This window comes from Cryptomeria japonica, chromosome 7 (assembly GCF_030272615.1).
Source record: "Cryptomeria japonica chromosome 7, Sugi_1.0, whole genome shotgun sequence".
NCBI classification, from domain to species: domain Eukaryota; kingdom Viridiplantae; phylum Streptophyta; class Pinopsida; order Cupressales; family Cupressaceae; genus Cryptomeria; species Cryptomeria japonica.
The window spans coordinates 861,438,117-861,582,295 of record NC_081411.1 but is presented as its reverse complement, the minus strand read 5'-3'; the positions used below and the strand labels follow the sequence as shown (position 1 = coordinate 861,582,295).

Sequence of the window (144,179 nt, the reverse complement as noted above, 5' to 3'; positions counted from 1 at the left end):
GGTTATCATTATCAGTTAATGAAGGCGGTATGTCTACCAAGTGAAGTTTAGTATTTACCGAGTTGCAACCGAGTAATAACAAAATGCATTGAATGAATAAAAGCATTATTTAATGAAGGAAGTTGATGAGCTGGCTATGATTAAATGATTGGTATGTCGTGAATGAAGTTTGTTAAAGAATCTATGGCAAAGGAAAATCAGCAGGAAGATCTACAGCTCGATTGAACCGCAATACCCTAGCACAAGTTCCAAGAAATGTATGCAAGTTCCAAGGCGGGGTAAAACATTTTTCAGATCGAAGAATACATTGAACATGGACAAAGTTTGAAGATCTGATGGCTATGATTGATCATGGGAAATGTGATCAAGGAGATTAAGCAGTTAGCTATTGTTTATAAATAAGGAACTATTGATAAACAATGTATGCAAGCAAGTGTATGTACAGGGATGCTACATAGTGATTACCGAGCACAGAAGCTTGACAACCTGTTTGAATAACAAAGTATAGAGCCTAGTAGATGGACAAGATTAGTCCTATTGTATTGAGCAAATAAGAATCTACTTTAGCATTTTAGATGTGAAGTTGCAGATAGATTTTATTACTGTTATTTTGTAAAGTGACAGAAAATCTCTTAACCGAGTGGACTTAACAGTCTTATTTGTAAAACCCTCTAGCAAGGTGACATTCTGATTGAGTGTTTGAAATCCTTTAACAAGGTCACTCCTAACAAGGTGAAGATCCTAACAGATCTGAGGGAAATCCCTTAACCGGGTCACATCTAGCAATGTGTTTGTAATCTTTAACAGGATTTTCTTTTAACCGAGCATACTCTAGAAGAGTATATTTCTTAGTGGGTCCGAAATCCCACAGTGGTTTTTCCCTATTTGGGTTTCCACGTTAAATCTAGTGTTATGAGTGTTATGATGTTCATATGCTTTTGAGTTTGCATGTTTAATAGTTTTGGTTATATTACTGAAGTATATGTTACCGAGGTTGAATCTGTTGTTTTTATGGAAGATTAAGTTTGTATGATTCACCCCCCCCCCCTCCTCTCATCTTATTAGCTTGGCATCTATACTTACATTAAGTATCAAAACTATCACTTTACAGAGTTATAAAACATATCTCAAAATGGTTCTATGGTGTTTTGGAGCGTATTCATCAAAATTTGACTCCCATTGTTGCACTAGAGCTCCCAATTAGCCCTATTTTCCAAAGAAAGTACAATATTCTTGTGCTCCATCACTCAACCAATGGCATGGATAGATGTAACTCATCTCCAAACTAGCTAATACATAGGTTTGGATTCCCAACTTTCATACAATTTCAACAGTTTGCAATTTTGACACCAGAACCATACACATTTAGGCCTGCCATATAGGGATGTCAAACCCATTGCTCCATTTTCTTCTCTCTAACCTTGATACCATGCACTAAAACCAATAGTAACATTGAAACAACAAGAAAAACTACCATTCCACTGATTTCTAGCACTTTCTCTTCCTGGAATGGAGTTTTATTATCATTTTGGTGTTAAAACCCTAGTTTAGGAGGGTTTCAGATCCATTTCCAAAAAAACACTTATATATCCCTCAATACTTAATGGATTTGCACCAAATCAATGCCAAACTGAAGGTAAGTTACCCCTCTATCAAAATCAATAGGAAATAATGTATTTCCAAGCCATACAGAGAAGTACAAATTGCTACAACGTGAGAAAAATAGCCAAATTGTAGAGAATCAATAGTAATCTTCTATTCACTTCCAAAACTGTTCAACAAACCTTGCCTCGACCTTAAGGAGGCATATTTAACATTTTTTTCACCATCACAATGATTATAATAGAAATTTGGAGTTATGTCCATTGGAACCAAAAATATACAAAAATTATCAAGTTGCTAATGCAACTTTTGACAACATAACAACTTTGACTCCACCAACCCTATATCACATTAAAACATGAAAATTTGTCCACAAGGACCTTATTTTAACATAAATATCTTGTTTGTGACAATATGAGGCCTTAACTCCACATTTTCACCACCATGACAACATTTTGCTTATGTTGACAATATTACACTTATGATGACAGTTTTGGATTGACTGACTACATGACAACTTCGAAACATCACAAAATGGTCCGTAGGACCTTATTACAACTTTGAAAATACATGAAAAAGGGACAAAACACAAATTGGACCACCACGAGTGTGCCCCTACACCACATATCTATAGGGTGAAAGATATCCTGAGAGTTGGCTCCTTCCTTTTTATGTATAAGGGATAGGAATGTAGCATACATAGCCCTTAAATTCTGCTTGTTTATACGAGACTCATGCACTACCTCCAAGAGGTTGAACTTAATAATCTCTCAAATTTCTTGATAAAATTCTATGGGAAAGCCATCTGGTCCAGGAGCTTTACCCTTCTTCATTTCAAACACAATTTTGTCAATTTTAGACAAAGCAGTGGGTCTTATAAGGTCCTCATTTATCTCAATGGACACAATAGAGAGAATACAATCAACACCAAATCTTTTTCCACACTAGTAGGGGGAGAGTCCTCAACAAACAAAGCTATGAAGAACCTATTAGTCTTTTAAGAAAACTCCCATGAAGAAGAAAGGTGAACGTTGTTTAAGGATATGAGAGAAGTAATATCATTCCTATATCTCTTGTCCTTCACTGAGTTGTGGAAAAAAATTATTTTCCTATCACCCTCTTGGAGCTAATCAACTCATGACTTCTACTTCCAATAAATCTCCTCCCATAGCTCCCATTCATTTAACTCCTTTACCACAAAAGACTCCTCCCAATATATTTTTTTGATAAGGCGATCTCTAATTTGATGTTTAATAACATTCACTCAAGATTGGTTATTCACCTTCTTAAATAAGATATGTAACACCCTACCAAGGAACCCTAGAGGATAGAAGCTAAATACACATAAAATGCATGGAAATATAACAATTAATTAAGTGTCATCATGCAAAACATCAATGCTCAACTCAACAAAAGGTCAACATATTGTTAACCAACTATGTACATGTGAAAGACTAAACTCTCGAAACTCCAATTGAGATAAGTCAAGTCACATCTAAAGGTTCCTTGACATTACTACCTTGTTAACATATCAAAAGTAGCCAAAAACCTGAGACCAAACTATGAGATGACTAAATCAACCTTTGACACTATATGAGAGAAATCTATATTATTTTTAAAGCACCAATGGAAATGTTCCTATGATGACCACATCTTACAACATAAAAGAGAAACATACAAGATCATGCTTGTGCTTGATTCCAACGCCAATCCACATAATATACTACAATAATTATAAGAAGATGTAAATTACATTCAACTCCTCTTGGAGTGCCATAATACATAATTCATCAATAAATACAATGCTTATATCAAATTACATGAATTACAACCTTGAAAGAAATGAAAGAAGAAGAATAAAAGTGTTGAGGAAGGACGAATAACTCTTTAAGCCACTCACAATCCAAGTCCTCCAATCACCAATGTTGGTTGGCAATGCCACCCTATTATGTGTAACCCGTAGGTGCACCACACCATGCTCATGGAGATAGTCACACAACCCAAACACTCATACACACATGTAAGGGGAGTAATAGGCTCACATAAGCAAACATACAATAATACTCAACATGAAGCATATCGACAATATAAGGATCATAATGCCACGATAAGATTGAAACATCAACAATGCATCACTTGCAACATAGAGAAATAGTCAAGTATGAATAGGTGTCTGAGCAACAATAAGCAACATCAAAGGAGAGGAAGCATCCTTGATCTACAATAATGAAGTCAGGAAGGCATCGTTAAGAGCAACATAAAAGTTGTCATCCAATATATAACAACGAGATAATTGATTGCTCAACAATAATAATTCCATAAGACACTACTCATATCTATAGGGCTAGGTACATAGATAACAAGAGCATGGAGTGTCATCATGTAGCTCAAAGGGATGGATCATGCAAAACCAAGCATTTTCTCATATGGACATAATGATGATCATGCAATTCCAATGACTACACGTGCAAGCATGCCTCTCTAGATAAGTCCCAATCACTCCATGTGCAAGCATGCCTTCTCAAAACACCCTTGGCCTTGAGTTAGCATTCAAGACATGCTTGGGGCATCTATTATCTTATTTGCATTCAATTCCTAACCCAAATTTTTAATTAATGTTTCCACTTGATTACATAAATGCACAATGAGTTACCCTAGCAACCCCTTTGTGCCCTGACCCCCATGGGACACCACCCCCATCATTGACCCTATTACCTACCTTAGGCTCAAACAAATCCAAAACATAAAACCAAATAATAGAATATTGATTTACAAAGATAATTACTATCATTAATTGAGCCCCAAAATCTTGAATATACATTAAATACTCATATTGGCATTGCCATTTTCACATACAACAATAATATACTCAATTTGCAATAATTCTAAGAAAATGGATCCAAATTGATCCAATAATAAAATTTACTTATTGTTGGTTAACAGATTTGCCTTTCCTTTAATATTTATATATTTTAAGATGATGACTCATGTATACCCTTCATGAAAAAGTAAATGAACCAACAGTTGGGTGAACCAAGTTTTGATTTACCCTCTACATAAGAGTGCAACTCCTCGTAAGATATTCAATGAATTTTTATGCAAATAACTCAGAAATAAACACACTTTTCACCAGAAAGCAAGAAAGGATTTCACATTCATTTTGTCAACACAAAAGAACGCTACAAGATGATTATTAATAAATGTAAAGCTCACAGACTTTACTCCTGCACAAATCCATTCAATATAAAAACTTGTTCCACCAAGAATACTCAATGTAGCATAAATGCTAATCGATACTCGCTCATGCCTCATAGGACAATGGGGGATCAAAATCATTTAAACAACAATGTAACACCTTTTTTTTTAAAGATCAGTGAATTCACAGACTTATAAAGAACTGGTAATGAAATAAAATATTCTACACATAAGCATACATCCCAACAGAGGTTGCTCTATCATTTAAACACATAGATTTGAAGATCGTATCAAAATATCATTCCATTCATGTACCTAAAATGTCTACACTGAAATTAAAAAAAATTAAGTCTGTTTCCCCAAATCAAAGGTTTTCAGACCTTTAAAAAGACTTCCAAAACTATATAAATAGCCACCAGGCTATGATAGTCTCTTACTAATAAACTAGAGTCAAACGATTAACTCCACATGAGAGTTAAAGAAGTTTATTTTTTAAAACTGAAAAACAATAAATAAACTGGAAAAGAGGCATAAGCCGCGAGCAACAGAGACATGATCAAACTCATGCAAATGATGTGGCTTCAACCTGTTTGTCTTGCGATGTAGGGGTGCTTTGAATATTTTACCATTCCAGGTGGGCTGAGGAGAAGTTCAGAATGAGCCGGTAATGTGGGAGGCCAATATGTAGGATTCGTTGCTTCCATACTTCTTTCTTTTTGCTTACCTGTATGACCTTACCCTTATGTGTTTCAAGATGATCAAAGCAGACAACCAACATAGATTCAATTCTTGCAATCTTTGAGAAATCTTCAATTGTCAAGGACTTTGCTTCTTGAATTTGTTGTACTCGATCTTTAAAAACTTGGATCATATCTAATGAGTCCTCAAGCGTCTACTTATCCTCTTTTAGAAGCTAAAGATCTATGTATTTCATGTCTTTCTATGTAGTATTAGTCAATTCTTTTAATTCTTCTAGAAGCTTGATGGATTCATCATGTCCTTGCTCAATAATTGAGTTTCTCCACTCAATATTTTCTTTGCAGATGAAGAGTACATTATCATCAAGGCCGTGCACTGGTTTTTTAGCTAGGAAGTTCATCACTCCATATTTCTGAGTATCTCTCATCTGCTTCAATACAACCATCCATTTACTCTTTTCTTTTTCCCAAGCAACTATTTATGTTTCCAACTCTTTACCCACAGACTCTGCATTTTCGAACACCTTGACCAGATCAGAAATATATCTAGTTCCCTGTTGGGCAATTGATTCAAGCCATTCACTGAAGACATCTATAATCATTCGACTTCTTTGAACTTGTTCAAGTAACCTCTGGTTCATGGGCGATTTTGGATCAAACAACAAAGAAACTTGGGAAAGCGGTTGAGGATTTGGATCTTGTATAGCATTAATATATTGAGCCATTTGCATTATGATTTGCTTCATCTCATTTTTGTCTTTTTCATCTTTCCAAGTCCTAGTGAGGATCCTTTTAGTTGAAGTCTCCAAATGTTTAGCATCGGCAGCTCGGGAAGGTACCCCTAGATCAATCTTTTCAATGATGAAATCTTTCTCAGTGATATTCTCAACCTCCTTATCTACTGGTGGTCTAGCTACTTCTGCAATCCAATGTCCTATTTGCTCATCCACATCAATCATTGTTTTTGTTTTAAGTCTCTTGGAATTTGATGTTCTTCCCAGACATTTGCTAACCATATCCTCCATTGGGATTGAAATAGTAATTGCATTCCTCTTCTTAGTAAGCTATGCACTCAGCCACTTAGGAGCAGTAGTTGTTTCCCTTCATGATAGTGATTCCTGGTTAATGGTGACAATGACCATGGTGTTCCCAGAATCCTCAGGTTGCTGGATTTCCTTTCCTTTATCTACAACATCTGTGATGGGCTAATCCTGCATCTGAGTATCCATTGCTCCTTGAGTTTCTCCCTTAGAATCCAAGTCTACTACAAGTGAACTTGCAAGGTTTTTCTAACTGCTCCTCCTACTACGTGATCTGGTAACACGGGTAGAGGCAGAGCTTAAAGAAGACTCTCCTAAATTTGCAATTTTGGTTTTATCCGTCCTTTATTTCTCATCACCCACAATATCAATAACAATATCAGAAGAAGAAAGAGATGTTTGAGAAGTTACATGAGTTCATCCAACTCTTTTATCTTTAGGTGCAGATATAGGCCTTTATCTAAAATGACGATCTTTCAACCATCTTTTTGTTCGTCTGATCATATTGAAGGTTCTGGCCAGAATGTTATCATCCCCTTTCCTATCCCAATCAATTTCTGGGATAGGGTGCCCATGTATCCTTCCGTTGAACTCGGGATCAACAACTTCTTCACCTTTGTCTTCTTGCACATCAGAAACATTCATGGATAAACCCATTGTTACAATTTGTTGAACCGTGAATCTCGACCACAACCTTCTTCTAACTTAAAATTCATCACCATAGTTCTCCCAATAATCCTCTATCTGAGGTTCATGCCGAAAACCATTATCAACATTTAAATTATTTGTAGCGAACCCTTGACTGTCAAATTTATATCTTGCAACATACAACTGCAGATTGAACTTTTTGAGTTCAAGTTCAAGGTTCAAGGCATCTGAAATTGATGCACAACTATAGTGTCCAAGCTCTACTAGAAAGACCACCCCAAACTTCCCTCAACTTTTCTTATCAATATAAGCTAGCTGTCGACTGACTTTGATTATAATACAGCTATCCAAAACATACCTGGGTAACCTGAAAGGTTCAACCTAAAAGCCGCCAACTCTAATATATGTGAACTGAGAAAATTGGACAAAGAAGCTACCATAAATACCAATAAAATCCATTGCTTCCGTTGAAAACCTCCTATTTGTGTTTTCCTGCAATTCATAAACCAATCTTCCTGCAAAAATGTCATTCCATCTCATGAAATTTTCTGTATATCTTTGTTCCTGCAGGTGAGGGTGATATTCATACACCCTTATTCCATCAATCTAGGGTTCATGATGCAAGCCATTCCAATCCTGGGTATAAGCAAGCATATAAAATAAATATGAAGACATATAGAAACCACTCATTCCCGCAAACTTGTTTAGACTCTCATGCAACCTCTCTGCAACAACTTGCCCCCAATCCAGATAGGCACTTCCGTTCAGCATGACTTGGATGTAGAAATACATCCAATCTTCCCAGTAAAAGGCATGGGCATTTCCTTTCAACCTATTCAACAGGACAAAAATACCCCATACCTCTGTTATGAAGTGTTCTCTGGTAAGTGGCCTTGGTAATCTGAAACCTCCCTTTTGAATTTTCAATAACCAATTTTGGGCAATCACGCTTTTATAAGTGCCCTTTTTCTCAGAAAAGAAGGAATATGAAGTGCCAATTGTCCAGTCTTCATATGGCTCCTTATGAGGAATACCCATAGCTGCCATTATGGTCTCCCTGTCTATTTTTAATAGCTTTTCACCATTAATGTTCCTGATACACCTATGCTCCACATCATATCGATTCATATATTCTAATACTAACTCTAGGCATGGTGCAGTGATGGGAAATGCAACAGCCTCAACCAAACCGCTCTTCACAATTTTCTCCATCATAGAATTTTGAGCTGGGTTTTTAGCTCTCTCAAGAAAATCAAAGAGGTCCGCCTATGCTAATGAAGTATCCCCCATCTTTGGAAGCAAGCTAACTAAACAAGAGGCGCACCCTAATTTCAACAGAGTTGGCCTCATGATGGCCCCTCTCATATTTATCAGACAATTTCAGGAATGAAATGAACTCTTCTACACAGCAAAGGGAACAAACAACATCTAGCTTCTAGAACAAGTAAATACAACAGAAGAGAGAACAATTGAAACTAACCTGGTCTCGATAACAAATTCTCAAAAATCTTCTTGAATGCAGATACAATACCTCCAACTTTCCTCACTTTCACAGCTACTGAGAAGATTCTAGAAACAATTGCTAGCTTTTACAACAAAAATGAACAAAATCACAATCAAATCTTATCTAGTTGTACTAATTAAGTAAGCTCGTGTGAGCTGACTCCTGATTTGATGTATAATTGACATGCATTTAATTTCAGGACATTCCATCACACAACTTACGAATTATCATGATTGCTTGCCATAATTTAGAAACTAACATTTTGAAATCCCCAAAATATTCTCTTTTCCCACTGCCACATTCACTTCATGATGCATGTGTCAATTCTACATGGAACTTCAGACTTTAAGAATTTGAACTTTGAACCAAGAACCAAGAACCAAAAGGTTCAAAGGTTCAAGTTCAATGTTGAGAAATAACACAGAGCAACACATAACACAAAACAATGAACGAGAAAAGACATAACTAACGCATGATCGACTTTGAACCTTGAACCTTGAACCAAAAAGGTTCAAGTTCAATACAAATTGCAACAAAGCGCTTGCTTTTACCATAAAACAAAGCTGCGAAGAAAATTCATTAAAGCGCTCTTTGAAAATTGAACTTTGAACTTAGAAAAGGTTCAATCACTCGGGTTCAAAGAGAAGAAATACATGACCGAAAGGAAAGTAAACATTTAAAAGGTGACCTTCGAATTTGAAATTTCTTAATGAAAGTAGGGAGGACCAACACTTATATAATGACATGATTCCACAAAATGAAACCATATTTAAAACATCAAATTCTCATTTTTTTATTTAATATCCAATTTGGCTAAAAACCAGTCATGGATGCCATCCACCATTATAGGACCTCTAAATAGCTTAAAATTTAAAACCTCATGATTTAAAAATTTGAGAAAACTCGTTGTTCCCCTACTACACAACAACACAAAAATAAAATAAAATTGTCATTTCATCCATCCAATAAAATTTGGGTAGAGTTTCCCCCATGCAAACCCATCTTTTCAAATTTGAAAGCAAACAAATTCAAAAATCAAATAATACAATCCAATAACTTATTTAAGGATCAAATTAAAACAATGGAAATGTTCTAAATCATCCCAAGAATAATTCCAAACAAGATTTAAACATTTAAATTAAGAAACAAGGGTGAAATTCAAGATTCATTCCAAATATTCAAAATTAAAGTGAAGGTCAAATATATTGAAAGAAGCCACGAAAGACGAATAGCTTGTAGAGCTCAACCACACGAATCTTTTGAGCCTCTACCCACAAAATTCCATCAAGAAATTCTCCCTCAACCATCAATTCAAAATCTTAAGTGTAGGATTTTTTTTTTGTTGGAGTTAAAATGAGAAAAAAATAACTAAGTGTCAAAAATAAGCACTTTATCATATAAAATCCAATTGCCTTTATGAAATTAAAATGATAAAATAGATAAATAATTAAATAAAACTTTAATTTCCACATCCATAAACTCACCCGAATAAATTTTTGTTGGAGTTAAAATGAGAAAAAAATAACGAAGTGTCAAAAATAAGCACTTTACTATATAAAATCCAATTGCCTTTATGATTTAAAATGATAAAATAGATAAATAATTAAATAAAACTTTAATTTCCACATCCATAAACTTGCCCGAATAAATTGCATAATAAAATGAGCATAAATAAGCCCCATAAAAATATTCCAAAAATATCAAATAACCATTGAACAATTAAAAGTCATATTAACATAAAATAAATTAAAAATTAAATTTTAATTCTTCAGAAGTCCAAATTTAATCCCAAAAGTCATCCATACACCCAATTGGGTAAATGCTAATTAAAACAAATACTCGTAAGGCACATTTCACAAATAAATATTAAATCAACATAGTAATATTAAAACACCATTAATACATGCACATTAAATGAGGACAATTCACATATGACTGAAAATGCACAAACAAACTTTAATGGTCATTCACAAATATGCATTGGGGTAACCAAACATTACCAAAATGGTAACCAGAGGTATAATCACATAAATTATAGAAAATCGTACAAATTAGGAATGATAGCTATGGTTGGGCAACGTTAATGGGCAATGTGCTATCTCTTATAACCACAGTTGGGGATATTGGCATGCTCAAACTTGTGGAGTTGGGTGGAGTCGATTCCTTGTACCTATAGTCGCTAAAACATTCACATGCCAAATGTACCTACTCATACATACATACATGCATACATAATGATCAAAATAACTAAAAATTATCGAAAGGGGATTTTAGCACCATATGCATTCTCATATGTTCGAATAATGCGATATCATCCCTTTCACATCTAATCATCAATTAAAGAACAATAACAATATTATCATCTAATTAATTGCATTAATTACCAACATAAATATTATTTTATTGTAACAATAAACATATAATTATTCCTTGAATGGTCAACACCATAACATCATCTTCATCATAACCATCCATTGAGTCTAACATCAATATCATCAATTGCATCAATACACATTTACTATTTTAAAGAAATAAAATAACATAAACATAATTTATTACTTTTAATTCAACTAATCAAGCTAACATCACTTGATACATTCCAGTCAGTAATAAAATCAACATCTCACTCATGACAATTTCGAATCACTACATCAATCCATCACAATCATAAAAGGCTCAATAAATCATCATGCATCTTAATACAATTGCATAATCACAAACCACCATAAGACAATCCAACACATCAAAGGGTTAGAACAATCATGCGACAAATATCAAATAGAGCATAAGATATGCACTCAAGGTCATACACTACAATACATGAAGCATCCAAAATAAGATCAAAGCACCACAAAATGACTTACATTTAAAATGCAAATAGCACAACCAAAGGCACACTCAAGAAGCAATAATGTAGATGAACAAATTGGAGGGGCATTGCATTTCCCCCTCCCTAGGACTAGGCTTACTCTCGAAAGCCTACAATCAAGAGAAAGGAACTTTTAGTGTCCAATCTAGCAATCACAATGAGCATACACAAATGACAATTCAATTCACTCACAAGTGCAGGTCACGTCACACAACTCTCTCACCATCACCAAAGGGATCAAGAATTGGACCTACCATTTGGCCTATAAAAGCATTAACAACTCACTAACCTTAAAAATGAGCCACAACACGCTGCTAGGAACTCCATCCAACCACCTACTCTATCAAAAACAACACAAATTTAAACAACTTTACCTTGGCCTGAGGATACCAAGTATGAAATTGTGTCCTGGATGATCTCTCCTTAGACCAAGGCACAAAATTATAAGCTCTAAAACCCAAACTAGGAAAAATGACCATTCCACAAAATTGAAAACCATCATCGTGCTCATCCAAAGATCACTTAAATCCATTGTATGTCTCACTTAATCCACCATGATCCCACAAAAGCGAGGATTTTTTACAACATCTGCTTCTCATTTGAAAACTAAGACTAGCACAAGGGTACTCAGAGGCATGGACATGAATAAATTTACCTCTCACAACTAGGAGCACCCTTGACTCAACAACCCCCAAATATTCACAAAAAATGGCCATAAAGATGCCAACTAACAGCATGACATAGGAGCAAGGCAAGGTTCCTCTACTGCCAAATGTTCAACTATATCTAAACGATGGTTACTCAAACCAATCTTGATCATGATTTCACAATCAATGAGGTGACACTGGTCCTCTCACTAGGGTCATTGACCTATGCTTGCAACTCCAACCAAGCTCAAGATAGCCATTTCCACTCAGCAAAACCACATCCTCTTCTAGCCTTAGGCTAGGAACAATACAAATCACTAAGGATAACTCCTCCAACTCACACCAACATCCAACATGGAGTTTAGTAAAAACATACATATAAACATAGTAGATATTCATATAATCATTAGATTCCAAAGCACTAACCAAGGGTACCTCCAGTCCCTACACTATGTCAATCACACACGTAGTTAGGGAGTTCACATCTAAAATGACATGTTGAGTACCTATAATCAGCAAAATAAAAAGACCAATTGTACATCTAAACAATCACATTAAGAGCATCAAGTATAGGGAAAAGCACAACCTCAAGACCACACAAGCTTATATAAAGATGCAATGAGCATAATGAACAGTCACCATGAGATTTGAAAAGAGAAACCCAAGTGGGGAATAATAAAATTCAACATTAAGTTCTAGAAATGCCTGCAATTTCAACAATAAATAAAGTATCACAAAATAGATAAGTAGGAGATTTTGGTGACTAATTCTAGGCATAAGAAAGTCAAAAAATTCAATGCTAGCCCGCACAAAACATAAACAATTCACCAATAACCAAAATAATGATCAATCACATAACATGTCCACTGAACAGAGTGACTGGTATCAACCAACTTAAAGGGAGTAACCGTTGCACCACACCCAAGGATACAATATCCCATATGTGTTAAAAAATGTACACCAAATACAATAGAGAATTGAGTCATCTACATTTCATTACTTAGTAACTTATATGCAACAATATCTATGCAATTATGATTCTTGTTTACATGCAATTGTTTTCTATTTAAATGCAATGCAATTCCTTTCTTAGGCAAGGAGGCTTATGCAAGAGAACATATGCAAGGAAGATTAATACCACATCCACATGAGACACATTAAATGCACTGCCCAAGTTCACTTACAATGGCACATTCACGAGGTAATTATGATTACAAGGGATTGATACCCAAGATCCACCTTACTCATGTATTCACAACATAATGCCACTCCAAGGTACATTGTGAGATCCACCTTACGTATTCACGACACAAGGCTGCTCCAAGGTATATTGTGATTTCAACACAAGGGTTATTTACTCATTTACATATATGATGATGACTAACAATTGTTCACACAAGGATTTCCCTCGTCAAGGTATGAATAGACTCACATCACAACACTGTCACAACAAAGATATATTAAGATTCACATACTCGCAAGCGCCACTTCAACAAGAGTATCTTGCCATAATATAACTAAGGTATTACAATACAAAATTTATGTTATAATACAAACTTCTCACTAAAAAATAAGGTCCACTCAAGGATAGGGTCAATAATGTCAATTTCCCTTTTAGAATACCTTATGGTGCACACATACATAATGGTAATGGTGCAATTCCATGGTCACCATACAAGATGTACATGCTGCAAAATAATTTCAATGATCTTCGTGATGCAAGAAGGCAATAAAACCACATCGATACTAATACAAATGCATTAGACAATATAAATTGGAGACATGGGTCCTTAACCCAATTGATCTACCATAAAAATTTACACATTTCTCACTTATGATCATTTATTTTAATTATGCATATACTACACTATGTGCTTCAATGCAGCCAAACAATATCAACACATCACTCTTATGAATCATTTCAGTTCCTTTCACATGTACAATAGTGCATTCTTATGAACATGAAGGACAATATATGCAATGCAAATATAATAATTGCTAACATATTTTGAGCATGAATTAATTCCACTTCAAACACATCTAAATGCAGTATTTACACGATGGGGGACACATTGCTCAATCAAGAGTCAATCATAATCATCTAGTCAAACAAGAAAATAATCATGCCTTCCCACTAGGATTAAAGAAGTAACTAGGCGACTCAAGAGCCTCTACACGTCCATGAAAGTAAGAATCAATAACTGAGGAGACTTCACACAAGAGGGAACTCTTCAGTACATAAGAAGGTCAAATTGACCCTAAACAACAAACACTCATCAAATATCATGCTAGGTCAAACGAGGCAACACTGTTGGAGTAATTTTAGGATAATTATCTAATTATTTATTAATTAGGTTCTTTAATTGCTTTTCACTGAGGCTAAACTTAGGTAGTTTATTTTATCTAGGTGTTATGCTTTTTTAGTTGAGTTCACTTAGAGGCACTTCTAGTTAGTTTTTTTACCTTGTAGTTGAGCTTAATTTAGCTCTTACTTTGCATTGCTTTAGTTCATCTAATTTTAAGGTTGAGGGCATCTCTTGCTTTCTATAAAGTAAGTCTTTCATTCACTATAACTACACCTCCACTATTGTTTTGTGCAATAATACAAAATTCTTTGGTTGTTATAGAGCATACAATCTTTGCTTTATCTCCTTTGTGTGATAGGTGTTTTTCTTGTAGATGATTCTTGGCTCCTATGGTTGATCATCAACTTCTACAAACACTAACATTGTCACCAAAATCACCCACACACAAAGACGTCATGAAGGCCAAACAAAGTTCACACACACACAACAACACACTAAAAAACACATCCTTATCCCACTCAAGGGGCTCTTGCACTATCTATCCATCCTTGATAGGTGTAGGCAATCTCAGAGGTACTCTTCCTCCACCATACACCACTTGGGTCCATTCATCATGAACTCTCGAAACTATCACCCAAGGCTCCCAAACAATAATATAACAACCAACTCTCAATGCCAACATTCGTGCAACTATGCACTAACAACATCAACTTCATGGGAATAATGTAACCAAAGATCCTAATGATGCAACATGGGCTTTGATACCAGATGTAACACCTCACCAAGGAACCCTAGAAGAAGAGCTAAATACACATGAAATGCATTTTTTTTTGAAGTAGTAAGTAATTAAGTGTCATCATGCATAATATGTGTAAGTTCAATTCTCAAACTCAAGATAAGGTCAATAGATTGTTAACCAACTATGCACATGCAAAAGACTAAACTCTTGAAACTCCAAACGAAATAACTCAAGTCACCTCTAAAGGTTCCCTAGCATCGTTACCTTAGCAATGCATCAAAACTAGCCAAAAACATGAGACCAAACTAGGAGATGACTAAATCAACCTTTGACACTATAAGATACACATATATATTCATTTTAAAGAACCAATGGAAATATTCCTATGATGAACACATCTTAGAACATAAATGAGAAACATACAAGATCATGCTTGTGGTTGATTCCATCACTGGTCCACAAAGATACTGCAATCATTACAATAAGATGCAAATTACAATCAACTCCCCTTGAAGTGCTCATAATACATAATTCATCAATATATTCAATGCTTATATAAAATTACACATATTACAACCTTGCCAGAAATGAAGAAAGAAGAAGACAAGTGTTGAGGAAGGAGAAATAACTCTTCAAGCCACACATGATCCAAGTTCTCCAATCTCCAATGGTGGTTGGCCATGCCACCCAACCATGTGGAACCCATAGGTCCACCCCACTATGCTCATGGAGATAACACGACCCAAATAGTCATACACACACGAAAGGGGAATAATAGGCTCACACAAGAGCAAACATAGAGCAACACTCAACATGAATCACGTCAATAATGTAAGGATCACAATGCCATCAACAATGCATCACTTGCAACATAGCGCAACAATCAAATATGAATAGGTGTCTGGGCAACATTAAACAACATAAAAGGAGAGGAAACATCCTCGATTGACAACAATAAATTAAAGAAGGCACCATCAATAGAAAAATTAAACTTTAAATTTGGTATATAACACAACAAGATAACCAATTGATCAACAACAATAATTCCATAAGGCACTACTAATATCTACATGGCTAGGTACATAGAGAACAAGAGCAGGGAGTGTCATCACATAGCTCAAAGGGATGACTCACACAAGACCGACCATTCTCTCGTATAGACAAGAATTATGATAATGCAAGTCCAATTGCTACATGTGCAGGCATGCCTCATCGAACAAGTCCCAATTGCTCCATGTGTGAGCATGTTTTCCCAAAACACCCTTGGCCTCGTGGTAGCACTTGAGAGGTTCTTGAGGCATCCATTATCTTATTAATATTTTATTCCCAACCCAAAGTTTTAATTAATGTTTCCACTTGATTACATAAATGCCCAATGAGTTACCCTAGCAACCCCTTTGTGCCTCGACCCCCATTGGACACCACTCCCATCATTGACCCTATTACCTACCCTATGTAAGGAAACTTGCAGCCAACTTTATAACAATTTCCACATAACCCAATTGATACTTCAATAAAATATTCACATAGAATCCACATGCAAAGAACATACAACATACCCATCAAAGATGACACAAGATAAACCCAGGGAAAACCCTCATGAGGGAAAAACCCAGCCTCCAAAAGCATCCATCACCATGTATTATTCAACAATGCAACCATTACATATACAACTATGAAATATTCTAAAATCCAACCATCAACAAGTATTCCATGTGAACAAGCATGTAACCACATATCCCATACCATGCTTCCAACCTCCACAAATGCTAGACTTGGCTAGTTGGCTCTCTGGCTTACCCAAACAAATAGCCTTGTGGTTGCTTTTGTAAACACAAGCTCCCACAAAACCACCAAGTGGTATTACATCAAAACCATGGCTACCTACTCTGTGACCTCACATCTAATATTGGGTACTTTATCAAATTAATGTCCCAAATATTAAATAAATATATATAATATCCCAAAGTTACAATACAACTCATCAAGTGGTTCCAAGAATATTCCCAAGGAATCTCTATAAAAAAAATATTACATTACATGTCCATGTGAAAACTCACATTATAAATAAATATTACAATTAGAAACATTATTATGCAAGGTGTACAACACCTATTTTTCCAACACCCTAGACTCGAAGAAGTACAAAACATAAAACCAAATAACAAAAAACCAATTTACAAAGCTAATTACTATCATCAATATGCATTAATCACTCATATTTACATTGTCATTTTCACATACAAAAATAGCATACAATTGGTCATAATGCCAAGTAAACGGATCCAAATTGATCTAATAATAAAATTTACTTATATAAAAAAAGCGAAAATGTGAATAGCAGATGTGTATGCGATAAGCAGATTCATTTCTGCAAAACCATCGAAACATCCTCGAAAGCATGGGAGGAATAATGGGGAATGGCAGAGTGGAATTAATTTACAGAAGGTCCATACAAATGTTGTGGGTACCTCAAACAGATTTGCAGCTCTGAACGCCTCTCAATCATGCGCCACAGGAGCAAATTTGATTAATTTACAACTTAATGATATATGCAAAAGGGTTGCCAGGGTTGCAAGGGGTCCCCCATTCAGCCAGAGAAACACATGCGATTCTCCCTCAAATATATTAGCGAAGCCGGTTTGGAGTAGGACACAACGGAACCCTAGGGCACCATTAAAAAAATAGGAAAACCTCACCATCTCGAAGGCTTCTCAGGATAATTGTTACCCTAACAATGGTAGTGTTTCGTATTTACCACACATCCAGACGGAGAGATTCTCTCAAGCCCAAAACGATGTTGCTTCAGGGGCTAACAAAATAAAATTAGGGTTAAGAATACCCACCACGACAAGCTCAAAGTCAATAGTCCAAACCCAGTGCAAGGAAGGATATAACCCCAAACAAAGCTCAAACACACTTAGAAGCTGTTGTGTAATAGCATGGATAACATAGTGATAATAAGCAACGAACACACAGATGAATTGTGGGATCGTTACAATGAACTCGGGCTCTTTGGCAAATGGTTTGGATTTGGAGCGTCGACCTTTGATGTCTTCCATTGGTTGAAGTCCGACACAAAAAACCAGTTAAGTATTACTTGTTTGGAAGATGATTTTCTGTTTATTAAATGCAATTCATGTGAACTTAAAAATCATTTACTTAGGAATAATCACAGATTCTTTAAAGGTTATTGTTTCAAAATTTTTAATTGGAAACCTAATTTCTCACCCAAAGATTTTGAAAAGCTTAGGGTGCCTAAATGGATTCAGCTCCCTAAAATACCAGTAGAATTGATCCACAGTCATACCCTAAAAAAAACTGGGGGAATATTTAGGAGGATTTGAGGGTATGGAGGAAAATTACATGGTTTCCTCTGACATAAAAATATTAGCCATCGTTGAGATAGACAAATAGAAATTAGAATTCATCAAAATCATTACAAACCACTCGATATACTAGATTCAACCCGAGATCTTTATGGGTGATATCACAGCCAAGGAAGTTATCTTCCCTATTCAAAATATCGAGAGAAAAATTATTAAGACAAAAAAAGATCCTGGAGCTAATAAGGGTATAAACATAAAATTCAACCCAAAAGGAGGATTTGTGTTCCGTAAACAAAACCCTAGGGCTAAGGAACTAGTAGACAATCAAAAAATGGTAGAATATGTAAAAGATAAAACAGAGATAGAAAACAACAATAACATCCCTAAAGAACCAGTGATTGAACAAAGAGGGAAAGATACAGAGAACAAAGAAAGCTCTAAGCAAGAAGCAATTCCATTAGTAAACAATTATTCAAAGGAACAGAGCAAAGATAATGGAAAAGAATACAACTCCCTGATGAATGGAGTAAATATTGATAACTAGGAGGAAACAATAGGATATATCGAGAATAAGGAGGATAACAATGAGGAATCAGAAAACCATCCCACACCACACACAATAAAGAAGGCAAGATGCTCTAAAAAAAAGAAAAAGAATAAGAACAAAAAAGGGAAAAAAAATAAAAAAGGAAAAAGTAAAAAGAAAAAGAACTCCAATAATAACAACAATGACAAGGATATAGAAAGGGAAGAAAGGATGGAAAGAGAAAACAAATGTATCCTTGAGTATGTTGGCAATGAAGTTACAAATGACCTCATTGAGCTATTCATAAATGAAATAGCGGATGAGGAAGAACTGGCATTACAAAAAGTATTGTTAGCAAGAAAATTATTCAAACTTAATGCAACCAAGGAAGAATTACAAGACCATAAATATGATGTAGCAATGGATAAGATGGACAACTTGGGGATAGCTAAAACCATAGAAACTTACTCACCCCCAGATTATGCTAATGAACTAAAAAAGAGAGGAAGAAAATCAATTGCGGAATTATTAATCAAAGCAGGATGCGTTGCTAGCTAGATTAAAATCACTAACCTTTTTGAGGTAGGGAAGGGGAAGGACCTTCCCATGGAGTTATGAAACTCTTTACTTGGAATGTTAGGGGCTTGAATGCCCCTAACAAGCAACATATCTTTAAACGTTGCATAGCTAAATTCAATCCAGAAATATTCCTAATACAGGAAACTAAATTAAATAACAATGAGATGACAAACTTCAACAAAAAATTAGGTATCAGAGAAATAGAAGGACAAACTGCTTGTGGAGCCTCAGGAGGATTGGCCATCATATGGGATCCTAGGCTAATATCTTTTAAGCTAATTAGAAAAAGCCCAAACTGGATGTGTGGCTGGGCTATGAGCATCAAAAGCAACTTAAAATTTATTATAATTAATGTCTATGGACTTATTCAAACACAAGAAAAAAGGCAAGTGTGGAATGAAATTGAGGAATTCCTTTCAAGTGACATGGATCAAACATAAATAATAGGTGGGGATTTCAATGCCATCTTAGATCCTAAGGAAAAATGGGGGGGTAATAAAAAAATTTCCCAAACAAGTCAAGACTTTAAAGAATGGACACATAAGTGTAACTTGATGGAATTCAAGACAAAAAATGAAGCCTTTACTTGGAATAATAGAAGACAAGGTTTCTGCAACATTGCAGAAAAACTAGACAGATTCTTCCTATGTGGGAATCTCACATAGTCTTATGAGTCCTCAGTTCTCCCGTTCTCAGGATCGGACCATTTCCCGGTCCAATTGACCATATCAGAGGAACTAAAGCCAACCAAAACCCTCTTTCGCTTTGAAATAATGTGGCTAAGGGATGAAAATATAATACAACTAATAGAAAAATGGTGGAATGAAACAGAAGTTATAGGCTCCAAAACTTTCAAAGTAGTTACCAAATTAAAAAGATAAAGCAACAATTAACAATATGGAACAAAATGCACTTTGGAAACATCTTCACACAAAAAAAGGAAATTGAGATAGAAATGGAAAGAACTCATGAAGAGGTTGATGCTCTGCAAAATGGACAAGGTTAGCAAATGACAAACAACACAAGACACAAGAAATCGTTAGTGTTAGTTAACCAAAAGCTAATCTAAACAGGCATATCAAAAGAGATACTAAGAACATGAAAGAATATTTAACTAAAGAAGCAAATATGACGAGGCATCTCCAAATACCTCCTAACATGCTCTTGGCTCCTTCTCCTTTGTTTCTCTCCTCTCCAAGTTCCAAAATAGTGTAGCTCTCGGCAGCTTTTTGCACTATGGATGCTTATGGAAGATTGAGATTTGAGTTTATTGCTCCAAATGTAAAATGAAAAGCTAAAATACTAGATGCTATTAAAAATGATTGATTTTAACCAAAATAACAAGATATTAGATTGCTATGCTAAATGCTCTCTAAAATGCCTTTAGGTTAAATGCATACAAGTTTTCAGGATCTGGATTATGAAGAAATGGGCTCTATTTATAGGAAAAATGGAGCAATGGATGGTTGAGATTGAGCAATCTTAACAAGGGTCAGGATTGAATGATTTCAAATCCATGTGAGGGCTTTCAACCCAATCCCAAGATGACATGTGTCAATGTGAGATAGGTTAAGAGGAGAGGGAATAAGCATTAAATGTTTGACATGACCTTGGGAGTTAAGGTCAAGGTTAGTTGAATGAATAAACTCTTTATTCAAAGAATAAAGCTTTTATCCAATGGATAAACTCTTGTGCAAAGGCAAAAGGGATAAACATGGTCAAAGCAATAAATGCTTGGGGAGACAAGTTGAAATAACCATAAACGGTTATGTAAGAGTCATTAATGGTCATGTAAAAGCCATTAGTGGTTTTGGAAGACTTTGGAGGTTAAATTATTTAACACACAAAGCATTAAATGCTTTTCAAAGACTTTGAAGTCTTTGAGAAGTAACTCCATGTTGCTTAGGAATGTGACAATAATTAGGGGATGGATTAGGCTAATTAGGAAGGGGTTAGAAGAATCTAGAAGGAGATTAGATTTATTTGGTGGGTGAGGGAAAATATGATTTTATTAAAATAAAAATTCATTTATTTCAATAAATATGTGCAAGTTGCATTTTTAGGAGAATGCAAGTGGGGGGGGATAATGATTTAAATAAATGTTTAATATAATTTATTTAAAAGAGGAATAGAGGGATTTAATTAAATAAATAGATTTTATTTATTTAATTGATTTGTGAACTTGGTTTAATGAATTAATTAAAATAAATTGAATAATTTTTTTAATTAATAGGAGAATATTTGAAGATGAATTAATTAAATATTAATTAATTAACTCATGGCTAATGGATATTTAATCAAATAAATAGCAAATATTTATTTAATTAAGCTAGACAAATTTGTGTGACTACATTTGCCCCTCTTTGAGACAGTGCGGTTTATCACGTCGTTTCAAAGAAAGAAAAATGGGTGTGAAGAAATATGCCCCATAAAATGTTCATTTCATGGGTGGTATGCCCCCTCGAGAGATGGGCCGAAATTTTTTTTTGAAAAATCGGGCGATCTCTCGAAAAAGAATGAAAATTGGCAGTGTTAGAAGAGAAGAAGTTAGCAATGCGGGTGAAAAATAGAAGAAATCAGGGGGAAAATGGAGAAATGGGGGGCGTGGGAAGTGCACGGGGACCACGACAATGAGTGAGGGGAAAATTATGGTGATTGCGAAGGGTTTAAATGGGGAGAAAGGGGTGAAAACAGGATCATTTGTGACCGCAACCAGTGTGAAACTATAGCTCTGATAGTGACTTTTGAGAGGAGCGATTAGCAATCAGGATGTCGGTACTAGTAGCAGAGCACCGTCTCAAGCGAGTTCGTCGATTCCAGTGGCCAGACAACTACAGACCAGCGGTACACAAATTTGAAATTTTAATTTTTATGCATTTTTGATACGCTTTTTGCTGAGTCCAAGTTGAGTCGAAACAATAACATTGAAATGCATTTTTGATACGCTTTTTGCTGAGTCCAAGTTGAGTCGAAACAATAGCGCTGAAACTATGTTTTAGCGCTATTGTCCAATTAACTAGCGCTACTATGCCGCAATGGCGCTATTGAGGTGTTGTTTGAGCGCTTTTGAAAATTTTAGCGCTATTGTAGGCTAGTTTAGGCGTTTTTGATAGATGAGCGCTATTGAGTGCCTAATTGAGCGCTATTGTTATGAATCAGCACTATTGTGTTGTTGTTCTAGCGCTTTTGCAATTTGAGTGCTTTGGGATAGCTGATTGAGCACTTTTGTTAGGAGTTTAGTGCTATTGTAGGTAAGTAGCACTTTTGTGGAGCAAAATAACACTTTTGTGTTAGGATAAAATAGATGCCCCAGTTGGCGTGAATAAAATCTCCTAATGCCAATGATGGATGGATGGCGATGTGAAGTGGGAGTTGTTTTGAACCATAGCAGCCTGATGAGACTTAGGTCATTTTTAGGATGAATGCCTGTTGAAGTCTAGGTTGCCATGATTACTTACCTGTTGAGACCCGAAGATACTTGATCAAAGTATCTGTTGATAGTCTAGGTTTAAACTTAAGAAAATTTGAAACAAAACAACTAATGATGATTGATGGATACCCATGTGCAGGAGGATCTAGGCGTATTGTAGTTACGCGAGAGGAATTCGGCGACACAGGGGTTGCGGGATCAGTTGACAGAGGCAGAGATCGATTGTATTACCGCGACTAGATTATATGATGTGATGCACATGCTTGTGATTCGAATGAATCACAGATTGTTGATGACATTAGCAGAGTGGTGGTACAATGAGACGTGTACCTTTCATCTGGCACAGGGGGAGATGACAGTGACCCTGAAGGATGTGTGGCACATCCTGCGTATTCCGATTCGGGGGGAGTTGGTCACATATGACAGATCATGGGGGACTCTAGCGGTTCAGAGGTTCTTCGATGAGGATGTGTTCATTGATGATGGCTCCATTGTGTGGGAGGAGATAGCTGCATTACCGAGGGGACCCGATTTGCTTGGGGATAGTGCGTGTTGCCACGCCTTTATCAGGAGCTTCATGAGGTGGTTTAGTGGGAGGAGTTCCTTAGCAGTGGGAGTGACACTACTTCATATTTGGGCATGGGAGCACCTACCAGTGACTCAACCAGTGAGTCTTAGGTTCCACGCAGTGGATCAGTCGTATATGTTTATGTATAGCGGTATGATGAGTCAGCCCCACCTGAGGAAGTTAGAGTGGTGGCGACGGGCATTAGATGATCTGGATGCAGTGATATGGAGACCATACCTGGAGTGCGCGCCCTGGGATGATGATGTAGAGGCACTGCCCTATGTGTTCATGACTCGATTCCTCATTGGGAGGACCTCGTACCATGTAGAGAGACAAGTGTCGAGGAGAGTGATGAGGCAGTTTGGACAACAGTAGGGATTGCCTAGTGGATCAAGGGAGTATGCTTGGGTGATACAAGAGAGATATGCATGGGGGCCAATGTTTCCGTATGACTAGGCACTTGCGGAGTTTCGGACGCTGCATACGAGACCTTGGGACATACGACCGAGGGTTGTGGATGCAGGGGTATCAGATGAGTACACGCAGTATTGGGCAGCGCATCCGATTCTACGGATATCCGATCCAGTAGAGTCGGTGCCCGATTTTGAGGATGAGAGGGGACGGAGACGGAGGAGGGAAGGAGGTCGAGGATCGAGGGCAGGTGGAGGAGGGAGAGGAGATGGTGGAGACAGAGGAGGAGGTGGTGGAGGAGGAGGTGGGTTGGGGATTCGGATTTAGCGGAGAGGGAGAGGTGGACTGCCACTACAGATATCACAGGGACTGCTGATGCAAGGAGGAGTTAGATTGGGTGGTAGAGCTATGGAGAGGGAGATCCCAATGGACAGAGGGGAGAGAGCTACTGGAGAGGGTGGTACAGGTGAGGCTGCTATGGATACCAGGGAGGGAGCCACTGAAGATCTTAGGAATCATATGATAGCACATTTGCAGACCCATGTGGAAGATTTGGAGGCGGAGGTGGCAGCTAGGGATGTGCAACTATTTGCACGGGAGTCAAAGCTGGCTATAGTGCTGCAGGAGAGGGATAGTGCAGTGGAGAGATTAACAAAGCTGTAGGAGAGAGTCCAGGTTGGAGTAGGAGCCAGGGGCCTACAGGGGAGGTGATGAGGGAGATCCGGCGAGCACAGGCTGAGATAGACTACTGGCGGGGGTTATATGAGCAGGTGGTGCCAACTAGTCAGTGAGCACTTAGCTATTCACAGATGTGACAGGCTAGATCAGAGCGATCACAGAGGGTGCAGAGCAGTGGGGGTGTGATGGGTCCTCTACAGAGGGAGAGATCAGGGGATGCAGGAGTGAGTGGGGGTTTGATGGGGCCTCCATGGAGAGATAGATCGGATGGTGTGGGGACTAGTGGGGGAGCAGGTGGCGATGGTGGTACAACCTTTGGCCAGAGTGGTATCTGAGAGAGCATTTTTGCATATATGTATTGTATCTTTTTTTTTTTTGGACTGTATCTTGGATGGCTCTTGGTAGCCGATTTTGTAGACTTCATTGTACTCTGATATATGAGATGATATATATGAGGAGATCCCATATTTTGATGATATGCATTTGATATGTATGGATGTTTATGTAGGATGATGAGTTTATTGCTTAGATGGATATGTATGTATTGATGAGATAATTTTTATATGCATGTTTTTATGATGATTTATGATGTTGGATACTGACATATGAATGCAGCTTTATATATGTATGATTTGTTTGATGTATTGTAATGCTTTATGTTTGTAATGCCATGATGATGATGTATGCTTATGATGATTTATGAACAGGATTTTGGTGTTTCCTATTTTGATAAAATGATGAGATAATTTATGCAATGATGTTAATGCAATGTTTTGAATAAATGGTGTTATGTATGGTTATGCATCTAGATGTTTTTAGATGAATGTAATATGGATAAACAAAATGTAAAGTACAAATGTTTATATGATAATGTCTAAATGAATGCATATGTATAATGGATATATAAAATGATATGAACCAATGTTTGGAAACAAATGGTTTTATGATTCTAAATGCCTTAATATGATTAAGTAAAAATGATAATGTGATGATACTACAACTTATGGTTTAATAACTGCACCTTAATGCAATTAAAAAAAGGATAATGAATGCAATGTAACTGAATCCTAACATGAGCATAATAAGATACTTAATAATGGATGAATGAATGCACCTTTTAACTAATGAATAGATAAATGAATGTATGCAATGATAAAGGATGATAAAATGATAATGGATAACTTGATACTAAATGAATGTATAGTAAATGGCTTAATATAATCAAGGACAATTTGATCTCATGAATGAATCTAATTATTTATGATTATGCAATGATGCAAATGATTAATGAAGACTAATGTCAAAATGAACTATATGTAATGTTAATTTAAAAATGACATGAATGTACTTAATGCAAAATGCAACTAAATGTAATGATGATATGACCATGAGGAATGCAAGGTTTTTGAGACTTTGCATGATGCATTGATGATGTATCAGAATACTCGGTCGTGATTGTATCCAAGACCAGCTTAATGGTCACATTTGCATATAAATCCTACATATAAATGAGTGAATGGATGGGTGATATGCAATGGAATGCAATATATAAACAGATGAGATGAAATGACGATCCATAGTGCTCTATTTTCATCATTGAGCTTTAAAATGTTGGAAGAAAATACAAGCATCTTGACATAATGATTCAAGATGACCTGAGTATTTCTTACATGGATTTTATATAGCAAGTTAATATAAATGACTGGATATAAGGGTCAAGTCGACCAGAGTATTGCTTGCGGAACAGACAAGGATCATCTCCGTTCATGCATGACTTGGATCGTCCTCCTTGATCTTGAATTGATCATATCCTGAGACAAGTGCATACCGTAATAAGAGATAAAACCTTTATCCAAATTGGATGAGGAGGAACCAAAGAAGGAGTATATACATAAAGAATAAAGAATATGGATCCTTGGTAATGGCTCATGCTCATATGGTCGAGGTATACGCTGTAGTCAGCAAGCCGTAGTGATCTATGACTGGGGTTTTGCCTATGATCCGGTAGCTTAGTGAACTTCCCACGTAGACACCATTAGTACATGCCCTAGTACTTCATCGGAAATATTGCGCAGACGATACACAAATAATGCTGAAAGATCCTGATACATATAAACGAATGAATTACTCACAAATCAACCAAGTATTTGATAGCTTAACATAATTTTCTTGTCAAAGAAAACGTCATTTTTGTCTTTGTTTTGGTAAGGAAGGGTGCATCCTTTTTTAAGACAATTTGATTGTTGATGTTGATTGTTTTGGTCAATTTTGATAACTGATCATTGGTGCGAGTATTTTGTTCAATGTTTGCTTGGTATCTGCGTGGATGAGTATGTACAAGGTGTTGCCATGTTTTTGTGTGATTTTCGATGTTTTCCGTTGTTTTTGGATTTTGTGATTTTTGAATGTTTTTTGGATTTTGTGAGACATTTTTGAATGTTTTTGGATTTTGTGAGACATTTTTTAATGTTTTTGGATTTTGTGAGACATTTTTTAATGTTTTTGGATGTTGTGAGACAGTTTTGAATGTTTTTGGATTTTGTGAGACATTTTTGAATGTTTTTGGATGTTGTGAGACATTTTTGAATGTTTCTGGATGTTGTGAGACAGTTTTGAATGTTTTTGGATTTTGTGAGACATTTTTGAATGTTTTTGGATGTTGTGAGACAGTTTTGAATGTTTTTATCCAATGAATCACAAGTAATGTAGAATCCACTTCCATCAACTAGATTAAGGGCATTGCCCCCAAGTTAGACATGACTATGAAAAAGCGGGAGCAAGACGCATGAAGTACTTTCTTTGATTACAGATCAAATAACAAGCCATGGTTTGGATGGATGGATGTGTGTATGTATGAATGTGATCGCAACGAGCCTGAAAGATAATGGAGCCATAGTCTTTACGAGTGGTGCTTGTTTGCCAGGTTTTCACCATCGCGCTTACCCAAGGTGCCACCAGAGTGTTTGTTCACCGTTTGGATGCATGATTTTTCTTTATTCTTTTGACATTTTTGTATTTTCTTCAAGACATTTATCTGAATGTTTTTGGATTGTTTTTCTGGTATGCAGGGGAGCCTGATGCTCTGTATAGCTTAGGTATAAAATCGTTTGAGGTGCATGTTGTTGATTGGATCTGCTAGTGGTTCTCCTTCTGAAGTAGCCAACTGATATGCCTCAAACCCAGATACAGTAGTGATAACATATGGACCCAGCCAGTTTGATTCAAAATTTCTCTGATGTTCTCTGTTTGGTTGGTTGTGAGGATTCTCTTGGAGAACAAGATCACCTACTTCAAATGTACGAGGTCTAACTCGATGATTGTAGCTTTTGCTCATGCGCTGCTGATAGGCTTTGAGATGGTTGTATGCAGCTTGTTGCTTCTCATCAAGTAACTCTAAGTCCTGAAGACGGGATACTCTATAGGCTTTGTCATCAATGAGATTGTGCAAGGAAACCCGTAGTGATGGTATTTCGACCTCAATAGGTAAGATAGCTTTCGCACCATAGACCAGTGAGTAAGGAGTTGCGCCTGTAGGGGTTCGAATGCTAGTTCGATATGCCCATAGTGCTGGATTCAATTGAACGTGCCAATCACAACTGGCATCATTAACTGTCTTCTTGAGGATTCTTAGTATGTTCTTATTTGATGCTTCGGCCTGGCCATTGCCTTGTGGGTAGTAAGGAGTGGAAAAGCGATGTTGGATGTGAAATTTCTCACAAAGTTCACAGACATCCTGATTTTTGAAAGGAAGACCATTATCTGTGATGATGGACATGGGTACACCATACCAGCAAATGATGTAATTGAGGATGAATGAGGCGATCTGCTTGCCGGTGACTTGGGTAAGTGGAACAGCTTCGATCCACTTTGTGAAATATTCGGTGGCGGTAATAATGAATTTGTGGTCGTTGGATGAAAATGGATGAATTTTGCCCACAAGGTCAAGACCCCATTGACAAAAAGGCCATGGTGTTGTGATGGGTTTCAATTCTTGTGCCGGTGCATGTATTAGGTCTCCATGAACTTGACATTTCTTGCATTTTCTGACAAAGTAGTAGGAGTCTTTTTCCATAGATGGCCAATAGTATCCATTGCGTAGGAGTTTCTTGGCTAGTGACGAACCACTTGAGTGAGTCCCACAAATTCCTTCATGTACCTCTTCCAAGGCCTTTGTTATCTCATCTTGTTCCAGATATCGAAGGAGAGTACCATCAAGACTGCGTCGGTATAGGGTTTCAACAATAATGGTATATCGAGCAGTTTGGTGAACGAAGGTTTTATGTTGGTTATTCGATTGGTTGGGAGGAAGGGTGTGATCACGGAGATAAGTGTAGAATTCACCGTACCATGGGGATTCAGAACCGACAAGGCGACATATCATTTTGGATTCGAGGATATCATAAGCGAGGATCCAAAGCTGTTCTACCAAAAACTCGTAGCGTGTTGAATTCTATGGAAGATCTAGGAGAGATGCGATGGTAGCCATGGCGTCAGCAGCTTGATTCTGATCTCTTAGTATCTGCTCAAAGGTAATTGTAGTAAATTACGCCTTTAGATTGTCCACCATTTGCTTATATGGCATGAGTTTATCATCCTTGGTCTGATATTCATCTGTTGCTTGTCGAATGACTAGTTGGGAGTCACCATATACTTGTAGTTCTTGTAATTTCCATTGTATGGCTAACCTGAGTCCTATGATCAAGGCCTCATACTCTGCTATGTTGTCGGTGCATGGAAATGTGAGCCTGTAAGACTTCGAGATGTTGTCACCTTGAGGTGTGATAAACAGAATGCCTGCCCTTGAGCCATGCCTAGCCTAGTATACGAACCATCAAAGTATAGTTTTCATGGTTGTGCTGTTGTGATCATGAATATCTCTTTATCTGGAAAATTGGAAATGAAAGGATGATCGCCTATGAGTGGTGCATCGGCCAACTGATCTGCAATGACTTGTCCTTTGATAGCTTTATGATGCGGACACAAGGTGAACCTCACTCAAACAAAATAGGAAATACTCCTATAACCCTTCAATGGGATCAACTCTAAGACCCAACACCCACACTCAAGACCTCTCAATGGTCAAAACACATCAGTTGTCCACCAAACTCCACATGCTTGCCAATATTAAAATAGACATATGCTAAAACATGGTGTCTTTGATCCTAAAGCACTTGGAAATCTACAAATTAAAAACTAAGGACTCCTAAGGCCCTCTTTCAACCTTCAAGGCTCTGCTCATGTTACATCCTATCCATTTAACCCAACAAATACAACTCTTTGATTAAATAAAACCAAAACTACCTTCTTACTGCCCTCTTTGACAGACCCGTACTCAAAGTTCCATAACTTTTTACATGGATATAAACTCCTCAATATCTTTGGTGAGATTATTAAAAACTTGATCCTTTACAACATATCAAAAATTAAGGATGATCCAACGGTTGAGTACGGAGATATGGCCCCCGTATCAGACTACTTTTTTTTTGGGACTGTCTTTTCCAATCAAACCACCAACTTGCCTAGCTTCAACTTAAATGCACTTTCTCCTTGCAAACCTGGCCAAGAAATGAAATATATACACTAAAAAAATTAATTTTCACTTGACCTAAACCATCCATGGGATCCCAATCTTGGTTTAGTCAAGTGGATACATTTTCAAGCCACAAACCCTTGACAGGGCAGCGAACTGGCAAAAACTAAAAGATTTTATTTGATAAACCAAAACTCAATAAAAATCCTCACACAAAGAATGAAAAACCTTCATACAACCATTACACAAACTCCCATGAAAAAACAGTACGGAAATAGTTCTCTGTACGGACTGTTACAACAAATTTAGCTTAAAAAAACATGAAAAATAGTCATATTTCATTAACTCCCTCTTGCTAATACAAAGCCAACCTCTTCAAATGGTTCAATTTCATCTATTTATAACCCTCAAGGCCTTCTAGGTTGAAATCCAACCTAAAACCAACTTATAACTAACTTATGACAATTTTTTTGCATTCTTGACAACTTTTGACAACAAAAAGTTGCTTCAAAGTTGTCAAGTTTGACAAATATGTATGTCAACTTGCCAAACCTATATCTAAACCTTCTAAAACATTAAAATAGTCATTATATGACCTTATAAACCTATTTTATCCACCTAAACACACTTCTACCCCAAAAACCCAATTTTAGCCTTTTCTAGGCCTAATTGCTCAAAATGGCAATTTTGCACTTTTTGACCATTACATTGCATTTCACTACATTTTATGGCTCACATGGCCATGTTACATCATTTAAAGACCTTAAAGGTCTTGTTTGTCTTCATTTTTCATCAAATCCTCCATAGGGCCTATCAATGACACTGCTCCACCTTGTCTTCTTGGGTGCTCCTGCACCACTTTACGATCTACATACTCAATGTCAAATTCACTTAGAATCATCACCCATTTGGCCAAGCGGCCTGTCAATACTGCTTTGTTGAGTAAATACTTGAGTGGATCAATCTTTGCAATGAGTTATACCTTGTGTGTTAACAGATAGTGCCTTAATTTAGTGGCTGCTAAGATTACTACTAGGCAAGCTCGCTCAATAGGTGTGTAATTGAGTTCATAACCAACCAGTGTTTGAGAAATGTAGTACACAGCACACTCTTTCCCTTCTGCATTATGTTGTGCTAGTAGTACACCCAATGTTGTACTTGTTGCTGAGATATAGAGTAATAACGGTCTACTTGGATCTGGTGGGATCAACAATGGTGTATTCATGAGATAGTCTTTAAGCATCTGGAATGCTTGCTGGCATCTGGCATCCCATTGAAACTGAATGTTCTTGTGTAGCAGGTGTGTGAATGGGTGACACTTATCAGCCAATTGTGCAATGAATCTTCAGATGGATTGAAGCCACCCTTGTAATGTCCTTAGCTGACTGATATTCTTTGGTGGTGGCATGTCCATGATTGCTTTGACCTTTGTTGGATCGACCTCAATACCTTTGCTTGAGACAATGTATCCTAGAAGCTTCCTGGAGGTTACTCCAAAGACACATTTCTTTGGGTTGAGTCGAACATGGTATTGTTCCAGTCTGTCAAAGATTTTATCTAATATGTTGAGATGTCCTTCTCTGGTGAGTGATTTTGCTAGTAAGTCATCAACATAATCTTCCATCATAGTATGCATCATGTCATGGAATATGGTGGTCATTTCTCATTGATAGGTCACTCCTGCATTCTTGAGACCAAAAGGCATTACATTCCAGCAATATGTGCCCCATGGACATGTGAAGGCTGTTTTATGTTGATCTTTTGGTGCGATCTTTATCTGGTTATATCCTAAAAAGCCATCCATGAGTGAAAGCATGGCATGTCCCGCTGTCAGATCCACTATGATGTCGATATTTGGTAAGGGGAAGTCATCCTTAGGACAGGCCTTATTCAGATCTCTGAAGTCAGTACAAATGCGGATGCCCCCTTTTGGTTTGCCGACAGGCACAATGTTGGAGATCCATTCTACATAATCAATTAGTCTAATGAAACCAACATCTAGGAGTTTCTTGAGTTCTGTTTTGACTGCAATTTGAGGATGCATCTTACGAAGCTTCTGCTTGACAAGTTTGGCTCCTTCTGATACGGTGAGGTGATGCATGACTAAATCAGGATCAAGACCAGGCATGTCTGCATATGACCATGCAAAGTTGATTTGACACTGTTGAAAGAACTCTATAAATTTAGGTTGTTCTTCTGGAGTGAGAAGAGATGCTAGATGTATGAGATGAGGATTTTCAGGAGTCCCCACATTGTATTCTTTGGTTTCCTCGATGAGAATCATTGATCGATCCTGTTGTGTACTAGCAGGGAGAATGTCAAACCCTTCATCCTCAGGCGCCTCAGAGAGGTTTTCACTATTGGATACGCTCTTTCTTTTTACTTTTGTTGGATCAAATAGTGCCACGGTGTGGTTTTCACTGGAAGATCCATGTTTTATCGTTACATTTTTGCAGCTGAAAGGTTTGGCATCTGCCCTGAAGTATTCTGCGCTATTTAGTTCTATGGTGAATCCAGCTTTGTGATCCCCGCTTGGTAGGTTATCCCTTAATTCCAAAAAGTCAATGATGGCCTCATCGTTTTGGAAGAAGTCAAGACATGGGGGGTTTGGTTGGTTCCATTCGATGAGTTTAGGGTGAATAATGGGCATTACTTCATCGATTAGGTTAAGTGTGTTAGATGTATCGGAGAGGGTTAAGACGTTGTGGTGAAGGTCATTGATGGTACTCTCCCTGTTAGAATTAGGCATAGGATGAGAGGTAGGGTCTGTGGAAGGTGTTTCCAATTCAGGAACCCAAGTGGTCTTTATCTGTGCTTCTCCGTAAACAGGGATGTCTTTGCGTGGTGGAGGTAGTGATGTGTCTTCTTCATCTAAAGTATTAAGCTAGACAGAATCAAATTCCCACTCATGTGAGTCAGTCTCTGAGTCACTTTCCAGCATCCGATTACTATACCATACTGGGATGTCCTTTGAGTTAAATACTGCAGGTGTGATTGGTTGATGTACCTTTGTAGTGATCGGTGTTGCAGGAAGGTCGATAGGGATTAAGGAATCCAATACGGGGAGTATCGGGAGTGTTGACTCAGTTGCTTCTGCTGGTACTGTTGGTGCCATAGATGTTGTTGCGGGTTCTGATACAGTTGCTGCTGCGAATGGTGCTATTGATGTTATTGTTGCTGTGAATGGGATTACTGATTCGCTTGGTGGGATGATTGGCATTGTAGATGGTTGTATTGGGATTCTGAGCCTCAGTGGGGTAGTTGTGATGGTGTTTGATGTTGCTTTGATAATGAAAGGTGTCTTTTTTGCAATAGGCTGACATAATGGTTTGCTGGGTTTTCCTTTGAATTTGAGTTTAGGAAAGATCTCTTTTTCAAAGCCTAGGCCTATATTACCTTTGGGCTTTAATTCCGGTAGTAGAGGTTCATGTCATCCTTGTTTGCAATATCCCAAAGCACTCTGACCATCATACCCCATTCTTTGCATAATGAGGAGACCTTTGCCATACTGATCCGTAGGAAGCTTAATTTGCGGTATATCAGTGGTGATGGGATCTTTATAGATCCATTTCGCTAAGTCCTCATCTTGAGTTTCTTCTTCTTGACTCTTTCCAAGGATGAAACGCGTCAAAGCACATGCTGGCGTGATTAGTGGTTGTTGGAGTAACTACTGTGGTTTACCATGTGTTCTAGGAGAAGTGGGCATTTGTCCCACACAAAAGAGTTGACTCAAGTTGTATTCCCCAGGACCTTCCTCTACTATTTTCATCTTAAGCTTTTCTTGCTTTGGTATAGTGGTGTTCAAACTGGCAAGAGAGGTGGGACTTATATATGATGTGGAGGAAATGGCTTCTCTATTATTAGGAATGGTAATCTCTGGTTGATGGCTGATATTATGGCAATATGCAAAGGGATTTGCATCACCCATGATTATGATCTCTACACCGTTATGTGGGAACTTGATATATTGATGGTAGGTAGATGGAACGGCTTGCATGGCATGTATACAAGGTCTTCCTAACAATAGATTGTATGGCAGAGGAAGGTCTAGAACCTGACAGATGATGTGTTTTACCACAGGGCCCACTCAGATTGGTAGTACCACTGCTCCTTTGGATGAACACTCTGCATCGTCATAGGCTTTGATTGTGATCTTCTTGCGAGGATCCACTGATTCTATGGCATATCCTAATGCTGTGACCAACTATAGGGTACAAATATTCAGGCCTGCTCCATTATCGATCAAGACTCGCTTGATCCTATGCTGGTTGATAAAGCCTTCAATGTGTAGTGAAGCATTATGAGGTTGCTGGAAGGAAGAGTTGTCACTTTCGGAAAAAGTGAGACAAGGTGGTGACTTTAGACTTCCAACCATGGCTTGAAATTGGTCTGTATTCAGGTTTGCAGGGATTGACGCCTCTTGGAGTGCTTGATCCAAGATTGTTTTATGAGATGGCGATAGGCGTAATATCTCTAAAATGGATATAAGCACAGGTGTTTTGTCTAATTGTTCCATAAGATTGTACTGCTTTGGTATGAAGGTGGTGCCTTGTGGAGCTGCCTTTATGGTAACCTTGCCGCGACGTGTAACAACATTGCAATTGGAGTTGGGATTTTTGATGGTTATAGTTGCAACTTGTTCACTGGCATCATACAAGTGATTTATAGTGTAATTATATGTAGCCTGCATATAATCTGTGGTATCAGTGCCTCGCCTGGAAGTGGAAGGACCCCTTTGATCTTGTGATGGAAGTGGATTTTTGAACATCAGATGTTCATTGTTTGTTGTTTTTGGGTCATGTCCTTCGACTTCAATTTCACCTCGGTCAATAAGATCCTGAATAAGATCTTTCAATCGGTGACAATTACTTGTCTTGTGTCCTCTCCCTTGGTGGAAATCACAGTGTTCAGTATCTCGCCACCATGCGGGTTTGACCTAAGGCTCATAGTTTGATGTTTTTAGGTAGAGTGACCAATTTTGAGAAATGAGTTGTCGCAATACTGTTTCAATGGGTTCCCCTAAGGGAGTGTATGTTTGTTTTTGTTTTTGCTGACGAGGTCTAGGTTCATCGTGAGATGTGATGCAACCTTGATTGGAAGGAACATTTGTGTTATTCTGAGGTGGAGGATTCTGTCCTGCAAACCGAACCATAGGTTGTGCACTTTTTATAGTCCGGACATCCACAACCCCATCATTGACGATATTCTTGTTTTTGTTCCAAAAGCTTGGTTTATCACTATTGAAGCGTGGGTGAGGACTATCCTTTGGTTCATTATAGATTTTGATAAGTCCTTTCTTGATGAGGGCCCGTTCACATTTCAAACCCTTGGTGATCATATCATTAAAAGAGTCTGTGTCTTTGACATCCAGGTAAAATTCCATTTCTTCGTTTAAGTTGGAAATGAATATTTCCACTAGTTCTCATTTAGGTAACTAAAGAGAACATCTGCTAGACATTTGATGCCATCATTGCAAGAATACTGAGAATAGTTCACCTGGTTTTTGTTTAGTGTTGCACACATCAGCCATGGTGATGTTGCGTTCAATGTTATGAGAGTAATGAGCTAGGAACTTCAGGATGAGTTCCTCAAATGTTCTAATGCCACCTGATAGTCGGGAAAACCATGATGTGGTTGTTTCGCCCAAGCTTTAGGGAAAAAGGTGCATTAGGTATGTGTCTTCATATGCCACTTCGAGGCAAGCGGAATGAAATTCTCTGACATGATCACGAGGATCTCCCTTTCCTCTATATTTTTCGAATTTGGGTGTTTCCAATCCTCGTGGAAAGGGTGGCATGTAAAGATTCCTATCAAAAGGATAGGGACAGATGTCATTGAGTGAGAATTGGTTAGTTTTGACACCACTATGAAGTTGTTGGGCGAGATTCTCGACTTATTGCCGCAACATCTCCATTTCATTTGGAGGAGGAGGTGGTGGGTTACCTCGAGGAATGTTATATCTGATGGGATCTCTACCTCTTTCCTCTTCATGGCGACTTTGTCATTCTGATGCTTGTCTTAATTGGGCAAGATCAAAGTCAGAGGGGAGTTTTTCTCCTTCTTGAGCGAGCTTTAAAAAGTGAGCATCCGCATTGCTCCTGAGTATTTCGTCAAAAAGTCTGTTAAAGAGAGGGTTATGCTGGGCCCTTTCTATTGTTGCAGGAGTGGGAGTACTTGGGTTTTTGTAATTTGCATTTCTTCCAAGTGCTTCTTGAAATTCATTGAGATTTTCCTCTTCTTCTTCTTCCATTTCTATTTCTCGTTGCCTTGACTGTGATCGGGTTTGGGCCATTTTGTTTTCAAGCTTTTGTTGAAGTTGAGCGAAAATGATGATGAGTTTTTGATGAAATGAGAGATTGATGGTTGGTGAATAGTGTTGCATGTGGATCTCTAGCACTTTTAAGGTAGATGTAATCGAAATTCCTTTTTTTGAATTGCTTGTTTGTTTTTTATAAGGTTGGATGTGATAAGGTGTAGAGAAATCTAAGATGTGTTACAGATTTAACTACCTAGTCATGAGAGGATTCACTCATGAACTAGTTTTAACCTATGTAGATGTGTCTCTTAGGATGAGCTTATCCTAGATGTAGAAACAATCTAAAAAGTGATGTGATGCATTTGATTCAAGCAATGTCTAAAAAGAGAACTTGGGACAAGAACCTCTTAATGTTTCGAGAGTTGGAACAGATTGATGATGAAGCGATGATGTATGAGTGAGATAATGGATGAAAATGTTTTTAACTTCAATAAAAGCTTTGTGTCACAAATGGGACAAACTCTACCTCTTCCCTTTCGGGTGTTGGTGGTATTTCTCGAGCTACGTTGTATGTGATACAGACGTTTGGGAAAAAGTTGGGATTAATCTTACCTCCTTGGTTTTTGTGATAACTCAAAGCTCTATATTGCATAAAAGCTCTGTGGTTTAATGACTTTGAATCAAATTCGTTTGTTTTGCCTTGAAGGTAGATACACATGTGACGCAGAAAAACTCTATGGGAGACAAAGATTTGTCTATTTAGATAGAAGAATTTCCTCCTTTTGATCAAAGCCTTTGAGCTCAATGGTCTTCTTTTCAAGTTGATATTCCGATGACGTTTCTTCTTTTGCAAGATGTGAAGAATGGTCATAAAGTTTGATTCTTTGTTGTTTGCACTTTTGTTTTTGATATTTTTGATTGCTTTGAAAGATGTTTGGTTGGATGAATACTTTATTTTTTTGGAATTGATTTTTCTTTTGATGTTTCCTTGACAAGAAAACAAAGCAAGCACACAAACACGAGAATGTTGCCTCAAAGGCACAAATGAGTATGGGTCTAGATCAACCCAATCCTTGGACTTTTATATGACCCTTCCTTTAGATGTATTTTTAAGGTGTATTTCCAAAGCTTGAAGTCGGCTCAATTTTCACTTGGTCTTGACTAAAACGAAAACACTTCAAACACTTTTTATCCCTAAGGTCAAATGGCCAGTTGTGATAAATTTAGCCCACATCTTGATATTTCTTTGACTTTGGTACTACATACCTTATGAATCCCGTCGTGGCAGGTAAGGATGTGATATACTAAGTCTTGCACGAGCATAAAAAATAGATGATCCCTATGATGGGGGAGTCACCACTTTTATTAAGCCACAAGTGACTTTTCAAAAAGCTATGTTTCTACTCAAGGAAATATGTATGGTGAGTATCTTGGGAGCAAAACCATCTATGCTCTTGCACTAAATTATATCGCAAATATCTTCAATCAATAGAACAAGTGGGCTACTACTTATAGGTGTTTTAGTCATGTTCGATGTTTTTGGACATAAGTTCATTCTGCAGTGACTCACTTAAGAGCCTTGTAACCAGTGGTGGGGCCCATTTGTCCTTTCGGCCAGTTACACTGTAGGAACAACTATACCCAAGGCTACAGCTTTCACTCTCACCTGATTTCTATAGCAGCTCGAAGGATTTACTGCGCGAGGTCGTTCCCAAGAGTGATGTGTCTCTTGGCAGACCTCTCTTAAAAAGATAAAAATTTTGAGTGTTACTAACACTTTTCTCTTGCACCTAGGACCACGAAAGCCAAGGGAGAGGATAGTGTGTGTTAGAAGTAGGACCACTCGACCAACTTTTTGCACAAGTGTGCCAAGCATGAAAACACTTGTTCTTTTTAACTTGCCATTGCAATGTGATCTAACTATTTGGAGATGTTGCTCCAACATTCATGGTGTACTTTTTAACTTCAAATGCAAAAGGTTTGAGTAAACTAGAATTTTGAAAATCCAAGTCAACTGAAATTGAAGCACGTATGCATGAAGGAAAATCATTTTGCAAAAGTTTTAAACAAGTTGATTGTGTATTTTATGTGCACCAAAAAATGAAGTGTGGATTTGTAAATTCTTTAGTTTGATGCAATAAAATTGAAGTGTTGATTTTAAGCACCAAATAAAGTGTGTTTCCTAACTTGCAAGAAAACAAATTTTGTTTTGTTCAGTTTTAATGCACCAAAAACAAGTGATCCTAACTGGAAAGCAAGGGAAAGTTTGTTTGTTCAATTCTTAAAACACCAAAATAAAGTTTTTGATTTTAAAGAGGTGAGTTTTTAAACCTGCACAAACAATAACCAGTTAGTAAAATCCATATCTAAGGGGGGCTTCCACAAGCCTAGAAATTTTCACTTTTTCGGTTACAAGGTCTTTTTTACAACGTTTTGTTACAATAGCGCTAGTCTGTGATTGAATAGACGCACTAAAAAAAAAAGATAGAGAAGGCAAAAGCGCTCAAACAATGTCAATAGCGCTAAACTTGATACAATAACGCTATTGTAAGAACAATAGCGCTAGAACAAAAAGTTTCAATAGCGCTATAATGTGATCAATAGCGCTAAAGCGCAACCTGTGTGACGATTTCAACATTCAAATATGTTATTGGTCAAAAATAAATGATTTTTTGGGTGTTTGGATTCACGTCGGGTTCACCAAATGATGCTCTGCAAAATGGACAAGGTTAGCAAATGACAAACAACACAAGACACAAGAAATCGTTAGTGTTAGTTAACCAAAAGCTAATCTAAATAGGCATATCAAAAGAGATACTAAGAACATGAAAGAATATTTAACTAAAGAAGCAAATATGACGAGGCATCTCCAAATACCTCCTAACATGCTCTTGGCTCCTTCTCTTTTGTTCCTCTCCTCTCCAAGTTCCAAAATAGTGTATCTCTCAGCAACTTTTTGCACTATGGATGCTTATGGAAGATTGAGATTTGAGTTTATTGTGCCAAATGTAAAATGAAAAGCTAAAATACTAGATGCTATTAAAAATGATTGATTTTAACCAAAATAACAAGATATTAGATTGCTATGCTAAATGCTCTCTAAAATGCCTATAGGTTAAATGCATACAAGTTTTCAGGATCTGGATTATGAAAAAATGGGCTCTATTTATAGAAAAAATGGAGCAATGGATGGTTGAGATTGAACAATCTCAACAAGGGTCAAGATTGAATGAGTTCAAATCCATGTGAGGGATTTCAACCCAATCCCAGGATGACATGTGTCAATGTGAGATAGGTTGAGAGGAGAGGGAATAAGCATTAAATGCTTGACATGACCTTGGGAGTTAAGGTCAAGGTTAGTTGAATGAATAAACTCTTTATTCAAAGAATAAAGCGTTTATCCAATGGATAAACTCTTGTGCAAAGACAAAAGGGATAAACATGGTCAAAGCAATAAATGCTTGGGGAGACAAGTTGAAATAACCATAAATGGTTATGTAAGAGTCATTAATGGTCATGTAAGAGCCATTAGTGGTTTTGGAAGACTTTGGAGGTTAAATTGTTGAACACACAAAGCATTAAGTATTTTTCAAAGACTTTGAAGTCTTTGAGAAGTGACTCCATGTTGCTTGGGAATGTGACAATAATTAGGGGATGGATTAGGCTAATTAGGAAGGGGTTAGAAGAATCTAGAAGGAGATTAGATTTGCAAGTGGATTTGGTGGGTGAGGGAAAATAAGATTTTATTAAAATAAAAATTCATTTATTTCAATAAATGTGTGCAAGTTGCATTTTTAGGAGAATGCAAGTTGGGGGGGATAATGATTTAAATAAATGTTTAATTTAATTTATTTAAAAGAGGAATAGGGGGATTTAATTAAATAAATAGATTTTATTTATTTAATTGATTTGTGAACTTGGTTTAATGAATGAATTAAAATAAATTGAATAATTTATTTAATTAATAGGAGAATGTATGAAGATGAATTAATTAAATATTAATTAATTAACTCATGGCTAGTGGATTTTTAATCAAATATTTATTTAATTAAGCTAGACAGATTTGTGTGACTACAGAGGTAATTAAGCATGGGATGGATAACAGGCTTTATCAAAAGGAAAAAACCAATTTGGCCCAATATGAGGAAATCCTTGCAAGAGAAGAAATATATTGGAAATAGAAATCTAGGGAACATTGGTTGGAAGCTGGGGATAGAAATACAAGCTTCTTCCACAACAATACAAAGCAACGGAGAGCTATAAATAAAATCAATAGAATAAAATTAAATTCAGGAGACTTCAGTGAGGACCCTGATAATATAGCAAGGGAAGCAGTAGGGTATTTTGAAAATATCCTTAATAATAAAGAGGATTATAGGTGGACAAAAGAGAGTGAATTCTTAAAATACATTCCCAAATTAATCTCTAAGGAACACAACCTGATGCTTAATAAAAAACTATCTATGGAAGAAGTAGAAATAACTTTATTCCAAATGGGACCGGATAAGGCTCCTGGCCCTGATAGTTTCCCAGCACACTTTTTTCAAAAATGTTGGAACTTCATGGGGAAAGAAATTACAAAAGAACTAGAGGGGATGAGAAATTTAGGAAAGATTCTAAGAGAACTAAATAACACATTCATAGCTCTGATTCAAAAAAAGGAAATAGTGGACTGTTTTGAGGATTTTCGACCAATAGCATTATGCAATACCCTTTATAAATTACTCACAAAAACAATTGCAAATAGACTTCACAAACTCCTCCCCATAATCATTAGTGAGGAACAGACTGGTTTTGTGCCAGGCAAATCTATTTATGATGGCATAATCATTGCTCAAGAAGCAATCCATTCAATACAAAATAATAAGGAGCCGAGCATGATGATAAAATTAGATATTAAAAAGGCATATGATAAAGTAGACTGACACTTTCTATGCAAATGGCTTGAATCATTCGGGTTTACTAAGCAATGGATCAATCTGGTATATGAATGCATAGCAACACCTAGAGTATCAATCTTAGTCAATGGGGCCTCAGAAGGTTTTTTTGAAATCTCAAGAGGTCTCAGACAGAGGGATCCCCTTTCCCCCTTTCTTTTTATCATCATGACAGAATCATTGGGAAGGATGATCAATATGGAAAGAGAAACACAATAGTTGAAGGTATTAAAATTACATCAGACATGAAACTAATTACCCATCAACAATTTGTTGACGACACCATGTTGTTTGGACAGAGCAATACAATAGAAGCAAAAACACTTAAAAAATCTTAGACAACTATACTATGATTTCTGGATAGGAAATCAACACTTTGAAATCCAACATTATCTTTTTCAACACAAATAAAGAACTCCAAAGGAAAATCATAAACATTCTTAAATACAATATAGGGGAATTACCATGTAAATACCTAGGACTTCCCTTAGACAAAGGGATTAGATCATCCAAATTATGGGATCAGGTGGTCTCCAAAATTACTGCGAGACATGGACCAGCTCTGATACCATGTGAGATTTTGCCAAGATCAAGAGGCAATGGAAAGCACAAATAAGAGAGACAAAATATATGATAGAAATAAACTATATTCTATCAAGATGAAAATATTGATCAACTGGATCATTGATCGATACATACAATGAATATGAGCCTGCTTATATAGGCAAGGCTATATGGATATGTGAGCACACAAACATGACATGTGGCTCAATAAGAAATAAGGGTAGGTAGGAAATAGGTGTGGGTAGGTAGGAGAAACAATATAATATTCCACATGAGGTGGATCACCCACTGAATGTGGAGTGTAACAACAAGATCACACCATAAAAGGTGGAAATTCTCCTACACACACTATGCCAATGTGGCACAAACACCCAAGTGTCTCATACCCAAACTACTATGAAATGTATTTCCTAAGTAAACTTAAGTAAGGTGTAATAATATCCATGATGAATAATTATTTACACCAACACCCCCCCTTAAGTGCAACTTAGGGGAATGCACTAAAGTTTGCAATGCAACTAAGAAACACAAGATGGGTCCCGACTACGAGGCCATGTTAGGTACCCATGTACAAATGCAAATACATGAAAACCAATGCAAGGAAATCTATCACAAAGCGGGGAAAGAGAGAAAAACCCAATGCGAAAAAACCCTCCCCCAAAAAAGAGATGAAAACTAGATACAAAGAACTCTCATAGAAGTATGTGAAGGACAAAACTCCATGTGAGGAAAAAATCCCCCCTATATGAGGGAAGAAGAAGAGAGACTAGGAAGCCCCCCCTCAATCTGGAATCTGCACCAATGATAGAAGCTCAAAGATGAATGAAGAAACTGCTCCATGAACGTCGAACAACATTCCTCCCCTTAGGAAGAAACAAAACCAAAGGTGGATCCAAAAATTCTCCCCAATCATGAAGGGAAGATGTATGAAAAAAACTCATGATGAAAGGAATCTCTGAAAACTGCTCAAGTGTCCCCATGTTGATGCTAAAAGGTACCCCCTCCAAAGGTGGTAAATCGTGCCACACTGTTGAAAAAGGCACTCCAAGATCTAATGGAGATGAATGTAGAACAATGTCCAAAGACTCATATGTCTCCTCAAAAGATAAAGAGACCTCCTCCAAGTGTTGTACAAAAGTATCCACAATCATGTAAACCTCTAAAGATTGATCATGTAGAGAATGCACAAGAGGGTCAGAGTGATCCCTCACAACAATCAAAGAAGGATCATCTTCATCAAAGAGAAGATGAATGTCATGAATGGTGTCTCCCAAATCTGCAATGTAGGAGTCCACAAACAAACCTGCAATGTTTGTCAAGTAGGCATCCCAATCAATTGAAGCTGGAAGACATGAAATATCCTGCTGTACTGAATCATAAGAAGGCAAAACTATCACACTAGCTACATCATTAGGTGCAATAGGTGGTGTGATATCAATAGAAGGAGATGAAATGCAAGGCTCAAGAACGGGGTCACATGTGAGAATCCCCAAGTTCAAATGCCCAAAGTTCTCCTCAAAATCTGAATTATCAATATAGGAAGAATCAACCTCATCAATAGGACCAAAATCTGAAAAAGAGTACAACCGAGATGCATGATCAACCACCCCAGTCGCAATGATAGCTCCACTCTCCAAGTCTCTAATGATAACTGAATAAGGTGTGAACTCTACAGTTTTCCTAGTTGCCCCATGTGTGATTTGATAGATGGAAAGAAGATTATTTGTCAAGTGGGGTACACACAACACATCATTGAAGGAGTTATCCCCAATGACAATAGATCCTTTCCCAATCACATCTATGTATGTATGATTGCCCATCAAAATCTGCGGCATGTGGCAAGGCTCAAATGTAGAAAACATAGACTGCGGAGATGCCATATGATGAGAAGCCCCTGAATCTAGAAGCCATCTCCCTGAATCATGACTTGTAGTATCACAAAGAGCTTGTCCCTTTCCTTTATCTGTCCCAAAAAAGTGATCCTTTCCTTTATCCTTGGAAGAAGAAGCCGATGTAGACATTCTAGAAGGTAGGTTCATTCTATTCTTCTCAAGAAGATTCTTCAACTCATCAATATCCTTCTTATAACAATGATGTTCATCATGTCCCGACTTCTTGCAATATCCACAAAAAAGATTGTCCTTATATGATTTCCTCTTAGGTGAGAATGGTGAATCACCTTGTTGTGGAGAGGAAGATTATACTCCATCTTGTTATGGTTTAGACTTAGGTTGCTTTTGGTTCTTGTCTTTTCCTTGATTACTTTGATTCCCTTTGTTAGCCACCAAAGCTTGTGACTTTGAAGATTTGAGAATCCCCATCATGGTCAACTTAGATTTCTTAAGTATCAACATCTCCGTGAATGAATCAAATGAGGGAGAAGTGTATGAGGAACCTTGAGCTAACCTATGGGTGTGAAAGCTAGATACAAAGGTTGCATACTCTAAAGGAAGCTTGTCCAACAAGTTATAAACCAATTGAGCAACCTTTTTGTCAATTCCACAATCCTTTAGCTTTGCTCTTAATTCGGTTGCTTTTGTGACATAATTTTGGATTGTATCAAAATCCTTGGAATCCAAAGTTGCGAGTTCACTATCAAGCTTGTAGCCCTTAATCTCATCAATTTGACCATACAATTTCTTAAAAATATCCCAAGCCTGTTTAAATGTTGTACACTTATCATTGTGAAAAATGAGGTCATCTGATACATACTTTCTAAGAGTTCCAAGTGCCATAGCATTCTTAGTAAGCCATTCAATTTGAGCATTAGGATCAACCTTAGGATTAGGTGGTGCTGTAATAGTTTTATTTACGTAATGAATGAGTCATTTTTCCATTAGTTTACTCCATGCCTTAATTTTCCATGATGCATAATTATGAAGAGTTAAAAGTGGAAATTTAGGTGAACCCATAGCACCAAAATGAAAAAAATATAAGATAGAGAGAAGCACAATCACACAAGACACCCCCCCAAAATACTCAATCAAGAAATCCCCCCAAAATGGTGATTTTGGCACTTTATACTTAGTGCATATACAATGGGCCACTTGCGAAACAAGGCAAAGTGGACTTCTGATTTCAATTTACAACTTCTCAAAACAAGATCTAAGAGACTTCAACAAATACTGCTAGTGATCTAAACTGAGATCCAAGCAAAATGCAAGTACCAAATATGCCAAAAATGGCTAAATACTGAAAGTACGATTTTTACTTAAAATCACTGCAAACAGATGGCAGATTATGAAAGTAGATGAAAAAATATGCACTTTCAAAAAAACCGGCACCTGAAAAGGAGTCCATATGAGCCCAAATGAAGCCTCCAAAGTAGTAAAAATTGAGATTTTACGATTTTCAAAAAACCTGTATCCAACACTTAGAAAAATCTTGTACTATTGTACAGATCACGAAATTCTACCCCAAAACAAAAAAAAATTGCTCGAAAAAATGAGTCCGGATGAGTGAGATATTGCTATTTGAAAATTGCTTGCAAAATTATAATTTCTGGAAAATTTTCGCCACAGTGTCAAACTTCAAATGACTCTAGATTTGGCCTCCGAATTATGATTTGGATGAAACAAAAAGCAAAACTAACTTTCTTGGACCTCCTCAATCCAATGGTAATATATGATAGAAATAAATTGTATTATATCAAGATGAAAATACTGATCAACTGGATCATCAATCGATACATACAATGAATATGAGCCTGCTTATATAGGCAAGACTATATGGATATGTGAGCACACAAACATGACATGTGGCTCAATAAGAAACAAGGGTAGGTAGGAAATAGGTGTGGGTAGGTAGGAGAAACAATATAATATTTCACATGAGGTGGATCACCCACTGAATGTGGAGGGTAACAACAAGATCACACCATAAAAGGTGGAAATTCTCCTACACACACTATCCCAATGTGGCACAAACACCCAAGTGTCTCATACCCAAACTACTATGAAATGCATTTCCTAAGTAAACTTAAGTAAGGTGTAATAATATCCATGATGAATAATTATTTACACCAACAATTACAAACATGATCTCCTCTTGGAAAGGGAAATGGTTATCCTCTGTTGGAAAGGCCACCATGATTAAGTCGGTTCTCTGAGCGATGCCAATATACCAACTCTCATGCATGGATCTACCCTCAACCAAAATAAAGTAAATTACAAAACATATCAAGACATTCTTCTGGCAAGGTTTTGAAGATAAATTCAGACTACCATTGGTAGCATGGGAAAAGATTTGCATGCCTAAAGACCTTGAAGGTTTAGGTATCAAAGATCTAAAAATTCAAAGCAAGGCTCTTGGAGAAAAGCTTGTATGGAGAATGTATAATAACCCTAACCTCAAATGGGCAAGGGTCCTTTATAAAAAATACCTTCATAACCCGGATCCCACAAGCATCTTTAGGACAACCCATCCACATAAAGGATCCAGATTTTGGAACTTTATGATTGATTGTAGAGATATCATAACGGACAAGATAACATGAAATTTAGGAAATGGGGAGGATGCCCTATTCTGGAGAGACTCCTGGGGGGCTCAAACTGCCATCAATAGACTTCATAACTTCAACAAAATTATACCCATCCTTGAAGAGCAATGGGGAGATAAATTAAGAGACTACGTGGAAGAATATTGCATTGAAGGCCTCAAACAATGGAGATGGAAATCACTGAATAATTTAGACCTACTAGACCTGGAGAGATCCCTCTTAGCACAGATCCTAGCCTCAAGAAACTCTGCATTAAATTCTGAAAAAGATAAACTGATGTGGGCAGGATCCAAGAAGGGGAAGTATGAAACTAAGGAGGGATATAAACACCTGTTAATCAAGAAAAATAACCCAAGCACTAACCTGCCCCTAACACTTTGTTGGGATAAAAGGTGCCTACTGAAGGCAGGCTTGTTTGCATGGTTAGCAATACAAAATTGGCTCCTCACCAATAAAACCTTTAGAAAACTAGGATTTGAGGGCCCCAACAGATGCCCATTATGTGAAAAGGAGGAAGAAAATACTAATCATATATTGTTAACCTATGAATATGCACACAATTGTTGGGGATGGTTGAAAAAATAGCTGAACTAGTATACCCCTATTCCTAGTACTCTCTTTGACTTATTCCATGCATGGCCCATTCGGAACACAAGATGTATGTACGAAAATTTATGGATCATAGCCCCCTCCCTTATGATCTGGGAAATCTGGAAGGAGAGAAATAGGAGGATTTTCAAAGATAGCAAAATGCACTGGGCCCAACTAACCAATAAAAGCAAACCTACCATAGTAGAAATGGTAAACAACCAAACCTCTAATAGCCAGAGGGATGTCAATGTGTCCTATTGGGATGAGAAAATGAGACTAAGGTGGAAGGGTCTAAAGATTCCACCCTTCATAGGGAAAGGTCTACCATCCAACAACACAAAACGTGCAGAATGCAAGTGGCTTCCCCCCAAAGCTGGATGGATTAAGCTTAACTTTGACGGGGCATCTAGGGGCAACCCGAGAAATGCTAGACTTGGTTGTTGCCTTCGCAATTCAAAAGGGGAAGAAATGGCTCACGTGGCCATTCCCATGGGCAAAAGCACAAACAATGAAGCAAAGCTGAAAGCATTAGCTGCAGGTATAAATCTATGCAAAGTACTGAATGTAAAGAGGATTAACATTGAAGGGGACTCAACAATAATCATTAATGCCCTTAGAAAAGGGGCAATGCCTGATTGGAAGCTAAATGCTTCCCTAACTAAGATATTGATGGACATCAAAACATTTGACAGGGTCATCTATAACCACATCTACAAAGAGGGCAACAAAAGGGCCGACTACCTAGCTAACATGGGGGCTGATGGTAAAACAGTGATCCATGTGGCCCTTGGCATCTATCCTTAAACAATATTTTACAATGACACAAAACCTATAAAAATAACAACATTTACACAAATTTATCCACAAATCGACCAAACACTTCATCCCATTATATACATAGAGATTGCCTAAGTCCAATATTAGGGGTAGGGGAAGAGGATTATATTTCTAACACAACCTTTTACACTTATCGTTTAGATCATTCTATATATATAAACCATTTATAGTCACTCATATATATATAATATTTTGTATATACATAGTCATATATATATTGATTAGATGAGTTTATTGACTAACCACTGGCATTAAACTCTGTTATAAAATATGCAGAACACCAATATGCATGTTAAATTTAATATATATATATATATATATATATATATATATATATATATATATATATATATATATATATATATATATATATATATATATATATATATATATATATATATATATATATATATATTGTCTATTAGATATATATGAATATATATTACATAATACATATATATAAATATATATTCATATATATATACAATCTATATATATTTATATATAAATACTATATATATATATATATAAGTTATCTCATATATTTATACACACTCTGTTTATTATTCATACATCACTTATTACATGATAAAATATTTATTCTTCACACTTAAGAACTTGGTTTTGGATAATCATTAGCTCCTTATGATGGGTATACTCAAATCCAAATATATACAATCGTATGAAAAATCAAGACTCTTAATCAAAGTGCCCAATCATCATTACAAATCTGATCTCAGAGAGATCTAGGCCATTATGGCAGGTTAGAGTCCCGATGGACAAGGCATTAGCTAGCTGTCTTAGTCGGAAATTTGAAAGATCATTAGCCAAAATATGAGTATGGTAACTCAAATGATATCTTCACAGGCGGATCTTCATCTGAAGATTTGGCAATTATACTAAATTAAATAGAAATGTCCATGAAGATGAAAAGTACGCAAGATTTAAGAGAGGATGTGACATTTCAGTCATTAACATAATTACCTAGTGCGACTATTAAGCCAAGCCTTCATGATAAAATTAAGAAGATTTAAGACCAATTTAGGCCTGTATAGCTCTATGTTATCGATACCTCCTGGACCTAAGTTAAACCAGAAATGGATACCCCTGTCAAACTGAGCAGCTCAAAGAGGCAGATGGCCTTCGATGGGGTTATCACCAAGGATCGCCTCAAACACATTATTCGCTTTCCTCATGCTTTAGTATTAGATGCTGTAGAAAATATCCTTGGCCCAGACTATCTCACAAATATTGACCGAACTAGGGCAAACTCTGATGTGGCAGCCATGTTCTTGGCTATTACGGTGATCTCCACCAAGAAAAGAGATGACACAAGCGCTCTATGCAAGGAGGTCTTCATAGCCTTGATCTTGGGCGATATAGAGAGGGTTCTTGTCAATATTGACAATGACTGGACCATACCAAGGCCAAGAGACTATGATGTTTTTATAAGAAACAATAGGCTAGTGCCTAGACACCCCATTATCACTATGGATGAAGACGCATTTACTAGGGAGAGGGCTGCTGCAGTAAATAGGAATGTTAATTTCCTGCTTCACTTATTTCATGTGAGGAACCTGCCAAAAACCACTTGGTTCAAGGACTTCCTAAAGGAAGAGGGCTTGAAACTGGATGAGGGAGAAGAGGTGACCCCTTCTTCAAGCTCAAAATAAGGAGGCTACGGTTCCTGGATAGAAGATGTGACATTTTTGTTCCTTCCTTGTCACCATATATTCGGCTTAGTTTGGTACTCTAGCTTATTACTATATTAAGAAGAACAATGTTAGCTTGTGATCAATATAGACTTTGAAAGAGATAATAATATCACCATATCTTAAGGATAAACATAACTGGTTTAAATGAAATTAAATAGTATGAATTAACTATTAATTTTATGGTTTTACTTATATACACTTCATGAGAGTAGTTTGGACCTTTCATTTTAGTTACTGTTGATTGCTCATGTTCATATATTTCTACATATATTGAGGATAGGCTGATATATTCTTACTATGTTTTGATATTCAAAAATATGAATATATACTCATATATATGATTATAAGCAATAGGATATACTCATATATAGGTATATATTCATATTGGTGGATACATAATCAGGGAGGGATCTGAAATCGACAATGAAGGCCTTCAATATCTATATGTGTAGACTTATATGAACTAAGAAAATCAATTGTAACTTCTATTAGTCCTGCCAATTGTTAAAATATACTCGTATGTCACTTGTTGCTATGCTATCTATAAATGAAAGATTATCTGACATTCTACAGACTAAGGGTAATAAGTGGCTTGCATGCAGAATACTCTGGGTGAGAATTTAAGATAAATTCTGCCATGACACTCATCCATTTCTATTACCTTCTTAGTATAAATTTTACATGGTTGAGTGAGTTAGATGGACACAGATACAGGCATGACAGAATCCCCTTTATCCCCTTTTGTTATTGTATCCCGGATATCATCCATTCTCAGGGATAACATCTTGATACAAAAATAAAAGGAAGTAAACAAGTGATTCATAACTTTGGATGACCACTGTTCAAAAAGGGAATTATCTACGAACTCTATTTATGATTATGTCATATCTACTACTTTCTACTTATAGATAAATGAGGTTAAGGATTCAGAAACACCCAAATAAGGAAATCAAAACACTTTGTTTATAATTTTCTGTTTACATTTCTCTGTTTAAATCTTGGAATGGCAGTTCCAATTGGATAAATGGCTAAGGAATAATCCTAGAATGAAATATAAAATATAGTATTTGAAATAGGAAATTAAATGTTACTAACAATCTTGGCAAGTGATATGAAACCTAACCATGCAGGAGGAGCAAGGCCATCTTTAACAAAAGAAAGGAAGACAGTTGTGCTAAAAAGGCCTATAAACAACATTTAATCAAAGCTCAAACTCAAGACAATGCACAAGGAGAACATTGATAATTGTAATATGTTAATAGGGGCTTGTAAGGGAAAGAAAATATCTTCCCACCTGATCACCCTTAGCCCAAGGTGCTATTGTAATTTTCAAAAATCTGTTCATATATGTAATAGCTATAGAAATTTTTTGGATTATGGTCCCGGGCAAGGCCGGAGGTTTTCTCGCCTCCACTCTTTCCTACTAGCGCCCGCACGAGTGGAGTGATGTAAACTTTAATAATGATTAATAAAATTTTCGGCTTCAGCCTCTTACTAATAAAAAAAATCAAATAAAATGATTCCAAAAAATAAAATCATATTTAAAACATCAAATTCTCACTTTTATAAAATATCCAATTTGGTTAAAAATCAACCATGGAGGCCACATCCACCATTGATGGACCTCTAAAAAGCTTAAAATTTCAAACTTCATAATTGAAAAATCTGAGAAAACCCATTGGTCCTCTACTACACAACAACAGGAAAATGAAATAAAATTGTTGTGTAACCCATCTAATAAAGTTTGGGCAGAGTTTCCCCATACAAACCCATGTTTTCAAATTTGAAAGCATACAAATTTAAAATTCAAACGATTCAATCCAATAACTTATTTAAGGATTAAATTGAAACAATGGAAATGTTCTAGATCATCCCAAGAATCGTTCCAAACAAGATTTAAACATTTAAATCAAGAAACAAGGGAGAAATTCAAGATTTATACCTTCAAATGGAAGAAATCTTCAAAATCAAAGTGAAAGTCAAACACACTGAAAGAAGCCATGAAAACTTGTCAGCTTGTAGAGCTCATCTACACAAATCTTTTGAGCCTCTGCCAACAAAATTCCATCAAGAAATTCTCCCCCAATCATCAATTCAAAAGCTCAAGTGTAGGTTTTTGTTTTGTTTTTTGTTTTGTTGAGAGTCAAAATGAAAGAAAAATAACTAAGTGTAAATAGTTATCACTTTCTCATATATAACCCAATTGGCTTTGTGAAATTGAAATGATAATATAATTAAATTATTAAATAAATATTAATTCCAACATTTATAAACTCACCTCAATAAATTGCATAATAAAATGAGCATAAATTAGTCTCGTAGAAAAATCCCAAAACATCGAATAACAGTTAAACAATTCAAAGTCACATCAACATAAAATAAATTAAAAATTAAATTTAAATTCTCCAAAATTTCAAATTTAACCACCAAAAGTCATCTATACATGCCCAATTGGGTAAATGACAATTAAAATGAATACTCATAAGGCATATTTCACAATTAAATATTAAATCAACATAGTAATATTAAAATACCATTAATATATGCACATTAGATGATGACAATTCACACCTGACTGACTATGCACAAACAATCTTTATTGGCCATTCACAAATATGCATTAGGGTAACTAGACATTACCAAAATGGTAATTAGAGGTATAAACACATAAATTAAGGAAAATTATTTGAATTAGGAATGATGGCTATGGTTGGGTAACATTAATGGACAATGTGTTATCTCCTATAACCATCATCATGGATATGTGCATGCTCAGACCTATGGAGCCAGGTGGAGTTGATGCCCTACACCTGTAGTCACAAACATTCACACGTCAAGTGTACTTGCTCATGTGTGTGTGTATCAAAGTAACTAAAATCACTGGAAGGGGATTTTAACAATGCATGCATTCTCATATGTTCGAATGATGTGATATCATCCCTTTTACATCTAATCATCAATTAAAGAACAATAACAATATTCTCATCTAATTAATTGCGTTCATTAAAAAACATCAATATTGTTTTGTTGCAACAATAAACATATAATTATTCCCCAAATGATCAACATCATAACATCATGTTCATCATAACCGTCCACTGAATCTAACATGAATATTATCAATTGAATCAATAAGCATTTACTCTTTTAATAGAATAAAATAACATAAACATAATTTACTACTTTTAATTCAACCAATCAGGTTAACATGACTTGATACATTCCAATCATGATAATCAACATCTCACACATGGCAATTATGAATCACTATATCAATCCATCATAATCACAAAAGGCTCAATAGATCATCACACATCTCAATACAACTACATATTTACAAATCACTATAAGGCAATCCAACACATCATGCATCTAGAATAATCATGCAATAAATATCAAATAGAGCATTAGGTATGCACTCAAGGTCATACACTGCAATACATGAAGCATCAAGAATAAGATCAAAGCAACACAAAATGATTTACATCCAAAATGCAAATAGCACAACCAAAGGCACATAGTCAAATCCACTTCAAGAAACAAGAATGTAGAAGAACAAATTGAAGGGGCATTACAATATATTACCGAAACACATCATATTCCACCTTTTAGTTTTATATTTAAGAATGTGAGGCCCTACCCCGACTTAGCTTGACATTGTTTGTTATTTTCATATTGAGACTATTATGGATGCTTTATTTTATGCATTATGGATTTAGAACCTATATGATTCCATGATTTGGATCACATTGACGTATATTGATGCTTCATTTTATGCATTATGATTATGAAACTTTATATGTTGCTAGAATAGAATTATTTTGAAATGATGTGTGTCATTATTAGATTTGTAGGACTTCATTCTGATGATAGAAATAGGATGCTTATTATATGAATGGTTCAATTTTGAGGAGTATGATAATTGCTTATGTGGAATCAAAATTAAATGAATGAGATATTGAATTATTATTGTCAAATGTATGAGTGTTTGATGTGCAATGAAATCCATGTGTTTAATTATATATATAATTGTGATTATTTGGAATTACTAATGTGTTAATTGAGATGCACAAGAAAATTATCCATGTGACCATGGAAATAATATGGAGAACCAAACCTAGACCAATGTACGTTTGTTAAGCCAGGGGTTGCCTATTTGGAGAGACAACACCCTGTTTGTAATGTATTTTATTTGTGAAAGTAAATGATGCATGTGTGTTAATTTGATTTTATGTAATTGTGTAAACCTACAAGAGACAAATTCCATGTGTGATTTTTATATTGTATTTTATTGTGTCACTTGACACATGTGCTGATTAGTGTCATTGATTTTGACTTGTCTCTTGGAGGGAGTTTTGTTTCTACCAAAGCCATTCAAACACATGAGTGTGGTCCCAAATTTGCCTTGGGTAGGGAGTCTTGGGAGTGGTCAACTCAGTTTTGACCCGTAGGTTAACTTCAGTTGGGTTTCTAATGGGTCAAATGGACTCCTAGGGTCAGTTTTAGGGCTTTTCCAAAGGTCCAAAGGGTATACCTATGGGTTAGGGGTATTTTTAAACACGTGACAACTCCCATGTGACTGTTTAGTCACCTCAAAAAGTGGTTTTCCCAAGGTGAGCGAAAATTCAACTTAGAAGGTTCCTCCTAGGATAGACAACCTTCCCTTTTGATGTCAAACTCTCTTCCCCATCCTATCTCACCTTTTCCCTTTCCAGTTTTAGCAACATGTAAGAGGTTGGGAAGAGCAACCAATGGGAACTCTCACCTTACCCAAGGGGTTGGGAAGTGTGAGAGAGGCCTTCTTAGGCAAGGATTAGGGGACTTAGTGAGTAATCACCCACTCTCCATTATTGGAGATTATGCATTTTTCTTGAAAATTAGTTGTAGGATAGAATTTTGGTGAAGTGTTGGTGGGAAGTTTGTGTGGATTTGGGCAGCTCATCCCCAACTAAGTCTAACATACCTATTGGTAGGTTAAGGTTGGTTTTACTTCCTTTTGTTTATGTTGTTTATGTTGTTTTGAAAGGAAGAAATGCTTGTATGAGGAGATGTGTATATGTAATTTATTTTGTAGGAGAAAAGTGTAAATGTTTCCTTTCCTTGTTCTTTGTTTATGTGTTCTTGTTTTGGGAGTGTCTAAGGCCTCCTACTCTTGGGAGAGTAGGATGGTCTTGGGGTGGAAGAAGTATGACAGCCTTGGGTGAGAGGCTCTCCTTATGGAGAGTGATCTCAAGGGTGTCCTTTGTGACCCTTGCTGCATAGCCTTGTGTATGCATTTGGGGGTCATAAGGGGAGAAAAATATGGCTTTTATGCCTTTGGGGGGCATAAGGTGTGGAGATGAATTTTGTTGTATTTTGTTTTGCCATGAGGTGGCTTGAGTTGTATTAGGCTTGCAATCTCCCCAAGGGTATTTGGTCCACTTCCACCCGTGGAAAGATCATCACAAGTTGTGGTGAGAGTGTAGCATGGGATGGGAAAATGCATGTTGAGTGTTTGCCCTTTGTTTGTTGTGTTGTTTGTTTGTTTGTGACCTGTTTAGTGCTTGGTTCTCCAAGCTCGGGGGTGGCTTCTAGTAAGCTTAGGCTGGGAGGTGAGCTCTCCATGGTCAAGTTGTATTTATTTGCAGGTTGCATGGGTTGGGAAAGAAAGGATGAATAGATTTGTTGTTGATTTGAGTTGCATAAAATTTTCAATGGAAATGTATTTATTTTGTAACAAAAAAAAAAGAGAAGCATTTGTTGTATTTACTTTCCCAAAAACAAAGAGATGTATGTATTCATTTTATTCATAGTCCTATGGAAAGGAGAACTCTAGTTTGGATTTTCAAACCCATTGGTATTAATGTTTACTTTGTATTTTAATTTGCTTAAAAAAATGTATTCCTTCTATTTGGTTAAGTTTTGCAAAGGGAAGATGAAATATACGAGTTGTATTAAAATCCTCATTTACAAAAAAAAAAGAAATAAAGTTGTAGCATTTATATTTATTCTGCAAATAAATGTTCATTTATTTCCTTATGCAAGATAGAAATGGTATATGAAAACTCATACATTAGATTCTGATTTTACTTATGCTGCTGCAAATTAAATTAAATCTGTCATTTTTACTTTCATTTAATGCAGAAAATAAATCCTATAGTAGTAGCTTATTTTATACAAAAAAAAATTAGCATATAGTTCTAGTCTTAAATTTGTTTACTAGAAAGGATCATATTTAAGTTTGTTGTTAGAATGCATGGTAGATATTAGTTTCAGAATTCTTAAAACAAAAAAAAAACAGAATATAAAACATACATTTTCTTTTATACCTTTTTGAAAACCAAAAGAATATCTATTATTCTACTATTATCATGTTGTGAATAATCATGTTAATTTCTGCATGTGAAAACAAAATAAATTTACCAGAAATGAACTTAAAGTTTTGGCTATGAGTGTTATTGAGATTTTATATAAACTTTTATTTATATGTAAATATATATCAACACACACACACACACACACACACACACACACACACACACACACACAACATACATTTAAACATCTAACTATTCATGTTGGAAAAAGCCTTATTTAAATAAAATTAAACAAAGCAGATATATATATATATATATATGTATATATATATATATATATATATATATATATATATATATATATATATATATATATATATATATATTCATGCTGGAAAAAGCCTTATTTAAATAAAATTAAACAAAGCAGATATATATATATATGCTAAACGTTATTTAAAAAAAAAAAAATTAATAATAAAAAATGGAGCCAAGTCCGTGGCCGTCGGCGTCCACAGACTGTGGGGGCACCGTAGCTGTGGGCGGTGTCGTCCACAGACCGTGGGATCACCGCAGCTGTGGGCGGCGACGTCCACAGTCCACGGGTCACCGTAGCTGTGGGCGGTGGCGTCCATAGGTCTGCAGGTCACCTTATATAAACCTTTATTTATATGTAAATATATATCCACACACACACACACACACAAAAACATACATTTAAACATCTAACTATTCATGTTGGAAAAAGCCTTATTTAAATAAAATTAAACAAAGCATATATATATATATATATATATATATATATATGCTAAACGTTATTTAAAAAAAAATAAAAATATTAATAATAAAAAATGGAGCCAAGTCTGTGGCCATCGGCGTCCACAGACTGTGGGGGCACCGCAGTTGTGGGTGGTGCCGTCCACAGACCGCGGGATCACCATAGCTCTGGGCGGCAACGTCCGACGTCCACAGGTATGCGGGTCATCGTAGCTGTGGGCGGTGACGTCCACAGTCTGCGGGAATGCCGCAGCTGTGGGTAGCGTCGTCCACAGCCTGCGGATGCGCCGCAGCCGTGGGCGGAGCTGTCCGCAGTCTGCGGTTGCACCGCTCCCCTTCCTCCTCCTCCGCAGAAATGCCCGGCTCGGCCCTGCGCACCCGCCATGGAAGAAAATAGAGCGCCGCCTCCCATGGCTGCCGCTCCCACACCTACACACACAAAAAAAAAAGAAGAAGAAAAGAATTACACTCAGACACAACACACACACAAAAAAAAACTATATCACACACATGCCCTAACCCTAATTTCGGGTTAGGGCAAACACACTTGGGTATATTAAAAAAAATAAAATGTGTGGGATGGGTGTTTAAAAAAGTTAGAGTTAGCATGTGAACTTTTAGAATTCTTGTAAAGGTAAATTAATTAAAAAAAAAGAAAAAAAAGAAACCCCCCTTCTCTTTGGAATATGTGTGTGTGTGTGTGTGTGTGTGTGTGTGTGTGTGTGTGTGTGTGCGTGTGCGTGTGTGCCTGTGTGTGCATTCTTACATTTTCACACACCTCCTAAATAAATAAATATATATATGTCTTCGATGTATAATTATTTACACACATATATATGTAAGTAAATTATACATATTAAATGGACACCAAAGGGTTAATTGTAAAATTAATTAATTCATCTTCAATTACTATATGTATGAAGAAGCATTTTAATAAGATGTTTTAGAAACTTTTTGGGAGGATAAATCCTTAGGGAATTAGAGGACTTTAGGAGGGTTTTTATAACCCTTATCAATTAATTAGAGATTTTTGTTAAATGTGTTTAAATTATTAATTGGTGAGGTAATAATAATTCTCTTGGAGAATTATTATCTCGCTTTCAACTTAGATTATTTATCGCCTAATCAATTTAGTTGTTTGATTCACTCAAAACATAGTTAAGACTAAACTAGTTTTGCATTATTTTAATATGATAGTTGTACTAGGTTAAGTATTTAATTTTTTTTTTTAATTTCGTTTGTGCCCAAAAGTTTGGGCATGACAAAGAAATTGGAGTTGGTTGACAAAATAATACATAGCAGTTCCATAAGTAGACTTCCCATTAAGCCACCAATTGAGCGTAAGATCTTGAAGGGAAGGGTCTCAAAGCGACGTAAGCTGAAACTTAAAGGAAAGATTTTTTGAGGCTCTAAACTAAGCAACAATGAAATTGATTAACCAATGTTTAGATCCTTTTCAATCTAAAATCTCGGAGCTACTTTACCCAATTATCACCCATCTATTAATAATAAACCAAAAAAATGTCTACTCTATAAGCTATAGCTTCCTCCCTACATCTTCCATTATTCCAAGCAAACAAACCATTGGTAGGCTTTAGATCTACCACTTTAAAAAATTCAATATTGTCTCTCAAAATTCCCATAGATGGATCAAGTCTAATATTTCCTCCCCTTTTCTCTTCCAAACTAGCCATCACACTAAAATCCCCTACAAGGATCCAAAAAATAAAGGGGCGAGAAAGTGAACATATCTATTAGATGAGTCCCAAGAAGGGATTTTCTCAAAAAATCAGTTGGATCATTAACATTAGTAAAAAGGAGATTCTCGCCAAATTCACAACTCACAATAACCATAGAGATAGTTGATCTACTGGAAACCTACTAGAGTGGGACAAGCTTGTGTGGGTTCTAAAGGCAAGCCATACCCCTTGAACTACCTTGAGCCCCAATGCACTAACAATGATTTTTAGCCCAAATTGTAGAAGCCCTATTTATCATACCATCCATTGATAACTTATTTTCTTGAATAAAGACCGCACCAAGAGAATGAGATCCAATAAACTCTTGAATAGCCTTTTGTCTAGGGATGCTATTCAACCCCCTTGCGTTCCATGATAAGACAATCATTTTTGGGATGAAGGAAAATGAGAATTAATGGTCTTTACGAAGCTGAACTCAACCAATGTCTCACAAAGTAACTTCACTTTGTCTTGATCTTTTTTCCTACCCTCTTAGGGGGCTTCTTCAAAGCACCCTTTTTGAGAACTTTTTGCTATAAACCCAAAGTAGGCAAGGTTCCCTTACTTTTACTAGCATCCTGAGACTCTTTAATATAAATTTCCTGAAGTAGTGCAACCTGGACCATCCTTCACTTCTTTGCCTCCACTTGTCTCAAGTCGACCAAAAGTCAACAAGGGGATATTTGTTTCCATTTGAACGTCTCCTCCTCCTTCTTGTAGATATCTAGAGCATCAAACTCGTTAAACACCTTATGCGACTGCCTATTCTCTTCTATTCTCTTCCCTTGTTATGGATTATAACTAAAATGAAACCCTCTTTATCCTCCACCATAGGAGCTTTTCTTTTTCTTGCTCGGGGGGTGGGAGGGCGAGTGAGATGGGTCTTGACTAGGCAACCTTGTAGGATTAGATTTGGGACACATCCTTTATAAATGACCATATTCATGACAAATCCAACATCTAAAAGAGAGAGTCTCATAATCTATTTGTTGAGTCCAAGAGGTGGATCCCAATTGAATTTCCTTGAAATCTGACAAGGGATTTCTTAAATTAATTTCAATACAAACACAATGAGTAATTACCTTTTTGTCTGTGGTTTTTTGAGATGGGCCCACAGGTTTACCAAGCAAGAGTGCAACTAAGTGAAAATGTTACACCTCCAAAATTCAAACAGAAACCATGAAAGACACATCCAAACATGAACTCTTGATGGTAACTCCTTTGTAGGGTTGAACCCAACATGCCATAGCATAATGAAAAGTCGAACCTGATTATAAAAAAAGGCCCACCTTCAAAAGCTTTATTTATATATGACATACTTGAGAAGATCACCAAAAAGTAACTGCCAACATTACCTCCATATTGTTTTCAAGATTCCATGTACGACAAGCCTAAGATTCTAAGAAGGATAAAAGACCCTGAATACCCATACATTTGTAGATCAAGACATGATATGACAAATAATTAACATCCTCCTCCACAATCGCAAGTTGAATCACAAGCAAAAGCCTATGTTCACTTCTCACACGACAACAACCCCCTTACAAAGAAGCACTAATCTGGAAATCAAAATTATTCAACTCCATTCCAGATATTTCTTTCAAAATAGGAGAAGAAATTCCTCCAATAACTTGAAAAAAACAATAACTTGTTTAGGTAAATTCGAGGGGGGAATTGATTCTAACGTCCCCATCTTTTGGTGTGAGATGGACAATTGCCTAAGTTATTTCTTAAGCCGAAAGTTTTGGGGTTAGGTTTGTCGGACATGAATTCGAGGTAAAATTTGAACCCAAAAGACCAATCAGATCTTCGACAACAGTAATCAAACCGATCTGTCTCTGGAGAGTAACATAAGAAACAAATCTTCACTGGAGTTCAGTTTGATGTGAAGAGGTAAGATATCTCATACCCTGAGACATCCATTTCTTTTATCTCGCTTTGTCTCTTTCATTGTCTGGTTGATATAACATTTGAATTTGACAGATTTGGAGAAAAGAGGCTCAATTGGGTTTATGTAAATTTTTTTTAGGACTTCAAAATCTTTCAATGATACAATGAGGTGGAGTGGATAATTAGTGTGAGTATGATTGTTGGGGCTAGATTTAAATGGGCATTTGAATTTACGATTTTCGATTTGGGTTTTGTTTCTTGGATGCTGACTGATTCATGGGCTGAGATGGGTAAATTTTAATTTTAATGTGACTTAATAGAGTGGTTGAGATGAGCATTTCTTTATTTATTTATTAATTTATGTCTGAAGTAGCGCATCGAATGATCTGTATTTTCCTGGATTGTTAAGCTATAACACACAAAATAAAACTTAATGCGGCTCGTAGAAACTGAAAAGAAATTAATCATAAATCAATAACAACAGAAGCGGCTGCAAAACACTATTTTGCTTACGACTTCATAAAATTTGGCCGAATTACATACATCGGTAACAGGAGAGTGTTCTGCCTATTGGATTTTCTCTACAACTATCCAGATTCTAAGTACTCTAATACAAGAGAATCATAAAAGTAATTCGAAAATAGAAGGTAACTAACTAAAGAAAAACCCTAGTTATCTTACCACTTCCCGTGTCATCGTTGCATCAAGGTCAGGCGTATCTGGACAGACCGGTGAAATATCCCATTGTTCTGATTTATTTTGTGGTTTGTTTGTTGGGTAAGTGGTAGGGAAGGCCTTCAGCGGAAGGGTTGAAATAACTATTCAATTTTGATATGGTTTTTGGCACGATATTTTAGTGGGCAATTTGTTTTGGAAGCATTCCCAAGTTGTTTTTGCCTTTAGACTGTTTGGAAGTCAAGTGATGCAAATGGGTAATTGATTTCAGTGAGCTTTCTGGTGCAAGGACGATGCATCATTTGTAACGAGGTTTTCATTTCAAAGCGGGTTTGGTACAGAGGCTCTTAACTGGTTACTTTAGTTTCTTACATTTAAAAGTTGCAAGGTTAAAGTTTATTCGATTTCAATTGGTTTTGTGATTCCTTGTTTTTAGCACATGCGTTAGCCTGAGATTTCGTTGTTGCAGGAATAAAGTTATATTTGATGTAGATAATGCCCATTTCAGAAAACAGAGTCAGACAGCCAACATGTTGACCGTTGAAATTGGAGAGCTTTGAATAGATTTGTTCTATGTGATCCAAAGATCCTTTAAATAGGCAAACTATATAGACAGACGTGTCTCTATGTGACAGATGCTTAGGGATTGTGATGAAATAGAGTTTATATTTTAAACACTCCCACATAGATTTTGTTTCATCACACAAAACAACTATATATCAGCGCTGGCAACAGGTTTATTAGCTACACATGTCTAAATGAAGAATGTTTAACATCAATGGTTTTTCGAAAGCATACAAACTTATCTTTGCTCAAAGGCTTGTTGAAGACATCTCCAAGCTGCTCATTGGTTGGTTTATAAACTAGCTCAATTTCCTTGTTGAGGAGATGCTCATGAATGAAGTCATGATGTACTTTGATATTCTTTGTGCAAGCATGGAGCACTGGATTCTTGGATATCTTCAACACGTTTTGATTATCACAATGCATAATTGTGGGATCAGGTTGTTGGTGTCAAAGATCCTTAGGAAACTGTCTGAGCCATATTGCTTCACATGTTGTTGAAGCAACTGATTTCTACTTTGCTTCAGTGGATGCCAATGCAGCATTAGGTTGCTTCTTATAACTCCATGAAATAATGGCAGATCCAAGAGTGAAGCGGTAACAAAAGTCTTAGACCTCATTTTGCACCTTACTAATTACTTTGTTTTGGATGAGTCATGATTTGGGACAAGATTCCAACTGAATAATATATGTTTGGATGAGTAATAGTCAAGTAAATCAGTTTTCCTACTGAACTCCTATATAGTGTTTCATTAATTGCCTTACCATCTAGGTCTTTAGTCAACTTATTACTTGTCTCCATTGGTATTGGTGAAAAGCTTAGTCTTGCATTTTGAACCATGTGAGAATTTTGGTCTAAGGGGGATACATTTTATGTGTTGGCTACACTTCAACTCCAAAGTAACAAGGTAATTCAATATTGGACATTTCAAAATTGGTCTTTCAAATTTTCTTTCACTTCATGTATAAGTTATTGATCATTCCTAGTGCTAAGAAAATCATCAACGTACAACACGATGAAGAGTATCTTGTGACCAAAAATCTTAATGTACAAGTGTGGATTAGCATCAAATTTTTGAAATCTCTTTTGAAGAAAGTACTTATCAATTTTTGAATACCAAGTGAAGTTTTACCATATAATGCATTTTTTGGTGACATTTATGAAATCCCCTTTGAAGAAAGTACTGATAAATTTTTGAACACTAGGCTTGTGGAGCCTGTTTTAAACCATATAATGCCTTTTTTAGGCAACATACCACATGATTCTTTCCCTTTCCAACAAACCTAGGGGGCTATGCCACGTATACCTCTTTTGTCATGTCCCCTCCTTGATCTATATATATAGCATAAATGAAACAATTATTATTAATTAATATAATATTTATCAACGAATAATTATTTGAAATTATTAAATATTATTATTTAATATTTATTACTAATAATATTATCAATATTTATTAATTAATATTACTATTATTAAATTAATGTTCCTTAATATATATATATATGAATGATATGAGCACATGTATGTATCCACATACAAAATCAGAGACAACGACAGTATATATAGATTGACCATTATTGACGCCAAACACAACTCCCTTATTGGGTGCGATTACATACAATCAGCAATTGTTTCGGGTGAAAGGGCATTGAACTACTATAAATGAGAGACAATGATTAATACTAATTGTTTGTTAAGAATTATACCAAAGGCTGCGATGTGACTTGAAACAATAGTAATTCAGTTACAAAGAGGTGCGATTGTCTTGAAAGGGTGCGATCTTGCTAAGTTGTTACGATTTCATTGTATCTGTCAAGGCTGCCACTTGATTATAGTAAGTAATGTTTCCTCATCAAGTGTGATTTAGAGAAAGGAATATTAATTAAGTGGAGGGTTGCAATTAGAAGGTATGTCTTCTTAATATCCAAAGGGTATGACTCCTTGATGTTAAGATATAAATAACGATTGAGCAAGGTGATAAGAGGGAGGCAGGGAGAAGGAATATATATGATCTGCAACCATCGAATGGATTGGATCAGATCAGAACTGTTATTAAGTTACAGGCAGTATCATCCTTGTCCTTAGTGGTATGCATAGGGACGTGCTTGGTATGGATGATTAACATATAAGACCGTTGATGTTCTTATGTAGAATTTAATAATATTATGAATATTAATAATGATATAATAATTATAAATTATTATAATACCATCTGGTAACTACTCTGCAGTAATTAATAATAATATCTGAACATAGATGAAAGTATATATATATAATGCTTTGATCGGACAAATAAATATTAGGATATAAATCAGAAGAATTCTTAAGTTAATATCAGAAAGAAGAATATGTTTTTTCTGTTACGTCTGTCAGTATTTAAGAAGTTGGGAAAAGAGATGTTCTCAAGTAGGGGACATTACAATTGGTCTGACACTTTTATTAAGACCTATCGATGTATGATAGATGAACAATTTATTTATTAATAGTTAATTGATTGAGCTGTGGAATATCACTGATTTGATTCAGGCTAAGGTGGAATTGTCTCCTAATATATTTAGTTGAGTCATAAGTATATTGAAATAGATTAATATTGTTAAAACATGCCTAAACCTAGTGGGGGACATTACATCTTTTGTCAAATGTCCATTTAGAAATGCACTTTCACATCCATTTTGTGGATTTTTGAATCATGCTAGGAAGCAAATGCTATCAACATTCTAACTATTATCATCTTTGTGACTAGAGCCAAGTTTTCCTTGTAGTCAACAGCTTCAATTTGTTTGTAGCCTCTAGCTACCAATCTTGCTTTGTGCTTGTCAACTGAGCCATCAGATCTAAACTTGATTTTGAACACTTATTTACAATCAATAGATTCTTTATCAACAAGCAAAGGTCCCAACTCCCATGTCTGCTTCCAATGAATTGAATCCATCTCTTGATTCATAGCACTTTGCCATTTTCCTTATTTTATTGCTTCATTAAAAGTGTTTGTTCATGAGCACTTAGATCAATTGTCATCAACGCATAGTTGACCTCAGTCTTGCAATCTGATGGGTATTCTGCTTGCACGTTCTAATCTATTTAGAGGAACATGTGATTGTGGAGTGGACAATGAGTCTACATGTGGCTCATCAATACCTTCTCTTTCTTCTATTGACTCAGTAATGCTTTCTGAGTTTAGCTTAACCTTTTTGGGTGATCTGACAAATCAACTCAACAAATAATCGGATGATGAGGCTCTTCCTTGAAAATGACATCTCCAGAGATGTGATTTTTGTTTGCCTTGGAGTTGTACTATTGGTAGGCAATTTTTGACTCTTATTAGAACTTCATTAGCTTTTCTCTTGGAATGTATCTTTAGGCAATGCTTCCAAAAGAATCTCAAATGCTTAACCAATGGTTTTCTGCCTGACAATGCTTTTTTTGAAAGAGACCTTTCCAAACTTATAGTCAAACTTCATTGGATCAAATAAGCTACTGCACAAACTACTTCTCACCATAATTTATCCTGAATATTACAAGTCTTGAGCATTGGTATAGCTTTTTCTTTGTGCCTCGTTCATTCTTTCAGTCACTCCATTTTGTGGTGGAGTTTATGTAGCCAAGAGCTGCCTCTTGATTACTGTTTTTTTCAAAAGTTGACAGATTTGTTTGAGGTATACTTCCTCTCCACTATCTGATTCAGCATTTTAATTTTTAATCACATTCATTTTCAACTTGGTGTATAAACTTCTTGAAAACATCAAATGCTTAAATAAACCCATACCTTTCAAGTTGATGAATGTCGCGATTATCAAGACTTGCCTATGGAAACTAGCTTCATCAGTCCACAAATATCAGAATGAACTCTTGGAGGCTGTTTAGGCTTTTCCAAAATCAACTTTTCTCTGTGTTGTATCCCCATAACATAGGCTTCAGAAAAATACTTTGCTATGGTGATGTGTGGAAGGCCATATACTATACATCTTGATTGAACATTTCCTTCAGCGACCTGAGGTTAATATGGCCAAGCCTTTCATGCCACAACTGATTTCTTGAAGCAATGCTTGAAACTAAGGCATTAGAGGAGTTTGTCCTCACGTTAAATGGTCATCCTTTCATATATCCATCATATACCAATTTTTTCCTATTGTCAAACACTTTACAAGTTCCTTGTTCAAATATGACCTTCACTTTTTTGGCAGTGATCTAGCTGACTGAGATAAGATACTTTTTATGTCATGGAACAAGTAAAACATTATCAATACTTATTTTACCTTGATTTGGAACATCGAGAAGAGCTCTGTCAACCCCTTCAACAAGTAGTTTTGAATCATCTCTTAATGTAAGTCTCTCTAGATTGCTTTGTTACATTTCTCAAGTTGTCAATATTACCAGTCATGTGGCAAGTAGCACCTATATTGATGATCTAGACATCATCATTTTGACATATTTGGAAGCATTTGCTGAAAACAATCCGTGACTTTCATCATCATCTTCAATAGCTGCAACAACCATCATAGTTCATGGTTTACCTTTGTTCATATCTTGCTTCTTCTTGAAGCATTGGTGCTTGAAATGACTATGACAATAGCAATAATCGGAAGCCTTTCATTTCTTCCGTTCACCGTTAACCATAACCATAACAAAATGTTTTTGCCATCGAGGGTTTTTACCCTCAAACTTAGATGCAAATTCATTTGCTGGTTCGGCTTCATCACCTTTGTTAAACATTTCTTTATGTTGCTATGGCAGACTTCCAAAACCTTATATTTCAGGTTGCCAATTTTTTACTCAATGATGAATGTAGTCTTTGCAAGAATTTGTCAAATATTGCCAAGATCTAGAGCACAATGAATAGCACAAAAGAGAGACAAAATAAACTGTATTCTAATCAAGATGCAAAATAAGATCAACTAGATCATTACATACAATGTAAGATGAGCCTACTTATAAAAGCAAAGGATATATGGATATGTGAGCATGTAATCATGACATGTGGCTAAATGAGAAACAAGGGTAGGTGAGGGTAGGTAGGAAAAATAATAAAATATTCCACAAGATGTGGATCACCCATCGAAGGTGGAACACAAAAGGTGGAATTTCTCCTACATGCATCATCTCTATGTGCACACTTCCCTGAGTGTCTCATATGCAAACTACTATGAGATGCATTATCCTAAGTCAACTTAAGTAAAGTGTAATTATGAGATATAATATACACCAACACCCCCCCTTAAGTGCAACTTAGGAGGTAGACTCAAGCTAACAATGCAAGATGGGTCTCGGCTGCTAAGCCATGTTATGTTAGGTGCCCATGTACAAATGCAATGCAATCAAACCAATGCAATCTCTCACAAATTGAGAAAGGGAGAAAACCACGTGGGAAAAACTCCCCCCCAAAAGAGAGGTGAAAACTATATGAAAGAACTCTCAAAGAAGTATGAGAAGGGCAAAACCCCATGTGAAGAAAAAGTCCCCCACATAAGAGAGAAGAAGAGAGACCAAGTAGCCCCCCCTCAATGTAGAATCTGCACCAATGGTAGAAGCTCGAAACTGAATGAAGAAACTGCTCCACAATCGTCAAACAACGTTCCTCCCCTCAAGAAGAAACAAAACCAAAGATGTAGGAAAAAAACTTGAGATATATGGAGTCTTTGAAACCTGCTCAAGTGTCTCCATGTCAATGCTGAAAGTTACCCCTTCCAAATCAGGTGTATAGATGCACACTGCTGAAAAAGGCAATCCAAGATCTAGTGGGGATGAATGAAGAACATGATCCAAAGACTCACATGTCTCTTCTAAGGATAAAGAGACCTCCTCCAAATTTGTACATAAGAATCCACAATCATGTCAACCTCGAAAGAATGATCATGTAGAGAATGAACAAGAGGGTCAGAGTGATCGCTCACAACATTTGAAGAAGTATCATCTTCATTAAAGAGAAGATGAATGTCATCAACGATGTCTCCCAAATTTGCAATGTGTTGAGCTTTTTAATTGCAATTGAGGTTGGAATACTAATTCACAACTTATGGACTCTTGTTGGTGTAATTAATTATTCATGTTGGATATTATTACACCTTACTTAAGTTTACTTAGGATAATGCATTTCATAATAGTTTGGATATGAGACACTTGGGTGTTTGTACCACATTGGGATAGTGTGTGTAGGAGAATTTCCACCTTTTGTGGTCCTAGTTGTTACATTCCACATTCAGTGGGTGATCCACCTCATGTGGAATATTATATTGTTTCTCCTACCTACCACACCTATTTCTTACCTAGCTTTGTTTCTTATTGAGCTACATGTCATGTTTGTGTGCTCACATATCCATATAGACTTGCCTCTATAAGCAGACTCATATTCATTGTATGTAACTTTTGATGATCCAGTTGATCAGTATTTTCATCTTGATAGAATACAGTTTATTCTTATCATCTATTTTGTCTCTCTATTGTACTTTTTATTGAGCTCTTGATCTTGGCAAAATGTCACATGGTATCAGAGTCTAAAGGGTTTCTTTGATTTGTCTTGAAGAGACGTTTTTGGAGTCTTCTATTTTCGGATTTGGGGATCTGCTATTTTTGGGGGTGTCTAATGGCGATTTGGACATCACGATTGAGTCTAGGAGGTGGTTTCCATGAAAATTGACTATAAAGTTGGCCTTTTTTGGTAAAAAGTGAATTTTGGGGCTTGGAGAAAAATTTTGCCCAATTTGAGTACGGTACGGATTTAAATTTTTTTTTTTTCTGCAAATATATATTGTAAATCTTATTTATTTTTTCAATTCGCACTTTTGTTTTAAATATGTAAAATTTTTTAAAAAAAATTAAAAACAAATAAAAAAAATTATTTTGTTTTACGGGGGGGGGGAAAATCTCTGTCCCCACCGTCGTACACCGTACCCTGCTTCTGCAGGAACCTCCATTACCACCGCCGACCTCCAGTACCACGACCAGTCCCCGCTTTTTTCTACGGCCCCTGGCAGTCTTTCCTTCGACTTGATCCTGCTGCACGTCCTCTGGCTGCCCGCTGGTCGCCCTCCGGTACTCGCTCCACGTTTAGTTGCCCGTGCTCTGGTGACTACTTCCGGCCCGCGCTGCCGCCGACAACCCCAACGCCTCCGGTCCTCGCCACGCGGGCTCCCATCACGGTCTCCGAATTGCCGCCATGCAGCACTCCCTCATCCACGCAGGCACACTTGCACACTGTGGATGCCATGTGGAGATATTTAATTTGATTAGTCTGCCACGTCAGCAGCCATGCGGATGCCACCTCTGCAATTTGTACGTTCAACTTCAAATGCTTGTAACTTGCTCATATTTGCTCCTTTTTTGTGCAATTTTTTTTGAAATGGGCTATAATTTCGTGCTATTCGTAGAGGTTGAGGAATTTTTGATTTTGATGGACGAATTTTTCAAAATCTGCAAATTTTCATGACTGTACCTGTCTAATCCCAGATTTTGCAACTTCAGAGGCTTTGTTTGGGGTCATACGACCTCCTTTTCAGGTGCCGTTTTTTTTGAAAGTGCATAATTTTTCGTCTACTTTCATAATCTGCCATTAGTTTGCAGTGATTTTGAGTAGAAATTGTACTTTCAGTATTTGGTCATTTTTGGCCTATTTGGTACTTGCATTTTGCTTGGATCTTAGTTTAGATCACTACCAGAATTTGTTGGAGTCTTTTATAGCCTATTTGAGGCAGTTGTAAGATTGAAATCAAACATCCACCTTGCCTTGTTTTGCAAGTGGCCCATTGTATACGCGCTAAGTATAAAGTGCCAAATCACCATTTTGGGGGGGGGTGTGGGGGGGGGGGGGGTTTCTTGATTGATTAATTTGGAGGGTGTCTTGTGTGATTGTGCCTCTCTCTATCTTGTGTTTTTTCATTTTGGTGCTATGGGTTCTCCTAAATTTCCACTTTTAACTGCTCATAATTATGCATCATGGAAGATAAAGGCATGGAGTAAACTAATGGAAAAAGATCTCACTCATTATGTAAATGGAACTATTACAACACCACCTGATCCTAATGCTCAAATTGAATGGCTCACTAAGAATGCTATGACACTTGGAACATTGAGAAAGTATGTATCATATGACTTCATTTTTCACATTGATAAGTGTACTACAATTAAAGAGGTTTGCGATATTTATGACAAATTGTATGGCCAAGTTGATGAGATTAAGGGCTACAAGCTTGATAGTGAACTCACAACTTTGGATCCCAAGGATTTTGATACAATCCAAGATTATGTCACAAAAGCAATTGAGCTAAGAGCAAAGCCAAAGGATTGTGGAATTGACAAAAATGATGCTCAATTGGTTTATAACTTGTTGGACAAGCTTCCTTTAGAGTATGCAGCCTTTGTATTTAGCTTTCACACCCATAGGTTAGCTCAAGGTTCCTCTTACACTTCTCCCTCATTTGATGCATTCACGGAGATGTTGATACTTGAGCAATCTAAGTTGACCAAGATGGGGATTCTCAAATCTTCAAATTCACAAGCTTTGGTGGCTAATAAGGGGAATCAAAGCAATCAAGGAAAAGGCAAGAATCACAAGCAACCTAAGTCTAAACCACAACAAGATGGAGCACAATCCTCCTCTCCACAACAAGGTGTCTCACCTAAGAGGAAATCATATAAGGACAATCTTTTCTGTGCATATTGCAAGAATTCAAGACATGATGAACATCATTGTTACAAGAAGGATATTGATGAGTTGAAGAATCTTCTTGAGAAGAACAAAATCAACCTACCTTCTAGAATGTCTACTTCGGCTTCCAAAGAAAAGGATAAAGGAAAGGATCACTCTTTTGGGAAAGATAAAGGAAAAGGACAAGCTCTTTGTGCTACTACAAGTCATGATTCAGGGAGATGGCTTCTAGATTCAGGGGCTTCTCATCATATGGCATCTTCGCAGTCTATATTCTTTTCATTTGAGCCTTGCCACATGCCGCAGATTTTGATGGGCAATCATACATACATGGATGTGATTGGGAAAGGATCTATTGCCATTGGGGATAACTCTTTCAATGATGTGTTGTGTGTACCCCACTTGACAAACAATCTTCTTTCCATCTATCAAATCACACATGGGGCAACTAAGAAAACTGTGGAGTTTACACTTGATTCAGTTATCCTTGCGACTGGGGTGGTTGATCATGCATCTCGGTTGTACTCTTTTTCACATTTTGGTCCTATTGATGAGGTTGATTATTCCTGTGTTGATGATTTAGATTTTGAAGAGAACTTTGGGTACTTGAACTTGGGGATTCTCACATGTGACCCCGTTCTTGAGCCTTGCATTTCATTTCCTCCTATTGATATCACATCACCTATTGCACCTGATGATGCAGCTAGTGCGACAGCTTTGCCTTCTAGTGATCCAGTGCAGCAAGATATTTTATGTCTTCCAGCTTCAGTTCATTGGGATGACAACTTGACAGACATTGCAGGTTTGTTTGTGGAGTCCTACATTGCAGATTTGGGAGACATCATTGATGAGATTCATCTTCTCTTTGATGAAGATGATCCTTCTTCGATTGTTGCGAGGGAACACTCTGACCCTCTTGTGCATTCTCTACATGATCCTTCTTTCGAGGCTGACATGATTGTGGATACTTTTGTACAACAGTTGGAGGAGGTCTCTTTATTCTTTGAGGAGACGTAAGTCTTTGGATATTGTTCTACATTCTTCTCCACTAGATCTTGGAGTGCCTTTTTCAGCAGTGTGAAGCTGTTCACCACCTTTGGAGGGGGTAACCTTCAACATTGACATGGGGACACTTGAGCAGTTTTCAGAGATTTAATTCATCATGAATTTTTTTCCTACATCTTCTCTTCATGATTGTGGAGACTTCATGGATACACCTTTGGTTTTGTTTCTCCCTAAGGGGAAGAATGTTGTTCGACGTTTGTGTAGTAGTTTCTTCATTCATCTTCGAGCTTCTACCATTGGTGCAGATTCTACATTGAGGTGGGGCTACCTAGCTTCTCTTCTTCTCTCATATGGGGGGGACATTTTCCTCACATGGGGTTTTGTCCTTCTCATACTTCTATGAGAGTTCTATGTATATAGTTTTCATCTCTCTTTTGGGGGAGGGTTTTTTCCCATTGGGTTTTTCTCTCTTTCCTTGGTTTGTGAGAGATTTCATTGCGTTGGTTTGCATGCATTTGCATTTGTACATGGGTACCTAACATGGCCTAGTAGCCGGGACCCATCTTGCATTGCTTAGTTGCATTGTAGACTTAAGTGCATTCCCCTAAGTTGCACTTAAGGGGGGGCGTTAGTGTAATTAATTATTCATGTTGGATATTATAATATTATTACACCTTACTTAAGTTTACTTAGGATAATGCATTTCATAGTAGTTTGGGTATGAGACACTTGGGTGTTTGTGCCACATTGGGATAGTGTGTGTAGGAGAATTTCCACCTTTTGTGGTCTTATCTTCTTGTTACATTCCACATTCAGTGGGTGATCCACCTCATGTGGAATATTATATTGTTTCTCTTACTTACCACACCTATTTCCTACCTACCCTTGTTTCTTATTGAGCCACATGTCATGTTTGTGTGCTCACATATCCATATAGCCTTGCCTATATAAGCAGGCTCATATTCATTGTATGTAACTTTTGATGATCCAGTTGATCAATATTTTCATCTTGATAGAATATAGTTTGTTCTTATCATCTATTTTGTCTCTCTATTGTACTTTTCATTGAGCTCTTGATCTTGGCAAAATCTCACAACTCTCATAGCTTGACTCATCCTCGACAACGGCACAAAAAATGTTGAGCTTTTTAATTGCAATTGAGGTTGGAATACTAATTCACAACTTAGAGATTTTTATCCACACTAAGCAACCTTTCATGAACTAGAAGCTACATTTAATTATCAACCCAGGGACGTGAACTTGAAATGAGACAACACTGTATATGCACTATGGAAGCCTTCTAAGCCTTCTAAGTTGTTATTTCAATTGTGTATAGCAAATAAACTTAGAATAATAAACTGAATTGAAAACATGACAATGTTGGAAATAAAACTAACTACACAGCAGTGGTTGCAGGAAGACTGGTTATTTGCAACAACAGTGGCTGCAAGAAGATTGGTTATTTGCAACAACAGTGGCTGCAAGAAGACTGGTTATTTGCAATAGCAGTGGCTGCAGGATGACTGCTCTAAAACTAGTGAAATTGAATATGCTGAAAACAAAACCTATCATAACCAACTCACTAATAAAAGTAAAACATAATGAATAAAAATGTAAGCTACTACAAATCTAAACTATGATGAAATCACACTTCTTTAAGTGGCCCCTGCTTGTTTATTTCAATCTGTTATTTGCATTCCATCTTCAATAAACAAGCTTCAATGCTCAAATAATCTTCTTATTGCAAATCAAATATTACATGGACATATATTGGACTTGCTAATTGAACTTGGACACCATTAACAAGACTCAACACTAACTGGATACTCTCTACACTATTCTTAACACTACTATCAACACTAATTACTCACAACTCAACAAAATCTCAAATTTATGCTTGAGGCTTGAGAGTTGAAGTAATTACAAACTCAACAACTTATTACGAATGTCATTTTTCCTGTGACAGCAAGGAGATGACTTATTCTACTCTTGATTGATAATAAAGATTAAACTAACAAGAGTTGAGAGAGTTCTAATCCTCTTCAAACTCTACAACCATTAAATGCACTCATGGCTGAACATTTGTACAAAACATGTTATAATTATTTATGAATCATCAAATCTTGTTTCCACAAGCTTCTCCAATGTTCCTTCACTTTAATAACTCCAAATACACAAACTCATGAAGAGGTAGAAGAGTCCAAGTTGAATTAGAACTCAATCCTTAACTGTTGCCTGGAAATCTGCTAGTTTGTCTTAGTCAACTTCTGGTGAATTCTGCTTATTAACTATTGCGAATCAACTCAAACGGTTTAAACCCTTTTTAGATCTCCTTTTAAGCTTTCAGATCATTTTAAAAATCTGAATTTTGTTAAGAAATGAGTGAGATATGCCCATTTTACTGAAACTGATCTTTTGACTTTTTCTACACTTATAGTCAACTACTATATTTGTCAATTACCAACTTGCGCCTCCTCCTTTCTAGCTATATGAATGGCTCAAACCACTCAAAAACAACATGTTAATCATTCCAAAATACTTTACATTCAATAATAACCATTTAATATAATATTCTATCATCATTTAGCATCAACTAGCTAGACACACATGTGCATATCAAACACCATTAATCCTAGTTAATGCTTCACAAAACCACGGTAATGTTTGGAAATTACTTGGAAGCACATTATAAACATGAGGTAAAGTATCATAAAACATGAAATAATATGGTCAATTCATAGGCTCATCACAATGTAGGACTCCACAAACAAACCTGCAATGTTTGTCAAGTAGTCATCCCAAGGAACTGAAGCTGGAAGACAAGGAATATCTTGCTGCACTGAATCACAAGAAGCCCAAACCGTAGTAACATTTACATCATCAGGTGCAATAGTAGACATGATATCAATAGGAGGAGATGAAATGCAAGGCTCATGATGGGATCACATGTGAGAACACCCAAGTTGAAGTAACCAAAGTTCTGCTCGATATCTGAATCAACATAAGAAGCGTGATCGACATATGAAGAATCAATCTCATCACGAGTAACAAAATCTCCAAAGGAATATAACCGAGATGCATGAACCACCTTCCTTGTAGCAATAATAGCTCTAGTCTCCAAGTCTCTAATGCCAAATCAGGTGTGAACTCCATTGTTTTCCTTGTTTCCCCATGAGTGATCTGATAGATGGAAAGAAGATGGTTTGTCAAATGGGGTACTGTTGGTGTCTTTTTATCATCTATCGAATATTAGAATAAAATATCCAAAGACACTCTATCCTCTCTTGAAAAATCACCGCTTATGCTAATATCATATGGCGATTCCAAGGTTTCTTTTGCCAAGCCTTGATTGTTGATTTTAGACTTTCAAATTTAAACTATACTCAGAAAAACTGAAGTTAATTACTAAATCAATATATTTGGTGTTTAGTTTAATTACTTTCAGACTTAGACATAAACATAAATTGAGCAAAATGAACATGACACACAAATACCTTGGGAAAACCTCCTAGGAGGAAAAACCCAGCCAAAAGATCCTCAGATCTGACTATGAATTATATCCAATTGTAACAGTACATTACTTAGCTGGTAGTTTTGATGTGGCACACCAATTTGCCTAAGCCTTTCACACAACAATACACCTCTTGAATCTGTTTTGCATGTAACAACAAGATGATCTTCAGATGAATAGATCTGGAAATTGTCTTTGGCTTCACATATGTCTTGCAATTTGCATCTTCTATTGAAGTTCACCCATGTATTAACAATCGCCTCAATGCACACTTCCTTCACTTCGCATTTAGAATTCTTTCTTTCTGATTTTCGCACTTGCAGAATGATTATCGCATGTAATGTAATTGTATTTTGAATGCATCAAATGGTGCTCAATATATATGAGGATAGACTTCAAGGTTGAGTCGGCTGAGAGGAGTATTGGCGCCATATTTTAAATAACAACCACACACGTTACAATGCATAGGCCCCATTTAATTTGGTGCTACACGCTAAGTAAAGGCAACATGGGTCCGACCTCTTTAGTTGGGTTCTAATGTTGCCTATCGGCAATTAGAACCCAACACAAATGTGCTTTATTTTCGAATCTAAGTTACAATAAAAACAACACTCCCTCTTAACTTAGGGAGGAAATAATTACAGAGTCAAAACATCATAATCTTCCATCTTGCACACAAGCAAAGAATGGATCCACCTTACATTGTCCGCAGAGGGTGGAGAGGATCTTTTCTACCATCTTACATGGCCCGCGGAGCATGGTAAAAATTACTCTTCTCCCTGAGAAGATAACACTACCACCTTACATTGCTCGCAGAGGGTGGTTGATGCAACACAATGCATCACTGAGGTTGAGACTCCCTCTCAACCAAGGTTTCATTATCCACAATACCAAGTCTATCTTTGAAGTGCACAAACTTCACTCTGGATAGAGGCTTGGTTAGAATGTCTGCAACCTATTCATCAATGTCGACATACTTCAGCTGAATGGCGCCTCTTTGCATCATATCTCAAATGAAGTGATAATGAGTTTCCACATGTTTTGACATGTCATGAAACACGGGATTGACAAACATCTTGATACAACTCTGATTATCACAATGAATAACTATAGGTTCCCAAGGTTGTCCAAACAACCCAACAAGAAGCTTATGAAGCCGCACTGCTTCTCTAGAAGCAACACTTGCTGCAATATACTCAGCTTCAGCAGTACTTAGTGCAACTGAGGATTGTTTTCTGCAAGCCCAAGAGATCACTGCGGATCCTAAGTTAAAACAAATTCCTGAGGTGCTTTTCCTGTCCTTGACACTTCCCGCCCAATCTGCACCTGAGTAACCTTCCAAGGTTATTGGAGTTTTGAGTGGATACTTCAGCCCATGACCAACTGTACCTCGCAAGTATCTCAGAATGTGCTTGGCTGCAACAAGATGAACATGCTTAGGCATGCTCATGAACTGGCTGAGGGCATTCACTGCATAACATATATCTGGTCTAGTGTTAACTAGATACATCAATGATCCAATCAACTGCTTGTACTCCGATGGATCTGCAAAATCAGAGTTAGCTGCAAAAGCACTCAACTTTTTTAAGTTAGATTCCATAGGAGTAGACATAGGTTTACAATCCATCATTCTAAATCTTTTCAAAATATCGATAGTATACTTTCCTTGACTCAGAAAAATTTCGTTAGATCTTTGCCATACTTCTAGACCTAGAAAATAATGCATTAGACCTAAATCCTTCATTTCAAATTTTGAAGCTAATTCTTTCTTACATCTAATAATAAGCTCATCTTCACCAGTAAGAAACAAATCATCCACATATAGAACCAAAATGAGCATTTCATCATTAGATACCTTAAAGTAAATGTTAGAGTCAGCATCATTCTTACAAAACCCTAAACTTAACAAGTACTTAGCAATTCTTTCATACCAAACACGAGGGGCCTGTTTGAGGCCATATAGAGCTTTCTTCAATCTGCAAACATGAGTTTCTCTATCATGAATCTCATAACCCTCAGGTTGTTCAATATAGACTTCTTCCTCAATGACACCATTAAGGAAGGCAGTCTTAGCATCCATTTGTGATGTAGCTTCCAACCTTTAGCTGCAACAATGGCTATTGTAGTTCTAATAGAAGTATATCTAGCAACAGGAGCAAACGTTTCTTCATAATCTATGCCTTCTTTTTGAGAAAAACCACGAGCTACAAATCTAGCTTTATATATCTCAATACTACCATCAGCATTATGTTTAATTTTAAATAACCACTCAGAAGAGACAACAGACTTACCTTTGGGTCTAGGCATGATGTCCCAAATATAATTCTTGATGATTGACTGATATTCTTCATCCATAGCTAACTTCCAGGCATGTTGGCTCAAGGCTTCTTCAACATTATGTGGCTCAGACTCAATGAGATTGCTCATTAATGCAATTTAGTTGGAGAATACTTGAGATCTCTTGCTTTCTCTGAAAGTGCCACTGGGAGCTGCAAATCTTTCAGCTTCTTGAATGGTGTTTCTCACCCAAAGTGGCCCTCTTTTTGCAACAACAATGTCACTAGGTATATCAGTGGGATCCATAGGCTCAGGTGGATCATTATGCTCTTCTTGAGGTGGAGGCTCAACAGACTCCCTCTAAATCTCAGGGTTAGTATCAACATTCATATCTTGATCGTCATTAACTTCATCAATAACAAGAGAACCTTTTGATTTCTTGAAGGCAATATCTTCTTCAAAAGTAACATCCCTACTTACCTCAACATACCTTTGACCTGGAATGTAGATCCTTAAGGCCTTGGAGGATTCACTGTAGCCAACTAGTATTCCTTTCTTCCCAGAAGGCTCCAACTTGGTTTGATTTTCCTTGGGCACATGGACATATACAGGACTTCCAAAAATTCTTAAGTGACTGATCTCAGGTTTGGATCTTGTGAAGGCTTCTTCAGGAGTCATATTCTTTAGAACACGGTGAGGACATCTATTCTGAATATATACTGTTGTTCTCGAAGCCTCAGCCCATAGAAAAGTCTGCAAATCTTGATCATGAATCATAGCCTTTGCAGCCTCAACAATTGTTCTATTCTTCCTTTCAGCAACTCCATTTTGCTGAGGATTATATGGAACACAGAACTCCCTCTTAATTTCTGTCTCAACACAAAAATCATGAAAGCTACCAGAGGTATACTCACCTCCATTGTCAGATCTTAAACATTTAATTCTTTTACCAGAGATGTTTTCAGCCAATGCCTTAAACTCTTTAAATCTACTTAAGACTTCATCGGATTCTTTAGATTTCAAGAAGTAGATCCAAGTTTTCCTAGAGAAATCATCTATGAAGATTACATAATAAAGAAATCCACTAAGAGATGCTACAGACATAGGACCACATAAATCAGAGGGAACAAGTTCTAGTTTATCTTTAGCTCTACTTTCACTTTTATGAAAAAGACTTTTAACATTTTTACCTATAGCACAACCTTTGCATGTACCATCATGAATTTGACTGAGTTTAGGCATACCTTTGACTATCTTTCCAAGGGAGGGAAGTGCTTGAAAGTGTAAGTGTCCAAGTCTTCTTTGCCATAGCTCACAGGATTTGGGAGCCTCATTAATGAGGGCTTGAACAGGGTTAGCAGAGAGCTTGTATAAACTATCATATCTATTTCCAATTACACGAGCAAATTTAAAACTAGCCTTCTTAGGCCAAGCAAGGACTTTACCCTCAGAAAATGCAACTTGATAACCTTTTTCTTCTAGAGCAGAAATGGAAATTAATTTTTTTTTAATTCCAGGGACAGATAAGATGTCACTAAGGTGAAGAGAAATACCAGAGTCTAAATTCAGAGAAGTAGTGCCAAAACCTCTTACCGAATATTTAGCATCATCACCAATTACTACATGTAGACTGGTATCTTTCTCTACTAAGTCTAAAAGATGCTCACAATAGCCTGTGATGTGTTTGGGAGCACCACTGTCAATCAACCATGTGTTACAGTTTGTGAGAATGTTGCTTGACAGGGCAAAAATGAATAAGAAATCCTCATTTTGATTTGAGACTTCATTTAGGTTGGCTTCTCTTTGCGGAGGTTCATTCTGACATTCTTTAGCATAGTGACCAAATTTGTCACTTCTAAAGTATCGAACACGATAGAGATCTCTTGGCTTCTTCCAATAATTCTGAGCATTTGATAATCTGAAATCTCTATTCCTCTTAGCATTATTCTTCTTCCAATGGCCACCTTTCTTGCATTGGGCTGCAAGTACATGCTGATCATTCACTTGAGGACATTTGAGTTTTCCTCTTGTGATAAGACGAGACTCTTCATGAATGCAATCATTATTAAGACGATCAGAAGTAGGTAATTCAGTTCTTCCACTTATGGTTTGAATGAAAGAGTCCCATGAGTCTGGTAGACCATTTAGAGCAATCATGACAATATCTTTGTCTCTTATGTTATGTCCAATTGTACCTAGTTGATTCTTTAGTTCTAAAATCTTCATGAAATAAGACATAGCAGATTCTTCCTTTGACATCTTGATATTAAGTAATTGCTGCCTTAAGGTAATTGGTCTACTGAGATTGTTGATTTCATAAGTACGTTGAAGATGAATGAACATTTCCCTTGCTGTAGTGAATGAGGAAATGGAGGTGACTAGGTGATCTTTGACTGAATCAATAATGAGTTTTCTGGCTTTGACAACATTCCTTTTGAATTGTTTTAGCTCAGCTGCATCTGTAGGTTCAGTCAACTTTTCTTCATCTATGAATTGAACTTCTTCTTCTTCTAGGGCAATATGGATGCGGACCTTCCATGTAGCAAAGTTGAGGTTTCCATCAAGCCTATCTTCAACTTTCAGCCCCATTGACCTGACAAAAAATGAAAAAACAATCTGGAAATAAAAGAGTACTGAAATCTGAAGGTTGATCTAACCTATAGCTCTGATACCATGTTGATTTTAGACTTTCAGATTTAAACTATACTCAGAAAAACTGAAGTTAATTACTAAATCAATATATTTGCTGTTTAGTTTAATTACTTTCAGACTTCGACATAAACATAAATTGAGCAAAACGAACACGACACACAAATACCCTGGGAAAACCTCCTAGGAGGAAAAACCTAGCCAATAGATCCTCAGATCTGACTATGAATTATATCCAATTGTAAGAGTACATTACTTAGCTGGTAGTTTTGATGTGGCACACCAATTTGTCTAAGCCTTTCACACAGCAATACACCTCTTGAATCTCTTTTGCATGTAACAACAAGATGATCTTCAGATGAATAGATCTGGAAATTGTCTTTGGCTTCACATATGTCTTGCAATTCGCATCTTCTATTGAAGTTCACCCTTGTATTAACAATCGCCTCAATGCACACTTCCTTCACTTCGCATTTAGAATTCTTTCTTTCTGATTTTCTCACTTGCAGAATGATTATCGCATGTAATGTAATTGTATTTTGAATGCATCAAATGGTGCTCAATATATATGAGGATAGACTCCCAAGGTTGAGTCGGTTGAGAGAGTATTGGCGCCATATTTTAAATAACAACCACACACGTTACAATGCATAGGCCCCATTTAAGATGGTGCTATACGCTAAGTAAAGGCAACATGGGCCCGACCTCTTTAGTTGGGTTCTAATGTTGCCTATCAGCATTTAGAACCCAACACAAATGTGCTTTATTTTCGAATCTAAGTTACAATAAAAACAACATTGACATGTGGATAAACTCAATGGGCATTGTGATATGCTGGTAATACACAAAGGGACTTACGCTTGGCTCGTTCAATTCACAATGGAGATTTATCGTTCGGGTTCTTGATCATGGATTTCAAGAAAATTGAAAAGGAGGTAAGGGTTTAGAAATTCTAATATATTTCGAATAATTCAAGAGACGGTAAAGACTAGGTGAAACTAATAAACAACACTTTGTTTCGCCACTCTTGGACAACTACGCAAAGCATGTGCAATCTTATAAGGTTGTGCTCAAGATTTTCCCATATGAATAATACCAACAATTGAACAATGTTACTCAAAGTAGAAGTTAAGCGTCCACATCAAAAGCTCAGGCTAACTTTATACATTGAATGAAAATCATCCATCCAACAAAAGTATGAGCAAAAGTTTCACCAATCTAAACTATCAAATCCTTCATTCATCTAACGTACATAAAATAAAATCTAAACTATGATGAGAGATGAGAACCATTCAGACTCCAAAATAAGGGAAATAATCAACATCAATTCGAACAATGCATTACTTATTATTTTGGCAATCCTAAGCAACAATTGCTTATCTCAACATGTTTTGCAACATGCTCCCATAATTTTCAAATGAGGGGTTGAGCTTAATTTATAGGCTCCCCAATTACAATTCAATGGCCAGGATTGATTTCCAATCAACGTCCGAGATTAAAACAACCTAACTCTAATCAAAGTTTCCCAAAATTGGTCAAATATACGTCGGATGAGAGACAAGTGGCACAAGATGCTATTTTTTAGGATTGCACCCCTTTCTCCTGTTGAGAGGCAGTGTGTTCAATGAACCTGGACATGTTGTTTTGGAACAATTGAATGTCCTCCTTGAATTCTCCAATTTGTGTCGACAAATTGCCCAAGTATGGAAAATTGTAGTCTTTATGCCACCATCTGATTCTGATTGGGAGCTTGTCTTTAATTCTTCAAGAGATGAAATCCTTCAAGAAGCCTGGAATTTCTTCGTATATTTTCGCCAAGCCTGAAGACTTCCTTTCTTCATGCCTGGAAACTCTGTCAAATGCCTAAGATTTTGGAGAAAAATTCCCCTGCGCCTTCGCCACAATGAAGAAATATATCCCATAATTAGCCAAATTTTGGCTAGCCAAGATTTTGACCATTTTTATGCTAGGACACACTTTTCCTGTGGATTTGCCTTCAATTCTGGATCTGGCTTGTGCTAAGTAGAATAAACTTTGCCTTTGGACAAGAATTTTATTCATCTCCTCTTTATTTTCATCTTTGTTCTTCTTTCTTTCTGTTTTCTCTCCAACATGTAGAACACAAGATGCCACTGAGAGGGGGGGTGATTCAGTGGTTTCTAAACTTAACCCTTTTTAATCCTAAGTGTGTGTACCGGTTAGCAGATCTAACACAAGGTGAATATACCGGTGAGATAGGGGAGGACAACAAGATGCAAACACACACAAATACACATCATATAACACCGTATGTATGAGCAAAATCCAACATGGGAAAAACCTCGGTGAGAAAAACTGCTGGAGTCTACTGCTCCAATCCAGCCTCACAATAAACACTTGTATTAGAAAGTTTAGGGCACCAACCCAAGGAGCACCAACCCCTACACTGAGCTCCAACTCAGTGATTACAATGAAATAAATCAATACAATAGTAACAGCCTTGTCACAAATGAGCTTTGTAACTCTCACACATATCTTTGTCTGATGCTCTATGCTCTTTGCATCAGCTCTGCCGGATCTCCCTTCACTCTCCCTTTGACTTATTGGTAGAATCCTCTCTCTACCGGTTTTATCTCTTCACTGTTTCTTTGCTTCAGTCCTATCAGTTCAGACATTGCCGGTTAGGAGAATTGACACTTTGCAACTGGTTCACCGGTTACCTCAACCCTTGCCGGTTGAATCTCTCTACCTCTTCTTTGATCTCTACTGGTTCTTCGTTCACACTAACCCATTGCAACTTGTCACTACCGGTTCACTTGACTACTGCACTCTTTGCAACTTACCGATCACTCTAACCTTACCAGTTAAACCCCTCTTAAGCCCTCTTGCCAGTTGCATCTCCACACACTCTCAGTCGTTTGTGATCTTCACCAATTACACCTGGATTGAACCACTGATGCGCTCTACTTCTCCTCTATCCGGCCTGCAACATCATCTTCTATGATCTCTGGTTTGCATCTTTATACTTTAGCTTTCCCACCAAGGACATTCAAACTTGGCATGCTAGGGTTCCTTCATCAACCACAAGGCGTTTCAAATCAGATCGGATCTCTTCTCTGAGATAGTCAACCTACAACCGATCATCCATCACTGCCAACCTCGTTGCTTCCAAAACACGTTTGGTATATTTAGCAAATACGACAAACTGATCATCGGCCTGCTTCTGTTAGACATATTAAATGATCTCTCGGTTGTGTTGACGTGTATTTTGTACACTATCAAACACAGAATAAAATACCCAAGGGTACCTTATCCTCTCTTGAGTAAAGCCTCCGAATGCTGAATATGTCGCGAAAAGGATCAATCGGGATGACTTCAAGGTTCTTTTCTGTAGGATCTCTATGTGTGGATAAGCTCTCTGTGGTATGATGTGATTTGCTGGAATCACAAGGGGACTTACACTTGATGACTAAATGTCTGATTTGCTTTGAATGTTGCGGGAACACAGGATTTTACTGACTTAGATTTGAAAAAAAGGAAAAAGGACGAGGGTGAGGAAAGGATCTAATTCCAATACTAAGAATGTAGGAGCAATGAATGATTTTTGATGAAATTCTAACTAGATCTTGTTTTGACATCCCAGGACCATCTCCACAAGGTTAGTGCGATCTTCGAAAGAAAGCTTTATGATGTTCAAATCATCACTACAGGCATAGACACCATCAGGCTGATGCATATCAATGAAGAAGCGACAACTGAAGTTAAGCTTAAGTTGAATGATTCCAGTTGACTACACAAGGCAAGTCTGCAATCAACAAACTGCTAGTAGTATGGATATACGAATTTCACCATCAATCAAGCACATTTCTTCCACTCATCTAATAACATGAAATCAAATATGAGAAGTATAGAGACCATGCAAATTGTCGAATCGACCCATAAATTTCACCATTTCTTCAATGAAGTTTTACAAGTCTTTTACAACATCTTGGCAACAATCTTTGCCTTCTCTCTCTACTCTACTCTAATTGCTATATTATTAACTGACTAATTCACTATTCTAAGTATTCACTCCCTACTTTCTATTCACTAACTCCTTTCTAACTCTTCTATTCTCCTTTACAAATGAAGAGCCGGGGCCTATATAGTGCCCACAATACAACTCGATGGCTAAAATCAATTTGAGATCAATGGCCAAGATTCAATAATGAAAACCCTAATTAGGGTTTGTTACAACCATTACATAACATTTAATGCTTGACCAATGATAAAATTACATTAATTGGACACATGTCTTCTCTGGAAAAAATCGACCAATGGATAGTTGGGGTAGGTACATAGAAGTTTGTGCCACCTTTCATGAGTTAGGTACATTGAATCTGGACATGCTGAGGTGGACCAATCCGACTGGAGGAGTGATGATTGGGATGCCAACTCATCTGACACTTGGTTGATGCCAATTTGATGTTGCTGAGAAGCTAGCTTTAATTAACTCTTCTGAAACTATCTGCTTCTTCAACGAACCCTTGCTCTGACTTCTTTTGTCTTTGATGTGCAGGATGATGATGTACCTCGCCTTGGAATGCTGGATTGGAAGAAGTTATTCCTGATAATGCTTGCCCGAAGAAGGTCGTCCTTGTCGGTGCTAGATTGGAGGAGGTCGCCCTTATCCTTGCTTGATCTTCTTTGATGAGAGCCGACCGACTTGTAGATCCTCCGGGCTTAGGAGTCGGCATTTTTAACTGGAGTTTTGAGTTTGATTTCATTTGATCTCTAGGAGGAAAGTGCTATTAGGACTTTTTTCGCCCTGGACCCTTAGAGAGGGTCAGGAGCGAAATTTACAATCTAGGCTAAATTGCTCAATCTTTTAGTTTCAAACCACTTCACAGGGCAAGGTAAGATCATTTTCAAGGCCAGGAACAAGATTTCAAATTCAAGCGAGTTGGCATATGATGTCTATAATGAATTTCGCTCTGGACCCATAGCAAGGGTCAGGAGCGAGATTTGCTTTGGACCTCCAGCAAGGGTCAGGAGCGAGATTTGACTTTTTGAACTCTCTGTCAAGATAATTTTATGGAATATAACATTTAAGTATAAGTACTTTAAGTTATATCCATATATACTTTCAGGATGTTTGAGAGTGGTTTCAGACCTCCAGGAGTTAAATTGCAAAATCTAGTTTTTGGAGGTTTTTCAGTTTCTAGATTTAGTCAAATTTCAGAATCAGGACATTCCAGACTTAACCAAATTTCAGGATCAGGACTCTTAGACTTAGCCAAATTTCAGGATCAGGACTTTCAGACTTCATCACTCACCAACTTGACCTAACTCAAGCAGAACCTGCTATCCAGGTGATCCCCTTGGCGACACTCAAAATGCAAAGGCTAATTGACAAAACCCTAAAAGACCTAGAAAACAAACCCTAGAAAGCAAAAAGTCCCCATTTGCAATGGGGCGATGTGTGAAAATGTCACAACAGGTTGCTAGTCCAAATTTGCTTTGCACCAGGGCATCTAGCATCGATCAGAGCACGGCATGGATCACCATTGTTCGTCCTACCTCGAGCCACAAACTTCTACTCTCGATCCGTGATTTACGCTATCGACATTAATGTCAACCAATCACCAACTACCTCACCGACAACTTCAATGATGCACTATTCATTTGCCACTTGGAGACCACGTGGCAACTCAGTCGGTATCCAGCTCAGCTCAGTCACTTGTGACGGTTAAGACTTAGTCACCGACCAACATGCTACCGGTGTTCATTTGCCAGTTCAATCTTCCCTGCCTGTTATGCATTAACCGATCAACCTTCATGCTAGCTCATCTCTGTTCTGTAGGTGGGATCACATTCGCCCGGTCACCAACCTTGTCGATCCATAGCATGCTCATCTTCATCAAATAGGAGCCTTTCATTTCTGCACTTTGCTCGCTTACCGGTTGACATACTTACCGGTAACCACCTTGATGACACCATGCCATCAATCTTCAACTGTCTCCATTAGCATTCCGGTTGCACTCTCTGTCTGCAATGCTGAACCTGCCCTCCTTCTTCATTAGATCGGTTCTCCTCTCAACTGGTTTGTCAAAGTGACAAACTTATCCTTCCTTTTCTGTACCGGTAACTCATCATGCTTTCACTTGCTGAATCGGTGCATATCTTTTATTTCATGCACCTGAGGCATCTTTGTGTTTCACTTGTTCATCCGGTACGTGCCTTCAGTCACCTGCCTTTGACTTCTCTGTCTTATCCTAGAGCATTATCACTTAGCGGTTGGAGTAGATCCTTGTCACTCATTCTACTTCCGGCATTGCACAGATATGTCTTAACTGGCATTGAGCAGATACATCTTCAATCAGGCACATATGATCCGGTTGAGCACACTCTCTGTCAGTCTTCTCTTCATCCTGTGACACCATCTTTATCCGGTGGGAGTCCTGGTGTTTCACATCTTGCATACCAGTTCCATGCTTACCGGTTGGCAATAACACATTGCCAACATATTACTCACCGGTTGGCATTGCCATAATGCCAACCGCAATGCCAACCGTCTCCAATGTCTACTCACCAGTCAACATCCCAATTTATGTCTCCAACACAAGCCAACACTAACTTGTGTACCGGTGACTCCAATGATGACAATGCCGGTTGACATCCTCTTCTTACCAGTGACAGGTTATACCAATAACAAGCTATACTAGTTGACATCAATGACATAAATATCGGTTGACGTCAATGACAACACAATGCCAACAATCTCTCCCATTGGCATTGATGTCAACACATGTAGTATCCGGTATACTATAGACTTTCTCTCCCCCTTTGACAACAATGGCAAAGGGTACTGACAGAGCTTTCTATCGGTTGCTTCTCCCTCTTTGACCATTATACTCTGCATCCTCTCAATCAACAACACTTGAGATAGAGGGCTCAGACACCAACTGACACCAATTGCTCAGCCACCAAGTGTATATACAAATCTGATACTAATTGTATATACTAGTCTGATACCAATTGTTGAAAAGTGTGTCAGTGAAATTCACTTACCTACCGGTCAGCTTGCATCTTCTCCCCTTTGATATGCAAAAAGTTTTTCTGACTCCAATTTGTTGATACCAAGTGTTGAAGCTGACACTGATACCAGTTTGATATCACTTGTATATTCTCCCCTTGTGCAGCTAACTCTCCCTCTTTGCAGGCAACTCTCCCGGTGGTCCGATTGTGATTTCAATTAAGTACAAATTGAATAGACATTGACAGACTTCACAAACAAGGACCGATGAGCACATCCCAAAGTCTCAAACATACCGGTACAACCATAGACACATGATCTCCCCCTGTGTTTAGTATATCTGATACCAATCAAAAGATATGGCTGTGAACTCCCCTTGACCCACACATCTCAGGTCTTCATTGCCTATCAGGTCCTAAACCGGAGCTCCAATTTGCACCTTATATTGGTTGAGCTGAATGTATATGATCTGCAGATGATCTCCCAGCTCCATGATATCCATCACAACATATGACATGATCTTATATGACCACAATGCCAAACCATATCACTATCATGTCAACTACCAACCCGGTTAGCTCATAATAATGCATGCATATAAGGTCGATTGCCGGACCAACACATTGTCATTCAGGTCTTCTCCAATATCACCTGAGACATAATTACCTCAATCCACGCCATCGGAGTTATTGCAATGATCCCGAAACACATTGACATACATAACCTGCAATACCAGTCAATATCCATATCGGTAACATACTATACATATCGGTTTACCATACCGGTCCAGTATCTCTATTGGAACACTTTGTCCATCAGCCTCTGACTTCTTGTGTCAAGTGCCTCTGATCCTAATTGCAATTTGAACCATCCATTGACACATGTAGCAGTAATCCATCTCTCAGATGTAAATGTGTAGCCAAGGCATCAACCACACACTACCATCTCATTCTTTTTCCTTATACCGGTAGCAAACTGTTCTTTCATTTGTCCTTTTCAACTATGGGGGTGAATGATATGATCAATATGTAACTCCCCTGAGTCCTGCATCTCCTTTAAGCCTTGGGAGATATCACCTGTGCATTGGATGCACAATGCCGGTCCATGGTTCTACTCTCTTGCTTCTTCCTCCAAACCTGCATGATCGCCCTTTTCTCATTTGCAGTCTTTGGAGCAGTGTTGGCTTTCTTTTGCTGATTGGTCCTTGCTCTATAAAATTCTGCAGCATGACAAGAAGCATTGTTGTAGAAGTAGACTGTGTTCATACCAAACAACTGATTGGAGGACCTTCCATCACACCGGCTTGATCTTCTTCTCCTGATCATGCTATTGTAGCCAACTACCGGTTTCAATAGATCTCTTGATCTTGCAGGAACATTTCTTCATTTGTTCCATGCAGGTCTTTGATGCTCATATGTTCTAAAGCTAATTCCATTTTGAGCATAACTATCACATCAACTGCCATGTGACTGAAATTTCTTCTTCCTGCATTCATGACTTCTATGGCCAAATGCATTACATCCTTGACAGACTACATTGTTATTCCTAGGAAAAACACTTTGTCTATTCCTAGACCTCATTTTGCATTCATCTGCTCTATGGCTATAATCTTTGCGAGCAAAATAGTAACCGGAGAAAGAGGGCTTGTAACTTACAAAGTTGTTTTGCCAAACATGAGGTGATCTCACCGGTTTGGCTTCTCCATTTCTACTTCTCCAGGGATTGTTCTTGGGAACAACAACATCTCTTTGTCTTCCACCGGCAGGAGGTCTTCCAGGCTGTCTTCGTATGTTCTTATTTCTGATGAAGCCACCTTCATTCAACTTGCTTTTTCCCTTTGGATCAACATTGTTACTTCTTGCAGCACCGGTCTTCATCCTCGTGACTTCACCGGTTGTAGTTAAGTCAACCTTCTTCCTAGGAGCATTTCTGACTGTGAAGGTTTGTCCCTTGTTATCTCCACTTGAGGAGACAAATTGAATGTCTTTATGGAGACATTCTTGCTTGTGGAGCATTCACTGGCAGCAAGACCTAATCCTTCGGTATCCTTGGAGTGTTTTTGTTTCTTCAACATTTTGTCCAAGGTATCACTGCTGCTATCAAACTGGATCCTCACCTTGAGTTCATCATGGCACTTTTCCAATTCCATTGACAACTTTGTTATTTCATCCTTCAGATTCCGATACTCTTTACCTTTTGTTTCCACTTCTAGCTCTAGCTCCTCACATCTTCTCTCCTTAGCATCAAAGACTGATTTCAATTCATCAGTCATTCCTTTTACCTCTTCTAGTTGAGTCGTCAATATGTAGATATTATTATTCGACTCTTCAAGGCTTGTTCTCAATCGGTTGCATTTTTCATGAACTGAATCTTTGTAATTCTTAAATTCATTTTTAACATTTCTCAACTCTTCAAGAGTACTTACCAGCTCGCCTTCCAGATCAACTTGAGCTTCATCTTCTTTTTCATCTTCACCATCACTGCCAAACACATCCTGCCGGTAGGTTTGATCTGCATGATCACACTGTGATGTGTTCATTTCGCGTTGTGTCTCATGAGCCATGAAGAGGTGGGTTTCTTCTTCATGATTGCTGCAGCTACTGACTGATCTATCTTCATCATCTACACATGTGTTTGCTCTATTGTTCTTCTTGCTTCCACAAACTAGTTCTGTAGTGGTAGGCTCATTTCCATAGAGCTTCTTCAATCTGTCCCATAGGCTTTTTGTCGGTTTTCATCTATCCACCTGTGAAGAAACATCACCGGAAAGCCCACTAAGTATAGCTTTCATTGCTTCAGTATTGCACATAGATCTTTCTGTTTCAGGACCGGTGGGAGGACTGACCGGTCCAAAGAGACCATTAACAACTGACATCCAAACATCATACCCTAAAGAGGACAGGTAGACTTCCATCCTACAACTCCAAACATAAAAGTTTGACCCATCAAACATCGGAGTAGGGGTTGACACAAAACAGACCATTGTGTTGACAAAACCAAAATCTACCCAAGTTTGAGAAAGCTTTTCTAACCAGGAACCTAGGCTCTGATACCAATTGTAGAACGCAAGATGCCATTGAGAGGGGGAGTGAATCAGTGGTTTCTAAACTTAACCCTTTTTAATCCTAAGTGTGTGTACCGATTGGCAGATCTAACACAAGGTGAATATACCAGTGAGATAGGGGAGGACAACAAGATGCAAGCACACACAAATACACATCACATAACACCAGATGTACAAGGAAAACCCAACATGGGAAAAACCTCGGTGAGAAAAACTGCTAGAGTCTACTGCTCCAATCCAGTCTCACAATAAACACTTGTATTACAAAGTTTAGGGCACCAATCCAAGGAGCCCCAACCCCTGATTTAGGGCACCAACCCCTGCATCGAGCTCCAACTTAGTGATTACAATGAAATAAATCAATACAATAGTAATAGCCTTGTTACAAATGAGCTTTGTAACTCTCACACATATCTCTGTTTGATGCTCTATGCTCTTTGCATCAATTCTGCCGGATCTCTCTTCACTCTCTCCCTGACTTACCTGTAGAATCCTCTCTCTGCCGGTTTTATCCCTTCACTACTTCTCTGCTTCAGTCCTACCGATTTAGACTGGAGAATTGACAGACTCTGCAATTGCTTCACCGGTTACCTTAACCCTTGCCGATTGAATCTCTTTCTGTCACTCTTTCTTTTCTATGATCTCTACCGGTTCTTTGCTCACACTAACCCACTGCAACTTGTCACTAGTGGTTCACTTGACTGCTACATTGTTTGTAGCTTACCGGTTGCTCTAACCTTACCGGTTAAACCCCTCTTAAGCCCTTTTGCCAGTTGCACCTCCACACCCTCTCAGTCGTTTGTGATCTTCACCGATTACACCTGGACTGAACCGCTGATGCGCTCTACTTCTCCTCTATTCGGCCTGCAACATCATCTTTTGCGATCTCTAGTTTGCATCTTTATACTTCAGCTTTCCCGCCAAGGACATTCAAACTTGGCACGCTAGGGTTCCTTCATCAACCACGAGGCGTATCAAATCAGATCGGATCTCTTCTCTGAGATAGTCAACCTACAACCGATCACCCATCACCGCCAATCTCGCTGCTTCCAAAACTCATTTGGTATATTTAGCAAACACGACAAACTAATCATCGACCTGCTTTTGTCAGACATATTAAATGATCTCTTAGTTGCCAATCCAAATCTGATCTGCACCAGGACATCCAACATCGATTAGAGCTCGACATGGATCGCCACTGTTCGTCCTACCTTGAGCCACAAACTTCTGCTCTCGACCCGTGATTTACGCTGTCGACATTAATGTTGACCAATCACCAAGTACCTCACCGACAACTTCGATGATGCACTGTTCATTCACCACTTGGAGACCATGTGGCAACTTAGTCGGTATCCAACTCAGCTCAGTCACCTGTATCGGTTAAGACTTAGTCATCGACCAACATTCTACCAGTATTCATCTACCGATTCAATCTTCCCTGTTGGTTATGCATTAACTGGTCAACCTTCATGCTAGCTCATCTCTGTTCTGCAGGTGGGATCACATTTGCCCGATCACCATCCTTGTCAATCCACAACATGCTCATCTTCATCAGATAGGAGCCTTTCATTTCTGCACTTTGCTCACTTATCGGTTTACATACTTATTGGTAACCACCTTGATGACACCATGCCATCAATCTTCAACTGTCTCCATCAGTATTCTGGTTGCATTCTCCGTCTGCAATGTTGAACCTTTCCTTCTTCTTCATTAGACCGGTTCTCCTCTCAACTGGTTTGTCAAAGCGACAAACTTATCCTTCTTTTTCTGTACCGGTAACTCATCATGCTTTCACTTGTTGAATCGGTGCATATCTTTGATTTCATGCACCTGAGGCATCTTTGTGTTTCACTTGTTCATCCGGTACGTGCCTTCAGTCACCTGCCTTTGACTTCTTTGTCTTATCCCAAAGCATTATCACTTACTGGTGTGAGTAGATCCTTGTCACTCATTCTGCTTCCGGCATTGCACAGATATGTCTTAGCTGGCATTGAGCAGATACATCTTCAGTCAGGCACATATGATCCGGTTGAGCACATTCTCTGTCAGTCTTCTCTTCATCCTGTGACACCATCTTTATCCGGTGGGAGTCCTTCTGTTTCACATCTTGCATACCAGTCCCATGCTTACTGGTTGGCAATAACACACTGCCAACATATTACTCACCGGTTGGCATTGCCATAATGCCAACTGTCTCGAATGTCTACTCAATGGTCAACATTCCAATTTATGTCTCCAACACAAGCCAACACTAACTTGTGTACCAGTGACTCCAATGACAACAATGCCGGTTGACATCCTCTTCTTACCGGTGACAGGCTATACCGGTAACATGCGATACTAGTTGACATCAATGACACCATTACCGGTTGACATCAATGCTAACACAATGCCAACACAACACTTAGTCAAAATTTGATTCTTTCGGTTGTGGAAAATTCCCCACAACCATTTTTCATGTGTCAAATTTTTATTTTTCAACCCGTTTTAATTAATTAATCCTTGATTTCATGTGCTACTTTGATAAATTTGTTTTTCCTTTTAGCCATTTTCTCTCTTTGGCATGGCAAGTTGATTGCCTTCATGTCTTATCCTTAAGCCATAGGCAAATTTTTTATGTTTTGCCTATGCATCTTCACATATTCCATTTATGCCTAGGTAAACTTGGAATGTCTTGCCAACGTGTGTTTGATCAAACTTTCAAGGTGTTTGGACAATTTACCTTGGGAACTTTCAATTTTCCTTAGGCAAATTTTCATGTTTTCCAACTTTTTCTAGCTTTCCTCTTGTCACCTTGGGCTAGGCGGATATGCTTGCCAACTTCTACCCTTCCTAGGCAGACATTGATATTCATTAGCCATTTGTCCAAGGCGGACTTTGTGACTTCTTTGCCATCTACCTCTTGTGCCTAGCGGACTTCATGCTTCATTGGATCTTCCATGGGTGGACTTTGCATTGCCTTGGACATCTTTTCCCCTTGGAATAATGTTTGAACATCCATCTAGGCGGACTTGGATAATTCTTTCCAAACTTGCTTTGCTCTTCCTTTGGCAGACTTGGAAGAAGCCTTGCCAACTTTGTTTTGATCATGCTTAGGCAGACTTTGGAGTGCATTAGCCAAGGGCGGACTTTGTCTCTCCTTGGACATGTTTCTTGGGGCGGATTTGCTTCTTGCTTAGGGAATTTTCCTTGACACTTGACCAAATTTTAAAATTTTATTCTCCAAGGTATCAACACTTAGCCAATTTTTCTGAATTTTTTCCTTAACCAAAGGTAGGAGTTTGATGAACCTTTGCCATGGGTTACTTGACTGAAGGTAGGAGTTCGCCATGAGCATGCCAACTTTGTTTGCACATAGGCGGAGTTTGAAGTCTCTTAGCCATCTTTCCAACATACCTAGGCGAACTTGAATGTTTCCATGCCATGGGCAGACTTGAGGATGGCTTGGCCATTCTAGTTGATGTGCAATCTTCCAAACTTCTAGACAACCTTTGTTTGCCATTCCTTTCCTTGGGCAAATGTTTCATTTGGATAGCCATGTGCCATCTTCTGAACTTCTAGGCAACCTTTGACTGCCATTCCTGCAAAAACACATGAAAATTCCATATTATTTTCAAGCTTTAATTCTGATTTTTAATTCTCTTTTCTGAAAATTTCACTTTGAGCCTATTAAATTTCTGCGAAAAAGCGGACTGAAAGTGAAGGTTTTTGTCAAGAAATTGATAAAATTGAAAGAAATAAGATAGAAAGGTAAGATAATTCAGTCGGATTGAATATTTGAATGACTGAAATTTACCTTCAACTCTGAAATTGTGTCTTAAAATCTTAAAAAAGGCACCTAATTTCTTGATTTCAACACTTAGAAGAATTTTATTCTAGAAAAATTCTCCTCAAAAATTCAAAATTCACCACTTTTGAGAGAAAACTTCTTCTCAATTGTTCTCCAAATTCTCAACCTGAATAATGAATTGTGAAAATGAGTTGGTTGAAAATATATAGAGTCTAGGATTCCTTAACTTAGAAGTTTTATTTTTGTTTTATTGTTTTTTAAAATTTTTTTAATTATTTTTTTGTGTTTTTTATGTTTTAACCTGTCCAAAATGGAGAGTTTTATTTTATCTCTCAAATTCATCTTTATTAAGGAATCTTCTAGAACTTTCTTTTAATTTCCAAAATTCTTGAATTTTTTTTTTGAAATAACTCGTTGAAAAATAATCTTAATTTTGGAAAATAATTTAAATTTGTTTTTTTGACAAATTTATTTTCCAACTTGCTTTACCACTTCCGTGCCTTATTTTTTTTAAATTTTTTTCTTTCAACATGGTCTAACCTCAAGTAGGTGTTTAACTAACTCTTGCTAAGAGTTAATTAACCATTGGTAGGAGTTTACCAAGTGTCGGACATTTTTGCTTGGACATGAAGCGGACTTGACTAATCATCTTCCATCTTCAAGCTAGGCGAAATTTTTAATGTGCCATTTCCAATCCCTTCCTTTAGACTTGATCAACAGTATTCATGCCATGTTCATAGCTTGCTGGTTCATCTAGAACAAAACCCTAATTAGGGTTTTCATTCTTCTTTTTGTACTTGGAGACCTCATTTTCAAAATCTGAGAACATGGGTAGTAATAATTTGGCATGAAGATCAAAACCCTAATCTCGGAAAAAAACAAAAATTTCAAACCTTTGTTTTTCATACTTAGAAGCAAAATTTTTCGAATCCGAAGACATGGGCAGGATCAAAATGACCTAAAGAACAAAACCCTAATCTCAGAAAAAAGCAAAATTTTTGAAGCCATGCTTTTTATACCTAGAGGCAAGATTTTCAAATTCTAACAAAATGGGTAGTAATGAAATGACTTGAGGAACAAAACCCATATGCCACTTTCAAAAAAGCAGAAAAACCAATTTTTTTTTAAAATAGTAGGATGTCAGAAATGACCCAAAGCAATTGCGATCCTCGTCCTTAGGACCTTCTGAACACTTTGACAACACTTAAATGCAATTCTGAGCGAGATTTCTCAATTTGACCTCAGGATGACTCAAAACTTTAACTCTTAAACTCTCTCAAAATGAAGATTTATGAAAATGCAGAGCTAGGACAAAACCCTAAAAAGCAAAACAAGGGGTCCCCATCTATGATAGGGCGATGTGTGAAAAGGTCACAACAGGTACACACAACATATCATTGAAGGAGTTATCCCCAATTGCAATAGATCCTTTCCCATTCACATTCATATATGTATGATTGCCTGTCAAAATCGGTGGCATGCTGCAAGGCTCAAATGAAGAGAACATAGACTGCGAAGATGCCATATGATGAGAATTTCTTGAATCTAGAAGCCATCTCCTTGAATCATGACTTGTAGTAGCACAAAGAACTTGTCCCTTACCTTTTTGCTGCAAGGAAGGGGAAGGAGACGAATCCTTCTTCTTGTAATTGGATGGCAAATCAATGTTGTTCTTCTTGATGATGTTGGTCAACTCATCAATCTGCTTGGTGTGGCAATGATGCTCATCATGACCATTTTTTGTTGCAATATGAACAAGAAAGCCTCTCCTTATATGATTTTCCCTTAGTTGAGGATGTAGAATCCTTTTGTTGTGGAGAGGAAGATTGTGCTCTATCTTGTTGTGTCTTAGGCTTGAACTACTTCTACTTCTTGTTGGAATCCTTTCCTTGATTCTCTTGATTAGCCACCAAAGCCATGGATTGTGAAGGCTTGAGAATCCCCATGCTCAACAACTTGGCTTGCTCTAACATCAACATCTTTGTGAATGCATCAATTGAAGGCATAGTGAAAGAACCACCCACTGTCAAGCGATGAGTTTGGAAGCTAGAAACAAATGTTGCATATTTTGATGGAATCTATCCCAATAGGTTGTAGACCAATCGTGCATCCTTTTTATCAGTGCCACAATCCTTAAGCTGTGCTCTTAGCTCAGTTGCCTTAGTGACATAGTCTTGGATTGTATCAAAGTTCTTGGGATCCAACATGGTGAGATCATTATCAAAATGATAGCCCCTAATCTCATCAATTGGCCATACAATTTTCCCAAGACATCCCATTCATCCTTAACTGTTTTACACCTTTCAATGTGAAAGATGAGATTCTTTGATATATACTTCCTCAATGTCCCTATTGCCATAACATTTTTAGTGAGCAATTCCATGTGAGCATTAGGATCAGCTGGTGCAGTGATAGTTCCATCAATGTAGTGAGTTAATCCCTTTTCCATTAGCTTATTCCATACATAAATATTCCATGAAAGATAGTTATGTGGTGTTAAAGGTGGAAATTTAGGAGAACCCATAGCAACAAAATGAAAGAGCACAAAGAAAAGAGAGACAATCACTCAAGACCCCCCCCCAAATTCACTCAATCAAAGAACCCCCCCCCCAAAAAAAAAGGTGATTTGGCACTTTATACTTAGTGCGGGTACAATGGGCCACTTGCAAAAAATGGCAAAGTGGACTTATGATATCAACTTTACAATTGCCTCAAATAGGCTATATAAGAGACTCCAACCAATAATGCAAGAGATCTAAATTTAGATCCAAGCAAATTACAAATACCAAATAGGCCAAAAAAGACCAAATACTGAAAGTACAATTTCTACTCAAAATGGTGAAAATCTGAGAGCACCATGTGAAAGTAGATGAAAAATTATGCGCTTTAAAAAAAATGACACCTAAAAAGGAGGTCGTATGAGCTTGAACAAAGCCTCTGAAGTTGCAAAATCGAGGATTGAACATGTACAGTTGTGAAAAACTGAAAATTTTGAAAAATTTGTCCATCAAAATCAGAAAACATCACCACCACTGCAAAGAGAACGAAAAATTAGCCCAAATAAAAAAAATTGCATTAAAAAAGGCCTCAAAATAACTAAGTTATAAGCCTTCAAAGCTGGATTGCAAGTGCAAATTCAAAAAACTCATTGGAGAGTGGGTAGAAAATTTTCAAAAAGGGGCTGATGCAGTGTTGACGTCAACATTTCATGGGCTTAAATTTGATGCCTGTTTGGCCGTCATAAAAACTTCACCTCCCTACTTGCGTAGGCATCTGTATAGTACGGACCGATGACGTGGCCCAACTAGAATTTGACACGTGGCCATACTGAATGTTGACGTGGCTGTAAGAAAAAATCTCGCGTGGCGCTGATGTGGATGCTGTGTGGTAGTACGGTCATAGCTGACCAAGCCCATGTGGTCAAATCCGGAAGTGCCACGTGGCGGCTGCTGGCAAATCAAAATGTGTTGTGTGGCCTATGTTGTTGCTGTGTGGTTGAATGGGTAGATGCCGCGTGTTGGTCTATTGTAGAGGTTTGCACAAATTGCTGACTGCTAAGTGTCATCCGGTCGCATGGTGTTACTAATGTGGCTGGTGGTAGAATGCTATGGTGGCCACAAAAGTGAGCTGCCGGTGGGAAGTAAGGACCGGCTAGGGAGCTCAGAGGTAGTACTGCTAGCAGTGGATCTCAGCATGGGTGCAGCGAAAGGGTGGAGGTCGGGAAAAGGCACTTGCGACAGAGGGTGGACGTTCTTGCAAAAGGTAGAGTACGGTACTGACGGGGGGGTTTGCGGACCCCCAAAATTGTTTTATTTTTTATTTTTTTGAAAAAAACTTCTATAATATATTTAAAAAATTGTTAATTTAAATGAAAATTTTGAAATAAAAAAATTTGCAAAAAAAAATAATAATTTTAAAAAAATAAAAATCCATAACGTATTACCCAAATTGGGTAAAAAATTTCTCCAAAGCTTTGAAATGCACTTTCACCAAAATTAGGCGAATTTATACTCAATTCATGGAAACGACCTCCTAGACTCAATGGTGAGGTCGAAATCGACATAGGATGCCCTCAAAATGTGCAGCTCCTTAGATCTGAAAAAGCAATGCTTCAAAATGTCTCCAAATAGACTACTCAATGAAGCCCCAATGGCTCTGATGCCATGTAAGAATTTGTCAAATATAATCAAGATCTAGAGCACAATGAAAAGCACAATAGAGAGACAAAATAAATTGTATTCTAATCAAGATGCAAAATAAGATCAGCTGGATCATTACATACAATGTAAGATGAGCTTGCTTATAAAGGCAAGGCTATATGGATATGCGAGCACACAATCATGACATGTGGCTCAATGAGAAACAAGGATAGGTGAGGGTGTTGGTATTTTGGTATGGTTTTGTCATTGATGTCAACACCTATAACACTTATCAACTCTGGTACTTGAAGGTGTTACTAAAGAAATTTGGGATGGGGAACTTTAAACCGGTAAGCACACCTATGACTACAAATGACAAATTATCACTAAGGGATGAATCAACACCTGTTAATCCGACTAGGTACAAGTCTATGATAGGAGGCCTACTGTATTTAACACAAACAAGGCCTGATATTATGAATGCAGTATGTATTGTTTCAAGATTTCAGAGTAATCTTAGAGAAAATCATGAATCAGCAGTAAAAAGGATTTTCTGGTACTTACAAGGCACTACAAATCTTGGTTTATGGTATCCTAGAGATGAAAACTTTGAATTATGTGCATACACAGATGCGAATTGGGCAGGAGATGTGGATGACAGAAAAAGCACCACCGGCGGAGCATTTTTTTTTGGAAGCAGATTAATTTCATGGTTGAGTAAGAAACAAAGTTGTACATCTTTATAAACAACAGAATCAGAATATGTTGTAGCAGCAACTAACTGTACACAAGTATTATGGCTTAAGTAAATGTTGAAGGACATAAAGGTAAAATGCAAGGAACCTATAACTATCTATTGTGATAACACTGCAACAATTGATATATCTAAGAATCCGATACTACATTCTAAAACTAAACATGTTTCTATCAAATTGAACTTTCTGAAAGAGAATGTTGAAGCAAAAGAAGTAAAACTGGTTTATGTGAATAAAGAGCAGATTGCAGATATTTTCACTAAGCCTTTGCCTAAGGAGACTTTTGAATATCTCAGAGACCAGCTTGGGGTCATACCCCCACCAGTAGAGACTTAGACAGTTGATGTTTGTCATCAACTGACAGAACTAACAGAGAAATCTTTTATTCCGATTTTGATGAAGAGAGCTACTTCTCAGGGGGAGTAGTTGGCATATTGAATTGGTTGGTATTTTGTATTTGAACCTGACTTTTGTATTGGCTTTGGCATTTGATGTCAAAGGGGGAGAGATTGATATGGAAAAACACAAGGAAAACACATGTTACTCTCAGGGGGAGAGATTGTTACTTTGGGAGAGATTGATTATTCTCTGTATTTGTATTTTGAATTTTGGTTATGATCTCTTTTGAGAGATTGTTGGTTTTTAGTTTTTGGCAATTCTGTTTTGGCACTTTGATGGTTTTTCCATCTTGTGTTGCCATCAATGCCAAAGGGGGAGATTGTTGGTATTTTGGTATGGTTTTGTGATTTGTCATTGATGTCAACACCTATAACACTTATCAACTCTGACACTTTGAAGGATTGGTAATGTTCACCGGCAAGCAAATGACTTATGCACAGTCACCGGTATCTGGTACACCGACAGGATATAATGATCACCGACACTTGGAATGACATGGAAAACACTTGGTTATGTCGAAGACATTGTTTGGACACTTTGTCTTGGAGATTTGTTCATTGGCATATTCGTATTTGCATATTTGCTGTTACCGGCAAATAGGTCTAGAATAAGCACCGACAGACTTATCTATTTCAGATCAGCACGACACGCTTTGGAGATGTTTTTTTTGTTATTGTAAATACATTAAGCCGACATGTTGAATCGGATATTGCATCGGTTATTGATTTACTTATAATTATTTTATTGTAATATGTTTTAGAGCCGACCTACTAAATTTGGTCCTAGGTTATGGTATATATGTAAGATCTTATTTGTAAGATCGATATGCGATTGGGATAAGGAATTGTAAGAAGGTATATGCGAGAATAAGCAGAGCTATACACGCAGATATCATTTGAAAGTGAAGCAAGGTTTTTGTGAAGACAATCAGAACTACACCGGTACTGAATCCAGCATATGAAGATGCTATTTTGAGCAGTACATCATTATTGGATTTAACCATCCAATTGTAGTCAGTGTGACTTCTATTTGTGTTTGAGCAGTGAGCTCTAGGCGCTTGGCCTTTCTGCATGTGCAAACCCCATTTGTATACACATACTATTTGCAGTAGTATCATCCGATTGTGGGTAAGGTTTCCCACCGTGGTTTTTCCCCTTACAGGGTTTCCACGTACAAATATTGGTGTTATGTGTTGTGGATGTTATCGTCTTTTTGTTTCATGCATTAATCTTTACCGGTATTGTAATTAACTGATAAACTGTCTACTGGCATAAAGTTTGGTTTACCGGTATTAAGTATTAAGGTTGGTTAAGTTGTTTTTGGTTTGAATTTATTTGACAACTGATTCACCCCCCCCTCTCAGTTGTCTCCTGTTGTGACGTTTTCACACATCGCCCCATTGCAAATGGGGACCCATGTTTTTTGCTTTTTAGGGTTTGTTCTTTAGGTTTTTTAGGGTTTTGTTAGTTGGCCTTTGCATTTTGAACGTTGCCCAGGGGATCACATGGATAAGTAAGTCCGGCTTGAGTAAGGTCCTGATCCTGAAATTTGGCTAAGTCTAGAATGTCCTGATCCTGAATTTGACTAAGTCTGGAAACTGAAAAAACCTCCAAAAACTAGATTTTGCAATATAACTCCTGGAGGTCTGAAACCACTCTCAAACATCCTGAAAGTATATATGGAATATAACTTAAAGTATAAGCACTTATACTTAAATGTTATATTCCATAAAATTTATCCTCATAGAGAGTTCGAAAAGTCAAATTTCGCTCGTGTCCTTCTCCAAGGGTCCAGAGCGAAAAGCGCTCCTGTCCCTCTCCAAGGGACCAAGGCGAATCGCTCGTGTCCCTCACCAAGGGACCAGAGCGAAAATGCTTAGTTGAGCCATTCCTGACCTTGTTTGGACGAATCGAGACATCAAAGGCATGGTGAAGGACGAAATGAGCATGATAGAGCATCCAGACTTGATCAAAAACAACGAAATGATGAAGTTTTTGCCTAGAGGGTCAAATTCGCTCCTGTCCCTCACTGAAGGACCAGAGCGAAATTCTTCATAAGGTACGATCTGGGCAAAGATCAAGCAAGTTTTCGGTTTAAAGACAAGAAAAGATGTGACTTGAGCCCGTTGAAGACAAATTGAAGATTATCAAACGTCAACAAGGGACCCAAATGCCCAAGTTCGCTCCTGTCCCTCTTCAAGGGACCAGAGTGATTTTTGTCTTAGATGATTTTCTTGCCAAGTTACAATGAATCCCAAGGCATGGATAAGTGAAAAGGTACATTACGAAGCCGTTGAAGATAATTTTCGAGGTTGGCAAAGTGAAATGAAGCCTACAGGATCAGGATCGCTCCTGTCCCTCTCCAAGGGACCAGGGCGATATAATGATTATATTGCCTTTTCCTCCAAGTTCAATCACTCTAAGTCAAGGTGAAAGGTGGTGAAGACATTTTAAGAGATCTCCATCAAGCGCAAAGCATCAAAAATTGCCAAAGATGAAGGATTTGCACCAAGACATCTAATTCGCTCCTGTCCCTCAGGAAGGGACCAGAGCGAAAATTGCATAAAGGCATAGATTTCGAAAGTTAAACAAGCATCAAGCCACCAAGAGGAATCAAGGGACGTCATTTCACGCATTGAAGGTAATGGCAAGTTGAAGAACGCAAGAACAAACTCAAAACCTTGAGGATCGCTCCTGTCCCTCTCCAAGGGACCAGAGCGATGTTTATTATATTGGCCAATTCATACAAAAATCACGTGAGGTCAAGGTTTTCCAAGGTCGTAAGAGGTCCAAGGCATGATTAGAAGGTGATATACAAAGACTTCAAACGTTAAATGATCATCAAATTAACACAGAGGCTATATCGCTCCTGTCCCTCTCCAAGGGACCAGGGCGATTTGTATGGGATTCTTCATTTTCCTTCAAGTTCATGCCAAGTCAAGGTTTTTCGGGGTCACACAAGGTATAAGGTGTCTTTTGAAGATGATATGCAAGAGTTTTGAACATCAAAGTGTTACCAATTTGTGCAAGGGACTTATATCGCTCCTGTCCTTTGGACAAGGACCAAAGCGATTTTTATTAAAACACTCATGCTCTTTCAAAACCAAGACAAGGCAAGGGTATGCAAGGTCAAGGACGTCCTTTGGAAGGCAATGAACGAAGAATGAAGATCAAAAGTTTGCAAATTTGAGCCAGGACACTAGGATCGCTCCTGTCCCTCAGGAAGGGACCAGGGCGATATTTGCCAAAGCACTCATTTTCCTTCGGAGATCATGACAAAACAAACTTGCAAAGGGTTCAAAGCGTTGTTTGAAAGGTAATAAATAAAGGAGAAGTTGATATCAAGAACGGAGAACTTCAAGTGAAAAGATCTAGATCGCTCCTGTCCCTCTCCAAGGGACCAGGGCGATATCACATCTTAAAGACATTCCTTCGCACAAACAAGTCAATCAAACTTGAAGGACCCAGCTAAAATGCCGATTTGAACGTAAGGATCAAGATTTTGGACGTCAAAAATGCAAGGATCAAGACCCAGTTGATGGATCGCTCCTGTCCCTCTCCAAGGGACCAGGGCGATGAGGTACGTATCTTTCCATCTTCAAAATATTTTGGCGCTCAAACACATTTTTGAATTTATTTAAATGCTAGAAAATTCGATAAGATTGAAAATTTAATTAAAAATAGCATTTAAATATTAATTAATTTTTGCCTTGTAAAAAAAATTGAAGTTTATTAATTAAAAACGATGGCAAATTAATTAATTATTATAGAGCGCTTGGTATTTTATTGTTTTATGAAGGTCGGCCTTTCTTATTTATTAAAAAATCATTTATAATTGCTTTATTTTTACAAAAGTCGGCCTAAATAATGATGAGAGGTAAGCGCTTACAAAGGGTGGTGAAGATCATTATTTTCACATTGTTATTTTATCATCTCAAGTGCGATTTAAGGAAGACAAAGAGGTACGAATTATATTCAAAAGGGGTGCGAACTTGAAAATTCTATTGGTGCGAACTTGTCAAAGGCTTGAAGATCACGTCAAAAAACTTGAAAGGTGGCGAAATTGCTATTTTGAAGGGAGATCACGTTGAAGACCATCTTATTTCAAATTTTGCCTAGGCAAATTCCTTTATTTTTAGAGTTAAGCTCTCAACTAAGGTATGGCAAGATCCCTTGTTTTAATTTCGAATTTTGATCGTCATAGCCTTAATTTTTGAAATTTTGAATTCATAGCTCAATAGTCGTTTTTAGGAAATGATTAATAAAGGACTTATCATTAAGTTTCCTAAAATTTGCTCTCTAATTTATGTTATGTATTGCAAAATCATGGTGCTAATTTTGAAATGTTGTGTAGGCATCAAATGGAGATCTCTTCAAGGAAAATCAAGCCGGATCAAGGACGGTCTTCGCCAGGACGATCAAGTAAGGACATGGGCGACCTCTTTCAATCCAGCGTTCCAAGGCGAGGTACATCATCATCTTGCACATCAAGGACAAAAGGAGTTAGAACAAGAGTTAATTAAAGATAGCCTCTCAACGACATCAAATTGAATATCTAGCAACCTACGAGTGTCAGATGAGGTGGCATCCTAGTCATCACTCCTCCAGTCAGTGTGGTCCACCTCAGCATGTCCAGATTCAATGTACTTAACTCATGGAAGGTGGCACAAACTCCGATGTACCTACCCCGGCTATCCATTGGTCGATTTTTCTAGAGGGGACATGTGTCCAGGCAATACAATTTTATCATTGGTCAAGCATTAAATGTTATGTAATGGTTGTAACAAACCCTAATTAGGGTTTTCATTGTAAAATCTTGGCCATTGATCTTGAATTGATCTAAGCCATCAAATTGTATTGTGGGCATTATATAAGCCCAAGCATTTCATTTGTAAAGGCTAATTAGCAATTAGCAATTAGAGAGAGTTGTAAATAATTAGCAATAAGTTAGAGATAGTATGTAAATAGTTGGAAGAGTTAGAATATAGTTGATAGAATAGCAATTAGAGTAGAATAGGAGGACAAGGCAAGAAATTGTTGCCATTGATTGTAAACAAACTCCATTTTCATTGAAGTAATGGTGAAATATGTCGTTTTCTTGCAATTTGCATGGTTTCTTGTTGAGTCTTCAATCCTAGATGGTAGATGATTAGATGAATGGAGGAAATGTGATTAATTGATGGTGGAATTTGTATATCCATACTACTAGCAGTTTGTTGATTGCAGACTTGCCTTGTGTAGTCAACTGGAATCGTTCAGCTTAAGCTCAATTTCAATTTGTCGCCTCTTCATTGATATGCATCAACTTGGATGGTATCTATGCCTGCGGTGATGATTTGAACATCATAAAGCTTCCCTTAGAAGATCGCACTAGTCTTGTGTAGATGTTCCATTGATGTCAAAACAAGATCTAGTTAGAGTTTCATCAAAAAATCAAGTCATTGCTCCTACATTCTTAGTATTAGGATTAGATCCTCTCTTCGCCCTTATCCTTTTTTCATTTTTTTTTTCAAATCTAAGTTAGTAAGAGCCTGTGTCCAGCAAAGCAGATCGGAAGTTCAATCATCACATGTAAGTCCCCTTGTGATCCCAGCAAATCACATCATACCACTGGAGCTTGTCCACACGTAGAGACCCTACATCAAAGAACCTTGAAGTCTTCCTAACTGATCTTTTATGCGAATCTTCAGCAGTTAGAGACTATTTTCTCAAGAGAGGATAAGATGCCTATTGGTATTTTATTTTGTGTATGATAGTGTACAAAATACACGTCAACATCTCCGAGACCTAATAGAGGGAAGGTGGGAAAAATTATAAAATATTCCACAAGAGGTGGATCACCCACTGAAGGTGGAATGTAACAAGATAAGACCACAAAAGGTGGAATTTCTCCTACATGCATCATTCCTATGTGCACACTTCTCTAAGTGTCTCATATAACTACTATGAGATGCATTATCCTAAGTCAACTTGAGTAAAGTGTAATTATGAGACATAATTTACACCAATAGTCTTGAAATTCTCAAATGACTTTAGCATAAAATTAAGAACTATAGAGATGAGATCTTTATCGACAATAGTCTCGCTTACATTTAGGGACAATTTAAAATACCCTTGAGCTTTGAGAGATGGTCAATAGCTGGTCTGTCCATTCTTAGATTGTATACTGAGTTTGGTGCATGTGTGCTTTCACATCATTCTTGAGCTAAAAAATTGTGGTGATTGCAAACCAAGCTTCCTTTGGTGTGGTTGCATTCTGCTCATTTTCTATCAATGTACAACTGCTAAACAAGTTATCAAGGCCCGTGCTTGGCTTGATTTCTTGTCAATTTTTTTTAGATGGGCATCTGTGGGTGTTTTGTTGTAGTTTCATCAATGATGGAGATGAGGTTTGACTAGAGAATAATGCTTTGCACTTGATGTTGTCATTCGCTAAAGTTGTCAGCACCATTCAACTTTATGGAAATGTCACCCAATATATTATTTGCCATTCTGAAAAAAACAAAAAAAAACTATGTTTTTTCTGACACTTTACTTCTTTTGAGAGAATTCGAACTAATTCAAAACAAATACTGGTAAATTTTAAGAAATTATGCTTCCTTTGTGCAGAATTCAGAATCATTTTAACACACTCTGCTTCTTTCTGAGATATCTTACTCTTAGTCATAATTAAGTGTAAATCTGAATCTTCACAGACCTATTTTCTGAAAGCAAATTAAGCAATTTCCAAATAAGATTGATCATATGATAGTTACTTGACTGTCTGTGACAAATAGACAACTTCCAAATGTAATGGGACTGGCAACTGGGAGATATCCCTGTGGATCTGCCAGTAATTGACTGGCTTGTGTGTTATGGTCTCAGGTGATGGTTGGGGTGGCAGCTCCAGCTAGATTGCTCAGCCAGATCTGTGCACTAGGATAAAGGGGACCTACAGCATCCCAGTTCTGATTATAAACCCTCAACATTGTGGGGTGATGAATGCCTGAGGTCAAGAAATGTCCTGCTACCTGTGCGACTCTTACAATCAGGCAGATCGACTGGGTTTTGGTCTTTCTGGAGCATTTAGCTGGATATTAGTTGGCGTTGATGATTGAACAGATCTGCTCTCTAATGTCCTTGTATAATGGTCTTTATTTGACCTTGAATCTGTAGGTTAAGCTTACCAAAAGAAAACCAATGAATTGCGGCAGTGACAACCTGCAAGAGCAGCGACTAGGCTGGTTGACTGTCCAGAATGAGGTGGCTACCAAAGGTAATGTTGTTCAGTGATGGTGCACGACCAAGTTGCAGGATTGCAGCCTCCAGTCTGTTCTGTGATTAACACTTCAATGTCGCTTCAAATCAGCTTCTACTTCAGGAAAATGGTGACCTAGGGTCAATGATGACCTTCAATTTGCCTAACTTATAAATATCATCAAATCTTCAATGCATCTCAACCCTGCAGTTCTGGAATGGAAGGTGTTTCGCCCTAACCTCTCTGTTGCCTTAAGGGTTTTCATCCTTGCTGGCTTGGAATCTTAAAACTCAAAATATCAACAGAATATCTCAGATCAGGCAGTCCAAAATGAATCCCCAAACCTGCATTTATACCCTCCTAGTGTAGGACTCATGGGCCCTATTTCTGAGCGCCAATATTTGAATTTGTGCTATTAAAAAGTTATTTTTTAACCATATATACATGTATATATACTTATTTTATTTTATTTATTTAGTTTTAGCAATTATGTAAAGTTTGGCGAATGAGAGGAGACATGACAATCTGAATGCTTAAAGCTGATTTACACAGACTGCCTCAAAACAGCTTCTCACTGCTCTGCAACTATACAGATTAAGTTTTGCTCACTTCGATACAGTATCTTTTGTAGAAAAGAAATTCTCACAGCCTTTTAGATTTAGCAATGATCTCTGTGATCAATGCTATAACCTCTCTCTAATACCAATTGTTGAAACTGGGGAGCTTAGAATAGATTTTTTCTGTGTTATTTAGAGATTCAATTTTTTTTTAAACAGGCAAAATGTATAGACAGATGTGTCCTTATGTGACAGATGCCTAGGAGTTTCAAAGAAAGAGTTTATTTCCAACGTTGACATCAAAATCAAGTGTCGAGCCTTTCAACATGAAGCTGCTTTGAAAAGATGTAGTCTTTGATAGATGCATTTCTCTTGATCTCTATAAGTAACCTATATGCAACGTAGTTGATATCAGAAGAGAATTGAGTACGGTGATAAGACTTGCCTATGAGAAATGAGTTAGGATATAGAACAAAGATATCTGATATAATTTGAAGCCTTCATTATATATACAAATATATGTTTTAGAAACGGAAAAATTATATAATTAAATCTATAATAATGTTCCATGTAATGTTTTGTGTGTAAGGTTTTTTTGATTATGTGTTAAGATATAATGGTCTGTAAAGTATGTACGTGATGTTAGCAAGAGTAATATGCGGAAAATGGGTACCTGTTATAAAAAGCTTTTGTCAGGTTGGATTGAGTGCCACCAATTGGTTTTGTACTTACAGATAGAAGCTTCTTTTTTGATAGGAATTTGTCGGTCAGTTTCCTGCAAAGAACAAAGTTGAAGGAATGCATTTAATTTTTTACGTTAGAATTAATGTCTTGTGTCTTTTCACAGCAGTGTTGACTTTAAGGTTGCTTTTTCTGATAAAGTAGGAGAGCAGGGAATTTAATTTTTCATTTTTTAATTGAAATTTATGTTTCTTTTCATTCAGAAAATGGCGGAGAATTCAGAACAATCTACAAATGTGGACTTGACTGGTAAAAGTGCTAATGGTCTAGTGGATAAGGCTTCTGAGCAGCCAGCTTTAGCAGTGTCAGAAGCTGCTGTAGAACGTGCTTCACCATGCCCCTATAGACTCTTCAGGCGGGAGAGGTCTGTTCATCAAATTATGGGAGGTGGAAAGGGTGAGTGATTCTAATTTTATAATGTAGATCTCCACACTGACAACTCTAAATAAAGCTGAGTCTCTGCATAAATTACAGCTCACATATTTACAGATTTGGCTGGGGTTTTATCCAGCCAGCTTTATTAGAAAAAAAAATTAACAGCTGATAAAGTTTCTTAGCCACATGCATAGTTGCTTTCCATGAACAGACCAAGGCGTGATACAAAATTTTTCTCACCTGCTGCATAAGATTATTGACGAAACGGTCATCTGTGTTTTCGATCACTGTCAAATGAGACACCAATATTGTGTGCGAGACTCTCTTGTGGATTCTTTTTCTCCATTTCCTTATAGATCATTCGAAATGGGTGCAGTTACCCTAAAATCTCAATTCCAGCTTGTGTCTCCTGTGTCTAGGAACCTTCACCACTAGAGGGAAGCTATCACTTGGGCATGATTTAATCATGGATTAAGTGATAACTCTTTAAAGCAGGTTTACTTTATTATGCCACTTATGTGTCAACATTCCCTTATATATGATATATTTATTACTGTATAGCATTTGGCCATTAATTCCTATTTATTAGCGTATATTGTAAACCAATTTTCTGACCATTAAGAATGATTAAGCAATTTTCCTTAATTGATTTCTAATCAGTACTTAGTTTGATTATAGTAGGTTTGTGGCTCTCTAATTTGTGTGTTCATGTAGTGACTTCATAGAATATTTTTTATGAGGAATTGCCAGAATTTGCCATTTTTGCTTTAACTTAACTAAATTTGTACTCTTCTTCCGTGGCCCTATTTTTAAATCATTCTTACTTTTGTAGGCTCTGACAATTTTTTGTTGCAAATCATGCTTTAATTTGCATGTGCCTTGATGGCAAACTGGCAATAAAACTATGGAACAAAGAGTCAAGATAATATCTGTTTTCAGAGTCCCTGTATGCTCTATCTAGGGGGTCTACTGTTGTTGGGAAGTGGATCTGGTTAATAACTAGACCAACTACTGTCTGTATATCTACACAGGCTGCGTAGCTTTTAAAGTCCTTCTTTCATGATTATATTTAATACTCGACATTTATTTTCTCCTCATCTATTTTTTTTCTAAATTGGTTTCATAATTCCATCTTTTTATGCTTTATTTCATTTATGTAGTTGGGCACCACCTTCATTGTTGCTAGATGTTTTAGAAGTTAGAACTTCTTCATGGTATGCTATAATTTCCAATTCAAAGTTCTTAGTATTGTCTTAGATGTTTTGACATTTATTATCAGCTGCTGATGTGATCTTGTGGAGGCGGCACAATATTTCTATTGGAATCCTTTTTGCAGCCACTGCTGCATGGTTGCTGTTTGAACGGTCTGGATATGCCTTACTGTCACTTGTTGCAAATGTACTTCTACTTTTGATCGTTATATTGTTTTTCTGGGCAAATTCTGCAGCTCTCCTCAAGAGGTAACGGTTTCTATGTAATCTGCTTTCCATGTACTAGTTATTTAATTTAGTTTAACAATAATGTTTTTTTAAATTTTTTTTTTTTGATGTGCCATAATAAATGCTTACTGAGTCCTATGAATGCAGACCACCTCCACCTCTACCTGAATTGGAATTGTCAGAAGAAATAGTAAATAGTGCTGCAGCATCAATGCGTGTTAGGATTAATTATTCTCTAGCAGTAGCCCATGATATTGCCCTTGGCAAAGATTTCAAGCTTTTTGCGAAGGTAAAATGCTGGGACATTTTTTGAGAGCAAGAAGATGTTTGTGAGCTGTAGCTAATTTTACTTTATTAAATTTTTTTTGGCCTGAAAAAACAGTTTTGTGTTACTTCTAGGTGGTTGTCTGCTTATGGCTCCTCTCTGTTGTTGGTAGTTGGTTCAACTTTCTCACACTTATTTATATCAGTAAGTTAGAATTTTTCAATCATGTTTTTGTCCTAGTACCACCTTTCCTGGCATATTATTTCTTTCTTGGTTGTGTGATTATGTATGGTAATTGTTTGAGTGATTTATTCTTGAAATCATTTGATATTCTGGGGGATTGTTTATATATTGGAAAGTCCTATGTGATGGTACATGTCTAACGTTGTTATGATGTTAGATTGTGTGCACTGTGATCATCATGGACTTTATCCCTCTTGACTACATCTTGCAGGTGTTGTTGCTTTTATCACCATTCCTGCCTTGTATGACAAATATGAGGATCATGTAGATAGATTTGCAGAAATTGCAGAGGAGGAAATAGTAAAACTTTCAAAGAAATTCGATGAACACATTGGAAGCAGGATTGCAATGTTTCTTTCAAAAGAGAAGAAGATGCAGTAATACAGTCTTTCTTTGTTTCAAGCAAGGGCATGCTTTTCAGTGAAATTTGGGATTGGTTTTGTGCTCAAATATAATTCCTAACAATCCAGGCTGTTTAAAGATGAGGTCTGTACAGGTTAATCATATTTTTTGTAAGTCGGAAGATTATAGCAATATTCTGCACATTCTTCTTTTTGGCCAATTTACTTCTTGTTGATAGGACGACCAAAGTCTGCAGTATTGGTTGCTGGCCCAGAGAGGAATTGATTTGATTAATTTTTTTGTTAGAAGTTTGTTCCTTTTTGGTGTTAATTTTTGTAATTTGTGGTTTTAACCATTTATTCAAGCCACCCTCCTATATGATATATGATTTGCTGTATTGGTTACATGATCCTGTTTGTACTTAAGTATGCATCAAGATCATTCAGTGCTTCCTTTTCTTGGTTTAGAATGCTTCAGACATGCCGTGCATCAAATTTCAACCTTTGTTTTTTTAAAGAATTGTATATTATTATCCAAAATGCTCTATTCTTAATAATCTTCAATTAATATTAATGTAAAGCAATGCCTAACAATGCTATCAATTGAGCAATCAATTAATTTGAAGTAAACGGCAGATAAAGTCCAAGGGGTGTAAAGATTTGACTTACTGCAAAATTAAAATCAATTAATTGCAAGGACCTTATTTTATGCATAGTTACCAGGAAATTATCTACTCACAAGTTTTCGTTACTATACATATATTAATATAATATAGCTGTATGCTTGTTCATGTACTCGCATACCCTAATTTGAAAGACATCCCTGCCTGTACTGGTAACCAAACCCTCGCATAATTATTTTTTCATAAGATTTGAATCCCTACTATTTTGTTTTTTTTGTGTTGATGATATGCCACTAGGGGAGTGTTCGAGATGAGGGGGAAATTGTTGAACTAAGCACCCAGGATCATTAATCTGCAAACACCAAATAACCTCCACATGACAAGAGAGAAGCAACAACAAAATATGCTATTCCACAAAGTCAAGAATACAATATGAGATTGATCATGTACAAAGACGATGATACTAGATGCAAGAGAGGCCTTGCTTATAAAGGCAAGGTGAAGTGAAGGATTAGGCAAGATTGTGACATGTGTCATGATCCTATGCAATGAGACAACAAAGGTGTTGGTCTAGGTACCTAAAAGTATTTGTCATGAGATAAGATCATGTGACAACTAATCAATCTTCTAGGAGGACACCTAGGGCCTAAGTAAACTTAAGTTGTGAATAAGACCCCTACTAGGAACTAGCAAAAATCACTAGGTACAAGGCCTTACTAGGGCCAAAACCTTATTCACACCAACAGAAATGAGTCGACAGTCCGTCAGTATCATTTACTATTCAAATGACTCCATTTGAATAATTTATTTTGTTTAATTTCCAAAATATTAACTTTCACAAATCGTTTTAATTAGTGACTGATTCATATGGCCCATATTTTTTGGATAACCTCCATTGTTACTTGATAATACAAATAGACATTATTCGGAATTCAGTTTAACAGATTCTCAAAAATGGGTGCATGTGCAGACTTTACTCATCCAAGCATTACAAACTGATCTATTATGGACCGCTTTCTATTTGCTGTGGTTATATTGGGTTTCTATCACTTTAGTTACTCCTGTTTTATGGCAACTACTTTTGTCTGGTGCACCGTGCTTAAACTGTCATATGGCTGTGTATGTTTGGCCTCCAAATATTTTGTTGCCATTGCTAGACGACTGTGGGGTTGTGAACTTGGTCTTTTGAGAAGCTATCTATAAAGGGTTATTTGTAGAGTTGTGGGCAGTTTTCTAGATACGTATATTTGTTATGGACTGCTTTTTGCTTGCTATGGTTATATTGGGTTTATAGCACTGTAGTTCCTCCTGTTTTTAGTGTCAACTTTTCTGTCTTGTGTTCCGTGTCTGAATATATGGCTGTATATTCTAGCTTTTGTTATTGTAATGAAATTTTACATTTGGAGTTGAAACTTTTTTTGTTAAGTTCGTCAAGAATTATTTCCAGCAAGCATGAGTCATGACTATAAAGAACAGGCATAGGGACAAGTGTTTTTGCCACTCTTATTATTGAAACATAATTAGAGATGTAATATGTTATGTGCTTCCTTTAAAAGTAGTGTAAAAAAGCAATAAGATTAATGGATTCATTCTTGCTTTTTTTGGGTAAGAGCCTAACGCAATCCTTATAGTAATTTAAGGTGCATATTATTGGGTTTGGGAAAGAAAAGGTTATTTAATATCTCTTTCTTTAAATGTGGTTATTCATTGTTGTAATGAATTAATCATTACCGAGTTGTTATAATCATATCCTCTTGACCTGTGTTATCGGTTCTGTGCCTAAACATATGGCTGTGTAATCTAGCTTTTGTTATTGTAATGAAATTTTACATTGGGAGTTAACTTCTGTAAAGGTTATCAAGAATCATTTCCAGCAAGCATGTGAGCAAAACTGAATAATATAAAGGCTATATGCTCCCATGAGTGATGACTATAAAAGGCAGGCATTTGGACCAAGTGTTTTGAACACCATGACTTATTATTGCAACATAACAAGAGATGCAATATGTTATGTGCTTCCTTTGAAGTTAGTGTGAAAAAGCAATAAAATGAATGGATTCTTTCTTGCTTTTTTTTTGGGTAAGAGCCTAACGCAATCCTTATAGTAAATTAAGGTGTATATTATCGGGTTTGGACATGAAAGATTATTTAATATATCTTTCCTTAAATGTGGTTATTCATCGTTGTAAAGAATTAATCTTTGCCGAGTAGCTGCGTTGCTAATAATCATATCCTTTAGACCCGTGTCACCGGTTCTTGGTGAAGCCAGGGCATATCTTGGTTTGGGTACAGCCTTGGTTCACCCAGGGTACTGCACAGAGCATGTGGGTTTGTCCCATGCAGTGTGCTCTGGGCAAACCTAGCACAATTCGTAGCAAAAAGTTTTTTTCCAAATGAAAAAGGGAGTAGGAAACGTAATTTAATCTAAACCTCATCTTTAACAAGCCTAAACAGCAAATGTTTGTGCCTGATAACGATACTTATTTTAGGTAGCTGATAAGAGAGACTTTAGACTTCGCGTATTGACCGTTCAAGCAACATGAGTACGATCAGCACCTGTCGAATGCAGGCATCCAACAGCATTAGTAATAATTATACCTCCAAAATGCCACATTCTACTTCAAAATTCCTAAAGAATCAGGCAAAATTAGAAATGGCAGTAGTATATTGCGTGCACCGTTGCTTCTCAAGGACAATTCACGAGTGTTTTTATCACCCACGGAATTTGGGCCCCCTGGAACTATCAGTCAGCCAAGGTGACTTCCCAATGACGAAACTAACGAATACGAGAACATGAAAGCTTGTATATTGCCATCAATTGGAATAATCGACCTTACTGCTCGACAATAATGATAGCTCACTAGTTCTGCAACAAGGGGAAGAAGGTAATTATGAGTATATGGCTCAGCAGTTAGTACTATGGATATTTTGGGGGAAATGAAGTCAACCCAGCTGTGCTTTAAATGTATCGCTACATATTGTTACGAGGAGCGTATGCATTGAAATAAGCATTGTCAGCATATATCCTGCTTTCAAGGATGTTTACAGTCTTTTACTAATGAGAAATCAATCAATACTACACTTTATATGTATAGATATAAACCAGCCATACGGAACCTGGGAGAAAAAAATTGGTGAACTACTGAACCAGCAATTTAACTATAAACAAGTATGAAACTTTATACGAATTTTGTACTCTTAATATCTAGACAGATGAGTTTTTTGTACTATTCATATCTAGACAATTATTCTTATCAGCAGATGTTAGAGACGTAAATATCAAGTTATTACGGTTTTTATACTATTAGAATAATTCCTTTCCAATCGTTTATGTATATCGAGATGTTGTGGTGCTTTTGCCATTGCAATTGTAGGTTCTTTTTAAAACTTGATTAGTTTTTTAATATGGATTATAGCATTCAGTCTCATTTATGGATTAAAGAACTGTTAGAATGAAATGTTGTTTAGTGTCGTACCTTATACATTGTATGTTTTATCATGTATATTCAATTTAAAATAATTATAATTTAATAATCAGTAGATTATTAATTTTTTAAGAATGGTGGTTGTTGATTATGTGTGATTAATATCTGTTTAGGTATTTTGTTATTCTTTCTCATATATTTAAGGAGCTTCTCTCATTTGAGAGTAATATTTTGGAGATTTATAATGAATTGTGCCATTATGCACATGAAGTATTATTGGCCATTTGAAAGTGTGTAGAGGAGTATTCCCAAGTCTATTTTTCTAAAGTGTTTTAGTAAAACTATGTTTTATGAGCTTTTTCATGAGAAAGAGTTCACTCATTACATCTTGTTTAATGAGTAAATTTTTAACTTTATGATTATCATTTTATTTATAATGATTTATATTCTAAAATCTTAATTTCGTCAAAAGGGTTGAGTTCAATTGGTTAAAGCATTGAGTTCTCATTGCGGAGATCAAAGTTCAAATCCCAAAGGGACATCTAACATGGAATTCTAGTGTGGTTGAAATGAGTGAATATTAGTGTCATGGTGCAAATATTAAAAGCTTGTAATGGTCTCATGTTGATGCTCATATGAGCAAATATTTGTAAACGATTTGGAATATAAAAAAAAAAAATCTTAATTTCTATTGGTATGAGAGAAGGTTAAGTTATACTAATCATTTTTCTAGGTTAAACTAGGAGATATATAAAATGATAGGAAATATTATTATTCTTAATCAACACATAAAAATTGTTTATTTCTTCTATTAATTATTTTGGGAAACATGTACAACCAAGAAATTTGGAAAGAGCAAATTTAAAATATAAATTCTTTTGAAATAAATGACAACTAACGTTCCCCCTAATAACAAAACTATGATTAAATATCTCTCTATATTCTATTTTTATTGATAAACAAAACACTAATCAATGATAGCTTAAAAAAATATTTTTCTTTCCAAATCAAATGATTATAAAATGGGTGCATAATAACTTGCAATATTTTTCTAGTAGATTGCATCATATATGATATATGTAGTATTCACATGATGAGTATAACACCATCTAATTGTACCTTTATGTCCTTTGTAATATCATATAATACATTGACAACAAGTCAATAATTAATATATGAAATGTTTTCCTTTTGGTTGCTATAGTGTTAAAATAATTCATAGCCTTTATTTAAGATTGAAGGATATGTATTTTTGTGAAAGGTTGAAGGGCATAACCTTTGTCTTATTAAAAGTCAACCTTCAAAAATAGTCACACCGTTGTTAAATATAAAGTAATTATAATCTCAAAATTTTCAAAGTCATCAACTATCATTTTTTTGGTCTCTTGATTGTTTTGATCATGACTAGATTTCTATTTGTTGGTGTAGGTTACTAGAATGGGCTATACCATAGTTGATCACCTACAGTTCAATTAGAAGTTGGTTCAGGGGTACACTTATTGAAAACTAAAAAGAAATTATAGCTAATTGGATTCTTGAAGAAACCTAATTTATTAAATTTGTTTATTTCAAGAAAGATCTATCATTTTCCTACAATCATCCTTGATAATAAAGCAAATGCAGTAGGACTTACAATAGAAGATAATAGTAGTTTCAATTGAGGCTTCTTCTAACCTCCTTTTGAAAGTGGATATAGTTTTGAAGGCTACCATTTACTTGATAATAGTAGTTTGTTTCAAATATAAATAGAGGTAGTTTCAACCCAATTTTTTTTATTTCTAAACTTATCAAATCCTTTGTTAAGTTAGTCAAATGAATTCGAAAGGCTAGACACTTGGGAACTGCACAAGAAGAGTATTTACCCAACATATCTACTATCTTGAATACTTGGTAGATGATAGTAGAAGACTGGCTTGAAAGTGATGATCATATTACATTTTTAAAAATTTGGGTGCTAATCTTGGGTGAGGTTCCTACCCATCTTTAAAGAGGTAATTCTTGTATGAGGTAATCTTGACCTTACTATTGAGTTTTCTGAACACATTATGCTCTACTATACCTTTTAACCTTACTCAAACTTACCATATATTCCTTTAGTATGACCATGTTTTTGAAATGAGTTCAATACATTACACATTGTAGGGGCTATAGATAATGCATTAGGAAAGGGAGATTCATAGCTTGGGCATTGCCCCATCTCATCTTATCATAGACCTAAATATAAGCTATTTGACCTTTTAGAATCATAATTTATGCTATTATTCGAATTCATATTTCTGGTCAAGACTTGCTTGCAAGAAAGTTGATATGGGGTGACAAAGACTGAAGTTTTGAGCACCAATGACTTTTTAGTGCTATATTTTATACCTTGGACTTAGTCCTATTAAGGGAATAGGGAATTGGGTTTAGATAGGAGACTAATTACTTAACAAAATATAAAAAATATATCATAACACATTATATATGGAATCCAAAAGTATTTGTATTATTTATATTAATTTAATACATCATATACATTATATATGAAATCCAAAAGTACATGTATTATTTCTATGTCCTTATATCCTTATATACATTCATATTATATCTATTCATCTATATTTGTCTTTATCTCCTATTACATTCTTGTCTCATATTCTATCTCTCCCCTTTCTGACACTTAATCTTATGATATTTTTATATCTAAGGGACAACATGTGGCTCGTACATAGTATCTCCAGTCTAGATGCTATCTTCCTAATCTTATGCTCTGTGGGCTTGATGAAGCTAGATGCGCAATGCTCTCTCGGACTCTCTAGTTTCTCATCTTCCCTGTCAACATCACGCCCCTTTGAAAACATTGACTTGTCCTCAAGTCAACTTTGTTGTGTAGGGAGAATATCTTTATATATCTCCTGTAGGCTTTTAAAATTGTTGTCCTATTGAGTTTTGGCTAACTAAAGTTGTTGGATGTGGACTTGGATTTGCAACAAAAGTTTCTTTACTTTTGAGACTGCGGTAGGTATTTAGATTTTCTAGTGCCATGTGTTGTGCTTCTTGAAGAATTCTAGTAATACGGTCCAACCTTAGATTAACTACTTCCCTAAGCTAGTAAACGTGGTGTTGGGTCTTGTCCCTGTGGACTTGTAGTTGTTGGAATGTCCATGCAATGCTTTGATGTCAACACGGCCTTTGGTCATCCAAATATTTTAAGGCATCATATTCAATTGATCTCTGAAGTATCTGAAGCTCCAACTCATCTATTTGGGCTTTGATTGGTGCTATGATATTTGGACATTGCAAGCAAAACTAGTATAGACTATTCAAGTTTCCTTTTATATTCTTCATAATGTTGATTTGATTCTCCAAAGTCGAGTGATGGGCAAGACATTTCTCTCTCATCTATTTTTGCTTTCTAGAGCTTTGTTATTATTTGTTACCTCACTGTATTATTTTGTAGTGTTGAATCCTTACCTACTTCATCAATCAAATTTCTCAATTGTATTCGCAGTGGCTGTAATGAGTCCCCTTTGATATGAGGAAACTTCTTTTGTATTTCTTTCACTAAGTTTTTGAGCTATAAGAGCTTTCCACATGCTGTTTCAAGATATCCTCCCTTGCTGTTTGGTATAATTCCCCCAATTGAAAAATGTGCAGATGTGAGATGTTCCCAAGATCCACTTTTGACCCCATTAAAGGTAATTTTAATAGTTGCAAAGAGGCCACTAGTTGAATCTTCTTCTATTTTACCAATAGTTTGGTGGATTGCATGAGAGATGTGGGAGAGGAGGAAGGTGTTTAGGATCGCAGAGGCTAGGAGGACTGTTCTTGTTGCAGATAGGTAGACTTTGAAGAAGTTGCCTTGTGTTCTTCTTCTTCCTTGCATAGCTTTTGATATGCCTTTGTTGTGCCTTCCCTTATTCTATATGTACATTCTTTGTTATATATGGCTTCTTCAACATTAACTTATACAACCTTTGTTTGAACTAGAGATCCTTGAATATGCATTATCTGTTGCTTCTATGGTGGTGTGATTATAGTGACTACCTTGCCCATTGTCAATTCCTTCAACCTTTCCTCTTTGTTGTTTTCTCTCTCTCCAACTTAAGTGCATTAGTCAAGACAGTTGGAAATATCTCCATGAGGTCTTGTAGTGTTTGGTTAGAGGCCACCACGTACCTTATCAATGCTTTTTCTGTGATTAGTCTATTGGGAACTGCCATATAAGTGTATTTTGTAGTGTTACATTGAGGGCTTGTTTTTGGAATAGACCACTGTATTGTTGATGTTCATCCACTAAAGGGGAGACTTTGGGGAGTGATGTATCCAAGGGACAACTTTCCTCCAATCCTACTTCCTCTTCTTCCTCTCTTTCCACTATTTGTGGAGTCTTGTGCTTTATCCTTTCTTCTTTATTTCTTCTCTACATACATTTGTAGTAAGGCCTTTGATGCTTCTTCAGTGAGGTCTTTTTGCGAAGGTGTTTTCATAAGTGCCCACTTTCTTGACTAGCTACCTTCATCTTGTAGGTTCTCTAGAGGGTGTGCTTACATAATTCTTCTAGATCTTTGTGTGGTGGATTCACTTTGTTCGTCCGATTCTTTATTAATAAATCCCATTTTATTGATGTCAAACGTGTGATGCCAAAGGTATTAGTAGATCAATGAGAATTAAAAGTAATTCTATGTGATCTAATGTGTTTGGTAGCTACAAAATTTTTAATTGCTTATGACATAACATGACTGAGCATTAGAGTTTCAAAATGACAATTTATGTTAGATAGCTCTCTTAATGTTATCATTATGCTTTAGTTTGAGTAGTTCCTAATTGTCTGTAACATATGATGTTGTTTAGAAGTATCTATGATATGCTTCAAGGTTTGTTGCTAAGGAACAATATGCAAATTCAATTGCATTGTCATGGTGTTGGGTTTTGCATTTTACCAAAATTGTGTTATGGCTTGTGGTTTGGAAGTTAAGCAATATTATATATGAAGTATCTTTTTATAGAGTTTCAGAGGCTAAGCTTCATCAAACATAAATTTAGAAGTGACAAAGTGTTCACTATGATAATTGGTTGATTGTCTTGATGTTCCAATTTGATGCACCATAGGATTGTAATGTGTGGCAACCAGAAGTAGCATGTTGATGTACATTGGGGCCAACAGAGTTTATGTTGGGTAATGCATAACATGTCCCTTCTCCTAGAGAAATGTGTGGGATTTTGGACTAAGCCTATTACAATTTGGTTTAAGGTTTATTCTTATGGTTGAGTTGTAGATACAATAATCTTGTTCTAGGTCAACTTGTGATTGTAATTGTCGTTGTAATACATATATACAATTGATCTAGGTTCATTCCTAGGGTGGTTGTTAATGTGAAAATTCGAAAGGTGTGATTGATGTGAGAGTATGCGGTGATGTTGTATGAGTAGCATCTTAATCACTGTGTGTAGTTTCATTTGTAAGATCCTATGCATAGTTTGGGGAATTCTTAAAGTTGACCAGTTCAGGAAGAAGCTGAGTATTCAACCTTGAAGGTCCACATTTCATCTCTCTTATTTTCTAACCAGATTGGTGTCTCACATGCTAAGTTGGTGCTCAAAGATTGGCTTAGGGGATTGATGTCTCTTGTAGGTTGGTGCCTACAAATGAGATTGGGCATTGGTATCTCCAATAGGTTGGTGCCTACTTCATATTGTAAGTTCCTTATTATATTCCTATGAGGCTAGATTTGGGTAGTAGATCCAAACAAAACTCATTGTGGTTTTTCCATTTTGGGTTCCATATAAATTTGATGTTCATTTGTGTCAATGTGTGTGTGTGTGTGTGTTGATAAGTTGCTTTATCATTGAGGAAAAAATAGTAAATGCTACTTTGATGAATTGGGTTTGATGCTTGGAGAAGTTATGAATGGTAATTAATGTTTAATCAATTAGAAATTGGTATATATTGATTCATTCCCCCCTCTCAGTATATTTGTGTTCTTTACAATTGGTATCAGAGCAAGGTTCCATGGAAAAAGATTAAGATCTTGAGGTAGATTTGGGATGACACACTCAGTTGCTCAAGAAAGTTTCTCTTCAAACAAGGCACCACTTTTTGATGGATCTAATTATGTCATTTGGAGTGTAAGGATGGAAGCTTATTTGATATCCCTAGGGTTTGATGTTTGGAAAGTAGTCTTCGACGTATATAAATTTTACAATAACTCCCCAATAGATCGGGTTGGAAAGAAGGCTTGTGAGAGTAATGCCAAGGTAAGAAATGCTATATTATACGGTTTATCTAACTCTAAGTTTGTGAAGATAGTTCATTGCATGATTGCAAAGGAAGTATGAGTTAAAGTACACAATATATGTGAAGGAGATGGGGAGGTGAAACAAGTAAAGCTTCAACTCTACCGATGTGAATTTGGGAGTCTGCAAATAAAGAGGAAAAAATTGCTACATTCGTGCTTCACGTTGATGAAGTTGTCAACTGTATCAAAGGACTTGGTGAAGAACTAAAAGATACAATGACTGTGAAAAATGTTCTTAGATCTCTTCTCCCAAGGTTTGATACCAAGGTTTTAGCAATTGAAGATGCTAAATATTTGAACACACTATGAATGAGTTACATGGAATTTTGACCACTTATGAGACGAGGATCAACAATGACAAATTTGTAAAGAAAGAGGTGACATTCAACACATCTAAGAGGCAAGATGGTCTAGACTGAGATGATGAATCAAATCCATAAGAAGAAACTTTGTCAAAAAATTGCAGAGGTTATGGAAAGTACAAAGGTAAGTTACCTTCCAAATGTTTCAATTGTGGTGAAGTAGGACATTTCATGGTTGTGTCCATACACAGATTCTAACAATGAATATCAAAAGAATGAAAAGAAGTTCTTTTCAAAAGGGAGAATTTAGAAGAATTAGAATAGTTTCTTCACCAGTGAGGAGAGTTGTCCATTTGATGATGATGATCAATGCAATTCTAAGAATGAGGAAAAAAATGCTTTATTCATGGCTATGAAAACTACTAAGGGTGATGCAAGGGGAATGGAGTCCAAAAAATGAAGATGATGAGGTAGATCTCATGGAAGAACTATATTGCACTTGCATATAAATCAAGAGATTCAAGAAGAGGATTACATACAAAGTGAAAGCTAAAGATAAGTTCTACACCAAAAGGGATGAAGAAAATTTGGTCAAGTTTGATTCTAAATTTGATGAAGGCATTTTTCTTGGTTATTCTATGAGAAGCAAGGCATATAGATGTTATAACAAAAAGTTGAGAAGGATAGTGGAAAGTGCAAATGTGAGTGTCGATGTGACAATATAGCCAATTGAAATTCCAAATGAAGATGACAATGATAAGCCATTCTATAGTAGTGATGAGATTATTGGAAGTGAATAAAAAGATACACTTCCAAAGAGTCCTGTAAAATATCATATGGATGTCAAATCAACGTTTCTGAATGGAGAGCTAGAAGAAGTCTACATTGAACAATCAGAAGGGTTCCAACTTTTAAACAAACTATATTTTGTGTGTAGATTAAAGGAGGTCCTCTATGGACTCAAGCATGCACCCAAAACATGGTATTCAAGACTGGATAAATATTTACAACAAGGATTCAAGAGAGGTAGTGCAACAACAATCTATACATAAAAACAAAAGGAAATCAATTATTGATTGTTGTTTTAATGGATGCCATTATCTTTGGAGGTAGTATTGATGCTATGTGTAAAGAGGTCCAAAATGCTATGCAAAAGGAGTTTGAGATGCTAATGCTTGGTGAGTTATCTTTCTTTCTTGATCTACACATTTCTCAGTTAGAAAAAGGGTAATAATCATATCCCAAACTAAGTATATAAAATAAATGTTGAATAAGTTTAAGATGGAAGGGTGAAAACTAGTAAGTACACCTATGGTTATTGGGTGTAAACTTAGCAAAGATGACGGGCCTTGTCTGAAAAATTATACCTTGTATAGGTCAATGATTGATAGTTTGTTGTATGTATTTGCCTCTAGACTGGATATAATGCAGGTAGTGGGTATGGTAGCTAGATTTCAAGCATCAACTAAGGACACTTATGTCAAGGTAGTAAAAAGGATATTCAGATATCTGAAAGCTACATTGAATTTTGGTTTGTGGTATCCTAAGAGTGAAATATTCACATTGACTTCATAGACATGTAGATTAGATTGAAAGTATAGATGACTAGAAGAATGTACAAGTGGTGGATCTTTCTTTCTTGGTGTCAGCCTTGTATCTTGGTTGAGCAAGAAGTAGGACCTAGTATCCCTATCTATAGTAGAAGCATAGTACGTAGCAATAGTTTCCTGTTGCACTCAAGTTTATGGATGAAATAGGACTTGAAGGAGATGAATGTAGACTTTGATGAGCCCATTTTTATTCTTTGTGACAACACAAGTCCCATAAATCCAACATTACATATTATAGACCTATAGCATTACATATTACAAAGACATTTCACATAATAGGACTATTATGACATTGACCTAAAATTTGTTTTTGATCTACAAGTATGATCACACAAAGTGCATGTGCAAAGGGCATACACAAATTTTCCTATGACTCAAACGCAATTGCTACTCTCATTATGCTTGATATGAGTGAGCGGACATCTTTTATAGACCAATCTCATTGCCTTTTTGGCATCAAGGAAATAATGGAGTTTGAGTTCAAAAAATATGAATGCTATGCGTGGACAATATTCCACAGAGAGACCTAAAAGCAAGTTGTAGCCTTATCCGATGACGTGGATCCTAATAAGGCATGAATTGTCAAAGACAATCATGTAGACAATCATGGTATGGGCATGAGAGCTTTACAACCAAAAGCTTGTAGGGCATCTACTTTTTGATCATGCAAAGTTTAATTTGTGGTTATGTTTTGGTGGTAACCTTACCCTTTTGTTCAGTGGTTGAGTCCACTCTTGTTTTGTATTGTAGAGTGCTAGGTAACTCCGGTAATTCATAAATCAAATTATTAGTCATTAGATTCTTTAGATAAATTATCACTCCAATTTTTAAGTTGTGGTGGCATAGAGAGATCAAGTTCTTTCCACATTATACGTTGAGTTTTTGTTTTACAAGGGCCATAGATTCCATGGGTTTGTGCTACAAGACAAACATTTTCTTAGCGATAGGTAGTTGTTAGGATCTAGATTGATTGTTTTTTATTGAACAAAATTCAGAAGTGCTAGCCGAGGGTCATGTGTTTAAATGGGATCCTCTTCCTTGAGGACCATAAGTTTGAAAAACATATCTATTAATAAGATTATCATGGTTGGATTTGAACACAAGTTTCCATAATTTCCCCTCATATCCACTAAATGGGAAGGTTAAGTTTGACTTATTTTTTGGTCCTTGAAATAGATCTTTGAGGTGTTGAATTCCTCCATCATGGAGAAAACATTCAAGTCGTTGGATATGCGGATTCATGAAATGTATAGGCCATTAAGGGAAAGGATGTTCTTTTCCTAGATTTTTTAAATAAGTGTGAATAACTCTATCAAAATGCCACATATTTGGAGTTGTCAATATGCACGAGGCTTCAAACATTCATCGTTTGTCATGAAGGAAGTCATTGGCAAGTCGATCCCTTCGATTGAAAGGATTCGTACTAAATTTTGGACTGCAAGCTTCAATCCATCGTTGCTCTTAAATCTTGATAACTCTGATTTGGCTTGCATCACAGTGGTTAGTTTCACAAAAGAGAAAATCAACAAAAATATTTTATTTTCCTGGGAGATGTTCAACTGTGAAATCAATTGTATCTAGGATCTATGCCCATCTTAGCAATTTGCCTCTGCATACTTTGTTTTTGGATTCTTTTTTAAAAATCCCCTTTAAATTTTGAAGATCTAAGCGAAGACAAATTGTTGATCACCGACAAACATTTGAAAATGCTTTAAAGCATTTACAACAACAAAGATTTATTTATGGGTGCTATGGTAGTTAAGCTCACTGCCTTTCAACCCACCCGAGACATAGCAAACAATTTCTTGTTGTCCAATGGAAGCTTTTCTTTAAGAATTACTCCCCAACTATGATCACTTGCATTAGTCTCAATTATTTTAGGATAGGAAACTGATAGCCGAAGCGGTGGCAAATGAGCACATTTGGTTTTGATATGTTGTATTGCATCATCATGCTTTGTTGACCACTTTGGAAGGTGTTTCTTTCAAAGCTTATTCAAGAGGTCCCTATCAGTAGCAATATTTAGATAGAATCCTACTATATTATTGACCCAACCAAGAAACTGTTGTAATTCTTTAGTATTAGTAACCAAGAGATTGGCAATTTTGCAGAGAATATGTTGTTGTGCTTCCATATGAGCACGAGGCAATAAATTGATTCCAATAAAGAGAATAATTTCTTGATAAAATTGGCTTTTGTCAAGATTAATAACAAGCCCATGTTTTTTTATTAAAATAAGCAACAAAAAAAGGGTGTTGGCCATATATACAAACAACTCGTAGGAGACATAAAAGAAAGGCAACAAAACAAAGTTGCTGACCCTAAACAAGCTCAGGTCAGACATGCCTTTGATAGCAAGTCAAAATGCCACTATTAAAGGCCTGCCAAACTAGCAACAACCCAAAAGGGCTCAACTTAAGAGAGGGGCGAAATAACAAAACCTCGACGCAAAGGATTTTGGGGGGTAGGAAGACTTACCTTTCCGCCTGTGACAAACAAGAGTCCAGGAAAATTCTATTATTAGGAACATCATAAGAAGGATCAAGCAGGGAGATACCCTTAGTGTTTCTATTCACAATTGGAGCATACTGTTGCTGTGAAACAACATCAGGAGCAGATTCACCAAGAGCATACCATTGTTGCAGAACATGAGCAACAAGAGTAGAAGCCTCAAGGCCAGAGGAGGCCACACTAGTAGTAACCAGGGGGCTGATAGAGGTCTCAATGATAGTAAGAGGCACAACCTCATCTCGAAAGGGGTCATCATCTACATGTGAGGAGTCGTTAGGATCATCAGAAGCATAAGCCTTAACAGTCCAATGATCAATGGTAGCAACACCTTTATGATGTGAGAGAGAACAATCTGAAGCTAAGTAGCCCGTTGTGAAGCATCTCCAAAAATGAAAGGGGAGGCCCTCATAGTCCAACGATTGAGTCCATGGTCTATCCCCAACCATAAGAACCACATCCTTAGGGAGAGGCATAAAGATGTCAATGTTGATTAAAATGTGAGAAAAGGTAGAATGACCCATGGGGGACATGAAATCGTCAACCTTCAAGAAATGATAGACAAAGTTACCAATGGCCTCTTAACAAGAATGCTCCAAAAAATGAAGGGGAAGATTGGAAGGCGAACCCATACTAGACGCACGTTGAGTGGTTTGGTAAAAGGGTTAAAAGAAGGTGTCAAGGGCTTGATCGAGAGAGAGTTTTCTCCCCATGCCCACAACTTTCCCAACACCAAGTCACAATTATCAAAAGATTCAAAGGAAGCAATGAAAAAACCTTTAGCACAAGGGTAAAGCTCAATGCTACTAGCAACCAAGGACTTCCAAGAATCACTCACTCAATGATGGAGGTCAGGGAGAGAAGGCCAAAACCCAACAAATCTACACACCAACCCACAACGTTGGTAGAAACCAATATTTTCTATCATATCTTGACCACAAACCAAAATAGGGGAAGTCTTAACACAAGGGAGAGGACACGATTTCCCCTTGGGAGGATGAACAACAATAGATTTGTCCACAGGAGCAACTATTTTCCCACCAACAGTGAAAAATAGTCCAGGAGGAGGGACCCTAACACCCGTATAAGCTCTACCCAGACCACCATCATCTAAAGGTGGAGGGGAAGGCACATGAGGAGCCGCCACAGAGCAAGGAAAACCCATAGAGAAGTTTATTGACATTGAACAAGCAACAATAGTCCTAGCAATGTTAGTCCCTTCTGGAGGAGGCTTTGTCATGGCAGGCCCAACTATGACAGTCCCTGCGACCGCCCCAAACAAACTTGCGACATCCCCATTCAAACCAAGAATAGGCGAGATAGTCATCACAATGATTTAGAAAAATATGTGGATATGACAAGCCCATGTTGTATACAGGTTTGAAGAAAGGTTCACAAGTGCTCTAAATGAGAAAAAACAAGTATGTCATCAATGTATGGGATTATGAACTTGGAATGTTTGCGAAAAATGGTATCCATGGTATGTTAGAAGATAGAGGGTGTTGTTTTGATACCAAAGGGTAACACATTCCATTGATATAAATTTTTTGGAATGTGTTACAAATAGACGCTTATTGTAACATACCAGAAGGCATATAAATTTTTTGTTTTGTATCAATCTTCCTCCTTGTCTTGTATCTGCCAAACTCCTTAGATCAAACTTTGAATAAATATTGGCCCACTGAAGTTGTTGCCAAATTTGGCCTTTTATGGCAATTGATGTTGATTATCTTGGTGACATACATTCAGAGGTTTGTAGTTTACAAATAGACGCTTTTCTAGAAGTTCGTTTCCTTCTTCATCCTTCTCCCCACATTTTTCATGGATTGAAATGATCTCTCTCACAACACCCATCATCATCATCATCATCATCGTTGTCATTGTCATCGTTGTTGTTGTCATCGTCGTCGTCACGTCGTTATCATCATGATCATGCATTCCCTATGCAGTTAATGGTAGGGTGACACATTTCATCAATATTTTATAGCTCTCCATATGCATGTCCTCATCTATACATAATAAACCATTATTTATACATTGTAACATTACATATATCCATAATTAATCAGCTACCACTGTCATATGGACCCTCGAGAGGTAGTAGTAGTTGTCAGTCTAACCTTGCAATATAAGATGCTGCTCTCTACCCTATGAGAATAGCCTATTCATACAACTTCTTTGCCTGAGTAAAATCACAAAACGGTGTCACGTTTCAACCCAACTTATTAGGACAAATGAATTTAAGTAATTCTAACTAAAAATTAATTTTAGTCAAACATATAGTCTATAGAGATTCATTATAACTATCTTTTCTATGAAACACAACTCCTACTCTTATAAATAATATTTTTTTTGAAATGTAAAAATACCTTTTTATAAATCTATAAGTCAATTTTTAAAAATATATATCTTTTAATATTTTAATTAATTTTTATAATTTCTTTTTTCATTTTTTTTTGAAAAACTTGATTTTTCAACAACCTTGACCATAGATTTTAAAACTTAGCTTGTCTTAGCGTATCTTTTATTTGAAATGGACAAGCTAAGTTTTAAAATCTATGGTCAAGGTTGACAGATAGAGTGCAAGACAATTACACCGGGCACAACCATAGCACGGTTTCCGTCAGTCTTCACCGTTTTTATTTTGCATTTATTGTTCATGGTTTTACCTCCCTTTCTCACGATTTTTCACGAAATCACGTTATGTTTGGCATCGTGGGCATTATTAGAAACATTCATTAATTCATTCATGCAGTCAGCAACTTCCATTTTATTTCTCATGTGAACTATACACATGGTGTTCTTGCTGTTCATTTCTTTTCTGCGGTCACGTCTTGTTGGAAACCTTTGCTATTAATAGATCACTATACCAGCTGTACATAGATCAAATAAAAGATTGTTACAGTTTGTTCTCCGACAAGCTATAGTTACCTATCATTGTTTCCCGTATTTCTGTATAAAATTTTGTAGAGTTTGTGTTTGTTTATTTTAATATTTTAATCTACCAGTCTAGTGAAAGAGTTGAGTGTTCCATTTTGCCAGTGACAGAGTTCTGTGTTTATTTTCATCAACAGTCTGAACTATGTATTATGTATTCAACAAAGATTGAACTATACCCTAATCAATACAAAACTTCAAAATTAAGCTGCTGCTCTCTGAACGCGTCAAGAAGTTAGATGTTCTTTTGTGAAGACCTTTTTACGATTTCTTGCATCGTTTGATTGAAATGCCAACATAGCCCTCAAATCCATTTAAATTCCTCTTTCTTTTCAAACTTTATATGAAGAGATTTTTAAAGAAAAAATAATTTAATACCAAAATGTCGTCTGCCACTTTAATCTTACCAAGTCTGCGCCATGCATCTCGCTTTGGCCATGTAGAGATATAATAGGACAAAAACCCTAAAATGAGAAGCATGCATCGACACCCTAATAAGTAAATAGTGAATATGTACACATAAGATAAGGCGATCCACACCATTCTAGAACTAGGTATTCTGATGCAAGCATTATTTATTGGGTTAAAATCATTAGAATCTTTCCCTTGCGATGGTCTCCTAGAGTCCCTTTTATGTGATGCTTGTAAAGGGGCAAGCTTGGTAGATAATTAAGTCGTTACCTTGCCTAGTTTGAAATATTTGCATTATGTAAATATACAACTATGATAGATAAATATGAGAATCTTGTTTGAATAAGTAGAGCCCCACATAAATATTGAGTGAAACAAACAACAGGGTGAGTAAAAAAGTCTTACTCATGAAAATAATCTACGCTGATTAAATGAAAGGACATGCAACACTCATTTTATCTTCATATAAATGTGAATAAGGTAGTTAACAACCATATAGTTTTAAAGGAACTAAAAGTATTTTTTTATTGATTGGAGTTAGGAGCTTATAGTTTATTTAAAATTTAATTTTATAAGAAAATTGAATATAATATTTTAGATTATATATGGTATATTTATGTATTGATAATTAAAATATTATATGTCAAAATTGTATAAATTTAATTTATAATTTTATTTGAATTTTAAGGATGGTTCTGCGATTGCGTGGTTGTCATGCTAGGACCGACGTTATCTGCTTGCTTCGTTCTGGGGGGGGGTTCTTGCTTGCTGAGGGTCAGGTTTTCTGGGATGTCGCAGGGTTTTTTTGCAACCCTTTTCTGTTTCTTTTGCTATGGGTTGCCATTGGGGGTGTGCGGAGTTTTGGGGTTGGGTTTTCCGCCCCTCTTCTTTTTCTTTTTTTGGTATTTTCTCTGGAGTTCTCAAGACATCATCTGAGAAGAGGATAATCCTCTATTCAACATGCTCTCATATGCAAATTTATCGATCTTCGCCTCTCTATATCTATTTTAGAGTCTTGGGCATGTCATGTCTGGAATCCTGAAGGAGATATGGAGCTACTTATGGCAGCCAATAACTATTTTTTGGTTATTTTTTCCAACCTGGCAGATAGGAACAAGGATTTTGAGGGTGGCCCTTATTTTTTCAACCAGGTGGGACTCTTTATCAAACCTTCGCATATTGGATTTAATTCTACTGAGGAGCTTCCCTCTCGTGTGCCCGTGTGGATCCGATTGCCAAGGATTCCGTTGGATTTCTAGAGAGAAGATATTCTTCACTCAATCTCAATGCTTCTTGGTATACTTGTGGGTTCGACTTCACAAACTCAAGATCGAAAGGTAATTTCCTACGCTCGTATATGTGTAGAAGTTGATTTAAATAATCCTTTGCCAGACTCTATGGAAATCTGTTTGGGGACATCTTCTTGGATCCAACAACTGGACTATGAGACCCTGCCATTTAGATGCAGAATTTGTCATGAATATGGTCATTTACAACGAAGATGTCCCAGAAATAAATCTTCTAAATTGGTCGTTTCTGATCCTCCTCACTTTGTTCTAAGGGAAGATAAGGGGAAAGCCTGTTAGGGTTTCAAGCAGATCCGAAGCAAATATGAACTAACAATTATATGTAGATTTAAATACAAAAGATAAAGGAATAAAACATGACACAGATAACACAGAGATTTAACGTGGTTCACCCAGAATGGGTCACGTCCACCATACATAGTCGTCCAATCTTTCTTATTATCCAACAAAAACAGTACATCAACCTTACAATGCCTTAAACATCCCAACCGCTTATAACATGCGTTTTTAGGGCAAAAACAAAGTCAACCTTTTTAGAGTTTTATTACAACGTCGGTTTTCATAAAAAAAAATACCCAAATTTTTTTTTCTCAGGGGCTCCCGCCCTCGAACCCCTAACTGGACCCCGGCAAGGATACGTGATGAGTGTACAGTACTTTGCTGATCAGTCGCCACATTTCAACAATCTCCCACTTGGAGACTGATTAGGCTCCACACTAAACAATCTCCCACTTGGAGACTGATACTACACAACACCACTGTACATGCAACATCCGCTAGATAAAACACTAGGACTCGACTGGTATAAATTCCACAATTATCAATCAAGAATACCAACATAAACTGATGAAGAAATCAACTTCTCTTGTGGAACTGCCTTCGTGAACATATCGGCAAGATTCTCACTTGTGTGAATCTTCTCAAGCCGTAACTGACCCTCCTCCAAAACAGTCCGGATGAAGTGGTACATGAGCTGAATGTTCTTTGTCCTTGAATGAAAAGCAGAGTTCTTCACAAGATGAATGGCACTCTGGCTATCAGTATACAATGGGCGATCCTCCTGTGTCTGACCCAATTCCTCCAAAAAACATTGTAACCAAATCATCTCCTTGCTGGCTTCTGTAGCAGCAACATACTCAGCTTCAGTGGTTGAAAGTGCAACAACCTTTTGCAGCCTAGAAATCCAACTGACTACAGTTCCCCCTATAGTAAAAACATACCCTGTAGTACTCCTCTGTGAATCAATATCACCTGCCAGATCAGAGTCAACAAATCTACTAAGAGCAACATTAGATCCTTTAAATCATAATGCCTTCGTAGTGGTTCCTTTCAAATATCGAAGGATCCATTTCACAACATTCCAATGTTCCATACCTGGATTACTCATAAACCTACTCACAACTCCCACTGCATGTGCAATATTTGGCGTTGTGCATACCATTGCATACATCAGACTGCCAACAACTGATGAATACAGGATGTTAGACATTTTATTAACCTCTTCCTGTGCCTTAGGGCACATCTTCTTAGTCAATTTGAAATGACTACCCAAAGGTGTACTAACTGTTTTTGCATCCTGCATGTTAAATCTTTTCAGCACCTTCTTTATATACTCACTTTGGGACAAATTCAAGGTTCTATTTTTCCTATCCCGTGTAATCCTCATACCAAGAATTTGCTTAGCTGCACCCAAATCCTTCATAGAAAATGACCTGGCTAATTTCTGTTTAAGATCATTTATATGTTGCATGTTAGACCCAGCAACAAACATGTCATCAACATAAAGCAACAGGATAATATAACTGCCATTATCCGATCTCTTAAAATATACACAATGATTAGAATGACATCTATGATAACCGCGTTCAGCCATGAAACTATCAAATTTTCAATACCATTGTCGGGGTGCTTGCTTTAGGCCATACAAACTTTTATTCAACCTGCACACCAAATTCTCCTTACCTTTGACCTTATATCCCTGTGGTTGCAACATGTAAATTTCCTCCTCCAAATCCCCATGGAGAAAAGCTATTTTGACATCTAATTGTTCAAGATGTAAATCATCTGCAACCACAAAACTAAGTACAGTTCTAATTGAAGTCATTTTTCCAACTAGAGAAAATATTTCATCATAATCTATACCCTTTTTCTGTGCAAAACCTTTTACCACAAGTCTGGCCTTATATATTTTCTAACCTCCTTCCTCCTCCTTCAGCCTATAAACCCATTTGTTAGGCAAAGCTCTTTTTTCTGCAGGTAAAGGGACTAAGTCCCAAGTCTTATTTTTCATCAAGGAGTCCATCTCCTCTTTCATGCCTAGCTCCCACTATTGCTTGGCATCCACCTGCATTGCTTCTTCATATTCTTCTGGTTCACCAGAATCAGTTAATAATATAGAATACAAAGAAGGAGAAAATCTTTTAGGGGGTCTACTTGACCTCGTAGAATGTCTAACACTTGCAGGAGTTTGTGGGACATTCTGTTGTTGCTAAGCATCAGGTACCTGTGGTATTTCATTTTCAAGAATCTCATCCAACACCACATATTCTCGTTTGTCCTGTTCATGCTTCTTTTCCTGCATATGTTCTTTATACATAACCTTCTCATTGAATATAACATCTCTACTTCTAATTATTTTCTTATTTTCAAAATCCCATAACCGATAGCCATATTCATCTATCCCATATCCAATAAAGGTACATTTATGAGATTTAGTATCAAGCTTGGTTCTGTTTTCTTTATCAATATGGACAAAAGCTTCACAACCAAAGGTTTTCAGAAAAGAATAATTTACCTTTTTACCAGTCCATGCCTCCTTTGGAATACCACCATCCAAAGGGGTTGAAGGTCCTCTATTTATCAAATAGACAGCAGTATGTACAACATCTGCCCAAAAATGTAAGGGCAATCCAGCATGCAATCTCATGCTCCTCGCGCATTCCATGATAGTCCTATTCATTCTCTCTGACACACCATTTTCCTGTGGAGTTCCTGGAACTGTCTTCTGCTTTCGAATCCCATTTAAGGAGTAGTAATCTTCAAATGCTTTGCTGCAATACTCACCTCTATTATCCGATCTGAGACACTTCAACTTTTTTCTTGTCTCATTCTCAACCAAAGCTTTCCATTTCTTAAAAGTTTCAAAAACATCTGATTTTTGTTTTAGGAAATATACCCATGCTTTTCTGGTTGAGTCATCAATAAAAATAACATAATAACAAGAGCCACCAAGAGATGATACCTGAGCCGATCCCCATACATCTGAATGCACAAGCTCTAACTTCTCACTCTTCTTCTCTTTCCCAACCTTGAGAAATCTGACTCTTTTTTGTTTACCATAAACACAGTTTTCATAGAACTCTAAATCAATCTTCTTTAGGTCTGGCAATAGATTTTTGGAGTGAAGGATTTTCATCCCTTTCTCACTCATGTGCCCAAGCCTATGGTGCCACATTATCGAATCTGTTCTTGCAACATCTATTGTTGTTGTCCTTGTAGTAACTTTATCTGTAGCAGTTAGGGTAGAGTAAGTGTTACCAGTACACAGATATAATGTGCCTACCTTCACACCTTTAGCTACTACTAATGATCCTTTAGTGACCTTCCACATACTGTCTGAGAAGGTAACTATGCAACCTTCACTACCTAGTTGCCCTACAAAAATTAAATTTCTTCTTAAATTAGGAACATGTCTTACCTCCTGCAGAAACCAGTCATTTCCATTCTGCAACTTGATCTTTATCTTTCATTTTCCAACAATTTGACAAGGCTCATGATCACCCAAATATACCTATCCAAAATCACCTTGAACATAATCTAGAAAATATTTTCTATGGGGTGTAGCATGAAATGAAGCCCTAGAATCTATCACCCAGGAATCATTAACATTATCCAAACATAAGATTAAAGCATCTTGTAAAGTATTACTTGCAATATTAGCTTCCTTACTATCATTTTCATTTTTGTCTCCTTTGTTTTTCTGAAACCAACAGTCTTTCTTTAGATGACCAGGCTTTCCGCAGTACCAACAATCTTTCTTTCCTCTAGATTGAGAGCGTCCTTTCTTTGACTTCCCTCATGACTTCTCATTCCCAGGGCCTTTTCCTCTTTCCTTTGATCTTCCTCTATTCTCCACATTCAAAACACTACCCGATGATGTTGGAGTCTCACCTGTGCTTTTCCTTCACATTTCCTCGCTTAGGATAACACCAACAATATCATCAAATACCAAAGTATTTCTACCAGAGACAAAGTTACTTACAACTATAACCAAGCTATTCCAACTTTCTGACAAAGAACATAAAATCAAGAGAGCCCTAACCTCTTCTACAAAGGTAATTTTTACTGAAGATAGTTGACTGGTAATTGTATTAAATTCATTTAAGTGCTCTGCTACAAATCCTCCCTCACTCATTTTCAAATTAAACAAACGCTTCATAAGAAATACCTTATTCGAAGCCGAGGGTTTCTCATACAACTTTGCCAATGTCGCCATCAAATCTACAGTCGTTTTTGCTTCCGTTATATTGAATGCTACAGACGGTGCAAGGCACAATCGAATAGATCCCAGTGCCTTTCTATCTAAAATATCCCACTCTTCATCTGACATTGTGGTCGCTTTCTTTGCCTTTTCTTCCAATGGCTGCCACAAATCCTTTTGATACAGGTAATCCTCCATCTGCATTTTCCATAACTGATAGTTCTAGCCGTGAAATTTTTTGACCTTGAATTTGGAATCCTCCATTGCTCCCACTCAAATCTGAGAGTCTTGCCAATTTACAGAAAACCTCGCTCTGATACCAATTGTTATGGTTTCAAGCAGATTCAAAGCAAATATGAACTAACAATTATATGCAGATTTAAATACAAAAGATAAAGGAATAAAACAGGACACAGATGACACAGAGATTTAACGTGGTTCATTCAGAATGGGTTATGTCCACCATACACAGCTGTCCAATCTTTCTTATTATCCAGCAAAAACAGTACATCAACCTTACAATGCCTTAAACATCCCAACCGCTTATAACATGTGTTTTTAGGGCAAAAACAAAGTCGGCCTTTTTAGGGTTTTATTACAATGTCAGTTTTCATAAAAAAAAATACCTAATTTTTTTTTCTCGGGGGCTAGTGTACAGTACTTTGCTAATCAGTCGCCACATTTCAACAAAGCCCCTATGCCCTGATGGTCCTGCTGATAAAGAAGGCTTCATTCTTGTCAAACCTCAGAATAAAGGTAAAGGAAAGAAGAGAACCTGGTTGGATAGGCAAAATGATTTCACCCTAAATAGGTTTGATGTTCTAGATGATTTGGTCCAAGAGGAAGGAGTTCTAGTTGAAATGTCCTTGGGTGCCCATTTTCAGCATGAGGTGCTGGATGGGGATTCCAAGAAAGAGGGTCGGGCCCTATCTTTGGAGAATAAACAAGATGTTCAAATGGTTATGGATTTGCCTTCCCATGTTGAGGACAACAAAGATCTTAGTGTGTCAGAGGTCCCTAAAGGTGTAGTGGTCATGGTGTCTACTCCTCCTTCCACTATAGTGGCCTCAGATTCTGTGAAGAGTACCGAAGCCCTGCCTTTTTTAGGCATGCAGTAGAAGACCCTAAAAAAGGGTTCTTTAGACAAACCTTTAAGGAGTGGACGAAAAATAGATTAGGAAAAGGTTAAACTTATTGGTGATACTTTGGTTGAGTTGGGGTCTATGAAGCCCATTGATTCCCACTTCTCTCAACCACATAAATGATTTTACTCTCATGGAATGTAAGGGGGTTGAACAAAATCCCTAGACAGAAGGTTGTTCACAGATTAATTGACTCTAAGTCTCCTGATGTTATTTTTATTTAGGAAACCAAGATTTTAGTGGATGGTTTGGCCAGTTGTGCTTTGCGTGTCTGGCCCCAGGGCCTTTGGCAGGGAGTGATCTCTCATGGTAGTTCAGGGGGGGTTGCTTATTTCTGGAACCCGAGGAAAGTTTCCCCTTTGTGGTGGTTTTCTAGCAGGTCTTCCATTTCTATGGTTGCTTCTAGATTTGAGACTGGAGAAAGATGCCTCTTCTCTAATATTTATGCTCCTACTGATCTTGTGGGCAAGTCACATCTTTGGGCTCACATCAATCTTGTTCGGGCTCAAGATCCCTTTCTCCCCTGAATTTTGGCTGGAGATTTTAATGTCGTTACTAGTTTGGAGGAAAAGCGAGGTGGGTTATTCATGCTTGATCCTTCCTCAAATTTACTCAGGGATAATATTGGTCTCTTGAATCTCATTGATGTGAAGCCAATTAAAGGTGTCTTTACATAGAATAATATGAGGAGTGGTGTTGAATCTATCTCTGAAAGGCTTGATAGATTTTTGGTTTCTTGCTATTGGGTGCATGATAGGTGGTCCACCAGTTCAAAAATTCTTGATTGGAGGGGCTCTAATCATTGGCCTCTAAAGCTTTCTATTACATCTTTTAGAACCTCCAAAAATCCCTCTTTCAAATTCCAATTGATGTGTCTTCATGATCAGTTGTTGAAGGATCTTATGGTTGATTGGTGGTATGAAGGGGTGCCTACCCACGAGCGGGATATGTACACCTTTGGGAAGATATTACAACATATGAAATACAGACTGAAGAGGTGGAATAAACAATGTTTTGGGAATCTACATAGACACAAGATGACAACTCAATCCAAGCTGGATGAGGTTACACGTCAAATTAAGGATCAAGAGATGACTATGGAGCTCAGTATGACCGAGTCCCTTTCTCTTAAGGACTTAGAAGAGTGAGAGTTGTGTGAGGAGATTTTCTGGAATCAAAATTCTCATGTGGATTGGCTCCAAGAAGGTGATAGAAACACAACTTTTTTCATAATTTTGTTAAGGCTCAAAGGAATGGTAACTCTATTACCTCTCTCATATCTTTAGAAGGGGTTCATCTTTCATCTAAAGAAGAAATTGCTACGGAAGCTGTCAGTTATTTTTGTAATTTGTTTACCAAAGAGTCCTAAAGCTATGGTGGAAGAGAGGGCCATCTTGAACTGTATTCCCCCTCTTGTCTCTGTTGGAATGAATGATGCTCTCTTGCGCCCCATTTTGTTGTCTGAACTTGAGGGGGTTGTGTTTCAAATGAAAAAAGGTAAGGCTCCTAGCCCTGACGGGTTTCCTATTGAGTTTTTTCAAGAATTTTGGGAGATTATAAAGTATGATCTTCTAGATGTGGTTCAGGAATCTCATAGGAATAAACAAATTCTCAAATCTATGAATTCTTCCTTCTTGGCTCTCATTCCTAAGAAGGAGGGGGCTAATAATTTGGATCAGTATAGGCCTATTGCTTTATGTAATGTTGTCTACAAGATAATCACTAAATTGATTGCTGAACGACTCAAACCTCTCCTCTGCACTTTGGTATCTAAGGAGCAAGGTGGTTTCATTGATGGGAGATAAATCCTTGATGGAGTTGTGATAGCAATGGAGGCTATTCATTCGATGGCTTCCTCTAAGGAGAAGGCTCTGTTTATTAAACTTGACATGGCCAAAGCTTATAATAGGGTGAGATGGGATTTCTTACAGAAGATCTTTTTGGTTTTTGGTTTTGGAGAAGAGTGGGTGAATTGGGTTCTTAGTTGCGTGACTTCGACCTCCTTCTCAATTCTTATTAATGGGGAACCCTCAAAATTGTTTAGCGCTTCGCGAGGGCTTTGGCAAGGGGACCCTTTATCTCCCTATTTATTTCTCACTTCCCAGGTGAGACATGGTCTTATTCAGGGATGGAGTTGGAGCAATTCTTTACCCCCCTACTCGTATCTTCAGTTTGTGGATGACACAAGTTTGATGGGCCGGGCCAAAATCAATGAGATAGTGAATTTTAGGAGAGCTTTGGATATCTATTGCAAAGCCTCAAGTTAGAAAATTAATGAAGATAAACCATCCATATATTTCTTTAATACTCCTCGTCTTATTCAGAATAGGATTGCCAGGATCCTTGTATTTCAGATGGGGTCCCTTCCTTTGGTGTACCTCGGGATTCTTTTAGATTTGGGGGTTCAACGCGAAGATTTTCGGCAAGGAATTTTGGATAAATTTTGTTGCAAGGTTAATCATTGGACTTACAGGTGGTTATCCTTTGCTGGAAGAGTGATTCTTCTAAAGACTGTGGTGCAAACACTTCCCATTTATAGGTGTTTTGTGTAGGCTCTCCCCTCCAACTTTGTGAGAGAGTTCGATGCTTTTTCTCGTCAATTTCTTTGGTTTGGTATTTTTCTTTCTTCTAAGTGGAGTTTAGTTAAATGGGACTCTGTTTGTAGACCGAGACATGCTGGGGGTCTTGGCCTCAGATCTATTGCTCTGCTTAGCAAGGCCTTGGCAGCTAAGTTGTATTGGAGGTGGTGTAATAGTCAGGATCAGGACTGGGCCAATATTTTAACCCACAAGTATCTCCTTGGTGCTAATGATCATGAGGTACCTCATCTTAGTTTAGTGGGCATGGGCATTTGTATCTGGGATACTCTTAAAAAAGGTGCCCAACTTATTAAAGATGGCCTTTTTTGGATTTGTAATAGAGGCTCTGAAGCTCTTTTTTGGTAGGACTCTTGGGATGGTCACCCTCCTATTCTATCTAGTTATCCACAACTTCAGCCTCTTTGCAAGATTTTCACTGATGCTGGATGGGCTAAGGTGGATAATTTTAAAATGGTTAGGCTCATTGGATAGGTTGAGGTGACTTGCTGTAAGGATCCTCTTGAATGGCCCTTGGGTGGCTTAGATGAAGATGTGTGGTGTTGGTTAATATCTTGGAGGGTAGGTTATGTAGTCCCCTTAAGGAGAGAGATATTTTGGCTTGGGGTCCTAACCCAAAATGCAAGTTTTCTGTTGCTAAAGGTTATGCTCATCTTGATAGGCAATTGCATGGCCTGAACGATGTTCCTTGGTGGACGAAGGTTTGGAATAGCTTCTCTTGGCCGAAATGTAATTTTTAATTATGGCTGGTTGCTCAGAGAAAATGCCTCATGTAGGAGAATCTTCGTAAGAGAGGCTTCTAGGGACCGTCTATCTGTTATCTTTGTATGCATAATGAGGAAGATTGCTCCCACTTGTTTTTTCTATGCCCTTTCTCTAGGGATATTTGGCACAAGTGGTGGGAGGCTTGGCAACATGCTTGTTTTCATGCTACCTCCTTAATTGACTTTTGAGATAGCTTGGCAGACCCCCCCCAGCGAAGACCTCTTTTCTTCAAGTGGCCTGAGCTATTGGGCCAGTCCTTATTATTTGAAATATGTGGTTGGAAAGGAATTGAAGGGTCTTTTGTGATTCACATGTAGGGAGTCCTCAGCTATGGCAGAAGATAGTTAATAAGCTTCAGGAGACAATCTCGACTAAGTGCAATTTGTCTGAAAATGTTGATCCGGGTGATTATGCTATTGTAAAGAATCTGCAATTGGAAAACATTAAAATGGACTGTGCTGCTGGAAATAGATCTTGACATGCGAAACAACGGATAAGTAGAGATGGAAGGTGGAGTCCCCCTCCTATGGGAATCTTAAAAATTAATATAGATGGCTCTTCTCGTGGGAATCCTTGATATGCAGGTTTTGGAGGTATAGGTAGAGGTGATGATGGTTGTGCAATTTTTTTCTTCTCTATTTATATTGGGCAACACTCTAACAATCTTATGGAGGCTCTAGCTATTAAGATTGTTGTTGAGCAAGGTTGTTATTTAGGATGGAGGAAGATTATTTGTGAGTCGGATTCTCAAATTGTTGTGGACATGTTGAACAAACAAAATTTGAATGATGTGAGTTGGCAATTGGCTTATGTGGTCAGACATATTTTACAACTGTGTAATACATTAGAATTTGTCTCCTTTTGTCACATTCCCAGAGAGTGGAATAGAGTGGCTGATTGTTTGGCCAAGTGGGCTTTAGAGCATGTTGATGGTTGGGATTTAAGTGGAAGGGATGGTCTACCTCCTAATTATCTTGAAACTCTAAACAGGTTAATGCTAGAAGACAGGGTGATGCAAGAGCACCCAATGGTGTAGGATCAATTTCCCTTTTATGTTTGTTTCCTTTTCATTATCATTTGAGGCCCTTTGAGGCTCCAGACGAGCCTAGTTTTTGGTGTAATTCCAAAGTCTTTGTAGTGGTGGTGCTGGTGATTTTTTTAGGCTCCTTTTAGTTTGTGTTGTTGTCTTGGTGGGCCTAAGGCCTGATCTTTGTATTTTTGTGATTTCTGAATAAATCTTTACCCCTTTTTCCAAAAAATAAAAAAATAAAAAATAATAATTTTATTTAAAATTATTTTATGATTTGCTTTATTTTTTAAATATTTTATATGCTAAATATATTTGTTTACAATAATAAAATGATAAATATAATTTTGTTTAGATATTATTTTATTTTATTTTTTAAGATTTGAATATATTTATTTTGTGAGGTAATAATGGAGATTCTTTATTTGATCCGTGGCTTAAATAATTTTTTAAATTCCATAGAACACAAATGAAGGTTCTTTGCAAATCATATTCCTATGACTTAATATTCAACATTTTTTATGTCAAGAGATATTTATTACAATTTTTATTTTATTAATTATTATATTATAATATATTAAATATTGATTAATTTATTATATGAAAATTTTAATAATAATAATAATATTATTAAATATTTGTGTAAATAATAATTTTTTAATAATAATAAGTTTTCAAAATATTTCATTAATTAATTTATTTTATATATTTATTATTTATCATTAATTTATTTTAAATTATTGTTTTTATTAATATTTAGATTCTATATATTTGAATTTTGCATTTTAGTTTTTATTTTTAATTAATTCCCATTTAACTTTTTTATGCCATTACAAATACTAATTAAAATTTATTAAAATTAATTTACTTTTGATATATATATATATATATATATATATATATATATATATATATATATATATATATATATATATATATCATTTATCAACTTAATAAGATTATTATTAACTATTATTAATTTTTTAATTATCATTTTTTTTAATTTGAATTTTGATATATTTTGACTTTATATTTATTTTAATTTTTAATTTAGATTTAAGTTTAGAATTTATTTTAATTTTTATGAAATTAAAAATAATTAGTTAAATTTATTAGAATTATGATAAATTATAATTATTGTATAATAAACTTTTTAATTATTGTAAAATAATTATACTTTGAGTTTGTTTTTTAATCAATATAAGAAATTAATTTCTAAATTAGAATAACTAAATAAATAAATATTTTTACTTTATTAAGTTTATTATTGATTATTATTTTTTAAAATTATTATTTTATTTATATATAATTAATTTTATAACTTTTTGATAATTTGGTTAATCATTTTAATTTATAATTAATTAAAAATTAAATTATAGATGATATAATTATGTTTATTATTTTATGTCATAGTTCATTTAATATAAAATATATCATTATTATATATTGTATTATTATAATAATAATTAATATACTATTCACTCACTACAGTTGTTTCGGCCAGGCGCTATATAGACGCAGTAGGATGCAAGAAAATACAATTCTTTCCCTTTTGCTTATGAGAGAGCTAGTAGTGATAGCGATGGATACGCCCATTTTGTTGGAAGCGACTAAATAGCAGATGGCTTTCCTAGGGGAAATTTCAGAGAGACGAATGCTCATGGTTATGGAGTTGAATAACCCTTTGGTCCTGCACGTCGTAAAGAACTTTCTAGGGACATAATTTCTGAAAGCATTTCACAAGTACAGGGTGAATTCGAACATTCCTGCAATGTTCATGGCACTGTGCATACAAATGGGTATTTGCAAACCCAAGACGAAGAAAGTATGCTAGATGGTATTTTGGCACTCCTTTTTAGGGGAATTAATTTTGTCTTGGACAACATCGATGAACATAAGCACATCCCCTTGGCACATCAGTATTACATGGCTAAGGAGGGTGACAGGGAGGTCAATAGATTCCTAGTGGTGTAGACGATGGATTTGGATTGCTTCAATCACGAGCGCGTAGAAAGAAACCGTAACCTAGCCTTCTTGCTCTACATCATGAGTAGCTTGGCAAGGCTAGAGTTTGTTCGAATTGGAGAGGTTTGTAAGGTTGGAAGGTCTTCAGGGATGCATGGATATTGGGGTGGACGAGAATGGTGTGAAAGAAGAAGGGAATGATTGGGGTCTCAGCACAGGTGAATTATGGATCCCGGATGACAAGAGGGCGACTGGGGAGGCTTATACAGGGAGCAGATAGGAGTTCCCAGTGGTAGCCAGGGAAATGATGACATAGAGGGCGAACGAGGAGGAGCTGAGCTCTGATGGGAGTGAATGATGATGAACTCTTCCCTGGTGATGTGTCAAATTTCTCATGCTTTCTATTTCATAGCATATAGTAGTATTTAGTATAATGGGTTAGCTGTAGTCAGCATAATGAGTCAGGATGTGGGCCAAGGGTATAAATATTTGAATTTTGTTAGTATTTAGTCGGGTCAGAGAGCGAGAGATATTTAATATAGTCTTTTTTGGACCCTCGGGAATTTTTGGTTTTTGGCAAACAAGGTGCAAGAATGTCAGGAGGTCAACGGTTTACAAACACCTCTTCGATGTATATTTTCCTTTCATAATCAATATAATGGTGCTAGCCTATCCCGTTATTTACCGATAAAAAAATAAAAAATATACAATATATTTTTTTAATATAGTACAAATTAAATTGTATTATTATATATTATATTATATAATTTAAACTATTTAATTTATTTTTAAAATAATATTATAATTTTAATATCTCAATTGATTCAAATAACTCCTCTTGAGACTATTGGGTTTAGTACAATGATTTACAGCTCAAGTTTAATCACTAGTCACCTTTAGACATAATAGCCCTTGTATTAATAGTATTATAGTTATATTTATTAATATATATTATATGCTACAATTATTAATGGATATAATATATATTAATAAATATATCCCTATATCTATATCTCACTTTCTCCCTCCTCTCACTCTCTCTATATATTGGTCTATCTCTCCCTCTCCCTCTCCCTCTCTACATATTGGGCTATATCTGAACCGCATCTCGTTATCTCTTCCTCTCTACCTATGTCTCTCTCCATCTCCATCTCCCTCTTCTCCCTCCCTTCTCTACCTATCTCTCCCTCCTCTCTCTATCTCCCCCTTTATTTGTCCCCATTTATCCCTCCTTTGCTCCCTTCCTATCTCTCTATTTATCTCTCTCTCTCTTCCTCTCTCTCCCTTTCTCTTCCCATATACCTCTATCTATCTCTTTCTCTTCCCATATATCTCTATATTTCTTTCTATCTCACTTCCTCTCTTTATCTCCCTCAATCGATCTCTCCCTTTCCTTGTCTCTCCCTCTCTCTATATCTATTTCTCTACATTTACTCTTTGTCTTTATCTCTGTCTCTCTCCCTTCCTCACTACCACTCTCAATATCTTCTTATATCTTCATCTCTTCCCCTCTATCTCTAAAGATGTCTCCCCATCTATATCCATCAATCAATCTCTCTCTGCCTCTCCTTATACCTTTGTACATCTATATCTCTTTGCCTCTCTATCTCTATCTCTATCTCTCCATATTTCTTCTTCCATTTATCCCTATATCTCTATTTCATTATCTCCCCATTTATCTACCCCTATGTATCTCTCCCTCTCTCTACCTCTATATATCATTTTGCATCTCTATCTTTATCTTTCTATTTTTCCTTATATCATTTTTTATATCTCTCTCATGGTATATTTATCTCTTCCATATCTATCTACCCCCCCTCCCCTCTCTCTCTCTCTCTCTCTCTCTCTCTCTCTCTCTCTCTCTCTCTCTCTCTCTCTCTCTCTCACTCTCTCATCTCCATATCCCTTTCCTATCTCTATCTCTATCTCTATCTCTATCTCTATCTCCTTACCCCTCTCTCTCACTCTTCCCCCTTATCTCTTTGTCTTCCTATCCCTATCTCTCCATCTCTCTCCCTCTCTTCCTATTGCAAACATAACATCAGCCTATTGGTAATTAAACCTAATTATCTTCTTGATTCAAAGGTTTTGTTTCAATCATGTTTCTATACTTGTAAATGGATTCATAGTCTATTCAAAATTATAACTTCTCCATTGAGCCCTATGTTGCACATTGACAACATTTTCTGAATGACCTACCGATTGAGCTTATGTACTACACAAATCAATGTAGCTAATAGACCAAAAAAATTCTTCATTGCCCTTCCAAAGCTCTTCGACATACCCATTGCACACCAAGGTGCAATTGCTAGTTTATTTTTATTGAAAGTAGGTCATCAACACTAAAATATAAGGTTGATTATCTTATAAAAGAAAAATACTAAAATTTATTTAAAATTTCTGAAAAAAATAAATGCATTAGAGAAAAGAGTCTATGTCAAGATGATATAATTCTTTTCTAGTTTGGATAAATAATTAAGAAAAAAAGTTGACACCAAATGGAAAGAGTTATATTTGAGTACACACAACTTTTCAGATTTATTGAAAAATCTATATACATAAAAAATAGTTAAAAATGTATTTTTGCACTAAAGTTTTAAGTTATCAATATACACAAAAAAATTGAAGAAAAAAAGGCAAAATTTATTATATAAAGTGTGACGCCTTGTGCAACTTCAATTTCAACATTTTATCAACTAAATTATAGTGTTTACTTTATAAGAAAGTATATTTAAATAA

The 144,179-nt window shown here is 36.8% G+C and overlaps 1 protein-coding gene across 4 annotated transcripts; it reads left to right on the top strand.

The window, feature by feature from the left end:
- The first annotated feature begins 60,019 nt into the window (after nt 1-60,019).
- LOC131047040 (reticulon-like protein B16) lies at nt 60,020-110,470 on the top strand. 4 transcript variants are annotated; one of them, XM_057980837.2, is made up of 6 exons: nt 60,071-60,402; nt 107,604-107,796; nt 109,055-109,235; nt 109,362-109,503; nt 109,614-109,683; nt 109,934-110,470. In XM_057980837.2, exons 2-6 carry the CDS (start codon nt 107,607-107,609, stop codon nt 110,101-110,103), a joined length of 753 nt encoding a protein of 250 aa, XP_057836820.2. In that variant the 5' UTR covers nt 60,071-60,402; nt 107,604-107,606; the 3' UTR covers nt 110,104-110,470. The 4 variants fall into 4 exon arrangements, with proteins under 4 accessions (XP_057836821.2, XP_057836818.2, XP_057836820.2 ...); XM_057980838.2 differs by having other exon boundaries at nt 60,020-60,402; nt 109,112-109,235; nt 109,614-110,284; XM_057980835.2 differs by having other exon boundaries at nt 60,056-60,402; nt 109,614-110,284.
- The last annotated feature ends 33,709 nt before the right edge of the window (nt 110,471-144,179 follow it).

Excerpts from the sequence above, each read along its gene's own strand:
- LOC131047040 (XM_057980835.2), top strand. The coding sequence starts at position 107,607 with ATGGCGGAGAATTCAGAACAATCTACAAATGTGGACTTGACTGGTAAA. Across the intron at positions 107,797-109,054 it reads AATTATGGGAGGTGGAAAGG|CTGCTGATGTGATCTTGTGG; the intron begins GTGAGTGATTCT and ends ATTTATTATCAG. Across the intron at positions 109,236-109,361 it reads TCTGCAGCTCTCCTCAAGAG|ACCACCTCCACCTCTACCTG; the intron begins GTAACGGTTTCT and ends CTATGAATGCAG.